This window comes from Castanea sativa, chromosome 8, assembly GCF_040712315.1.
Source record: "Castanea sativa cultivar Marrone di Chiusa Pesio chromosome 8, ASM4071231v1".
NCBI lineage: Eukaryota > Viridiplantae > Streptophyta > Magnoliopsida > Fagales > Fagaceae > Castanea > Castanea sativa.
The window spans coordinates 50,216,405-50,333,795 of record NC_134020.1 but is presented as its reverse complement, the minus strand read 5'-3'; the positions used below and the strand labels follow the sequence as shown (position 1 = coordinate 50,333,795).

Genomic DNA, 117,391 nt, shown 5'->3' with positions numbered 1-117,391 from the left:
GATCTTCTGTAGACACTTGGATCACACAATAATTCACCTTGGTTTTTGCTCTAACTTCAAATTCTACTCCGTTGGTGTTTTTGATGGTTTACAACCAATTAACCTCAGCATCTTGTAAGAGCTCTAGTGTATACTTTCTTTGACAAAGACTAATAACTTTGGCTGACTTTGAGTTCGAATTTTTGAATTGATGATCAAAAAACTATTTCAACTATATTGTACACCTTGTACATCATTTACTCACCTTGAAATCACTTATATAAATTCTTTTTACTGTTCTTGGATGAAGATCAACTTTCAATCCATGGCTATCCTCAATCATACAGATAAACATTACTTGACGGTATCAAAATTTGTTCTACAAAAGCTATGGAATACTATGCTTTGGTTGAACATGTTTGTCCACCAACAATTAAAACCCAACAATAATTCGTGAAATTGCTCTTTAATTGTGATAACTACATGGCTTTACTCAAGGAAGAAGCCAAATAACATGTTTTAGATTAAATGAATAAATTCACCATCTTTTAATAAATATAATCACTACATGGCTTCATCCATGGTAATAGAGTAAGAAGTCGTGGGTTCAATTCTCTGTGTCCACCTTAAATGAATAAATTCATCATCTTCTAATATTTTAAGTTTTTGGAAGAATCAGTATATATATTGATTATTAAGAAATATTTGAGTTTGTTAACAATAACATTATTTTTCTTTTATTTTATTTTACTGAATACAAACATTTTTTAAAGAACATAAAATAGAGAAGAAATGATTTTAAAGTCTATCGTCTGGAGATGGTTTGATGCCACTGTATAGTTCAACAAAAGCATACTCATTAATTCATCAACTTATTCTTGAGGAAATTCTTAAACCAATGGGCAGACAGTTTGGGATGTCTTTTCAACCCATTTTTGTAGTCTATATAGTTGATGCCGAACCGAACTGTGTAACCCAAACTCCATTCAAAGTTGTCCAATAATGACCATGCAAAATATCCCTTCACATTAACACCATCCCTACATCAAAAATGTATTAATTAGACTATAGTCACAATATATATATATATATATATATATATATATATATCCATATTCATAATTGCTAATGCGGCATATTGTTATTGCTATTAATAAAGTAATATTAGTCTATCAGATAGAGAGAGATCTTCTCTACTTACTTGATAGCACTATGAAGATAATGAAGATGGTGATAGTAATAATCAATTCTATGATTGTCTGAAAGGGCTTCCTCAAGCGACAATGAGGCATTATTGAACTCATCAATTCCTATAATATAGTGGCATATTTTTAGATTCAAATGGACACCAAATTACCATTCCTTCAAATTTTATATTCCTATGGCTACTCTTATACTCTCATAACTTTATGGGATCATAATTGGAAAGTTCAAAAGAAAATTACCATTCTCGGTAATAAAAATTAGTGGATTATGATACTTTGTCTTTGTGTATAACAAAAGGTCTCGAATTCCTTTTGGATAGACATGGAGCCAATCTGAAGCAGCCTGAAATGTCATTTCAAAGAAAAATGGAGTTTGTTATAACTTAAAAGAATATCCGGGAAGGGTTCCGAAAAATACAATTTGGGAAATTTGCTTTTTCCTTATGGTGGAATAAACTTATATTATATATAATTTATATAAGAAAAAATAACTAAATTAATGATTATTACATAACTTTAGAGCTCTCTTCTAAAGTAACAACTATATCATAATGAAATATTTGCATCTGAATTGTATAATCAAGCTGCATCGTAATAACGCTGGTAAGCATGATACTGCTTTGTTAGCCAAAAAAAGAAAAAAAAGAAAAAAAGAATGAAAAAGGAAACCGAAAGCAGATTTAAAGAATAAAAAATAAAAACTTCGAAGCTTGTTGAACACCTCCTAATACTCTATATTTTTAGAATATCCTTATTCCTCTTTTTCACCTTGTTACTCGTGGCAAAGTAAGGTACAATTGGCATAGCTTAGAACTGGACTTGGCAAATAGATATGCTCCCACATAAGATTTTTTTTATTTAAAATTTTAACATATATATTATAAAAGTAATAAACCTTTAAGATTAGTTAAGTATGATAAATACCAAAAAAAAAAAGAAAAAACTTTGTTTAGTATCATGATCCATAAGTCAAATGGAAGGTAATTTTTTTTGGTGATTTAAGTGTGCACACTTTTTGCGTCGTAAATTATAAATTAAATTAGTTTATTTTCTTAGTTATAGCTCTTCAAGGTACCATTTATTTTTTTCTCCTAGTCAAATTCTACTTATTTTTATGCATATTTGTTATTACAAGAACGTATGAGCGACGATGTCACATGCAATGTAACTATCCTCTATTATAAGTTTGGTATAGAAACCTAGAAATAAAAATAAATTGAGCAGAGATATAAATTTTTTAAAATTTTTTTGATATTACATAAAATTTTAAAGTTTTAAGTGTTTAAAATTTATTCTTTTACTTATATGATTCTATAATTATAATATTTTGATTTATTGTAATCAATTTAGTGTTCTATATATAGTTTATCTTTTTTTTTTTTTTTCCGTTTTTTCTTTTCCTGGATTTGCTTTTACTATTTGAACAAGGCTTCTCTCTAATTTATCATATAAAGATATTGGATGTAAATTTTGAAAATACAATTCTTAGGTTGTATGTTTTTTAATATTCAATCAATAAAATAATTTTTATGCATAATTTTAGACCATAAAAACTTGAAATTTAAACATTTTATTGATGACATAATTAGGAATTGTGGATTTTCTTGAAATGTTTCAAGCATAGAGGATAAATAAAAAAATGCAATCCGCATTTAATTTTCAAAATTTACATCCAATAAAAATATATAGAAAGGAGTTGAAAGAGTTTCTCTCCAAACTAGCTACTCTTTCCTTATTTTTTTTTTTTCATTCAAGATTTAACTAAAAATATTTTCCGTACACAACATTCAATAATTCAAAAAATATTTGGCAAAAAATTTAACTGAAATCCTAATTCAATAGTTAAAATAATCCAAATTCCTGGACATTAAACTGAAATCCTAATTCCTAACTCAATTTTTTTTAATATAATATTTGATATGAGACAAGCGACATTTTAAAAATCAACGATCTTAAAATTTAGTGTAAATACACAAAATCTGATAAATGGCATTCGTCTCACATCGTTGGAATTACTCTTCTTTTGTTATCATACTATCTCAGAGAATGATACTAATAAACAATTAAATTTTTATTAATTTTTTTATTTTTTATCAATCTTATCTTATGTATGTTCAATATCATACACACCTTTGGACCGATGGGAATTCCATTGCGCACAGCTGCCACAACAAATGAGAAAAAGCATGGTCATGTTAGTACGTATGAGTTACATAAAAAACATGGAATCATAGCTCCAAATGTTTGAGTTCGTACTAGAAAGATTAGCTCGTGAATCTGTCAAGTAGCTTGCATTTTCAGCTTTGAAGTGATGTGAATCGGCTGCATAATTAGCAGTATAGTAGTTTAGCCCTAGAAAATCCAATGACCCTTTTACTAGCTTGGATTGCTCTTTCGTGAATTTGGGTAATCGATCACCAACTAGAGATCGCATGTTGTGTGGGTAGTCACCATTGGTTAGGGGATCCATAAACCTGCCACAAACCATATGAATTTTAAATCCTAGTACATATTATATTAAACTAGTCTATAATTTATGCATATGTATGGTACAATTTAAAAAAATTACTATTACACACATGTATGGTTTCAAATTATACTCTCTCTCTCTCTCTTTTATTTTTTTTATTTTAATTTCTTATATACACATGAGTTTACTCCTTTTTTATTGGATTTTTTATGATTTATTTATATTAGGCTTTTTGTATTTTGTACCTTAGTAACTCACTTCGAACAAAAATTAAAAAAACAAAAAACTTAAATAAAATACGTGGTACAAAATTAGACAACAATTGAAATTCAATTTAGAACCTAATTGGATTTTTTCTCAATGACAAATAATTTTTTTCTATTCTTTGTAAGTAACAAGCAAATAGCAAAATATAGATGTCCAAAACAAATTTTAAAGAAAGCCACAACAAAGAGTCATTTAGTTTTAGTACTTAACCATCCAAACATAAAATCAAGGGCTCTTAGCACAGCATCATGGTTGTGCCTCGTGTCAGAGAATGGCACAATCCAGTGTGACACTAAGGTTATACCTATAATTCCCTTTTGTGCTACCTGCACATAGCGAAAGCTTGCTTAATTAGAAAGACACACTCAAGCTAATGTAACTGTCTTTTTGTCAACATTTAACAAGTTAATAAGTTTTCAACAAAAAGTTCATCCAAACCCACACATACTAATGGAAAAGAGAAATGCTTACTTAAGTACTGAAACTGAAAAACAAATTGAATTTGCAAATTTATATAGGTTAATTTTCGCGGCAAATAGTTTTTAAATGAAGTACCTCATAGTGTCTTGTATCAAGAGCAAAGCAACCATTTTAATTTATTGAATGAAGTAAAATTTTCAAGCAAAAAAAAAAAAAAAGGAGTACAACTAAAGTAAACATGAAACAATTTGGTGTGTGACATTAGAACCTGATACTTTTGCTTGTACACTTTTACTGCAGATGCATGAGCAAGAAGTTGATTATGTGACACCAAATATGGTTCTGTCCCAGAATCTCCTCCAGTGCAATTTAAGTGTTGCCAACCAGAACATCGACCCGGAGCTAGCCCTCCTATTGCATAAGCTCCATAGCTGTAGCTCCATGGTTCATTTAGTGTGATCCAATGCTTGACACGATCACCAAATTCTTTAAAGCATAGCTCAGCGTAATCCCGAAAATCATTCCTAAATATATACATGCAAAAGTCTCCAAACTTTTTAAAAATTGATTTTACACTATTCAATTGTACATATGTAACTATCCAAATAGCGAAAAGCTTTTATGCGTATTAAAATTTTCCCTTGTTAGAGTAATTATTTTGTGAACGGGTAATAGGAACAAGACTAATTTTTTTTAGAAGAATAGTAACAAGACTAAGTGATTGATATAATAATGACTAAATTTTAAATTAAACCTCTTAACTTTTCTCTCAGTTCTATAAATTCTACACTTTTCAATTCAATCTTTTGATTTTAATATGTTTTCTATTTGCTCATTTCATCTAGTTTAGCCTAATCTTGTGGTTAGCTTTAATATGGTATCATGAATGTAAGTCAAATAACTCATTATAATGGGAACGAATAAAGTCGAATATTAAGTATTAGCTCATCATAGGACTATATTATGAACAAATGGAAGTTAAATGTCTTATTGAAATTGTAGATTAACATGTCATGACCTCTCAACATAATTTCAATGATAAATTCTTACCAAGTGATATCAAAATCAATAATTCTGTAAGTCAATGCGCTAACAACCTTACAAATAGGTCATTAGTTTTTAAAAAATTCATCAAATGGGCCCCCCTTTTATTCCTTTTCTTCAAATTGGGTCACCAATTTAAATTTTAAAAATCATAATAATGATAAATTTTTTAAAATGTATAAGGTAAATTAACCACTTACACAATATGAGGACTTAAAAAACCACCATACTCATCTTCCAACGATTGAGGAAGATCCCAGTGGAAGAGTGTCACAAAGGGCTGTAGACCTGCATTCAATCATAATAAACAATAGTAAATTAAGAGCACATGATGAGTTGATGACACATGATGGAATTTAAGAGTGAATCATGACCTTTGGCTAGGAGCTCATTGATTAGGTTGTTGTAGTATTTGATTCCTTCCTTGTTCACACCCTCACATACCTTTCCTTCTAAAATTAGTCCCACAAATGAGATTGTTAGGACCATAATATGATCACAAAACAATAGTCATTTCATTCCAGTCTAAGATGTGCATTTGATGCCTTGATGGTACAATTTTTTATGTTCTTTTGATCATTGAATGGATTTGACCTTTTACGATAAAAAAATTAAGGACTGTGAAAATGACAATCTTACTTGGTAATATTCGAGGCCATGAGATTGAGAATCTGTATGCATCTAAACCCATCTCTTTCATAATCCCAACATCTTCCTGCAATGTATGGCCCCAAACGATGTATAAATTATTTTAAAAAATATAATTGATACTACAAGACTATTATTTTAAATTTTGATTGTTTCATATTTTATACTCTATTGATCATAGTATGTCATGTGTTGATGGTTGTTTTTGTGACACATTAACTACAAGCCCAATTCGGTTAGGCATGACTTTCTTGTGGTCCCAATCCATGTATTTTATTTAATTCTTTTAAAGTATGGCCAAGCTCATATGACATATTGGATAAATTGAGAGAGTGCAGTTTAGAGGGTATGAATTAGTTCCTTTTGAACATTTTGCATGAGTCCAACCCCTGTATGCTACCAAGTGGGCTAAGGACGCTGGTAGCACCTTAGGTGCATGGAAGATGTCTTATACTTGAAATTTCCACCTCAAATGAGGTCTAATGCTCCTGCTGTCTATGGCCCAAGTTTGCTACCTTGATATCTTTTCCACCCAAAAAACATAACAGGCCCTAAATTGACCACCAAATGCAACTACCAAGAGTTGCAATGACTAGGAAATAGTAGCCAATGAGTTTAGGCCACTTTGTGTTCAAAATTATAACTAACCCAATTCCTAAGCATAAAGCAAACTACACTGAATCATGTAAATAGCACTTGGGAGGTCCAAAGCCTTTTCCACTGCTTGAAAGCTAGTCATTAGTAGCACCTTAAACTCAATATAATAGGCCTCTCATCAGTTCAAAAATTTCTAGCAACGTTTTACCCTTAGGCTTCGTTTGGTTGGAGAGATAGAAAAATGGAGGGATAGAAAATGTTAGGAGAATAGAAAACTAGGTGGATAGAAAGAAAAAAAAAATTATTTCTACTATATGTGATTGGTTGGGAGGATGAAAAGTTTCTTTGTTTAGTCAAAAAGAAAAATGAGATGATGAAAATGTAATTTGGATGTATTTACTCTCATGCCCATATTATAAAAAACATTATAATATTTTTTATTATATTTCCCACAAACATATTAAATACATTTATAAGAATATCACTCTACTTTTTTAAAACCCAAATTATTTCTCATTAAAAAAAACCCACGCACAAATTAAAGAAGAAAATGATAATATGTGTGTGTCTATATATATATATATGTATATATTAACTACTCACATGAAAACAAAACAAAACAAAACACAAATTGTCACTAGGTTTCATCCTCTACCTATTGATTCAAGACTAGCATGTATAAGAGCATCAACATTGAATGTGGCAAATGGCAAATGGAGCCCTCTTTTGCAATTTTTTTTACAATTCAAGCCCAAATTTTTTGCTCCATCGAATGTTGTATTTTGTAACTATTGTAAAAAAAAATACAATTGAGCTACAGTACCATCTTAAATGTAAGATGGTACTGTAGCTAATGGGATTAAAAAAAAAAAAAATTTCAATTCTCTCTCTCCCCTTTTAACCCGGGAATTTCTCTCTCCTCTCTCATTATTTCTCTTCTTTTCTCTCTCTTCTTTCTCTCTTTCTCATTTTCTCTCTCACTGTTCAGACTCAAGACCCTGTGGGTTTGCTCAACGGTGGAATTGGATGGCTCCGATGGGTCGGCGTCACGGCTTCGATGGTTTGAATCGGAGCTCCAATCGACGTGGTATGGATTTTTTGTTGTGGGTTGTGATCGGCATGTGGGTTGATATAGATGATGGAGGAGGAGTTTGGGTGTGCGATCGGCATGGGTTTCTTTGGAGGTGGTGGGTTTTTTTTTTTTTTTTTTTTTTTTCGATCTGGGTTGATATGGATGATGGAGAAGTTGTGTGGAGGAGTTGGGTTGATATGGATGATGGAGGAGGAGTCTGGAACATTGGCGTTGTGGTGGCTGTGTCATTAATCGGCATGATGGTTTTTTTTTTTTTCCAGTTTTGCTAATCTGGAGTTGTGTGGAGGAGGAGTCTGGAAGAGAAGAAGGTGAAAAGTAAAGTAATGGGGATTCAGTGAGGATAAAATTGGTAAAAAAAAAGGAAAAAATATATTTTATTGTGAAGATATATTATTTTATTGTGTAGGATAAAAAAATAAGAGTTTTGATGTTGGGGTATTGTAAAATGGTATGGTATAATTAATAAAGTAGTTTTTTAGATGTTAAAATAGAATAAAATTAGGAAAATTGGATGTTTTAATAGGATATCAGCAAAACACGAAAGCTAATCAAGTAATCATGACTTACTTGACTTAGATAGCCACTTTGAGGGGTAAATATGTAATTCAATATTTTGAGCCTATTTTTCTCATCAATTTTCCTCCGAAATTAGGAGGATAAAAATTTGTGGGCCCAAATGATTTTTTTTCCTCTTTATTTTCTTTTCCTTTTGTTTTCTCTCCTAAACCAAACAAAGGAACATCCTTCTCATCTTCACCCCAACCAAATTGAGTGTTAGAGCTAAAACTTTAGAGTAAAACGTATTTAGTTAGAAAAGCTTCTCACTATTCCAAAATTTGGAGGTAAAAATACTAGAACAAAGGAACTCTCCCTCTCTCCCTCACGAGCCACGACCTCTCTCAATTTTTTTTGGCTACCTGTGGGTTGAAGTTTTAGACTTAAAATTATAAGCATTTTCTATTATTGGCATTTTGATTTCTCTCTTGTCAAAGCATCATTAACCTTTGTTTTTTGTACATTTTGAATTTTGGACTCGACTCTCCTTAAACATGCACTTATAACGAACCCAAGGGGAGATTTAAGCCCTTGTCGAAAAATCTCTCCAATATCATGTATTTTGTTTTCTCATTTTAAACTTTGATTATTTTATAAGGGAAGTAAAAAGAATACATGACAAATTGTGATTAATAGAGTATATAGTGGAACACAAAAATTGGGATGTAGAATTTGTATTCTTGAAAACTAGGAGCTAATTATTAAGGTATATGAGTGTTCTTTCTTTCAATTTCTATTATAAGCACGGAACAACTTACCTTGTACCGATGATATTGATCCACAGCTACATCTCCACTGCTACCATCCATTATCCTACCTGCAATTTCATTGTAAGTTAATACTGTATTTAGAGATAAGAAATTTTTATTTTTCTTTCATTATTTAAAACTAGTAATTTGAGCCATAAGAAAAATAGAACTAGTACGCAAGCCTCACAATCATAAGGTCCATAACAAATACAACTTTTTTCTCGTTTAAAGTTTACTTAATGGAAGGAATAGGGAAATTTTTTTTTTGAAGAATTACCCCTTAGTGAACTTACCACAAACTTCACATATTTTATAAATTTAATCTGGACCCTGATTTCACCTCTTAAGTGCTTAAGTCCGAGTCCGAGATTTTTACTGTATACTAAAATTCCACATTTACAACACAGGCTCATGCAGGAAGTCACTGATCTTGGCTTTACAAAATTAGACAAAAAGCCTTGGACCCTAACTTCTCACACACAAACATAGATTAACGGAAAATTGGAACATTTACGACACAAACAAATAAAAAATCACGAACTCACAATATTAAGATCACTTCCATTTAAAATACATTCAGGTCATGACTCAGATTAAATATTACGGATCTATAGATGGCCAAATTGATCACCACTATGCCATATGTAATGGTCTAATACATTGAATTCCCAACAGTGCCACTATAATGTTCTCAATTGCCTCATTTTGTATAGTTTGTTTTGTTGGCAAACAAGTCATGAATGAGTGTTAAGTGGCTGCCCCACATGTTGGTGGGTGAAGATACATACTTATTGGAACTTAATTATTGTAATTGTTTTCTTTCGTAAATGAATAAATTCCTATTTTCTCTTTCTTCTTGTTATTTTTTTTATACAATAGAGAAATTTTATTCTAATTTAATTTAAGTTTATGTGTTTGTGAAACTCACTCTTAGAGACTTGAACTCTAGTCTTTACCCCTCACATCCTACAAGTATTTATACTTGTAAAGTGACCACCGCACCAAAAGTAATTATTTTCTTTCCAAAAAAAAAAAAAAACCACCTTTATTTCCCAGTATTCTTATGAGAAGAAAATAATTTTGTTTATTAAGGGTTTGTTCAGAATCCGCTTATTTTGTTCAAACTGAAATTTTTTTGTTAAAAGTACTGTAGATAAGAGTAAATATTAGTTGAAATAGTAGAATGAAACTCATAAATAGTATTAAAAAATAAGTTAAATAGTAAAATAAGTTGGCAAAAAATATGCAAATTAAACAGATACTAATTGTGGAATGTTTTATTTGCTCTGCATTGACCCGTCCTTTTCGATACAAGACTTTGACATGTTCATTGTTTGGCCAGTCATGACCCAAGTATGCAGATACACAAAATTACACAAAAGTCTTCACATGGATGATGTTCTGCTTGACCTTTACAATACTAATTTGGTCCCACAGGTTTTCACGATCCACAGAAGCTCTGGCAAGCAAAAGCATATACTCTATGCTCTAAGCTAGTGTTAAACAGGAACAAAGAAAAATAATTTTTTAATGCCACTACAAGTACAGAGAATTGAGCAGCTAGATTCGGAAAACAAACATGTACTTTACTCAAGGGCCGGCCAACTTTGTTGTTTCTCTCTCCTAAAACTCAGGCAAAAATCAGGTATAAAATTTGGAATCCCCATAGTTTTCTCATTTTTCCTGCCTTGTACTACATTTATTGGAGTAGGTAAAGAAAATAATCATCGATCTTCATTTCATCCATGGTGGATGGGGTACCATCCTTTAACTCCAAGGGCGTGAGACTTGGCGCTACTAACATGTGGACAAACCAATAACAGCTATTCTATCTCTCTAGTTAGGAGTTCCACACAAATTCAACTACTTTAATGCCTCATTTGGTCACAAGCATACGGCACTATCCTCAACAATAATCAATTAATCATCTTCATCTAACATAGATCCATTTCATAGTTTAGAATAAATTTTATAAATCTAAAATTTTAAATAATGCAACAATTTATATATTGATAGATCTATAAAAAAAAAAAAAAAATTTACAGTGAAATGAACAAAATAAAGAAGATTTGAATTTTTTTTTTAGAATTAATTTTAACATAATATTGCATAATATTCATTGGTGACTCATATTTTCAAGTTTCATATCCATGGAGAGAAAAAGAGACCTGGATATTTATGAGTGTAAGTGTCCCATATGCTTGGTCCTTTACCACCTTCTTTTGCTGCACCTTCATACTGGAAATTTGAAAGAATTAACACACATGAGAACATAATAATATTGATCATATGCTTGACATCTCACGACATTTGCAGTAAAACTATGATACAAATTAACATGGAGAAAATTGTGATTTAATTACTTGATAAGCCGCTGATGCAGTACCAAAAATAAAACCTCTGGGAAAACTGGTCCGGTTGAGTGAAGCAGTGTCATAGCTTGGTGAAACAGCAATGCCATTAGTCAATAAGCCAAGAAGAACTAGGAGGCCTAAGACTGGATAACCTTGAAATGCCATAATTGATTTTGGTTACACTGTGTAGAACTAGGTGCTAGCTGCCGGCTTTTTATAGAGGAGCACTACATTAAACTATTTTATTTTCAAAAGATGAAAAAAAAAAAGGCATGAAAAAGGACTGGCAATATGTTAGTAGCAGTCCTTGGACTGATTGTTTGATATTTATTTTTTTATATTCGACTGATTGTTTGATATTATATGTACTACATAGAATATAGATATCCTCCAAGTTTTGCCTAAGATTCTTTCCATTAAACAAAGTTAAAAAAAAGAAATAATAGTATTTTATTTTTGCGTTGGATGTCAAGAAAGAGAGTACCATAAACAATATGACAGGCCATGGATTCTCAAACTCTTTTTATTGCACTACATCATCCCAAACTCACATTTTTACATTTTAAACAACTTTATATACTTCTTCACACACTTTTTCACCCACACAAATTTCAAAAAATTACAAAAATCTCATCTCAAACTACTCTACCAAACATCCCTTAAATGTGATGAACACCAATGTAATTTTTTTTTGATATCACGTGTATAATTATAGATATTGTATGTTTGGAGTGTACATCAACAAATATGTCAAAAAAGTTTCCCTCTATGCTAATGGTTCTATTGTTTTACATTGAATTTATAATAAACAAGTCCTGACCTATGTCAAAAAAGTTTCCCTCTATTCTAATGGTTCTATTGTTTTACATTGAATTTATAATAAACAAGTCCTGACCTCTCAAATTAATTATTGGCTATATTGACCAGTTCTAGTGGAGAATTTTCAAAGCTCTACAAACTTGGGCTCAAGTGGTGAAGGTTACTTCAAGTGGAGTTGATTTTGCATTTTAGATTCAAATGGCCTAGAATAAGAAACTTTAAGGATGAACGATTTGAATCATGAATGTTTTTGTTGAAAATAACAAAAAATACCAATACTAACTTACAAGGCTCTTAATGTTTCTTGTAGTAGTAAATTAGATATATATATATTTTTTTTTTTTTTTTTTTCATTCTACATCAGTCCAAGCTCCAAAAAGCACCAAGTATCTCAACATCAATTGTTATGAATTTCATAAAAGATTTTCCATTGAATGTTTTGTGCTACTGCCAATGGATTGTTCCATTTGCGGAAGAAATATGTATATATATGGTGATTCAACATATTCTCTAACCCTTAAAATATGAAGAACTATTATGTATACAAAATTTTCACAATACTTTCACAACAAATCTTAAGTAGTAGGTCTTTATTGGCTATTGATGATAGACAAAATGCAATCTTAGCGATGAATTCAAATTAAAACTAAAAACAATTTTTTATGCAGGATTTTTGTACTTTATAGTGTGGGGGTTCAAATGAAACCCCCCGACTTGGCCAAATTTTTTTTTATTAAATAAAATTTTTAAAACAAATTTGTTTTGATCCATCTAAAATAAAAATTTAAACACTCTGACCTTAAATTTTGTTTAAATCCAATTGAAATAAACTTGAATATGATAATCTCAATGTTACTTTTATAATATTTTTACAATAAAAGTTATGTGGCAAGTTGTAACTGATTTTTATCTAGACCTACAACTGACATCACTTTTTTACTTACCTTTAACAACTTGCCATCTAAATTTTGTTGTGAAAGTTTTGTGAAAGTGTTGTGTCAATAGCACTACTCTTAAAATACTTAATTTTATAAAAAAGAAAAAAAAATGTTTCAACCTTTTGCTCCTTCGTTAAAAAATAATAATAATAAACGTTCTTTCTGAGACTCTAGATTACGTTGGTGTTAATAGCGGAATGAAGCTGTTTTTCCTTACACTTTTCTTTTTCATCAGCAAAAGAAAATACACCATCGTTACAACCAACAAATTTGTATCTACATCTGTGATTCTTTTCTCATTCTTTCTTCTATGTTTTCTTAGTTTTTCTCTTTGTTTGATCAAGTAGTTTGAACTCTAAAGATCTCTAAGTCCAAAAATTCTTTTAGTACTTGCTCGATCAAATTCCAAGAGAGTGATCACGTGTATGGTTAAAAAGTTAGACACTTCAAAAGCAAAAACTTATATTAGTTAGTATTTTTTTTTTCCTTAATTTCACATTGACTCTTAATCCTACTCCTAGGTGTGTTACTATTCTTCTTTATCATATCTTTTTATTTAATTGATATCACATATAAATATAATAAGTTATTATTAACTTGACAAAAATGTATGATTAGTTATTTATGTTAGGTTCTAAGGATTTAAGATTTAAATGTTTTAGAACTTCAATGTGTATATGTTGGCAAACCATGATCAAAACGTTTAGTCTAGATTTAGGCTGCTCAAAGTGTGTGTGTAAAGTTAGAATCGAGTAATTGCAAAAAATTACTGTTCAATTTCTGCAAGGCTCGATCGATCGGAAATTAGACTTGATCGATCGAAGCTCATGCAAATTGTTTTTCTGTAGAATTTTCCAACTCAGCCTAAGCCCATATGTCGTGTAAGGTTTTATGTTTTGTCTTAAGTATAAAAGGAAAAACCCTAGCCACATTTCATGTTGTTGTTTATGCTGTGTGTGTGAATCTCTTGTGAGATCTAGATGTGTTTGCCTTCATATATACTTAGGGTTATCAAGATCAAGATTGATGTCGAGAGCTTGGTAATCATTTCAGTTGTTGCATAAAGAGCTTAAAGAATTACAAGTGGTATACTTGTGAATGCTATGGATCTGAGAAAGAAGTAGTCTGTAGACTCGTAGCTGTCACGTGATTGTGGTAATACGTTTTCTACTCGAGATAGTAATAGGATATTAGTGGTCAAAGTTGCTATTGTAGAACTTCAGTTTTTTTTTATAGTGGATCTATTTTACCTTGAAGATAGCTAAATTAAATCCTTCCTAGGTTTTTTACCAGTTTGGTTTTCTTGGTTATCATATCGTGTGTTATTTACTTTTCTGCTTTGCTTTACATGATATGATTTGTTTGTGATAACCTAGATTTGAATAATTTACCTAAGTTAATCACTTGGCTAAATAACTAGGTTAAACAACTTGTGTTTAAGGGGTCTAAAAACGTAAATTTAATTAAATTTGTTTATGCATTCAACGGTTGTTATCTTACTGATCTTTAAATGTTTTAGACTATTGTACAATATAGTTGTCCTTTCTACTGAATTATATTTAGAATACTATTTTAGATTATTGTATATAATATAGAAGTTTTATATACACAAAAAAAAAATATTATTTCATTTTTCATTTTCCCTCCTTGACAAATTCCTAGCTTCGCCATTACTGACCCCCTAGGAAAAAACTATGAAGCTGCCACTGAGTGTGGTTGATTGGTTGTGCTAGAGTAAATAATAGTTTTGCCCTTCCTTTCTTGGCAAAATTTGCTGAATAGTAGCTTTTGAGAAAAAATTTGGTGAATAGCATGCATTTGATGTTATTTAGTTGGTTGGAGTGTTTTTGGAACTCAAGTTTGAGAAACTTGAGTTCCAACCCAAAATCAAGTTTAATAAACTCGAGATCCAAGTAGTCTAATTCTGACTCGAAAAAAAAAAAAAAAAAAAAAAAAAAAAAAAAAAAAAAAAACCCACCTGGAACTCAAGTTTGGTAAACTCGAGTTCTAGGTGAGTATTTATTTATTTATTTAGTGTAATGGTCCATCACAATGTCCTTGGATAAGGCTTTGACAAAGATCCTATATAAAAAAACTTTAAAAGCCGTGTTTCTTTTGAAGTTGAAAGAAAATTTTCGTTTTTACGTGGTTGATTTTTTTTTTGTTTTCTTGGGTTGTGAGGATTAAGTAAAAATTGTAAAATAAATTAAAAATTGCTTTCGATTTCTCTGATTCAACTCAATCTAAATTGTTCATTTTTATTTGGGATTTTTTTTTTGGGTCAGGTTTTATGCTGTGGAGACTTTGGCAACATTAGAGTTCCTTCAAATGCTGTGATGGACCATTTCACTAAAAAAATATACCCACCAGGAACTCGAGTTTAGTAAACTTGAGTTCCGCGTGTTTTTTTTTTTTTTTAATTCCATGTCAGTATCAAAATAGTTGGATCTCGAGTTTTGTAAACTTGATTTTGGGTTGGAACTCGAGTTTGCTAAACTTGAGTTCCAAAAACAGTCTAGCTAACTAAATAAGTTCAAACACATGTTATTCACCAAAATTTTTTCTAAAAATATACTATTTAGCAAATTTTGCCACAGGTCATACTCATTCATGAATTTGAAAAAAAAAAAAAAAAAAAAGATTATAGAATGTTTTCCTAAAATTTAACTTAGCAAAGAGTTAAAAAATATTTTTTGCTAAGTAAATTATTTTTATCAATCAAAAGGACCCAGAAGGTCACTGGCCCATTTCATCACAATCCAGCGCTCTACGGATTGAGTGGGGGGAAGACAGAAATGGGTATTGGCCCATTTCAATTACAAATAATAAAAAGAAAAAATCCATTGGGCTAGAGAGTGGGCTGCTGCAGGAATATAAATATTTTTTCGAACTTTTTGTTGCTTAGTTTGTACTCCACCTCCACCAAGGCATCATTTTTTTTTTTTTTTTCCATTTTAAACTTTGATTATTTTATAAAAAATTCAAATGAATGCATGATAAGTTTTTATTGATAAAACATAAAAAAAAAAAAAATGGTATACTAGATTTCTATTGATTTGGGGGTTATTCACTAGTATATCAAATCTTACTATCTCTCTTACAAGCAAATCTGTAAGAAATTAGAATTTTCATTTGAAAATATGTCTTGAGCATTTTATTCCTTATGCTTAACTGCTTAAGGAATCCACGCGATCCCGTAAAAGTTTTTGCCCATATCTTTTTGCAGTCAAATTCGTAATTCTCACATTTTCTTTGCAGATGACATCTTTGATTTGACCAAACTCTCCTATAGCTGTCATAGACATCTAAAATCCCAGATGGTTTTCATGTTTGGTATAGTTACACATTTATCAGCTAAAGATTTTTTTTTTTTTTTTGCTTTCCAATGCAATGGGGTCCATTAAATTCCTCCTTAACATATGGACGAATGAACCATTAACAAAAGCTATTTAAATATTCACATAATATTTTTTTTTTAAAATGACACTAATTATATTATTGACACATCATTTTATAAGGTTTTTATAATAGTTCTAGCATTTTCTTTTCTTGGAAAGTAAACCACTTGGAGTGTTTTCTATGTAGTATATATAAAATTATATACTATTATTTAACAAGCATTTTTGCATTGGAGTCATGAGCTCCGTACTGATTACATAATTTGAAGAGCGTACAAATGGAAAAGAAAATATCTTCAGTTTATTGTTTGAAGACAACCCAATGCTAATAGATAGTTCATAATTTCAGCATATATAGCCTATGTCTACATCTTGAGGAACTTCTTGTACCAACGGGCTGAATGTTTAGGATATCTTTTATTCCCATTTTTATAGTCTACAAAGTTTAGTCCGAATCGAATAGTGTAACCTGAGGACCACTCAAAATTATCCAACAATGACCACGCAAAGTATCCCTTAACATTAGCGCCTTCCCTATATATACCAATGAAAGAAGTGAAATCCAGTTAGAATTCTATAATTTTGTGTGTGAGAGAGAGAGAGAGAGAGAGAGAGAGAGAGAGAGAGAGAGAGAGAGAGAGAGAGAGAGAGAGAGAGAGAGAGAGAGAGAGAGAGTCACTTACTTGATAGCCCTAAGAAGATACCAAAGATGGTCACGGTGATACTCAAGTCTTTGTTGGTCAGCAAGGGATTCCTTACGTGACAAAGTAGCATTATTGAATTCACCCACTCCTACAAATATAGTTGGGAGAATTTAGCTTCAAATGGAAATCTCATAACTAGCAATAACATTCCAATTTTTCATGAGCTTGTGGGATAATAAAAGAAAAAGAGGAGGTAGAGGAAAATACCATTTTCGGTGATATAAATTAGTGGATTATGGTACTTCCTCTTTATATACAGCAAAATCTCTCGAATTCCTTTAGGATAAATATAGAGCCAACCTGAATCAGTCTGCGATTTTAAAGGGATACTAACATAAGGCAACCTGATGTGATTATCTTTAATTGTAAGATAGAATATATATATAATCGTACCATTTATATGACATCAATCATATTCATTATCACATCATTTTATAAAATTGATAGTAGTTTTACTATTTTCTTTATGAACTTTCTTGAATGCTAGGCCATTGAGTGCTTTCAAATACTAAAAAAAAAATTAAAAATTAAAAAAAAAAAAGCTGTTTATTTTTCCTCTAACTTCTAGAACAAGAATGTTGAAATGTATTGAGCTAGCTAGTACATACCGCTGGACCAAGGAGGATCCCATTCCGTGAAGCTGCAAAGTGCAAAGACAAGAAATAGAATGACCTAGTTAGTTTAACCATATTAGATACATAAGAAACTCATAAGCATGGCTGCAACTGTTGAATTTGTACTTACCAGTAAGATTAGCGGCAGCATCTGTCGTGTAACTTGCTCTATCACCAGTAGGTTGAGGGGCATAAGTTGCATAATAAGCAGTATAGTAATTTAATCCTATAAAATCAAATGACCCTTTTACCAGCTTGGATTGCTCTTTGGTAAACTTGGGTAATCGGTCTTTAACGAGAGATCGCATGCTATGCGGATAGTCACCATTTGTCAATGGGTCCATACACCTGCAAAAACAATAGAAAATTTAAAATTTATGCATATTGTTAATCTATTAAATTTGTTGATACATAAGTTGAACAAATTCTAAAGAAAGCCAACCAAAAGATGGTGTGATATTTAATTTGAAACCGACGATTTCATCTTAACAAAAAAGAAAATTAGAAGAAATAGCGTAATTTTGGATGCATGCATTTTGGTGATTGCTTATTAGCTAAAATTATAATAGAAAGGGAGAAAAAAAAATTGGTCAAATTTAGCTCAAAAACCTTAAAAAGTTTTTTTTTTTTTTTGTTTGAGATTTGCCAAATGCACAACTGAGTTAAGCAACAACGAAAAGGGACGAAGAAAAGAAAAGAAAATTTAGGTCATTTAAACAAGCTAGGGAGGTTTCTCAAAGCAGACTTCTTGGCTTTTGACTTTTGACTTTTGACTTTTGACTTTTGACTTTTTTCCCAATAAATTTTTAATTGGATAAAGTTTTTGTCCAATTGGAAATAATATATATTTTTTGAAATGAAAATAGTATTTTGTATAAAATGATACCACTCCGTCATTAAGATTAAAATCTAATAAACGATAAATATGTGTGCAAAAAATAACTATTTACTAACATATGTATTTTATTTATTAGTGAATAATTATTTTTTATAGACATGTCTTTTAGTTATTAGATTTTGATGCTGCTGACGTAGTATCATTTGATTCTAAATAACTCCTTATAAAAATGAGTTAGCCCTCCAAAGTCCAAAGAGTGATTTTTTTATTTATTAAATGTTTCAAAATCAAATTAGATAACTTTTGTATATTTATTAGAATATAAAAAAATATTAAGTTCTTTTTAGGATTGTTTAGTAGACGTAAGTATTTTGATAACTTCTATATTCACTATACTTATGAATAATGGCTTTTTTGTGAAAAACTTATTTTAGTATTTTAAAAATTCAAGACTTTATCTTTTATATATATATATATATATATATATATATATATATATATATATATATATATTTATAAGTGCTACCTACCCCCAAGAATTATTTCCGGATCTCGCCCCTGACTTCAATATATAATTAATCATTGGGAGGTCTACTTTTGATTTTGCCTTCATTTGGGTTGAGAAATTTAGTGATATGGGTAGAATTAACAAATTGTACCCATTAATTACATCCTTCAAACGGAAAGGATTAAATTATAAAATGTAAAATAAAAACCATCAAGCAGAACTTACCATCCAAACATAGAATCAAGGTAACGTAGCGCAGCCTCGCGGTCACTCTCTGTATCAAACAATGGCATTATCCAGTGACTCGGTAACGTTATCCCTATTGCACCTTTCTGTGCTGCCTGCATGGTGAACATCTATTTTACACTCAAAGCTTATTCAAGGGATTTCTTATATTTACCTAAGTTAAACTTCGTTATCATTGTTCAAATCAGTTTTAGAAATTGCTATATATGTGGAACTGTATCATTTGAAAACCAACCACGTACAATTAGGGTTTTTTTTTTTTTAAATTATAAAATTAATATGTTAAAATTTTGAAAGTCGAACCTGGTATTTTTTCTTATACACTTCAACAGCGGCTGCATGAGCAAGCAGTTGGTTGTGTGTCACCAAATATGGCTCTGTCCCTGAATTCCCGCCTGTGCAATTTAGATTTAGCCAGGCAGAGCATCGACCTGGTGCTAATGATCCTCCTGCATAACCATTATTGCTAAAAGTCCATGGCTCATTTAGTGTGATCCAATGCTTTACCCGATCACCAAATTCCTTGAAGAGAAGTTCTGAATAGTCCCGAAAATCTTCACTGAATAGTAGATGCACATGTTAGAATAATTGCTAAATAAATTCATTTTTTCTTGATAGTTTAACCTTTTGAGATGAATGATGAATTACTAATTTTATAATAATATTGAGTTTGAACTTGTCTGTCCACTCAATGTCCCATTTTTAAAAAAATTAAAAATTTCACCTATTAGGCTCCGTCGTTGAGTTGGACCCCACTTATTAAGGGGATTTGAAAGCCATATATAGAATTGTCAAAATAGTGGTTAAATTTAATAATTTTAGGTTTTGACACAAATGGTAGGTTCAATTTTTTTTTCTTTCTTTTTAACTATAAATGGTAGTCATTTAAAATCATTATTATATATGAACATGATGGAGAATATGCATGGATTATTTGGTGAATTATTCTTCTTTTTTGGGTAAATTTTTGGTGAATCATTCACTTACACAATGTGTGGACTTAGGAAACCACCATACTCATCTTCTAACACTTGGGGAAGATCCCAATGGAAGATTGTTACAAAAGGTTGTAGACCTGTATACAGGAATAGACAAATAAAGTGAGAATTATAAAATATAAAAATAAGTTCTTGATATTTTGGAATTTTAATATTGAATCCTAACCTTTGTGTAGAAGTCTATTGATGAGCTTGTTGTAGTAATTGATTCCTTCTCTATTCACACCACCACTTAGTTTTCCTTCTGAAATTAGATTAAAAAATGAGATTGTTAAAAACATAATATGGTCACAAAACAATAATCATTCCATTCCACCTAAGATGTGTACTTGATGGTACCCATTTCTATGTCCTTTTCATTGGATGGATCTAAACTTTTATGAGATTATGAAAAAGATAATCTTACTTGGCAGTACTCGAGACCATGAAATTGAGAATCTGTATGCATCTAAATGCATCTTTTTCATAATCTGAACATCTTTCTGCAATGTATAATCACAAAACATATATAAATTGTTGGAAAAATATGAAATGAAGATTTCTTATATTGTGATTATCTTGTATTGTTTAGATATGCTCAATAATTGTTTTAAAAAATGTGGAAACGTAATTGGGCCTTGAAAATGTAGAAAAGTTGTTAACGGCTAATTACAAGCTAGCATATATATATATATATATAAAATTTTGGATGATTGTTATTTTTTAAAATTATTTTGAATAAAATATATATAAGGTCCACTATCAATTGAAATTCAGTGAAATTAAAAAGAAAAAGGTTTTGGATAACTTTCAAAATTCCGTGAGCTAAAATTGTGGGACAAGAAAAAAGTAGGTATAAATAAATGTGATGTTAACTTGGTTAAAAAAAAGTGGGGTGAATGAATCCCTCAATGTTGTATTACTGTGTAACGCTTTCCTTTTCTGGTTGTCAAAACTGTTTTCTTGGGCCACATTTTGTTTTTTTTTTTTTTTTTTGACACTTCAGAATATATATGTGTGTGTGCACAGGTACGCATGATGTGTGTCTCTGAGTGCATGGGCACTTGAACCCTCAGTTATCAAACTATGCAATTGTAATATAAAACTCTTGGTAATTAATTACTAATTAGTATGAGTTGTTTTCTTTCCAGTTTTAATTATGAACACAAAACAACATATATATACCTTGTAGTGATGATATTGATCATTAGCTACATCTCCGGTGCTTCTATCTGTTATCCTTTCTGCAATTTCATTGTAAGTTAATAATGTATTTAGAGAATACCATTGGATTCTATTTTTTCTTTTACTACTTAAGAACTAGTTATTAGAGCCATAAGAGAAATGGAACTAGTACTTAAGCCTCACATGTCACAACCATAACATATACAACTTATTTCTAGTTTGGAGTTCAGTTATGGAAGAAAGGAAGGAAGAGAGGACAAAATGAAGAAAAATAAATACAAAAAGATAGGAATGTGACATTTTACGTTCTTCTTCTTCTTCTTCTTCTTCTTCTTCTTCTTCTTCTTCAATTCTTTCTTTTTTTCTTTTTAAAAAATCAATTGGGGACAAGTATCCTCAAACTCTGTCATAGATCTTGTTAAGTCATCAATATTTAAATAAATATTATTAATATTATTTTTATATTTATTTGAGTAACAGTTTTAACTTATTCATAATGGAGCAAAATCTATACCACTTATTGTTCAAAAATTTTAGAATCTTTTAATGAAATTACCCAAATTTTTTTAAAGAATCTCAATGATGCTCCCTCTCCGCTGTCAGTTTTTTGAATTTACCATTCCACACTATGACAATGAATTCCCATATATTCAAATTAGGCCATATAAGGGAGAGTTGTTATTATTTTACCAACAACAGTGTCCAATTTCACGCGTTTAATAATTAATTAGTCTATACTAAAATTCCACATTTACTTCATGCATGACTGCATAAGTCTTGGTTTACTAGTAGGTTCCGGTAAACTCAATTGATAAAGATTTTGATTAATGATTAAAAGATCTAGAGTTTAATTCTTGCTTACATCAAAAACCGATTGGTATATATCTTGGTATGATAATACAAAAACTATCATCAAAAGCAGATACCATAGATTAAAACTCTAAAAAAAAAAAAGTCTTTGCTTACTAATGTATCAACCAAGAAAATAAATAAAAGTGAAAGAAATAGAATCTTGGCTTACTAAATTAGACTATCGGTTTTCTCAAAAAAAAAAAAAAAAGACTACCGGTGTTGGGCCCTGAATTTTCACACACTAATTAATACTATAAATAACAACAAATTGGATCATTGGCTTACGCATAAACAACCATAAACAAAAATATCAAATGACATCTTAAAATAATAGTAATTTGATAGTGGGAGAAGAGGAAATTTGAATTGTGAATAGGAAAAGGTTTGACTCCAAACATGTATAATCTAATGCTCCAACCAGTAATAGAAAGATGACATGTGTACTGTCATGTGCAATGCGCATGACTCACTTGGTTGGTTGAGCTACATTAGTCATATACATTGCACATAATAAGGACAAATGTCATCTTCCTATTAGTGATTGAAGTCCAATGCTCCAAACATGTTTGGACCAAAACTTTGTACTTCTAAATATCTCTTTTGGAAATACTAGCAAATGTCAACCAATTGAGTTACAAAGATTTTGACTAAATAGTGAATACACAACATGAGCTTTACAATACTAATTTGGCCCACAGGTTTTGACAATCTACAAAAGCTCTGGCAAGCAAGAGTGAATACTCTAGCCTCCCAGCGCTAGTTCCGCAGAAAAAGTGAAATCCAGTGCAAAACAGGAAGAAGCAAGAAGAATTTTATAATGCCACTACTTGTACAGAGAATTGAGCAGCTATTTTGCGCGGTCCTAATACCATATGCTTTGATTTAAGTTAAAATAAAAAGAGAAATGATCTTCACTTGAAATGGATCAATGTTGATAATATGATGATTATGAATCTAATTCAAATTCAAATACAGATAAAAATAGGCTACCAAATATCACTCCATTAATTCTCTCTAAACCATCCGTTACAAATCAATGATTTAAGTAATTGTTGTACATTCTGTGGAGAGGACTTGAACTAATTTTTCCGAAATTAAATTTCTTCGTAATTGCACTATATTTCATTGGTAATTTAGACTTTCAAGTTTCATATTGTTGGAGAGAGAAATAAACAGAGACCTGGATGTTCATGAGTGTAGGTGTCCCATATACTTGGTCCTCTACCATCTTCTTTTGCTGCACCTTCATACTGGAAATTTGAAAGAACACACATGTGCACAAAATAATATTGATCATATGCTTCACATCCTAGACATTTGAAAAATAAAAATTATAATACAAATTAACATAGAGAAAATTGAGACTTAGTTACCTGATAAGACGCTGATGCTGTCCCAAAAATAAAACCTTTCGGAAAACTGGTCCGGCTGAATGAAGGGTCATGACTTGACGAAACAGCAATGACATTAATCAATAAGGCAAGAAGAACTAGGAGGCCTAAGCCTGGATATCCTCGAAATGCCATAATTGATTTTGGCTTTTCGTGTAGGACTAGGTATAATTTGCTGGTTTTTATAGAGGAGCATTACGTAATCTAATTTATTTAGAAAAGAAAAAAATAGAGATGAAAGGAAAAAAAATGGAAAAGGACATGCTAATGTAAGCGATCATAGCTGTCCTTCAACTAAATAAAAATATATTTTTTCTATTTTATTTTTAATCATGTTTTCAAAACACCCATATTTTAATTTTTATAATTGTTTATCCATTCATACTCTATTAAGATAGAAATGGGATTAGAAGGTATAATCTGTCATCCACTTATCTTTTGTCTTCACTTTTTTTAAAAAAACAAAAAACAATAAGACTTATTTAAGTAAGACTAGTTTTAGTATATATTTTTTTGGCCTTTTCAAGTACATGATTGCCAAAATAAGTTGGAATGCTTTCTTATGCATTCGCCAGGCTTGAGTATCTCACACCTTCCCACAATATAATTTGACCACGAACTTATTTTTGGTGGACATAAATCATTTTTCTTATCCGTTGAGTCAATCAAATAAAAAAATGTTTTTATTTCTTATTTTGTTTTCCTTTTAAAATAAAATAAAATAAGCTATGACTCCTTCACTCTACAAAACCCATGATTTTTAATAAATAGCCTCAAACACACCGTCTTCTTTTTTCCTCTAAAAACCCTTCCAGAGGGGCATTGTCATGTGGCCGCGGGTGTCCACAATTAGCTTGTGAATTTGTTATGTAGCTTGGGTTTTCAGCTTTGGAGTGATCTGAATAAGCCGCATAATTAGCAGTATTGTAGTTTAGACCTAGAAAATCAAAGGACCTTTTTACTAGTTTGGATTGCATGTTTGTGAACTTGGATAATAGGTCACCAATGAGAGATAAAAAATAAAAAATATTTTGTTTAAAACTCATAAAATAATATCTTACTTAACAAGCATTTCTGCAGTAGAGTCTTGTGCTCCATACAAGTTACATAATCTAAAGAACGTAAAAATAGAAAATAAATTATCTTCAGTTTATTGTTTGGAGACTGTCCTTGCTAAAAGATAGTTCATAATTTGAGCATAGTTCTTGTCTACTTCTTGAGGAAATTCTTGAACCAATGGCAGAATGTTTGGGGTATCTTCTATTAATATTCTCATTTTTGTAGCCTACAAAGTTGATTCCGCATCTAGCAGTATAACCAGAGGACCACTCAAAATTGTCCAACAATGACCATGCAAAATATCTCTTAACATTTGTGTCATCCCTATATATACCAAAGAAAGATGTTGGCTGAGGGTAAGGGTGGCAAATGGGCGGATTGGGTTATAAATGGGTTGGGTATGTAATTATCTATTTATCAATTTATGACCAGTTTATATATAAATTAATTATCCATTACTTGCCCAACCAATTTAATTAGTAACCCACCCATTTAACTCAATATGACTCCTCTAAAACTAGTTGCACTTAATCAAGCTCTCTCTCTCTCTCAAACAAGCAGTGCCAACCACTCATATCAAAATTATAAGAGTGTCTTTGGATTATGCAATTTCTGGTAACTTCTTTATATAATATTTATAAAAAAAAATATAATTTTTGATAAATTTTATGTTAATTGTGTAACAAGTAGTTAAAAACTAACTCATTTTTTAATAAGTTAAGATTTATATTATTTGAAAAATAAATAAATAAATAAACTGGAAAAAAAAAGAGAAAAAGGCAAATCAACTTTTTCCAAAGGCACACTTAAATCAAAATTTATCCAAAATATGATTTAATCTTTTTTTTCTTCATAAAATTAAAAGAACATGATCCCCAAAACTTTCAAAAAGCCTAATAGTCCATTTAGAGCTAGAACTCAACTGTAGTTTAACCGAAGATGTTTCCGTAGTCAACGTCACAAGCTCCGCTGTGAAACCCATTTTCCTAACCAGAGCGAAACGTGAAGCCTTAGCCCTAAAACTCCATCAAAAAGAAGCCAATGAAATCAACAAAAGCCGTCAAAGCCTCCTTTCCTCTGCTTCCAACAACCACAACCACCACAATAGCAACGATCTCAGCAAACCTTCCAATTCCGATCTCCACCGCGATTGCGACCTAGACCGCAACTGTGATCGTGACCGTGACAGGTACGATTGTGACCGTGACAGAGACCGGGAACGAGACCAAGATTGACATGATAGAGATCGTGAGTGCGACGAGGATGCTAAGTCTCGCGAGCATGCGCGGTTGGAGAAATTGGGGGAGCATGAGCGTGAGTGTGAGAAAGAGAAATTCATATTCTCGTATTTGGGTTTATTTAAATTTAAATTTTAGATGGGTTTAGAGGATATTAGTGGATTTATCCATTTAGACCCATCTAATTAAATAATCAAATGAGTCTTTATCCATTAAATCCAAATATTCAAATGAGTTGGGTTAATTCTTATTCAAATAAGGTGGGTCATAGGTGAGTTTATGGATATGGATAAAAATTGCTACCCTTAGTTGATGGGCATAAGCTACAAAATTAGCAGTATGGTAGTTTAATCCTATAAAATCAAATGACCTGTTTACCTGTTTGGATTGCTCTTTGGTGAACTTGGGTAATCGATCTTTAACGAGAGATCTCATGCTTTGCGGATAGTCACCGTTTATTAATGGGTTGAAATACCTGAAATAACAATGAAATTTTAAAATTCATACATATTACTAATCTATTAAATTTGCGCATACTTAAGGTGAACAAATTCTAAAGAAAGCCACCAAAAAGGTGGTCTACATGTACAATAAACTAATACTCGTAGCCAAATTATGAAACTGTGCTACAAGACTGTTGATAATTAGTTCCTAATTAATATGAGTGATCTTCTTTCCAGCTTTTGTGAACACGGAACAATGTAACATATATACCTTGTCGAGATGATATAGATCGTTAGCTTCATCTCCACTGCTTCCATCAGCTATCCTTTCTGCAATTTCATTATAAATTAATATTGTACTTAGAGAGAACCGAAGGATTGTTTTTTTTTTTACTAGTAATTAGAGCCATAAGAAAAATGGAACTAGTACTTAAGCCTCACAACCATAACATATTCTAGTTTGGAGTTCAGTTATGGAAGAAAGGAAGGTGGAGCGGGGAAAGTGAAGAAAGATAATTACCAAAAGATAGGAATGTGAAGGTTTATATTTTACGTTGTTGTTGTTGTTCTTTCTTTCTTTTTAAAAAATCAATTGGGGATAAGTATCCTCAAATTCCGTCATTGATCATGTTAAAACAAAATAAAAAGGTGTAGATATTGTAAGGTCATCAATATTTAAATAAAATTATTAATATTCTTTTGATATTTATTTGAACATATTAATAATGGAGAAAAATATAAGGGTAAACTATATAAATGATCCTTATCTTTTATATCGTATTCCAATTTAATTCTTAATGTTTCAATTTAGATAATTTGGTCTTTAACATTTTAATGTCAGGTCAATTTGGTCTCTAACATTCCAATCATGTACTATTTATTTATTATTTTTTACCCTTTTTGCCTTTGAAACTTATAATTTTACACATTTTTTCAATTTTTGATTTTCTGGCCTTTGTTTTGAAACATGAATTGGGGCCAGACAAAATACGCTATCAACACTAGTAAAAAGTCAAAATTTTCAGTTTTACTAGTTTGTTCATTTAGATAAAAGAAGTTAGTCCGTTTCTGTTTAGTATCTATTTTAAATAATTAAAAAAAACTTTTTTTTAAAATAAGTTTTTTGTTTAAAGAAAAATATGAGACAAAAATGTTTTTTTGGGAAGAGTTGAAGTATGTTAGAGATTCTTATTATTATTATTATTATTATTATTATTATTATTATTATTATTATTATTATTATTATTATTATTATTATTATTTTTACACAAGATAGAAATTCTATTCTAACCTATAATCTAAGTGTATATGTGTATGAAGCTCTCTCTTAGAGACGCCCCCCACATTCATAAGCACTTATAAATGTGGAGTGACCATTACACCAAAAGTACGCAGTAGTGCTTATTAATTAATATGTCACAAATCCCCAAAAAAATAATTTAAATAAGGTTCTATTAATGAGTTTTGAAGACAGTAGTTAACGTTCAGTTTTTAATTATAATCGATCACATTTTTGGGTATAGTTGCACATCTATCAGCTAAAGAGTGGTTTTTTTTTTTTTTTTTTGTGGCTTTCCAATGCAGTGGGGAACATTAAATTCCTACTTAACATATTCACGAATGCAAACATTAACAAAAGGCGAAACTACAATATTGGTCCCTCAAGTTTACTCCATGTACACAATTGGTTCTTCAAATTTCAAGTGAGCGGACCCTAGCTGTCGCCAGCGACATTGCAGCCCCTCAGCTGGAGACAGTTTACTGTGAATTTTCTTATCAGACTGTATTCAATTAATGTTTTGTATCCAACTATATTCGATTAATCCCACAAGCCCAAAGCCAATCTCAGCCTAATTGACCCCAAGTAATTTTTTCACACTTTATTGAGCTCAAAGTTGTCAAACTGAGCCTCAATCCTAGTGAGTAGTGGCCAAGCTATGGGCTGCCAGAAGTCCATATCAAAAGTTGATGGCCAACCTCCCCCAAATGAAAAGCAACGCCTATCAGGTGCAATGGAACATGGGCCATCCCTTTATCCTGCCGAGGAAAACACCTGATCCAAGGGAATGCTATATTATTAGGATTTCTTCCTGAGTTTTTGGTGAATAATGATCCATTGAAGACATAAAACGTCTCCAGCAGAGGGCTGCAGCGTTGCCGGTGGCGGCAAGGGTCCCTCAATCTTTGTCACCCCTTCTCTCGCGTCGTTGTGCGTTTGTGGATCTAAAATCACAAACATATGTGATTTTATTTGGAACTAGATTGTGATTTTAGATTTGATTTAAATCTGGGTTAGCTTGCTGTAGATTTGATCTAACATGGAAATTTCTTGTTTTAATTTTTTAATTAAAAAATGTCACATCATTAAAAAATGTCAAATTATTGTTCTGTTAGCCACGTAAGTAACATCACTAACGACAGTTAGTAAAAATACTAATACAACTCATTTTTTAAAGTTGAAAGACCAATTGTCACTTGAAAATTGAGGAACTAATTGTGCACACAAGGTAAACTTGAAGGACCAATATAGTAGTTTCGACTTAACAAAAGCCATTTAAATATTCACATAATATTTTTTTAAATGACGCCAATTATATTCTTGACACATCATTTTATAAGGTTTTTATAGTAAAATTTATAGTAGTTCTAGAATTTTCCTTCTTCTTGGAATTTAAACCAATTGGAGTGTTTTCTATATAGTATATATAAAATAATATATTATTTAACAAGCATTTCTTCATTGGAGCCGAGCTCCATACCGATTACATAATTTTAAAAGCATACAAATGAAGAAGAAAATATCTTCAATTTATTGAATGCTAATAGATAGTTCATAATTTCAGCATAGTCCATATCTTCTTCTTGAGGAATTTCTTGTACCAACGGGCTGAATGTTTAAGGTATCTTTTATTCCCATTTTTATAATCTACAAAGTTCATTCCGAATCGAATGGTGTAACCAGAGGACCACTCAAAATTATCCAACAATGACCAAGCAAAATATCCCTTAACATTAGCGCCTTCCCTATATATACCAAAGAAAGAAGTGAAATCTAGTTAGAATTCTATAATTGTGTGTGTGTGAGAGAGAGAGAGAGAGAGAGAGAGATTGCACTTACTTGATAGCCCTAAGAAGATACCAAAGATGGTCACGATGATACTCAAGTCTTTGTTGGTCAGCAAGGGCTTCCTTAAGCGACAAGGTAGCATCATTGAATTCACTCACTCCTACAAATATAGTTGGGAGAATATAGCTTCAAATGGAAATCTCATAACTAGCAATAATGCTCCAATTTTTCATGAGCTTGTGGGATAATAAAAAGAAAAACAAAAAAAAAAAGAGTTAGAGGAAATTACCATTCTCGGTGATGTAAATTAGTGGATTGTTGTACTTCCTCTTTATATAGAGCAAAATCTCTCGAATTCCTTTTGGATAAATATATAGCCAACTTGAAGCAGTCTGCAATTTTTAAGGGAAACTAACATTAGACAACATGATGCGATTATCTTTAATTGCATATATATATATATATATATATATATATATATATATATATATATAATATATTCATCGTATCATTGACATGACATCAATCATATTTATTATCAGGTTACTTTATACTTTTTGTTCCACTAAAATTGATAGTAACTTTACTACACACACACATATATAAGATATTCATCGTATCATTGATATGGCATCAATCATATTTATTATCAGGTTACTTTATACTTTTTGCTCCACTAAAATTGATAGTAGCTTTACTATTTTCTCTATGAAATTTGTAGAATGCTAGGCCTTTGAGTACTTTCAATATACCAAAAAAAAAGGTTGTTTGTTTTTCCTCTAACTACTAGAACGAAAATGTTGATATGTATTTAGCTAGCTAGAACATACCGCTGGACCAATGAGGATCCCATTCCGTGAAGCTGCAAAGACAATAAAAAGAATGGCCTAGTTATTATTACCATATTAGATACATAAGAAACTCATAAGCATAGCTGCAAGTGTTGGATTTGTACTTACCAGTAAGATTAGCAGCAGAATCTGTCGTGTAACTTGCTCTATCACAAGTAGGTTGAGGGGCATAAGTTGCATAGTAAGCAGTATAGTAGTTTAATCCTATAAAATCAAATGACCCTTTTACCAGCTTGGACTGCTCTTTAGTGAACCTGGGTAATCGGTCTTCAACGAGAAATCGCATGCTATGCGGATAGTAACCATTTGTCAATGGGTCCATACACCTGCACAAACAATAGAAAATTTTAAAATCAAACTTTTTAATACTTACGCATTGGAAAAAAAATTATTTGACCCCTAGAAATGGAAATAGTATTTTGTATCAAAGATACTACCACATCATCGTATTAAAATCTAAGAAACGATAAATATGTTCAAAATAACTACCCATTAACACATCTCTTTCATTTAGTAATAAATATTTATTTTTTGTAAACATTTCTCTCACTTATTAGTTTTTTATATTGCTGACGTTGTATCACTTAATACCAAATAGTTCCTAGAAATGAGTTAGCCCTCCAAAGTCCAAAGAGTAATTTTTTTTATTTAAACGTTTCGATATCAAATTTGATAACTTTTGCATATTTATTAGATAACTTTTATAATCACTATACTTTTGAACAGTGACTTATTTTTGTTTTTTTTTTTTTTTTGGGTGAGAAAAACTTATTTTAGTATGCCAAAATGGGCATTTGCCCATTTCGTCCAAAAGATATAGCAAAATATCCCTGTTCTGAAACTCTCTAACAAAATGCCCTTATTTTGAAACTTGATTTTAAAAAAAAAATTGAGTTTTAATGAAAAACTCGATTTGATAAAAATTGAGTAATGTGAGAAATTTTATATGAAACTCGAGTTCCATGTATTATTTATTCATTTTTTTATAAGTTTGATTTCACATAACTCAATTTTTTAAAAATTGAGTTTTTCATTGAAACTTAATTTTAGAAAATCGAGTTTAAAATAGGGGCATTTTGCTAGATAGTTTCAAAAAAGTATTTTGTTAGAAAGTTTTGCCGAAAGGGACAAATGCCCATTTTGGCCTATTTTAGTATTAAAAAAAAAAAAAATTCAAGACTTATATGTAAGTGCTACTAATCAACCCCTACCAAAATTCCCAGATCTTGCCCCTGACTTCAATATATAATTAATCATTGAGAGATCTAATTTTGATCTTGCCCCTGACTTTAATATGCTTTCATCTCATGATAAAAAATTCACATAGTAAAATCTTAAAAAGAAAACTTAAAGAACAATATTTAAGTATTGTACTTAAGTCTTGCCTAAAGATTAAATTATAAAATAAAAAATAAAAAAACATCTACCAGAACTTACCATCCAAGCATGGAATCAAGGGAACGTAGTGCGGCCCCGCGGTCTCTCTTTGTATGTGACAATGGCTTTATCCAGTGACTTGGTAATGTTATCCCTATTGCACCTTTCTGTGCTGCCTGCATGGTGAACATTTATCAAGGGATTTCTTATATTTATCTAAGTTAAACTTCGTTATCATTGTCCAAATCAGTTTAGAAATTGCTATTTATGTGGAACTGTATCATTTTGAAAAGAGCAATGCTACAGATACAAATTATTTTACAACAATTTTACAAATTACTGTTATGACTAACTTCTTATTGGTTCTCATCTAAGCCTACTAATAACATCATTTTTTTATTTAATAATAATTATTTACCACATCAGTAGTTTGTAAAAGTTTTTATTAAAAAGTTTGTATCTCTAATATTTTCGTTTTGGAAACCAACCATGTACATTTAGGCTTTTTAAAAAAAACAAAATTATAAATCTAATATGTTAAAATTTTAAGTTGAACCTGATATTTTTTCCTATACACTTCAACAGTGGCAGCATGAGCAAGCAGTTGGTTGTGTGTCACCAAATATGGCTCTGTCCCTGAATTCCCACCAGTGCAATTTTGATTTTGCCAGGCAGAGCATCGACCTGGTGCAAATAATAATCCTCCAGCATAACCATTTTTGCTGAAAGTCCATGGCTCATTTAGTGTGATCCAATGCTTTACCCGATCACCAAATTCCTTGAAGAGAAGTTCCGAATAGTCCCGGAAATCATCACTGAATGTTAGATGTATATGTTAAAATAATCTCTAAATGAATTCACTTTTTCTTGATAGCTTAACCTTTTGGGACAAAATGAAGACTTACTAATTTTAAGATGGTATTGAGTTTGAACTTGTCTCTCCACTCAATGTACCATTTAAAAAAAATTAAATATCTCACCTATTAGGCTCAACCATTGAATTGGGCCCCACTTATTAAAAGGATTTGAAATCCATATATGAAATTGTTAAAATAATGGTTAAATTTAATAATTTTAGGTTTTGACACAAATGGTAGGTTATAACTTAATATCGAAGTCCTCAATTTTTCTTTTTTCTTTTTAACCCTGAAATGGGAGTTGTTTAAAATCAAAATTATATATGATACAGTTAATATATGTAAAACATCTATAATTGGATGGAGAAGAGGCATAGATTATTTGGTGAATTATTCTTCTTTTTTTGGTTAAATATTTGGTAATTCATTCACTTACACAATGCGTGGACTTAGGAAACCACCATACTCATCTTCTAAGGCTTGGGGAAGATCCCAGTGGAAGATTGTTACAAAAGGTTGTAGACCTGCACTTAGAAATAGAAAAATATAGTATGAATAATAAAATGTGAAATAAGTTCTTGATATTTTGGAATTTTAATATTGAATCCTGACCTTTGTGTAGAAGCCTATTGATGAGCTTGTTGTAGTAATGGATTCCTTTCCTATTCACACCACCACTTAATTTTCCTTCTGAAATTAGTTTCAAAAATGAGTTTGTTAAAAACATAATATGGTCACAAAACAATAGCCACTTAGTTTTCTACTTAAGATGTGTACTTGATGGTACCCCATTTTTATGTCCTTTTCATTAGATAGATCTAAAATTTTATGGCATTATGAAAAAGATAATCTTACTTGGCAGTAGTCGAGACCATGAGATTGAGAATCTGTATGCATCTAAATTCATCTTTTTCATAATCCGAACATCTTTCTACAATGTATAATCACAAAACATATATAAATCATTGGAAAAATATGAAATGAAGATTTCTTATATTGTGATTATCTTATATTTGGTTAGATACGCTCAATAATTGTTTTAAAAAATGTGGAAACGTAATTGGGCCTTGAAAATGTAGAAAAGTTGTTAGCAGCTAATTACTAGCTAATATATATATTGGCAAAACTAGGATTTCAAATTGAGGGAAAAATTTAAAGACAATATTTAAAAGAATAACCTAAAAAATATCAATATTATAACAAAAAATGAACAAACAATTGTAAACAACTATAATTGTTATACAAAATTGTAAACATAAACTATAATTTCTTTTTTCAATCCTAGTTTAAATATCTCAATAGCTCTTGATCATTGTTCATATTTTTTGAAATTATCTTCAAAAAGAGGGATTGTAGAAAGATTTGTAAAATCTACCTCGATATGAATTAGTTTAGAATACAATTTACATTCATTATTACACTCGTGATTCTCTATAATGTTAATTAACTACAGCCAAAAATTTCATATCACTAAAATTTAAAAAAAAAAAAAAAAAAAACAAAAGTAACTACTTCATAGTTACTAACAATCAAAAGCAAAAGTTTGAGCCAAATACATAAAATTTAGACATCTAATTTGATTCCTCAAAATAAGATTATAGAAATAAGATTATTGTGATATATCGGTATAGTTGTTTCACTAGATTGTTTGCTTTCTAGAAAAATTGTTGAATTCAACCTTTTCTTTCCTCTATTCTTCAAAGAATTTAAATTTGGATTGATAGAAAAAACCCGTAGTATAAAACAAAATAGTCAAAGAGATGAAGGAGAAAACAATATAGTAAATGCTTTAGTGTTTGAGTACGGTACAAGGACAGTAGTTATTTTTAAAAAATAATTTTGAATAAAATATAAGGTCCACTGTCAATTGAAATTCAGTGAAATTAAAAGTCGGTATAAACAAATGTGATGTTAACTTAATAAAAAAAAAAAAAAAAGTGGGGTGAATGAATCCCTCAATGTTGTATAACTGTGTAACGTTTTTCGCTTTTTCTAATGGACAAAGCTGATTTCTTGGGCACATTTTTATTTTTGTTTTGTTTTGTTTTTTTTTCTTTTTTTTCTTTTCATACTTCAGAATATATATATATATATATATATATATATATATATATATATATATATATATATATATATATAGACACACACACACGTATATATGTGTGTGTGTTTGTGTCTGTGTGCATGGCCACTTGAACCCTCAGTTATCAAACTATGCACTTATACTACAAAACTCTTGGTAATTAATTGCTAATTAATATGAGTAGTTTTATTTCCAAATTTAATTAAGAACATGAAACAAAATATATATTTTTGAGAAATGATATGTCCACAACATTTTCACAACATTTTTACAACAAATCTTAAGTGGCAAGTTGTTACTGGTTGATATTGTTGGGGTAAAAAAGTAATTATTGTGTTAGATTCAAATTTGAACCAATAACAACTTACCAACTGCGATTTATTGTGAAAATGTTGTAAAAATGTTGTGGACGTAGCATCTCTCTTTATTTATACCTTGTAGCAATGATATTGGTTGCTAGCTACATCTCCAGTGCTTCTATCTGTTATCCTCTCTGCAATTTCATTGTAAGTTAATAATGTATTTAGAGAACACCATAGGATTCTTGTTTTTCTTTTACTATTTAAGAACTACAGAGCCATAAGAGAAATGGAACTAGTATTTAAGCCTCTCAAGTCACAACCATAACATATACAACTTATTTCTAATTTGGAGTTCAGTTATGGAAGAAAAAAGGAAGAGGAGAAAATGAAGAAAAATAAATACGAAAAGATAGGAATGTGACATTTTACGTTGTTGTTCTTCTTTCTTTTTTTCTTTTTTTAAAAATCAATTGGGGACAATTATCCTCAAACTCTGTCATAGATTTTGTTAAGTAATCAATATTAAAATAAGTACTATTAATATTGTTATTATATTTATTTAAGAGTTTTAACTTATTAATAATGGAGCAAAATCTAAATAACTTATTGTTAAAATTTTTAACAATATTTAAATATACCTTATTAATATTATTTTGATATTCATTTAACATATTAACAATATAGCAAAATCTAATAAATTATTTTTAAAAATTTTTAGAATCTTTTAATGAAGTTACCCTAAAATTTTTAAAGAATCTCAATGGTGCTCCTTTTACGCAGTCAGTTTTTTTAATATATCATTCCAAACTGAGACAATGAATTCCCTTATATTCAAATTGGGCCATAAAGGGAGAGGTGTTATTATTTTACCAACAACAGTGTCCAATTTCATGCGTTTACTAATTAGTCTGTATTAAAATGCCACATTTACTTCATGCATGACTACCCGAGTCTTTGCTTACTAATGTATCAACCAAATAAATAAATAAAAAAGTGAAAGAAAGAGGATTCTCAAAAAAAAAAAAAGAGTACTAATTAACTTATACTAAACTGCCACATTTACTTCATGCATGATTGCATAGGTCTTGGCTTACTAGTGGTTTTTATTAATTGTCTCAACTTGCAATCTCTTTGATACTTAAATAAAATATTTAGAGTTCAATCTCCGCTTCCACAAAGCTATCGCCAGCTATTAATAAGAACAGATGCTATAGATTGAAACTTTAAAAATAAAAATAAAAATAAATAAAAGCCCGGCTTACTAATGTATCAACCAAGAAAATAAATAAAAGTGAAAGAAAGAGAATCTTGGCTTACTAAATTAGACTATCGGTATTGGGCCCTGAATTTTCCCACACTAAGAAATACTATTAATAACAACAAATTATATCATTGGCTTTACGACCCATAAACAGCCATAAACAAGAAGATCAAATGACATTTAAAAATAATAGTAACTTGATAGTTGGAGAAAAGGAAATTTTAATTGAAAATAGGAGAAGGTTTGGCTTCAAACTTGTTTGGAGTCCAATGCTCCAATCACTGATAAAAATATGACAGTGTCTTTGTCATGTGTAATGCATATGCGGGTGACTCAGTTGGTTGAGCTAAGTTAGTCATACACATTACACATAATTAGGATAAATGTTATATTTCTATGGTGATTAGAGATCAGAGCTCCAAACATGTTTGGACCAAAACTTTTTCCTTCTAAATATCTTGTCTAGAAATACTGGCAAATGTCAAACAGTTGAGCTACAAAGGTTTTGACTAAGTACACAACATTAAAATCCTCCCAGATAAAATAAATTATTTCATGGTTAAAATAAAACATTACACCAAAATTTCATAAGCTAGAACATGATCTGCATGAGCTTTACAATACTAATTTGGCCCACAGGTTTTGACAATCTACAAAAGCTCTGGCAAGCAAGAGCGAAAACTCTAGCCTCCAAGAGCTAGTTCAGTAGAAAAGGTGAAATCCAGTGTAAAACAGGAAGTAAAAAGAATTTTGCAATGCCACTATTTGTACAGAGAATTGAGCCACTGTTTTGCTTGGTTCTAATACCATATGCTTTGATGCAAGTCCTTCTAAACTCGTAATCCTAAATCCTCATAGTTATCTCAATTTTCGAGCCTCATATCAGCCCGCATAGTTTTTTTTTTTTTTTTTAAAGTAAGAAAAACGATATTCTCCATTTGAAATGGATCAATTTTGATAATAAGATGATTAATGAGTCTAATTCAAATTTAAATACAGTTAAAAATAGGCTACCAAATATCAATCCATTAATTCTTTCCAAACCATCCGTTACAAATCATTGATTTAAGAATAATGTTACAACCACAGATTATTTTATAATATTTTTACAAAATGTTGATATAGTCAACCTCTTATTGATTTTTATCTAGACCCACCATTGATATCACTTTTTCATTTACCAATAATCACTCACCACATCAACAATTTGTAAAATTTTTTGTAAAATAATTTGTATCTCTAGCATTATTTATGATTTAAATTGTACTGGGAAAAATGCTAGAAATATAAAATCTTTTGCAAAATTTTTACAAACTGCTGATATGATAAGTTGTTATTGGTAAATGAAATTATTGATGTTCATGGTGGGTCTAGATAAAAACCAATAAGAAGTTGGACACAACAATAATTTGTAAAACTGTTTTAAAATAGTACGTGGTTATAACATTACTCACTTGTACCAATTGTACAAGTGAGTACCTAAGTTCTATTATGAAAATTTTGAAAATATTTTGTTCGTAGCATCATTCTTATAGATACAAGACAAAAACACACCTCATTGTGGGTGGAATCCTACCCAACATAATCTCCATATTTTGTATTCTTGTAAATTTAGTAATTCATAATAAATTTTATAAATCTAAAAGTTGATAGACTATTATGTTATTCAAAATTTTAAATAACATGATAGTCTGTACATTGATGAATCTAAATAAAAGTTTAATAGTGAAATGAATGAAATGGAGAGGACTTGAATTAATATTTTCCAAAATTAAATTTCATCATAATATTGCATAATATTTCACTGGTAATAGATACTTTCAAGTTTCATATTGTTGGAGAGAGAAAGAAAAGAGACCTGGATGTTCATGGGTGTAGGTGTCCCATATACTTGGTCCTCTACCATCTTCTTTTGATGCACCTTCATACTGGAAATTTGAAAGAACACACATGTGAACATAATAATATTGATCATATGCTTCACATCCCAGGACATTTGAAACAAAAAAATAATTATGATACAAATTAACCTAGAGAAAATAGACTTAGTTACCTGATAAGACGCAGATGCTGTCCCAAAAATAAAACCTCTGGGAAAACTGGTCCTGCTGAATGAAGTGTCATGACTTGATGAAACAGCAATGACATTAGTCAATAAGGCAAGAAGAACTAGGAGGCCTAAGTCTGGATAGCCACGAAATGCCATAATTGATTATGGCTTTTCGTGAAGCACTAGGTATAATCTGCTGGTTTTTATAGAGGAGCATTACAAAATCTAATTTATTTAGAAAAAAAAAAAAGTAGAGATGAAAGGAAAAAAAATGGAAAAGGACATGCTAATGTAAGTGATCATAGCTGTCGTTCAACTGAATGTTTGACATTGTACTTACCACATAAAATTATAGATATCCTTCAAGTTACAAACTTTGACCATCCATATTAATTCGTGAAAAAATTAATCTATTTTAGCATAAAAATTTATTTTTTCTATTTTATTTTTACTCTATTAATTAAGATAAGAATGGGATTAGAAGGTATAATCTGTGATCCCGTTATCCACTTAGTAAGACTTATTTAAGTAAGTCTAGATTTAGTATATATTTTTTTGGCCTCTAGGGCTTCAAGTACATGATTGCCAAAATAAGTCGGAGAGCCTCTTCTCCAAAAATAAACTAGTAGACAAGTACTTATTAGTTTGTATTGCTTTTTTGTGAACTTGGGTAATCAGTCACCAATGAGAGATCAAATTTTTTTTTTTTTTTTTAAAGAATCTTTTGTTTAAAACTCATAAAATAATATAGTATTTAACAAGCATTTCGGCATTAGGGTCTGGTGTTCCATACAAGTTACATAATTTAAAGACCGTAAAAATGGAAAATGTTAGGATATATGTGATTGATGTTAGGAACATATGTCAACATGTTATGTAATTGGCTAATCATTTGACAAAACACACTTTACTTATAATTAAGTAGATCTAAGATGTGTTTAGTACTTCAAGGAACAAGGTTTCAAGTTCAAGTGTTAAAGTAATGCAAATCTATCCAATAATCAAGTAAGGAAGTGTTGTTCATTAAAACTCGACAGCTAGTATCTATTGAGGTTTAAAAGCTATTAAAACCCGTGGCTCGACAGCTATCGAAGTTTATGAAACTCAATTTTTCAGAGCTGTTTTTCATCAAATTTGTGAGTATGTGTTTAGGTTTTCTTTTCTCGCAACCTTAAACATATATAACGATTATTTTAAGGGTCATCTAGGGTTGCACTAGCATTGAGTAAAGTGTTGTTCATGCAAATTGTGATCGGAAATCTAGTTGTCCTAATTCATTTTCAAGAAGCTGCTATGTTTTGTACACCGTAGGGTTTTGTGACCAAGTAACTTCATGATCTTCATCGTGTGATGAACTGAAGAACTTTGTAGCCAACATCTTTCTCAAGTTGGTGACCAAGTCGTGTTTTGGGATCCGCGCATCTTTTGGTTAGTCATGTATTAGGAACCGTGCAATACAAGGAGAGATTGTCACTACAAAACAAGTCCAATTGGGTATTGGGGTAAGGTTTCGACTGTAGGTTGGTATAAGGTACTAGGATTCCTTTACTTGTTGAAAGCTTGGATTTGTGTTAAAAACACAAAACCTGTTTAGAACCCAAATCAAAAATTACGGCTTGGTTGATTTTACTCTAACTTAAACTAAGTGCGGAATAGAGTAAATGCAAACAAATAAACAAAACAATTACTCTAAGCCATATTCATTAAAACACAACAGTAAAATGAAAGCTAAAAGAATAGGAAAGAGAAATGCAAGTACAAGATAACACTCCGATGTGTTATCGAAGAGGAAAACGAAGAACTCGGTGAAAAACCTATCTACCGCCCTCCAAGCGGTAAATCGATTCACTAGAAAATAAAGTTGGAGTACACGAATAACAAAAGACCCTCCAATCCTAGTCTACCCAATGTACTTGAGCCCTCCAAGCTCTTGCTATCAACAGACTTCACGGAGTCATGTCTTCTCTAGCTTTCCGGATCCCGCAATACGCCCAATTGCATCTGCCAAGCCTCACCGGCTTCTTTTAGCAAATCCCTAAAACTTTCCAATCTCCAAAACATTCTTTACATTTTGAAAAGGTATGAGTTTTGTTTGGGTACAAATCTCCTCTCAAGGTATGATAATGGGAGAGGGAAGAAGAAGAGGCTATGATGATTTCTCACTAAGGATTCGTAGCTCTCTCTCTAAAAAATGGGTGTGTGTGTTGTTGAAAACTTATCAAGAGTTTTTCTCTCTGAATGGCCTCTCATACTTTTATGGATAATGAGGGTATATATAGTATGGGTGAAGGGTAAAAAATTCACACTTAAAAATCCTCCAGGCAGAGAGTTTCGTTGGTATCTCGCGAGAAGGCCCTACCCGCGAGACACTCGTGAAATCCTCCAGGCTGGCATGACTCTTTAGCTTCCAGCATGTGCTTCTCACATGGCTCTTTCACAGGAACCCTTCTCCCCAACTTCTCGCGAGCTAGTCGTGAAATGCACTGATCTTCAATTAAGCTTGAGTCTTCACCAATTTAATATTAAACCCAATACAATAAAATCCCACAAAATATAAGGAACAAATTTAAAGCAATTACAACACTTTTTGTCATGGAATAAAGCCAACATAAAATACAGTTGTAAATCACAAGTTTACAATCTCTCCCTTTGGCTATTCCGTAATAAAACACCATATAACAGACTTTAGACTTAAACGTGAGTTTGGGAACAATGGCAAAACTCATTCACACCTAAATCTAGAAGTTGTGAAGGACTTGGGATATATATACCTGTAAACTAAAACATTTGCACAAAGCACATTAGACCCTCAAGGTAAAGCAAGTAATAAAAGGACAAGTATAATGTAACAAGTAAAGTGCGATCAAGTAAACATGATGAGAAACATATGAGCAACTTGATCATACACCAAAACAGTTATATAGAGTGACTAAAATGATCATATAGCAAAGAAAATGATCATTCGAACATGCAACCAATAAAGCACAATAACATAAGGATATATGCATGTCCAACACACAACCAATGCAAAACACCAAAGTATTTACAATAAGGATACAAGATCCAACAAGGGCACAAGTGTGTTCCAACACATAAACATGATGCAATGAGAGCAACAAAGCATAAATACAAAAAGTGACTCAAAGCACCATAAATCAACGAGAAAACAAGTATAATGTAAAGCAAACAAAACAAGGTTTTCTCAAAAAGGTTGTCTTCTCCCCCTTAGTATATGCATCTCCCCTATGACTTTCTCCCCCTACGAATATGCACGAGGTAGATTTTCTCCCCCTAAGAATGTGCACACGAGTCATATAGAAATAACGATACACTCCAATATATTCTCCGGTATACACTCTCCCTTTATGTCATGAATAAACAAATGAGTCAAGAGGAAGAAGGGAAAGAAAAGAAGATATAAACCATGATAAGATGCATGAAGGGTGCAAGATGAATGAGAAAATGAAGCTCAAACGGAAAACAAAAACAAAGAATGCTACAAAGCATAATGTAAATATGACATGCTAAGGATGATGGAACATGATATAGACCTAGGCATGAAATAAGCACAATAACATGTTATATGTACTAAAAGGTTTAAAAAGACTTAACTAGTATGAGTGAATGCAAAGTGTGTCAAGTGTTAGAGTGTGTGCAGCAAAGGTGCATCTAGTGTGCATGTGAGATGCATGACCAATGTATGAATAAGTAATCACGGGGCAAAGTGTATAAAACACACCACCAATGATCAAAACATGATCAACATGAATAACTATGGTGATCCTCGAAAATTGGTACTCATCGGATTCCAAAACAGCGAGAAAATGTCATTTGAACATTTTATCAAATACTTAGAGTGCACACACTACACATGTATGTTAAACAATGCAAAAACATATGAAAACCTTGCCTAAATACATGTTATTTTTGCCACAAGGGGCCAACATCCAAAGCAAAACATCATTTAAAACAAAGCCCACTCAAAAGATTGACAAAAATTAAGTTTTCCAACTCCCATTTGAAAAAATCCCAACTATAAACATAAAACCCCCAAAAACATAATTTAAGGATCAAAATCAATGAAAAGAGTTAAAGATTACCTTAGATATGTTTATGGAATGTAAAACACTTGAAATTAGTTGAGTTTTGATGTTGAAGCATTAAAATAGGAGTTTGGGAGAAGATGAGAGAAGTTTAAAATAAATGTCCCACGAAATGTCCTTTAAAAAGCTAATCTAGGAATTTTTGAAGGAAGTTTTGCAGGTAAGCCTTACTTGCGAGTTACTCGTGAAACAATCGTGAAACTCTCTATGTAAGGTTGAAAAACTTGAGAATTTGACCATTTAACTCCCAGTTGAGTTTACACATGAAATAGGACAAGAAAACACTTAGAAAACATGTTTTTCACCAAAAAAAAAATAACTTGAAAAACTTTGAAATATATGAGTGATACAAATCACTTCCAAAAGCAAACAAAAAGAACAAAAATATTTTTAGTTTGATCCACATATGATTGAGCACACACACATTACATTTGAACATTTACAATCACACAAATGAAATAAGCATTCATTGAACATTAAACTTGTGTGTTGTGTGTGTGGATCAAGTGTGGAATAGTACTTAGTCTAGAGTGAAGCTTCAATGATCAATTCAATCAAGTCATACACAATTAGTACTAAGTCAAGTGGACTATCTCAATTATAGAAATGAACATATATGATCTCCCACAAGAAAATGATTACATTTTTTTGAAGCTTTTCATTCGGCTTCTTTACAAATCATAACATTTAATCATTTTGAACAAAATACATCTTACTTTGAGATCGATGTTTGAAATTTTTGATATTTCAACTTTGTGAGTAAGCCTTTGGCTTTTTGAGTCACCATACATTTTGATACAAGTCTCTTTCCCTTTTTCCTAGTCAATGTTTTGCAGCTCAATGTTTCTTTTCAAGATTTGACATTTGATGAGCTATATAGAAAAAACATAAAAACATGGGAAAAGATATAGGCACAAATCTATGCAAGTATCAAGACCAACAAGACTTTGGACTAATCATTCATGACAAGCTTGAAGATCGATTTACAACAATCTCACAAATATTTCAAGATTTTTCCCACAAAGATAGATATGCATACAAAACAAGCTAAGCTCGTAAATGCACTACACTATTAGTACGAAGATACTAGGCCAAACTCACATGTGAAATGTGCTCAAACATATATAATCAAAATTTTTGAATTTTAAACTTTTTGAATTTTTCACTTTTTATGTATTTTTGGATTTTTTACACACAAAAACAAAACAACAAAATTAAGATCAAAAGCAAAAACACAATAATGCATATAATTAAATGCAAGACGTACAAATGCATGACAATGAAGCATCTAATGCATGAAGAGTCCTACAAAGATCAAAAGAATTAGATCAAAGACCAAAAGAGTAAACGCTCAACCATAGGAACCCTTCCTCATCCAAACAGAATGATTGTTTGGAATGAGTGTCTCATGAGAAGTGAGACAAGAGTTGGAAGAATGAGAACCGGAGATGCACATAGACAAGGAGGTAAAAACATAAAAAAATTTCTTTAACAACTTACTATTTTCCCCTAAAACCGGTTTTGCATGCAAAGCGCAGCTTCCAAGAAGCTCAAGTTTCTATTTTCTTTTGATTCTTTTAAAAGATTGAAACTTAGAGCAATGAGGTCTAAGATGACCAAAGATACCACAATGGTGACACACAATGGGTTTAGGTCCACTAGGCTTTTTAGGGAGGGATCTAGCAACAAGGTTTTGTTCTCTCTTCAACTTGGGACATTGAGGTCTTATATGACTAATCACACCGCAATGGTAGCAAGTTGAAACAAACTTAGATCCATCAAAAACGTTAGGTTGAGACCTAAACGGAGGCTTTGGCTTAAGAGCCTTTTTCTCCACCTTTTGATTTCTTTTGTGTGAAGGAATGTACACCGATTTGTCTTTTGAAGTACAATACACAATAGGCACAAAATCGAGTACCACAACATGATTGCAAAAAATATTTTCATTTTCATCCTTTTTAGCAATAAGTTCAGCAATCAAACACTTGGCATGCATCTTAAGAGATTCATTTTCACATTTTAGCTCATCAACTAGTTTGTTAGACCAAAAAAGTTTAGCATTCAAGTCCATATTCAAACATTCAAACTCTTTCGTTTTTTCAAGAGAATTTTCTGCAAGCTTTTTATACTTTTCAAGCAATTCATTGGGTTCATTGAGCTTAGCAATCAAATCATCCTTTTCACAATGAAACTTGCTCAAATTCTTATGAAACTTCTTAACTTCTTTCTTCAAGAGTTTGATGTTAGGAATATCAACAACACCCATAGATTCATGTAACATGTCATCACAATTTTGAGAATTAACACTCATAGAGACATTTTCACAAACACATGGCATGTTACAATCAATATCATTCAAAACATCCATAGAAGCATACAAAACACTATCTATGGCAAAACACTATACATGACAAAACACACAAGGGGTCAAGGATCACACTTAGGTAATGAAACCACAACAAGTGTACCCGCTCTAATACCAATTGAATATTCAAAAAGTGTGTAAAATACCTTAGAACGTTTAGACCCCCAATTTACAAATTACCAACACAAGCTTCTTATTAAACAATGTATGTGCGGAATATGAAAATAAGCTAAATCAAAATTGGTAAAACAATCTAAACCGAAATTAATCACAACCACAACAACAATTAAAAGGTAAAGATTAAGGGAAGAGAGATGCAAACACAAAGATAACATAGCGATGTGTTATTGAAGAGGAAACCAAAGTCCTCGGCGTAAAACCTCTCAACCGCCCTCCAAGCGGTCAATAATCCACTAGAGAATAAAGTTGGGATACGTGAACAGCAGAAGACCCTTCAAGCCTAATCTACCTAGTATACCTAAGCCCTCCAAGCTTCTTGCTCCAACGAGGTTATGCCGAACCTTTGTCTTCTATAGCTTACCAGATTCCGCTATAGCCCATAGCATCAACCAATATTAATTGGTCCCTTTCTAACTGCTTCCCAAGCACCAAATAGCCTTCTCATAGATGTGTGTATGGTGAGAAAATGATTTGGCTAAATGTACATCTCAAGGATGTAACAATGGAAAGGGCGAGAGTAGAGGAATTTGGTGAATCAAATGATGAAGATTGTGGATGAGTCAATCTTGTTTTTCTCTAGGGTTTCTCTCTCAAAATTCTCTCTAGAGGCTCTCTACAATACGTGGGTATAAGGGGTATTTATACTGGTGTGTTTGGAATGCGAAAGGTCAGTTTTAGCTAAACAGGGCATTCTGGAAACTCGAGCTCGCGACTGGAACGAGTCGCGAGTTTGAGTCGCAAGCTAACTGCCTAGCCAGTTGGAGGTTTTGTCTTGTAGTGCAACAGCTGGCGTGACTCTTCAGCTCCCCCTGCATGCTTCACACGTGTGCTTGCTTGAGTGCACACTTTTGAGCTTTTCTTCACACTCTCTCACACATTACCTTTACATGATTCCCACCTAAGTACAAGGGTTTCTAAATGCTAAATTACAAGCAAATTGGCACGGAATAAAGCCAACAAAATGATTGAATAAATTCAATCTTACACTTGTAACCACTTATTTTGATAATTGTGGATTCTCGGGAGTGGTGGTCTTAAAATCACTCGGTGGGGTTTTTGCCGTATAGGTATTCCCCATTCGTAAACAAATCACCATGTCATTTAATTTCCGTTGCATATTTAGTTATTTGGTGATTTGTTTGTACTGCCACGTATTTTGTATGTTAATTTGATTAATTAATTAAACTTGGCTAATTAATCAATTAATCCATCACAAAAGGGTCAATATGTTTTTGGCCTATCGAAGAAGAAATTATCTCTAGTTTATTGTTTGGAAACTATCCATTGCTAATGGATAATTCATAATTTGAGCATGTTTCTTATCTACTTCTTGAAGAAATTATTGAACCAAAGGGCAGAATGTTTGGGGTATCTTTTATTCTCATTTTTGTAGTGTACAAAGTTGATTCCAAATCTAGCAGTATAGCCAAAGGATCACTCAAAATTGTCCAACAATGACCATGCAAAATATCCCTTAACATTTGCACCACCCCTATATATACCAAAGAAAGAAATGAAATCAAGTTAGAATTCTATAATTGTGTAATTGTGTGTGTGTGTGTGTGAGAGAGAGAGAGAGAGAGAGAGAGAGCTATTGCACTTACTTGATAGCCCTATGAAGAAACAAAAGATGTGTATGATAATAGTCAATTCTTTGGGGTTAACAAGGCCTTCCTTGAACGACATGGTGGCATTATTGAACTCATCAATTCCTGCAAATATAGTTGGAGGAAGTTAGTTTCAAATGGAAATCCAATAACTACCAATAGCGTTCCAATTTTTCATGACCTTATTGGATAATAAAAGAAAAAAGAAGTTTGAGAAAATTACCATTCTCGGTGATGTAAATTAGAGGATTGTGGTACTTCATCTTTATGTAGAGCAAAATATCTCGAAATCCTCTAGGATAAACATGAAGCCAACTTGAAGCAGTCTACAATTTTTTAGGGATACTAACATAAGGCCAAAACACAATGTGTTTATATTTAATTGCAAGATAAAAGATTAAAAAAATTAAGATATTCATTATGTCAATAATATGGAATCAATCATATTTATAATTATTTAGTACCATCAATATACAAAAAAAAAAAAAAAAAGTTGTGTTTTTTTTTTCCTCTAACTACTAGAACAAAAATGTTGATATGTATTTTAGCTAGCAAGTACATACCGGTGGACCAATGGGGATCCCATTCAATGAAGCTACAAAGACAAGAAAAAGAACGTCGTACTACAAGACTGAAAAGTCAAAGAAAAATCATGTGGAAAATATAAATGTCTGCCAAAATGTAGAAAAGTCAGATCTGTGTCATATTACTGTGTAACTTGTATGTTTTTAAACCCCTTAAACACAGACAGTTTAACCTAATTATTTAGTCAAGTGATTAACTTAGGTAAATTTCGCAGATTTAGATTAACACATATAAATTATATTATTGTAAAGTGCGGAAAATAAAGAACACAATAATATAATAACCCAAAAAAATCAAACCGGTAAAAAACCTGGGGAGGATTTAACCTAACTATCCTCAAGGTAAAACTGAACCCACTATGAAAGAATTGAAGTTTACACAATAGTGACTTAGACCACTAACATCCTATTGCTACCTCGAGTAGGAAACTTACTACCACGACCTCGTGATAGCTCCGAATTCACGGACTACTTCTTTCTTGGATTCCTAGCAAGTAGAAGCACTCCCGCTTATGTATCTTTAAGCTCTTTAATCTGCAATTGAATTGATCACCAAGCTCTTGACATCAATCTAGATCTTGATAACTCTAAGTGTATGTGAAGGCAAACACCTCTAGATCTCACAAAGATTCACACACAGAGCACAAAGAGCCTTAGAAAGCTTTTGGGTACAAAACCCTAGATCCATAAAAGAGGCATAAGATGCACTATAATCTCTCTAAAAAACTCTTTAAAAATGTGCTTAGGGTTCCTTTATATACTAGAAGAAGTAGATCTGAAACCCTAATCCTTGATGGGCTTGAACTGCTGTTTGGCCTTAATTATAATTCTGCAGATATGACTCTCGATCGATCGAGTCCATTCTTCGATCTATCGAGCCTTGTCGAATTAGAACAGTAATTTCTTGCAATTACTCGATTCCAAAATTACGTTAAACCAAACTTTAAGCAAGTCTAAACCTAGACTAAATGTTTTCATCATGGTTTGCCAACACATTACATATTGAAGTTCTAATACATTAGTCCCTAAGGTCTTAGAACCTAACATAACTATTTCCCACTTTTCTCGTTGTCAAAGCTATTTTTTGGGAGTTCTTTGTGTGTTTTTTTTAGACTTTTACCACAATTATCTTATATGTGCGATTGACCATTTGTATATTTTACATGGAATCACCAATTTTTCTGCTATATGGACAATTATGATACAAGTTGTACCATTTCATGTGGTCTTATAATTTTTCTAATCTTTCATAAAGGACAAAGCATTTATGAGGGGTTCCATATAAAAAAAAACTAAGACTTAGAATCCAAACTATGCAATTTCCCCATAAAATAAATAAAATAAAAATAAACTATTCAATTGTTCTACAAGACACTTGGTAATTAGTTGCTAATTAATATCAGTGGTTTTCTTTTCAATTTTTATTATGAACATGAAACAACATGTATAACATATATACCTTATAGTAATGATATTCATTTTTATTATGAACATGAATCAACATATATAACATATATACCTTATAGTAATGATATTGATCGTTAGCTACATCTCCACTGCTTCCATCCTTTATCCAATCTGCAATTTCATTATAAGTTAATATTTTATTTTGAGACCATCAAAGGATTTTCTTTTTTCTTTTACTATTTAAGAACTAGTAATTGGACTAGTGCTTGTGGAGTGTAGAGGGAGTAAGAGTTCAAATTCAAGTCTCTAGAATGGATTTACATATATATATATATAGACACACACACACACTTATCTTGATATATTTAACTTACTAATAATCGAACAAAATCTAAATAACTTACTATTATATTATATTGATATATATATTTTTTAAATTATTAAACAATTTGGTGATGAATATTTTCATCGCCAAGACATTTGGCGATCCAGCAGTGGCGGCTTTAGGAATTGTTTTTAGGGTAGTCACTAAGAAACTTAAATTATATAAAATTTAATAAAAATACAATTCAAAAATATATCAACTTCACAAAAAAAAAAAAAAAAACCCAAATACAAAAAAATATTACAATTTTTTTGGCACTAACAAAGAGAGTAGGAAAGAAAAAATAGACTAATAAAAAATAAAGTGCAAATTAAATTGAAAATACTAATATGAAAATAATAAAGTGACCACAACAATTTCATAACAAATCTTATGCAACAAGTTGTTAACTTGTTATTGGTGGGTAAAACATGTCAATATTGAACCCAAATTAGAATTAGTAAAAGCTTGTCACATCAAATTTATTGTGAAATTGTTGTGAAAATATTGTGTATGTAGTATTATTCTTATAATTATTGAACTTAAATTCTTATGAATCTCAAGTAAAGGAGTTCAACATTTTTATTAGAGTGGTCAAAATAGGTTAATTTAGTATATAATATATATATTTTTTAAATTATATATATATATATATATATTTTAAATTATATATATATATATATTTCAAGTCAGGTAATCATTGAACATATTAGTTTAAAATAATTATTTATATAAATTTTTTTGTATGCATAAATTTTTATTTTTTTACAAGTGACATACAAATAGAGCTGTCATTGCGACCCAGGTTGGAATGTCTTAGGAAGAAAAATAAATACCAAAAGATATTGGAATGTAAAGTTGTACTTTTTTTACGTTGTTGTTTTTTTTTTTTTTTTTTTTTTTTTTTTTTTTCTTTTTTTTCTTTTTTCCTTAAAAAAAAATCAATTCTGTGTAAGTATCCTCAAAGGCTCAAACACTGTCATAGTCTCATAGATCTAGTTGAAAAAAAAGTGGTGTAGATAGTGTTGGGTCACCAATATTTAAATAAATATTATTAATATTATCTTGATATTTTATAACTTACTAATAATGGAACAAAATCTAAATAACTTATTGTTATATTATCTTGATATAATTTTTAAAAATTATTAAACAATTTGGTGATGAATATTGTCATCGGCTCATCGCCAAGACATTTGGCAACCCAGTTTAGTATGTCTTAGGAGATGATACTATACTTACAGTGACGAAATTTTTTGTCATTATAGGCATTGTTTGTTATAGTGCATCCATTACAAATCAATGACTTAATTTGTAATAGTAATACATTCCTTGAGTTTATTTGATTTGTTCTAATGGTAAATCCCTACAATTTAGGGAATTGTGTATGTAATCTTTACTATAAAATACGAGTAATGCACACAACAGTTTTATAACAAAGCTAATAGTTTTCATCTTGATCCACCGTTTACATCACTTTATTACGAACCATTATTAGCTATCCACTTAGGTTTTATTTTAAAATTATTGTAAAAATATTGTGTTCATAACTTAATAATCTCCTTATTTTGTATTCCTATAATTCTATTGATTCATGTTACTCAAAAGTGTATAGACTATCATGTTACTCAAAAGTTTAAAGAAAACGAAATTCTATACATTAATAAATCTAAAAATTAATCACGAAATGAATAAAATTGAGAGGCCTTGAAATAAAATTTTCCAGAATTAAATTTCATCTCAATAATGCATACTATTCCATTGGAAATTCATACTTTCAGGTATCATATTGTTGGAGAGAGAAAGAAAAAGTGTCCTGGATGTTCAAGATTGTAAGTGTGCCTTATACTTGGTCCTCTGCCATCTTCTTTTTGGTGCACCTTCATAATAGAAATTTGAAATGACACTCGTGCACATAATAATATTGACATGTGCTTGACATCCCCAAGACATTTGAAAAAAAAGAAAAGAAAACTATGATACAAATTAACATAGAGAGACTGAGACTTAGTTACCTGATAAGACGCTGATGCTGTCCCAAAAATAAAAACTTTGGGAAAACTGGTACGGTTGAATGAAGCAGTGTCATGGCTTGATGAAATAGCAATGACATTAGTCAATAAGCCATGAAGAACTAGGAGGCCTAAGCCTGGATGGTCTTGAAAAGCCATATTGATTTTGGGTTTTTTTGTGTAGCACTAGGTAGAATCTGCCGGTTTTTTGAAGAGGGGAGTACAACATAATCTTACTTATTTAGAAACGATTAAAATAGAGATGAAAAAAAAAAAAAAAAAACATAGAAAATGACAAGCAATATGTTAGTCATCGTAGCTGTCCTTCAACTGATTGTTTGACATTGTATGTACCACGTAGAATTATAAATATCCTTTAGGTTATAAACTTTGACCATTTGCATCAACTCTTAAAAAAATTGATATATTTTATCATAAAAACTTTTTTTTTTTTCTATTTTATTTAAGCACGTTTTCAAAACAACAAAATCAAATTATCTATTTTAAACTCTGTTTGATCAAAATATCAATTTTTATAATTAGTTCTCCCTTCATCACTATTAAGATAAGAATGGGATTATTTTTTTTTTTTTTGAGAAGGAAGACTTTTATTAAGAATACTAAAGAGCGGCCAAATCAGCCTGAACAAAAGGTAAGGTGCAAGATGAAACATCCTCCATCCACACCGTAAAACTCTGTATTGTCAAAGCTAGCCTAGCTAAACTGTGAGCAACTTTATTCCCATCTCTCTTTACATGAGAGTATGTCAATTGTGAATAAGAACCGGAAAATAAGGACACGTCATTCAACAATTGGGCGTAAGGAGTCAACCCGAATTCCTTGCTTGTTAGGGACTTAACTACCACTGCCGAGTCACCCTCAATAATGGCTCTCTGAAGACCTAACTCACTGCCAAACTCCACAGCCTTACTAGCTGCCATTGCTTCAACTTCCACGGGTTGATAAGCTTGGTCCAGCTGCTGTATAAGTGAAGCAATGACCTCTCCATGATAGTCCCGTACAACAATGCCAATCCCAGATTTGTTGTCCGTAGTGGAAAGTGCTCCAGCGTAATTGATCTTATAGCTGTCAGGTGCAGGTGCCGTCCACAATATTTGATGCGTCGGGCTTGAGCTGAAGCGGTTCAGCTTGAGATTGTGTCTACGAATTTCATTCCAGGTATCCTCTGCCATCTTTTGCAACTCTTTGGTAAGGCAGCAAGGTTGATTCAATCTCAGTTTATTTCTTTGGTTCCATATGCTCCACACCTGAATAGCAAACAGTTCCAGCGGCTTCCCATTTTCAAGAACCCAATTGCACAACTCTTTGAAATCTGCAAAACGAATCCTTGAGCAGAAATTCCATCTATCACCTACCCATACCTCATTCAAACTCGTGCAACTCCATAAAGCATGCAAGGTATCTTCAGCTGTATCCTCTGCTTGTAGGGAGCAACGGTCACAACTGGGACTTTGTATGATTGTTTGCCTTACCAAATTCTGCTTAGTTGGAAGTGAGTTTCTACACGCCCGCCACAGCAGATTTTTATATTTGTTTGGAATTTCCATGGGCCAAATGCCCTTCCAAAAATTCTTGTCCTCCTCCGATTGATTGCCATCCCCTAAGTTTTCCACCAAATCTTTTAGGAATTTGTATCCGGACTTGCAAGTGTACTGCCCATTAGTAGTGAAGGGCTAGTACAAAACATCTTCTGTTTGGCAATGAGGCAATGGAATCCTTTGAGCAAGTTCCACTTCAGCTGGTATGAGCACCCCCTTAAGCATTTCAGCATCCCATTTACCGATTGTATTGTCCATAAGGTAGTCCACGGTGGCATCTTCCATAGATTCTATGATTGGGGATGAGATCAATGGAGGATGTTTTATGGGCAACCAATGATGCTGTCATATTTTGATGCTCTTTCCATTACCCACCCTGAATCTAGCTCCCAATTGTATCACCTCTCTACCCTTCAAAATGCTTTTCCAAGAGTAGGAACCGGTTGTCGATTCTTTTGCTTCCATGAAAAAACTATAGGGAAAAAATCTCGCCTTAAAAATTCTGTAAAATAGAGTACCTTTATTGTGTAGGAGGCGCCATGCTTGCTTGGCAAGGAGGGAGTCATTGAAAAGAGCAAGTTCTCGAAAACCCACTCCTCCATCTATCTTAGATTTTGTCAACTCCGACCATTTAACCCAATGTATTTTTCGCTTGTCACCTCGTTGCCCACAAAAGAATTTTTTAATCATTGCTTCAATTTCATGGCAAAGGCTCAAGGGTAATTTGAAACAACCCATGACATAAGTAGGGATGGCTTGAGCAATAGCTTTGATTAGGACTTCTCTACCGGCTTGAGATAGGAGCTTCCCCTCCCACCCTTGTAATTTCCTCCACACTCTCTCCTTGATATAGTTAAAGCTTGCTTTTTTTTTTTTTTCCTTCCTACAAAAGAGGGCAGCCCCAAATACTTCTCATAAGACCTTATTTCATTCACCCCTAACACATTTTTAATCTCCTCTTTAACATCATCTTTTGTGGACTTGCTAAAGAAAAGAGAAGTTTTTTCTTTATTTATATTTTGCCCCGACACCTCTTAATATTCTGCCAAAATTTTGAGCACGTTTCCACATTCTTGCGAATTTGCCTTACAAAAAAGCAAGCTGTCATCTGCAAAAAATAAGTGGGTTAATTTAGGACCTCTTTTGCATATTGAGAAGCCATTGATCTCCTTTGCCCTTGCATCTCTTTTGATTAAGCCATGTAATCCTTCTGTACATAATAGGAAAAGGAAAGGAGATAGTGGGTCGCCTTGTCTTATGCTTCTTGTTGGATTGATTAGCCCCTTTGGATCACCATTCACCAAAATTGAGTATGAGACTGTACGAACACACTCCATAATCAAACCGATCCACCTTGAGCAGAATCCCATTTTTTCCATCAGCTTCTAAAGATAATTCCATTCCACCCTGTCGTACGCCTTGCTCATGTCTAGTTTTAGCGCCATAAAGCCTGTTTGTCCTGAATTATGATTTTTCATACAGTGCAAAGTTTCAAAAGCTACTAAGATATTATCTGAGATAAGCCTATTCTTTGCAAATGCAGATTGATGCTCAGTTATAAGATCTGGCATGAATTTTTTTAATCTGTTTGGAAGGACTTTTGAAAATATCTTATACAATACATTACATAGACTTATAGGGCGATATTAAGAGACTGAAACAGGATTCTTCACTTTTGGAATTAGAGTGACAAAAGTATGGTTTATTGGGTAAGGTAATTTACCCGAATTCAGCCAAGCTAGTATTGTGGAAGTTACCTCTCCATTCATAATCCCCCAAAAGTGCTAATAGAATAATGGTGGCATCCCATCAGGGCTTGGTGCTTTTAGGGGCGCCATTTGGTTTAGTGCTTCCTGAATTTCCCACTCCGTGAACTCCCCCATTAGTTGTTCATTAATCTCATCCGTGACCAACCTTGGTATAAAGGAGAGAGCACCTTCCTCAATTACTGAATTCCTTGCAGTGAACAATTCTGCAAAATACACCATAATGATGTCTCCAATCGCTTCTGGTTGCTCTTGCCAGTTCCCCCTTTTATCTTCTATTCCACTAATGGAATTTTTTCTGAATCTCTGAGTTGCTTTGTTGTGGAAAAATTTGGAATTGCTATCCCCATTTTTCAGCCATAACACCCTTGATCTTTGGCACCACATCCGTGTTTCCTTATCCATGAGGTCATGAATTTCGGCTTTCAACTCTCTAAGCCGAGAATTATCTCCCCTCCTCATAGTCTTGGCCTCAATCCTGGCCAACATTTTCCTTTTGTCCTCCAATTCTTGCCTTATACTACCAAATTCATTTTTTCCCCACTCTTCCAAAGCCTTACTACATTTTTCAATTTTTTTCATGGTATCATCGTCCTCCCCATTCCTCCAAACGGCCTCCACAATTTCTCCACATCGAGTGTTAGAAAGCCACATCTCCTCAAATCGAAACACTTTCTTCCTGGGTGGAGACTCTAAACCCGTAAGATCGATAAGGAGTGGAGCATGATCTGATGACATACAGCTAAGATGTGACACCCTTGTACCTGGGAATCTTATGAGAAACTCACTATTCCCCAACCCTCTATCCAACCGTTCCCAAACTAAATGACCATCAGTAAAATGCTTACTCCAAGTGAATTTTGATCCCTCGAACCCCAAATCAATGAAACCACACTCGTCAATTACATCTCGAAATTGTTGCATTTGGTTGTGGTTTCTCAATGCTCCCCCCAATTTTTCATCTTGTCTACAGATTTCATTGAAATCTCCTGCACAAAGCCATGGATTGCCTTCTTTATTATTCAACCCCCTTAATTTATTCCAAGCCTCCATTCTCCGATGAGTTTCCGGCTCTCCGTAGAATCCAGTAAACCTCCATTCTGACTCCTTATTTTTATTTAGGGTTACATCAATAAAGAATCTATGTGAATCCTCAACAGTTACATGAGCATCTTTTTTCCAGAATAGCACCAATCCTCCACCTCTCCTCCCTCTACAAACCTCCTATTTGTGATCAAAATCTATGCTATGAAGTACTCATTCTAGCCTAGCTTCGTCTGCCCATGTTTCGGCCAAAAACACGATAGAGGGATATTTTGCCCAGATAATATTTCCAAGCTCCTTCTCTGTACATAGGTTCCCAAGCTCACGACAATTATACACTAAGAGATTCATGGCTCCTGGTGGGGCTGATCAACAGCTTCCACCATTTGAGAATAGAATTCAACATCATCCTTCAAAACCTTTTTCTTGTTGCAAGGTAATTTAGAATGATCTCCTATTGTTGAGAATTTTCGTTTACAAGGACCAAAGGTGTTCCCCTGTTCAACTGGCTGCGCCTGCTTGTCTCTGTCCAGCTTTGTTCATGTGCCATTTTTCTTTGTTGCCCTATTAAACTCATGGTACTCACGTGGCAAAAGAGGAGGGTTGAATGTGTGATCATCAGGTTTTGCATGAGCTGCCTCCAATAAGTCATTGTAGTTGGAGCATTTACTTGGATTATTGATTGGAATAATTCCAATTTGGACCGTTGGATTTGTTGGACAGCTAGCACCAATAATTCTATGTTGATTGCTCCCTAAAATATCGGCATTGAAGTGGTCCGGATTATGAGGGGGTTTGTTATGGTCTTGGTTAATATTTTCAGTGTAACCACTTCCTAATTGAATAGGTGCCTTAATTGTGTCGGTTTCCTCACTTGAATGAGCATTGAATGTGTTGTCCGCTTTGTCCAGATTTTGCTCCACCGTGACCTCCTCCATGGCTTGTGATCCTCCACCAGCTACACCACCACCATCGGATCTGTTTTTAGTGACATGAGTCTTTGTGGCTGATCGTTTCTGATTGTAAAAGCCTGGAACAGCTACCACACTTCGCTTTGACAGAAAGAATGGTGGTGCACGAAGTGCAGGTCCAAACTGCTTTTGCGAATCTGCTAGACTTCCTTCACTTTTTATCCATATCTCACAATCACGGTCCGAATGATCCACTTTACCGCACCAATAGCAAATATTTGGTAAGCGTTCATATTTGAACGTTACCCAAATTTTTTTTCCTTTATCCATGGACACTACTTGGCCACGACACAGCGGTAAAGATACATCCATCTCTATACGAATCCTCATAAAATTTTCCCCCTCCGTTTCAGCTGGATCAGTAGAGGGTACAATTTTTCCAACAACTTCACAAATCTTCTCAGCTACCTTAACATTCATGAATTTGTAGGGGAGTCCGTGAACTTGCACCCAAAATTGAGTCTTCACAAATTTCAATTCTTCCATTGCCATACTCTTGTCATATTTCTGCATAATCACCAAGTACTTATCAAAACACTATGGCTCAGCTTTAAGGACCTTCTCTACTTCAAACTCGTTTTCAAAAATGAACAGGATCACATGGTCACCCAAGTTCTTGATCTTAAATCCACTTCTTGAGCGCCATAATGGGGTAAATGTTTTTGCAATGGCTTCCATATTAAGTGCCCGTTTCGTAAGGAATTTTGCTTCTATGATGTGTTCTTTGGAACTGAATTCATCCTCCAACAGCAACCTGGTCCCTCTCTTTCCGAAAGCGATAATCTTGTCCAGCTTTGTGATAGTTCTTCCATGTCAAAAATTTCTCTAGGTAGTGAAAAAAGAAACCAAAAACAATGTGTTTCCCAATTCCCTTGAAGAAAACCCAACTAGCCAACGAACTAACACTCATCTATTGTCTTCATTTAACAAAAAACAAAGAAATAAACAAAAAACAGAAAAACTAAGTAACACTTATTTTAAGTACATGATGCTTACAGTTTCTGTATATATTTTTTCTCCTACAGGGCATTAAAGTACATGATGCTTACAGTCATGGGGAGAAATATTTGACAACAAGCGACAGATCTCAAAATTGTTGGGTGAGATTGCCAAAATAAGTAGGAGAGCCTTTTTTTTTTCTTTTTTCTTTTTTCCCGTAAACTTTATTGAATACAAACATTATTCAGAGAATATAAATGATAAATAGACAAAAAAAATTATCTTAAAGTTTGTAGTTTGGAGATGGTTCGATGCTATTAGATAGTTCAACATGGACATCATTAATAATTTGTTATGACTATTTATTTGTTGAGGAAATTCTTAAACCAATGGGCATTCAATTTGGGATGTCTTTTCAACCCATTTTTGAAGTCTATATCATTGATGCTGAACTGAACAGTGTATTGTTTCTCAAAAAAAAGAAAAGAAAAAAGGAACAGTGTATAAAAAAAGGATCAATCAGACTTTATAACTTTATATAACCATGCAAAATCGTAAGTACAAATTAGAAAAGTACCATTCTTTGTAATATAAATTAGTGGGTTGTAGTACTTTCTTTTTGTTTATAATAGAAGGTCTCGAATTCCAGACATAGAGCCAATTTGAAATAGCCTGAAAGGACATTATTGCTATTTTGGTTTGCCAACATCTAATAAGGCAAAAAGAGAATGATGCTTTCCAAGTATACAATATATATATATATATATATATATATATATATATATATATATATATATATATATATATAAGGGTTGTGTAAGGGTTGTGTGTGAGAGAATGTGAAGAATTGATCAAGAGTGTGCATCAAAGAGGCAACTCGCGACTGGAGCATGTGATTGACTTGCGACTGGCCACCCGCCAGAATCAGGCACACGTGTTGAGCATGCAGGAAGTTGAAGGGTTAGCACAGCTAGATCACTACAAGACAAAAAGTACATTCTGGCCATTCTGTTATTTGGCGACTGGAACTCGTGACTTGTCCCAGTCGCAAGTAACTTGCTAGAACACCATGTTTTGCAGAAAAATGGCATTTTACATTCCTTCTCATACCCTACTATAAATACCCTTATACCCACGAAATGTTGAGAGCTTCTAGAGAGAATTTTGAGAGAGAAACCCTAGAGAAAAACAAGATTGACTAATCCATAATTTTGCACATTTAATTTTCCAAATTCTTCTACTCTCACCCTTTGCATTGTCATACCATTGAGAGGATCTTTAGCCAAATCCTTACCTCACCACATTCATAGCTGTGAGAAGGATTTTGGTGCTTAGGAAGTAGTTCAAAAGAGAACCAATTCATTTGGTTGATGCAATGGGCTAATTGCGGGATCCAGTAAGCTAGAGAAGACAAGGTTATGTGTAACCCTGTTGGAACAAGAAGCTTGGAGGGTTTAGGTGCATCGAGTAGATTAGGCTTGGAGGGTCTATTGCTATTCATGTATCCCAACTGATTTTCTAGTTGATCATTTTACCACTTGTAGGGTGGCAGAGAGGTTTTTTGCCGAGTACTTTGGTTTCCTTTTCGATAACACGTTCCGGTGTTATCTTGCGTTTGCTTCTCTCTGTCCCTTACTCTTTGCTTTTAATTACTGCTGAGTTGTGATTAAAATATGGCTTAGAGTAGTTTGCATATTTGGGTATAGCTTATATCTATCTTTCTGCACATATATTGTTTGAATATAAGCTTGTGTTGGTTATTTTGAGATTGGGGTTTGAACATTCACTAGTGTTTTACATACCAAGTGAACATTCAACTGGTATTAGAGTGGGTACACTTGACGGATTTCTATATCCTTAGTGTAATCTTAGACCCCTTGTAGCTATGGATGAAGCAATGGAAAAGACTATGTTGAATTGTGGTACAAGTGTTTGTGATAATGACTCTATGAGTATTTTTAAAGATTTTCCTAACAATGAACTCCTACAGTTACTAAAAACAAAGAAGCATGTTAGAATGTTCATTCACATGCTGAAGTATCTTGAACACAAGAACCATGTCTTACACAATAGTCTATGTGAGTCAAATTCATTGATAGAGAAGTATAAAAGAAGAAATATGATATATTGTGTGACAAGGTTGATCATCTTAAAAAGAGAATAGAAAATGAAGATGATTTCCTTTTTAAAGGTCAAGAATGCTTATCTCATGCTTGCTTATTTGTGCACACCTCTTTGAAAGTATTCAATTCTTGTTTGTGGTATCTTGATAGTGGATGTTCTCATCATATGACAGGAGATAAATCACTATTTAAGTCTCTCAAATAGAAGGTTGGTGACTATGGAACATTTGGGGATGGAAGCCACGCTCAAGTTCCTGGCAAAAGAGTTATTGAGATACCGGGGCAACCTCTATTGAAAGATGTTCTATACATCAAAGGGCTTAAGGCAAATCTTTTGAGCATCACTCAAATATGTGATGATGACTTTCTTGTTTAATTCTCAAAGAAGGGATGTGTGATCATAAATGAAGTTGGGGTTCAAGTCTTGGAGGGATATAGGACCATCGACAAGTGCTATGGAGTTGTTCCTACACCAAATATCTCTTGTAGGAGTGCCCAAGTTGATGTGTTGGAACTTTGGCATCAAATATTCGGTCATGCAAACTTCAAACAAGTGGAGAAAGTGTCTAAACTTGAAGTTTTTGTAGGGCTCCCAAAATTCGAGAAGGTGGAGAAGGTGGAAAGTGTCTATATCCTTAGTGTATTAGGTCTGATTATTATTTAAAGGTTAGGGATGTACAGGTACGGCTTATATCATGCCTGCCCAATTCTAACAGAAATTCTACAGGAGAGTTCGTTTGGGTGAGTGGCAATTGGCTTGCCAGGCTGCTCCTTTGTCCGACTTCCCCGCGTGACGTTGGTCGGTACTGAATGCCCTTAATTGTTTTAAAGCCTGTGTTTTCCTTGAACTAGCTTTTCCAACCCCGTACTAATGAACCTTCTTCATGTTTTGATGCAAATAGTAAAAGATTTAGACTAGACCTCAGGGTCTTACACGTGAGGGACCTCAATTTTGTGCTTCGGTCAGAGATTTTTGTACATTCTGACGGACAACGCCGAGCATTACACTTCATACTCGGCTGCACTTTTAGGTACACTACCTGGCAGCCCTTCGATCAAGCGTTTTTAGTGGACAGCCCCTTGCTATCATACATAGACGTATGGCATCCCAACCTCTTTCCTCCTCGTCTAACAGTTGGTGAAGCTTAAGAGCTCAGTCCCCGCTTAGTCAGAGTAGAATCCTTGGAACTGCGTTAGTCTCCTAAAACCGCGTTGTCCATAGACCTGTTGAAGAGCCTCCAGCTCAAGTCCCAGGTGGTCCAACTGAGAAAGCAATCAAATTCATTTACTCATCCGAAGCAGAAACTGATCGAGGCGAAGTGGAGATTGTGTCAAGACGGACATTGATCGTTGGACGTTTCTTGCCCAACACTTGTCCGGCTGCACAGCAACAACAGTAGTAGCAACAACAAAAAGGTAGAAGCCTAACTCCTCCCCTTTTTATTCATTCGCGTAAGAGGTAATGAACCACTGAGTAACAACCTAAGGTCTCAGGCAAGGCTCCATTGTGAACCACGCCTTCACGGCCCTCTGACAGAATTACTATCTGGGAACCAACCAGTGGCATGCAGCTAACCACCCAAATCGGCTCTTATGTGGTGTCCTCATCCCGGCAAGAAGTGGGATGGCAGGTCGTCTTCAGGCTTAGAAACGAGCCTTTTTCAATGATTTCTAGCATCAGAACATGGGAGCAAGGAGAAGGCAGACAAGTCGCTCGGAGCCTAGCACAGGGTCTACTCCTACTTGAGCACGTGCATTTCTACTCGGGTGGAGCTGATGAGCCGCTAGCTAATCAGCTACAGTGGGATGCCATAACGGTAGTGTGCCACCCTACCTTTCACTCGTCATATAGATGCGTTCATACTTTCTTCATTTTTATGTTTGTTGTTGCGTTGTTAGGCTGCGCTGCTAGCTTACGTTCTTGATGAGTGATTGAAAGAGATTGTCGAGGATGCTGAGTGGGAGAAGGCTTTGAAGGAAGTTGTTATTGCTACCTCTAAGGACAAGGGCAAAGCTGCTGAGACTACCGAGAAGAGATCCCAGGAGTGTGAGAACGCCCGAGCACTGGCGGAAAAGAGGTTGACAGAGTTGGATGTAAAGCTGGAGGGGACAGAACTTAAGCTAGTCGAGGCAGAGAGCTTAAACCTGGCCCAAGCTGACGAGATCGCTGACTTAAAGGCGGCCTTGGAGGCTTGCGAGGTGAAGTGGTACAATAATGGCTTCACAGACACAGAGAATTATGTGGAGCCCATCGTTCATAAAGCCCAGTAGCACGAATTTGAGGAAGGGTGGATGGCTGCTCTGCAAGCTGTGGGAGTGCCTGACGATGCTCCATTGAGACTTCCAAAATAGATTCCCTTCCCCCCACCTCCTCCACCAGTCCAAAGTCAGTTCGGTGCCTCCGACGAGGATGGCACCTCGAGTATGAGGGAACTAGGGCGCGAGATCGACACTCACGTGGAGTTGGTTGATCTTGAGATCTCCAGCACCCTTATTGTCATGCAGCCCGGTACTTCTCCAGCCGAGGACATTCAAGCATAGTCATTTGCTGTTAACTAGCCAGCTGAAGATGCCCCGCCCCGAACTGCCGAGGACACAACCCTGTCGTAGTTTGCCGACCCTGCCGCCTAAGACTGAAGAATGTTGATTCCCTTACTGTAGTTTTAGATTCCTGCTTTATTTTGTATCATCTATTTTTCTCATTTCTAGTTTTACCTATGGTCACCGAGGTGTGGTGACAAAACACTCATTTACATTTCATCTTGCGTTTATTTGGTTTTGTTTGGATAGTCACCTGAAAATAGTGACTGGACACCTATTTCTCCTATATTTATAAATAACTTGGTGCATCTTTGCTGAGTTACTTGTGTTACGTTGCTTTGCCATGGGTGGCAATAGGTAGTACTCTTCCGTTTGTCCTTGGAAAGGACGGGCAGCCGCGACCCGTTTGGCAGCTGGAAAAATAAAGGTAAGTTTGTACGCACTCGGTAATTAATGTTGAGCCAAGCTATTTGTGTATATAGCAAATAAAAAATAAATAAAAAAAGGTATATGCCAGGGTTCTGCTTGCTCGGTGGTGATTTAATGTGAGATTTCTGTCCTTAGCGAATTTTAGCATTAAGTTTCCCCCTGCTTGGTGATTAGGATCGAACCGGAAGTAGGTTTCTGTCCTTAGAAAATTTTAGCACTAAGGTTTCCACCTGCTCGGTGATTAGGATTGAATCGGGAGTAGGCTTTTGTCCTTAGAAAAATTTTAGCATTAAGGTTTCCACCTGTTCAGTGATTAGGATCGAATTGGGAATAGGCTTCTGTCCTTAGAAAAATTTTAGAAGGCTTCCACCTGCTCGGTGATTAGGATCGAACCAGGAGTAGGCTTCTGTCCTTAGAAAATTTTAGCATTAAGGTTTCCACCTGCTCAGTGATTAGGATTGAATCGAGAAGCAAGCTTCTGTCCTTATAATAATAAATTGTAAATGTGGCAGCATTTAAGGTTTGCACCTACTCAGTGATTAGGATCGAACCTGGAGCAGACTTCTATCCTTATGATAATTAGAGGTCTAGATTCCTTCGCATTTGTTAACCAGGGTAGATAAACTAACAATGACACAACCAATCAGTATGAATACACTTGCATAGATAAACATCGCCTTCATATTCCACGACCACTAATACAAACCTTTAGTTTCCTGTAGCTCGAGGGAATGGACCAATAATATCTAGCCCCTACTGCGCAAAGGGCCATGGGCTACTAATAGGATTTAGGCTCCTCCCTGACTGGTGGATCATTGGGGCGTGCTTCTGACATTGCTCACACTTCCATGCATACTCAGTAACATCCTTTTACATTCGCGGCCACCAAAATCCTTGAGTCATGGCTTGGTAGGATAATGAATGTCCCCACACGTGACTGCCGCACACTCCCTCATGTAGCTTGGTCAAGAGTTCTTCAATCTTGTTAGGGTGTAAACACTATAGGTAAGGCCCCTCAAAAGACCTTCAGTACAGCTTACGATTAGTTGATTACCAATATCGAGTAGCTGTCCGGCGTACTTTTTTTGCTTCCTTCTCATCGGTTGGCACTCGATCCTCTGCTAAGAAGTCGATGATCGGATATCCAACATGGTTTGGCTGTTGTTATCAGTGAAATACCTACCCCTGCATTAATACTCGGTTCAGCTACTAGTTACACTATGATTAATCAGGGTACCTCCTCGATTAACAATGACGCCAATGTGCCCAAAGAATCAATGTGCTGGTTATGTCCTTTGGCCATTTGAACCACTCTTACACCCAGAAAGCGGTCCATAGTTTACTTTACCAATTCTAAGTACTACATCATCTGGGGATCCTTGGCCTCAAAGTTCCCCTGTACTTAATTTACCACCAATCGAGAAGCTGAGTAGACCTCTACTTCCCTTGGACCTAGGTCCGAAACAACCCTTAATTCAGCAAGCAAGGCTTTATACTTAACTTCCTAGTTAGAAGCTCTAAATCCTAGCCTAAAAGAGTGCTCTAGTTTTATTCCTTCAAGGGTAATAACTACAATTCCAGCCTCGGCTCCTGATGCATTGGAAGCGTCGTCCACAAATACTTTCCACGGGAGGACTTTTATGTGGCGAACCATCTCTATCTCCCCTCTCGGGGAAAACTTTGCGACAAAGTCGGCGAGAACCTGACCTTTCACCAAGCTTCTAGGTCTATACCTAATGTCAAAAGAGCCTAGCCAAGTTCCCCACTTAGCTATTCTGCCTGTGAAATCAAACCTCTTCAACAACGATTGCAAAGGATACTCGGTTAGTACATAGACCGTATGAGCTTAAAAATAATGGGGTAACTTCCTTGTAGCATGAACTAATGCTAATACCAACTTCTCCAGAGGCAAATAACTCGTCTTGGCATCGACCAAGGTTTTTCTGATATAGTATATTGGCTATTACACACCTTGATTTCTCAGTAGCATGGCATGCACGGCATGCTTGGACACCGAGAGATACATGTATAAGTTCTCACCAAGCTCTGGGGTTGTTAACATAAGGGTCCGTACCAAATATTCTGTCAAATCCTAAAAAGCCTTTTCACGCTCCTCATTCCATTGGAATCCCTTCCACTTCTTCAAAAGCTGGTAAAATGGATGGCACCGGTTGGCAAACTTTGAAATAAACCGGTTAAGGGCAGTTTACATGCCGGTCAGTACTTGGACTTCCTTTGGATTGTTTGGCGGCTTGAGGCACTTCATGGCTTCAATCTAATCGGGGCTGACTTCTATTCCTCGGTTAGTGATTAAATACCCTAAGAACATGCTAGCGCCCACATCGAAAGCACACTTGTCAGTATTGAGGCACAACTTGTGCTGTCGAAGTGCTTCGAACACCTCTTTGAGATCGTCAATATGTTGTTCCTCTCGTTTGCTTTTTACCACCATATTGTCAATGTACACCTCAACTGTATGCCCAATCTTATCTCTAAACATTCTTGTCATCATTTGTTGATAATTTACTCTAGCATTCTTTAGCCCAAATGGCATCACGGTGTTATGGTAATTGGCATTAGGGGAAATGAGTGTCGTTTTCTCCTGATCATCGGCAACTAGGGCAATTTGATGATAACCTTGGAAAGTGTCCAAAAAACTCATCCTCGGGTGCTTATACGTGGCATCCACTAGCTGATCGATCTTCAACATAGGGAAAGGGTTCTTTGGGCATGCCTGGTTCAAGTCAATAAAGTCAACACAAACTCTCCATTTGCCATTCTTCTTTTTTACCACCATAGTATTCACAAGCCACTCCAGGAAGAAAATCTCCTTTACTGCCCTAGCCTCCTTCAATCTCTTGACCTCGAGGCTGAGTTCCTTGCTCAACATCTTGATTCCTCTGGTCTACCATAAACTCTTTCAAATACCTTGCTTTCACCAGCTGCTCTAGATGATCTTTCAACACCTTGCATTGTTTGGTGGTATGCCCCTTGTCTTTATGGTAAGTACAGTATAGGTTTTGATTTCTCCTCAACGGGTCACCCCCCATCCTATTCGCCAATCGAAAATATGGCTCATTTTTTATTCAATCTACAATTCTGTTTACTGGCTCTTTGAACGTCACGTTCACTTCCCCTACTTATGTGCCTGACTCCCGAATCCTTAAATCCCTTTGGGGCCTTGATTGGAAACCCTCTACTGAGGTTGACTCATGATCAGAGCTTTGCCCTTGTTCTGGTGCTAGTCATCCTCCAACCTCTTGTATTCTTCAATGTGCCTCATTAACTGCCTCATATCCTCGGGTGGTCTCCTTGTCAACGAGTCTCATATTTCAAAATCCTCGGGCAATCCCAACTGAAAGGTACTTGCTGTGATTTTTTGGTTGCCTCCGCCAATCTCATTGTAGAACTCCTAATACCAATTAGCGTAGCTGCGGAGGGTTTCCCCTGCCCCTATTTTCATTGATAGTAACGTGTCCATGGGTTGCGAAACTCGGCTGCATGTCATGAACCGAACGCCAAACTCTTGAATTTCTTGGTAAAACTGTGAATTGAGCCCTTCCTTAATCTATTTAACCATCTCAAGGTAGTGGGCCCAAGACTTGAGGGAAATACCTTACAGATTAGTGCATCGTTATGAGTATGCAAAGACATCATCTGAATGTAATGGCTTACGTGCTCTATCGGGTTCGTTTTCTTGTCATAAGGGCCTGTTCAACGTCTACTTGAATGAAGGCAGTGCAAATTTACTTGGCATGAAGGCCCGTTCAATGTCCCCTAAGAACAGCGAACGAGCAGCTCTGCGTAATGCTCAGCTCATGGCATCCATAACAGCATTCTGGGGTCATTGCTTCTCTGGGGAAATTGAGTCCCAGTTTGCATACTCCAATGAACGATCCCGGTGTCGATGGGAACCAGATTGGTGGGAGCTTGCTCCATAGCGACCTCTCATGCTAGCCGATGCTTACTGACGCTCCTTGTGGTCTCTTCTCTGGTGCCTACCTCTTGCTTCAAACTCCAAATCTCTTACCAACCTACGCAAACGCTTAAGTTCGTCGTCCCTTTCGTCAAAACGATGATGCCTCGAAGCACTCAACAGTGTGTGATGCGTTTGAAACAACCCTTTCTTAAAGGTCAAACCCCTTTTCCTCCTACTCCTACTCCCTATTTTTAGGCCTCTTTTGCCTTCTTTCCCGTCACGTAGACCCTCGAGAGGATCTCCCAAAACCGCTTGTAGCATAACTCCCTAACTAACCTTTGGACATTTTTTTTTTTCGTGAGTCTCGATAGAGCCACAGCTACGTAGGAGATTCCCACGGACGGTGCCAATTGTGGGTCCCCAAAGAGGCTTTAAATTGGAAGAGCCAATATTTGGGCTCACAACTGAGATAGGTCACTTTACTTAGTGCTAATTGTGTATGACTTGCTTGAAGTGATTATTGAAGCTTCACGATAGACTAAAGACTATCTCACACTTGATACCCACCCACATCACACATGTCTGTGTTCAATGAATGCCTTATTCATTTGTGTGATTGTACTTGATTTAATGTGATGTACATGCTCAAGCATATGTTGATTGAACACAAAAAGATTTTTGAGTATTTTAGTTGCTTTTGGAAAGTGTTTTTGTTTCAAAATTTTTACAAAAATCCAAAAAATTTCAACTCTGCCTTTTGGCAACTCGCTTATGAGTTGCAAGTTTTTAAGGCCTTAATCGCGAGTTTACCCAGAATGTTTCGCAACTCATTGGCGAGTCAAATTTTTAGTTGCGAAAAACACTTTTTTTTTTTTTTCAAAAACTAGGTTTTTAGAATTTTTGACGACTCAAAGTTGCGACTCATTCGCGAGTCACGAAGTCATCCAGAGGACTTCAAAAACTAGCGAATGGAGGTCCTAGTCACGAAAAAGAATTAGAGAAATTTTTCCAAATCTGGGTTCAAGGGATTTTGGCAACTCAGTTTGGCGACTTTCTCGTGGGTCTGTTAAGTCGCGAAAATCGCATGTTTTGCACAAATAGGGTTAAAATTTTCAATTTCCCTCGCATCACGTACCCTTCTCTTTGTCTTCTCCACCTATCCCTCTCTCAAAACCTCCATTGTTGCTTCAAAAACCTTCATTTTCATCTCAAATCTTCACTCCAAATCTTTGAAAAGGTATGGGTTTTTAGTTTTTTTCAATCTATTTCAAGTTTAAAGACTTAGATTTCATGGATTTGTTGTTTGTGCTGATATTGATTTATGATTGATGTATATGGGTTTTTGAATGAAATTGGTTTATGGGTTTTGTTGAGGTTGATAGTATTGTGCTTGTTTAACATGTTTTCCATGTTTTTTTTACATGTTCATGCAATATACTATGTCGTGTTGTGATGTGCATACCATGTTGTTGATAAAATGTCTTTTAGGTGCTTTTGTGTATAATTTTGGACTCCATTGAGTACAAAAATTTGGGGATAATCATGTTTCCATGGTTGGAACAACAAATGATTATGTGTTCTCACACTTTGCCGTTGCATGTTTTCATGCCTTATATGCACATTTTTTCATTATGATGATTGCGCGCGCGCGCACACGCACACACACACTCTTTGACATGTTGTATGACTAATGCCATGATTATATCATGCTTTGATGTTTAGCATCTTTACATGTACTTTTTTTTTTAATTTCTCTTTAAATGTCAATTTTGAGGGTTTAATTCTAACTTGTTACTAATCAAGTTTGCTACTAGCTATTGTGCTATGTTTTTGTGGTACTTGCTGCTATGTTTTGTAGATGTCTCCATGAAAAAGCATTGCTCAACATGGTGACAAGAGAAAGCTCATTGACAACAGCCTGTTTCGCTCCCCTCAAAACTATGAGCAATACTCCCATAACTTCAAAACAACTCCAATCATTTAGGAGAGATATGTGAATGTTGCTAATCTTAAGGACTCATTCATTCCTAGCTGTTTTGAAGGAAGAGGTTGGGACAAACTCTTTGGTAATCTCCCCAAAATGTGTGAACCGTTGATTAGATAGTTCTATGCCAATGCAACACTCAGAGAGAATCAAATAAACTTTTGGGAGAGAGGTTGTGCATTCACTCTTGATGCTGAGGACATTGATGCTATTCTCGGACTTGGAGAAATTGACCATGATGTGTTCCTTCCATTCGAAGATTTTGAAAACTCATCAATTTTGAAAAACTCCAAAAAAATTTTAAAACCCAAAAACCTAGGTTAAAATGTATGAAATGCATGAAGAAAGAGTGAAAACAAGATCATAGCAGAGGAAAAAAGATCAATCTAGGCCAAAAATCAACTGGAGGTTTAGAGAGAGAGAGAGAGAGAGAGAGAGAGAGAGAGAGAGAGAGAGAAAAGTGTTTGGTGAGGTGAAAAGACAGTTTCTGTTGAGAGAAAATGAGAGAGATGAAATTTGATTTCACACTAAAGCTATTTAAAGAAAATGCGTCTCGATGGATCAAAAGGTATCGAGAATCTGTCAAGCACTAATTCTCGACAAATAAATCTGTCGAGGTGTTGTCGAGAATCTATCGATGGTAAAAGTACCTCGATGGATTGAATAGCTGTCGAGAAGCGATCGAGACAAATTATAAATAGCTTGATGGATCGAAGATGATAAAAATTGTCGAGAAAAAGAAGTCTAAGGGTCTCGATGGATAGCTAGTTGTTGAGAGGTGTCGAGAAGTTGTCGAGCTTGATAAAAACAGATTTTTCAAAGAGGAGAAAACACACAAATGAATGCAATCAAGCAAGCTAATCAACATAATATCCAATCAACATGTTAAGCTCTCAAAAACACTTTCAACAAGAAAAATGTAAAGCAGATAAGATCTAAACACGCACACACACACAAAACAAGTCTAACCCATTTTATATTTCAAAAACAAGTCAAGACAGTTTAGTGAGCATACATTAACACATGTATTCCTTGTGATGGCCAAATCACATTGTACCTGCACATGTATCAGAAGTAGCAAAGAATTTTTGCATGTTGTGTGTGAAAACATCGTAATATTGCACAAGTTTCTTATGTTATGACAATTTGAGATATGAGAAAATCAACTTATCCCACACACAGTCATAACTTCTTAATGGAGACTATCACCTTCGAGGTATATCCTATAACTCCCACATCTCCTAGCAACATGCTTGCAATCATATTTAAAAGCATTTTAATTCTTTTTGCTTTTACATTCTTTGTATATTTTTCTTTTGAGCATATCATGCATGGGCATATAAGAGAGAGAAGAAAATACCCAATTATGTTAAGCTTTTGACATTGCACTTTTGCTATGTCAGAGCATACAAATGTCATTTTATGATTGGTGGGCATTAGTGGTGAGATGGTTATTTATGCCTTTCTCTTAAGATTTTTTTAGTCATTCTTGTCAAAAAGAGTGATACGAGTGTTAAGTACAAGAAATTACTTAATCTTACTCGTTACAAACACGAGTCACAAAACTCACTTGCTTAGTTGTACATTGAGATGCTCATCTAAGTTACAAAAGATACAAAGTTTAGAAAATTTTGTATCAATGGCCATCCAAGGTACACAAGTATAAATGTACACAAAAAACACACTATTTTTGTATTTTTTCTTATTTTTCAATTTTTTTATTTTTGTGAAAAAAAATATAAGGCAAAAATTGAAAACAAACAAACAAACAAAAACATGTTAAAACAAAAGTACAGCATAAAAACTAGATTGACTCAAAAACAAGAAAGCAAAACACACATGTAATGCATAAACAAAAAAGAGAGGGAGAGGGAAAAAGCGATTAAATCACTTTGAATATTTTTCCTTCCACATCTTGGAAGAGCCTTTCCTTTGCATGAACCCTTGAACTGAAGGTGAGGGGGAAGAATTGAAACTGTTGAAGTTTGACAGGAACATGAGGGCCTTTAGAAGATCTCCAAAAGGAGCAAAAGAGGATGGAAATCAATTATGGTTTCTAGATGAGATCATATTGTTGCTCTGTTGAGTGGCTAACTACTTATAGCAATTAGGTCGAGTATATCCTGTAGCTCCACAGTGATGACAGAGATGCTACTTCCTTTGTTTAGACTTTTGGTTATTTCCCTTCTTAGTCCTAGGGTTTTTAGTCTGTTTCTATTCAGGCTTAGGGGTACTCCTAAGATAGATTTACCCATGTGGATGTTGGCTGCTAAAACAGTTTTAATATCATTGTTCTCGGAATCAACATTATTAGTAGGTGCAACAAACACAGTAGTACTAGAAGAAGCAATATTAGAAGAAAAGAAATCATACCCCAAATTGGTTTTTTCAGAAGCAGATTCCAAAACGCTAAGCATCTCATCAAGTTTTGCACTGGAAGTCCTTTCTAATTGAGCTCTAACCTAGAACAGTTCATTTTCAAGCTTCTTGGTCCTTTCAACAAGGGAGTTGTTCTCAAACCGCAGTGCTCCAATGGTTTGGCTAGCTTCATCAACCTCTGTGAAAAGCTCTTCTCGATCAAGTTCCACATTACTCAACTTCTTGGTGGCCAGCTTATACAATTTCTCATGATTTTCGGAGACCTTGAATAATTTTGCATAGGCTATATGGATGTCGTCCTAATCATCCATCTTCTTAAACTTAGACTCCACCAAGTTCTCTTCTTCATCCACATCTTCAACAATCCCTTCAGTATGATTTACTTTGACAATGAAGGCATTTAAGATTCCCTCATCCTCAGGCTCAGTGTCACTCAAGGTAGCAGCAAGAGCTTTGCTTTTCCCAATGGTCTTAGGATAGGTTGGACATTCTTGTTTCATGTGCCCAAAAACTTGACAGCCGAAACACCTAGGTTTGAAGGGAAATGTGTACTGACCACCATCCCTAGCATCCTTCTTCCCTTTATCTTGGCTCTTAAATTGTGAAGAACTGGATTGCTTTCGATCCTTGTCAAATCCTTTCTCATTGGAATTCTTCATAAACTTTTTGAATCATCTTGTGATGTAGGATTTCATCTTAGAATCTTCATCATTAAAAGACTCATCAGTGTCATTACTTTTGGCCTTCTGTGCCATGCTCTTGCTCTTGCTCAATTTCCCAATTCTAGACAAACCCAATTCATAGGTTTGCAAATTGCTAACCAACTCTATCAAAGGAATTTGGTCAATATCCTTTGATTCCTCAATGACAGTTATCTTGGCATGGAATCACTCTGGAAGAGATCTGAACAAATTTCTCACAATCCTGGGTTCGGGAATAGTCTCCCTAAAATTAAATGCAAAGTTCACTATGTCCTTAAGCTTAGCATAGAACTCATCAGATGACTCATTCTCCTCCATCTTAATTTCTTCAAAGCTTGTGCTAACCCTTTGAAGCTTAGAATCCTTGACAGCCTTAGTTCCTTCATAGGTTGTCTGGAGGAGCTTCTCAGAAAAAAAAAAAAAAAAAGAAAAAAAAAAAGGGTTGTCTAGAGGATGGTTCATGTTTCCTTAATAGTTTCAGTGGAGGAAATCTTCTTGGACTCCTCATTTATGATTGCATTGAATAAAGAATTCAATGCTTTTCTGTTGAAGTTTGCCGCATTGATCTTAGCATAATCCCAATCAGTTGGCGCTTCCTTTGGCTTAGTCCAGCCAATCTCCAATACTTGCCACACTTTCTCATCTAAAGACTGTAAGAAAGCTCTCATGCGTACTTTCTAGTATGCATAGTTAGTGCCATCAAATAAAGGAGGTATAATTAAAGATTGTCCTCTATCCATGAAAAACAAGGGTCAATAAATCACACACCAAAGATTAACCCTAATTAGAGTATGCTCGCTCTGATACCACTTGATAGGCTAAAAATGTATTGACCTCTTGGGTAAATTAACCAATTAATTTTCCAAATAAATTAATTAAGTCAATTTAACATGTAATATGCATGGTAACACAAACAAATCACTAAATAACTAAATGCAGTGGAAAATAAATTGACATGGGTGATTTATTTATGAATGGGGAAAACCACCCAAGCAAAACCCCAGTTGAAGTTTGCTGCTTTAATCTTAGGATAATCCCAATCAGTTGGTGCTTCCTTTGGCTTAGTCCAGCCAATTTCCACAGCTTGCCACACTTTCTCATCTAAAGACTACAAGAAAGCTTTTATGCGTACTTTCCAGTATGCATAGTTAGTGCCATCAAATAAATGAGGTATAATTAAAGATTTTCCTCAATCTATGACAAACAATGGTTAATGAATCATGAAAGTTCAAAAACGTGTAAAAACACCCTTTAACGTTTAGACCCCCAAAATACAAATTACCAATTCAAGCTTATAAATAAACAATGTACATGCGGAAAATGTAGACAAGCTAAAACAGAATTGATAACACAATTTAAATGGTAGAAATTAAAATCACATCCACAGAAGAAATTAAATGGCAAAGATTAACAGAAGAGAGATGCAAACACAAGGACAACACAGCGATGTGTTATCAAAGAGGAAACCGAAGTCCTCGGCGTAAAATCTCTCCACCGCCCTCCATGCGGTCAATAATCCACTAAAGAATGTAGTTGGGATACATGGACAACAGAAGACCCTCCAAGCCTAATCTACCTAGTGTACCTAAGCCCTCCAAGCTCCTACTCCAACGAGGTTGTGCCGAACCTATTTCTTATTTAGCTTACCGGATTCCGCTACAGCCCATAGCATCAACCAATATGAAATTGGTCCCTTCTTAATTGCTTCCCAAAGCACTAAACAACCTTCTCATAGATATGGGTATGGTGAGAAAAAGTTTTCGTAATGTACCTCTTAAGGATATAACAATGGACAGGAAGAGAGTAAAGGAATTTAAAGAGTCTCTATATGAAGATTGTGGATGAGTCAATCTTATTTTTCTCTAGGATTTCTCTTTCAAAATTCTCTTTGGAAGCATTCTATGTTTCATGGGTAAAAAGGGTATTTATACTGAGGTGAGAAAGGAATCCGAAGAGTCAGATTTTCCCAAACAAGGCTAGCTGGCAGCTTGACCTCGCGAGTTAATTGAGTCGTGAGTTCAAGTCGCGAGCAAACAGAATGGCTAGACTAGACATTTTGTCCTGTAGTGCTATAGCTGGTGTGACTGTTCACCTTCTCAGCATGCTTCACTCGTGTGCATCATCTGGTGGCTTGAAAGCCGTGAGTCACCTGTGAGATCCAGTCACGAGTCTCTGCTTTGCTGCACATTCTTGAGCATTTCTTCACACTCTCTCACACACTACCCTTACATGAATCCCACTTAAATACAGGGTTTCTAAGTGTTGAATTACTAGCAAATTGGCACGGAATAAAGCCATCACAATGGTTGATAAATTTCAACCTTACAAATCACACAGCAAAGATTAACTCTAATCAGAGTGTGCTCGCTCTGATACCACTTGATAGGCCAAAAATGTATTGACCCTTTTGGGTAAATTAACCAATTAATTTGCCAAGTAAATTAATTAAGTCAATTTAACATGTAATATGCGTGGTAACATAAACAAATCACCAAATAACTAAATGCATTCGAAAATAAATTGACAGGGGTGATTTGTTTATGAATGGGGAAAACCATCGAGGCAAAACCTTACTGGGTGAATTTAAGGTTACCACTCTCAAGAATCCACTATTATCAAAACAAGCGGTTACAAGTAGGAATCCCAGTACCTTATACCAACCTACAGTTGAACTCTTACCCCAATACACAATTGGACTTGTAATGTAGTGACAATCTCTCATTTTCAATGCACGGTTCCAAGTACGTGACTAACCAATCGATGCGCGGATCCTAGTACGCGGCTTATTCACCAACTTGAGAAGGATGTTGGCTACAAAGTTCTTTAATTTATCCACACGATGAATATCAAGAAACTTCTTGGTCACAAAACCCTACATCGTACAAACGTAGCAGCTTCTTCAAGAGAAAGATAAGCTAGGGCAAATTGTCTCTGGTTACAATTTGAGTGAATGATCACTTTGCATCAAGTTGCATCACCTTCAACGGCCCCTAAAATAATCCTTATATATGTCTAAGGTTGTAAGAAAAGAAACCTACACAATTACACTTGGATATGCTTTAAAACAAATATGGAAATTTTGTTTTCGTAAACCTCGATAGATAGGCTATCTATTGAGATGTTGTCGAGCTTCGGCCAAAAAGCTTCTTTTAAACCTCGATAGATTCAATCTGTCAAGCTATCTATCAAGATTTAAAATATAGCAATTCTTCACTTGATTCTTGAACAGATTTGCATGGCTTTAACTCTTGACTTGAACACAAAGTTGCTTGAAGACTTAAACCATCCTAGATCTACCAAATTACAAGTAAAGTGCGTTTTGTCTAAGGATTAGCCAATTCTAAGTGACATATGTACATAACAATTTCCACATATGTCCTAACAATCTCCCCCTTTGGCAATCCATGACAAAACCACAACAAACAAATGAAATATGAGAGAAGTCATAAATCACTCAACTCATACTCACTTGTTGAATACAATAAAATCTAATCCTAACACAAACTCTTGAAAAACTTTGCAAAAAGAGAGTTCATGGCATGATAGATTTTAACAACCTGTATTTTTGAAACACTTTTAAACAAAACTCATCAAGACATCTTAGTGTGAAGTAGAAAGTAAAAGATTGCATACATAAATAAGAAGCATGTGTATAAAGAGAGAAAATAAACAACACATGGAGAGATAGGTGAAAATATAATAATAACCTTATCAAATATATATATCAAAATAGAATACAAGGTTTGTTATCACAAAATGGTCACAAGACCAAAGTACAAGGATAAAGTACCTAAAAGATAAAGAAAAAAAAAAGATACATAAGTCTTCACTACATCCCTAAAAAATGTATAAACACTCTCCTTAACAAAAAGTCATATACTAACTCTCCCCCTAGAGAGTTAAAGAAATTCCTAAGAGTATAAAAACAAGGAGATGATTGAAGTAAGTAGGGGTGTGTCGGTTCGATTTCGGTCGGTTTTTATGGGTATGGCTAACCGAAACCGAATATTTCGGTTTGTGAAATTCTCAACCGAAACTGACCGAAATGGCTGGAAATCAATCGGTTTCGGTGTATTTCGGTTTCAGTCGGTTTTGGTTGGTTTTCAGTTTTTCAAAGAGAGGGTTATTGAGATTTTCAAAACCCTAAATTTAATCACACATAAAAAAAAATGATAGAGCAACAGAGAGGGAGTTGTTGAACAAATCCGAACAGCAGAGAAAGAAAAACTTCCAACAATATTTGTTCAATAATTTACACATAGATTGCAACAAAAAATTAAACTTTACCGCACCATAGCAGGAGTCTACCACCATGCTTGAGCCTACCAGTGATTTTTCGTTCTCTATACAGAGATATGTGGCTCAGAGAGAAGAGAAAGGCATGGCCATGGTCCATGGGACTTAGAGAACGAAAAGAAAAGAAAAGAATGAGGTAGCTGAGGTAGATGGGGAAGGAGTGGCTGAACTGAAGTGAGAACGGCTAAGACGTGAGAAGGGTAGAGGATTAGGGTGGCTGAAGAAAATAAAAGAGAAGAAGAAAAGAAAAGAAGGAAAGAAAAGAGAAGAAAAAAATTAGGGATTAGGGGTATTTATATCATGCTATAGTACTAGGGTTTTAAAAAATTAAATAGCAAAAAACTCACGCTCCACAGGAAGGCTCGAACTTTGGATCTGCTAGTCAAAACACAAGGAGTATACCACTAAGCCACTGATGAGTTATGTTTTAATGTTACATAAATAAATAAATAAATAAATAAATAAATAAATAAATAAATAAATAAATAAATAAATAAATAAATAAATAAATAAATAAATAAATAAATAAATAAATAAATAAATAAATAAATAAATAAATAAATAAATAAATAAATAAATAAATAAATAAATATATAAATAAATAAATATATATATATATATCGGTTGGTTTGGATCAGTTTCGGGGTGAAAAATCCAGCACCAAAACCAAAACCGAAAATTTCGATTTTAAAAAAATGAAACTGAAACCGAACCAAAATTTTCGCAACAGTTTGGTCAGTTTCAGTCAGTTTGTTTGGCTCCTCGGTCTGTTTTGCACACCCGTAGTAGTAAGAGTTTAGGTAAAACAAAAGAGCACGTGCATTGCAAAGAAAATGAAAAACCAAACTAGTTCGTGGGTTAATCCATTTTTTAACAAGCTAGTTTGATCTCTTTTAAAGTATTTTTTCTCTAGAATAAATTCCAAGGCGAAAATAAATTTAAATTTTCTATGCCCAAATAAAAATTGAAAATAAGAGTTAAGTTTAGAGTTGGTTCATATAATATAATTGTTATTTCAGTTGCTTGATCTTGTTATTAATTCCATTGTTATTACCTTGTTTATATCATTAACATGCTAATTTTATTATTATTGCTTATTTTGTCACATAATTTAGCTTTAGGCCACCATATCTTAAAGTTTACCATTTATCTGAATTGATGTAATGAATTCAGTTAATAATATTGTGTCCATTGATTAATTAATTGAATACCAAAATATCCCTTACTTGCTAGTAGAGATTAGTAGACATACCGGGCATGCGTGGGTGTCTCACACCTTCTCACAGCTAATTTGACCTTCGAATTTGTCCTTGGTGGATGTAAACCATTTTTCTTATCCATTGACTCAATCAAATAAAGAAAGGTTTTTATTTCTTGTTTTGTTTTCCCTTTAAAATAATAATAAATAAGTGATGACTCCTTCACTTTTCAAAACCCACGATTTCATATTAAAACTCTCAAACATAACTTCCTTTTTGTCAAAAATCCCTTCCGGAGGAGTGTTGTCACGTGGTGGTTGTACACAATTAGCTTGTGAATCTGATATGTAGCATGCATTTTTAGCACTGGAGTGATCAGAATAAACTGTCTAATTAGCAGTATTGTAGTTTAGCCCTAGAAAAACAAATGACCCATTTACTACTTTGGATTGTTTTATTTTTGTAAACTTTATATATATATATATATATATATATATATATATATATATATATATATATATATATATATGCAGCCAAAGCTCAGAGAAAATCTAATTAGATTTTAATTAGATTCTCAATTTTATGCCACGTGTTCCATTTAATTTATATTTTTGTGCGAGGTGAATTATTGAGTATAAAAATCGAAGAGTCCAAATCCAATTAGATTCTAAATTGGATTTTAATTGGAGACCAAATTTCCGTCACATGTCCGTCTAAGTTTTTAATTTTTGTGGCAAGTGAATTATTGAGTACAAAAATCGAAAAGTTTAAAATCAATTAAATTCTAAATCATATATATATATATATATATAGACACACACACACAATATGAGAAACCATTTCATATTTTAGAAATGTATGGTTTAAAAAAAGTGTAAGCTAATACCATGTATAATTTGAACAATATAATTAAGATTATTTTTAATTGTACATGTACATATGCACGAGACTACACATTAGTCGGTCATTAATGCAAGATAAAAATTTCAAAAAAAATCTTTTGTTTAAAACTCATAAAATTATATATTATTTAACAAGCATTTCTAGATTAAAGTCTTGTACTCCATACAGGTTACATAATTTAAAGAGCATAAAAATGGAGAAGAAAAAATCTTTCAGTTTATTGTTTGGAGACTGTCCAGTGCTAATAGATAGTTCATAATTTGAGCATAGTTCTTGTCTACTTCTTGAGGAAATTCTTGAACCAACGGGCAGAATGTTTAGGGTATCTTTTATTCCCATTTTTGTAGTCTACAAAGTTGATTCCGAATCGAACAGTGTAACCTGATGACCACTCAAAATTGTCCAACAATGACCATGCAAAGTATCCCGTAACATTTGCACCATCCCTATATATACCAAAGAGAGAAGTGAAATCCAGTTAGAATTCTATAATTGTGTGTGTGTGTGTGTGTGTGTGTGTGTGTGTGTGTGTGTGTGTGTGTGTGTGTGTGTGAGAGAGAGAGAGAGAGAGAGAGAGAGAGTGAGCTACTGCACTTACTTGATAGCCCTATGAAGATACAAAAGATGTTTATGGTAATAGTCAATTCTTTGGGGGTCAACAAGGGCTTCCTTGAGCGACAAGGTGGCATTATTGAACTCATCAATTCCTACAAATTTAGTTGGGGGAATTTAGCCTCAAATGGAAATCTAATAACTACCAATGTCCAATTTTCATGAATTTATGGGATAATAAAAGAAAAAAGAAGTTAGAGGAAATCACCATTCTCAGTGATGTAAATTAGTGGATTGTGGTACTTCCTCTTTATATAGAGCAAAAGGTCTTGAAATCCTCTAGGATAAACAGAGAGCCAACTTGAAGCAGCCTGTGATTTTTTACGGATATTAACATAATGGTAAAACAGAATGTGTTTATCTTTAATTGCAAGATAAAAGTTATAAAAAAAAAATAAAGATATTCACTATGTCAATGATATGACATTAATCATATTTATTACCATGTCAATTTGAGAATTTTTTTTTTCTATATATTTGATTGTAGCTTTACTATATTCTTTATGAAATTCCTAGCTAGAAGGCTAGGCCATTGAGTACCATCAATATACTGAAACAAAAATGTTGTTTGGTTTTTTCCTCAACTACTAGAACAAAAATGTTGATATGTATTTTGCTAGCTAGTACATACCGGTGGACCGATGGGGATCCCATTCCGTGAAGCTGCAAAAACAAGAAAAAGAAAATGGTCATGTTATTATTACCATATTAGATACATAAGAAACTCATATTCATATGCATGGCTTTGGGTGTTGAATTTGTACGCACTAGTAAGATTAGCACTAGAATCTGTCGTGAAACTTGCTCTATCACCAGTTGGTTGAGGGGCATAAGCTGCATAATTAGCAGTATAGTAGTTCAATCCTATAAAATCAAACGATCCTTTTACCAGTTTGGATTGCTCTTTGGTGAACTTGGGTAATCGATCTTTAACGAGAGATCTCATGCTTGGCGGATAGTCACCATTTATCAATGGGTTCAAAAACCTGCAATAACAATGAAAATTTTAAAATTTACGCATATCGTTAATTTATTAAATTTGTACATACTTAAGTTGAACAAATTCTAAAGAAAGAAACCAAAAAGGTGGTGTGATTCGATTGGAAAGCAGCAACTTCATCTTGATGGCCAAACAAGAAAATTAAAAGAAATATTGTGCGTTTGGATGCATTTGGGTGATTGCTCATTTGCTAAAAGAATAATAAAAAACAAGGGGAAAAATAACTTTTTTTAGGGTGTAGTCCATCAAATTAAGCTCAAAAATCCTAAAAAGAGAAACAAGAAAATAAAAGGAAATTTAGGAAAAGGAAAAGAGAAACAAGAAAATAAAAGGAAATTTAGGAAAAGGAAAAGAGAAACAAGAAAATAAAAGAAAATCTAGGACATTTAAATGATCAAAAACTTTAGACAAGCTAGGGAAGGTTCTCAAAGCAGATTTCTTGGGTTTATAGATTTTTTGTCCAAATGGGTTTATACTTTAAACTTAATTCGATAAAGTTTTAGTCCAAATGGGTATATACTTTATAGAGTGACGTGTATGAGTATTTTAGTTGTATGACCCATTATTATATGACTTTGACACCGAGAGCAAACTTTATTTGGATCCATCCTTGTCTTTTTTCTCGCGTAGATAGATGCATTTTATTGTGAAAGTTCTCGATGCTGGCTCGTATATTTATGCTAAAATAATTCATCTAAAAAAAAAAAAAATTAGTGAAAAAAATGAAATAAAATTTCCTATTTCTGACAATAAAAAAAATTATAATCTTATATTTACTCTTTGTTAAAATTAAACGTTTTAGTACTTAGGCACTGAAAAAGAATTATTTGACCACTAAGAATCTCTCCAAAGTCCAAAGAGCTATTTAATAAAAAAAAGTTATCTATATCAAGTTAGATAAATTTTGTACATTTATTAGAATTTAAAAAGATATAAGTTTCATTTTAGGATTGTTTTGTAGACGTAATTATTTTGATAAATTTTATATTCACTATAATTATGAATAACGATTAATCAGCCATAGAGATGTTAAAAAGCTATAAAGCTATTTCTAACACTTTAAACTCCCAAAAAAATGCCCAATGCCAATTTTTTTGGCAACTTGCTACAGTGAATTGCTAGCCAAGACTAGCAGTTCACTGTAACAAGAAAGAATAAAAAAAATATTATTTTATTACATTTGTGGGGAGGGGGGGGGGTTGTGGGGAGGAAGAGAAAGAAAGTGAGAAAAGAAATTAATAAAAAAATGAATAGTGTTTGGATGATGGAAAAATAAGAGAATTGATACAGGTGTGTTGTAAAATTGTGTGGTTTTTGAAAGTTTCAACCTATGACGTCCGCTCCTGATGATAGCTCTTTAAAATTTTAAAGTGTTAAGTACTAAAATTTTTAGTTCTACTGAGGTAAGTGCTCTAGTATTTTAAAAAATTCAAGATTTTATCCTTAAATAAAAAAAAAAAAAAAACATATACATTGGTGCTACCAATCCCCAAGCACAATTTTCGGATCTTGCCCCTGACTTCAATATATAATTAATCATTGGGAGATCTACTTCTGATTTTGCCTTCATTTGGGTAGAGAAATTTTGTGATTTGGGTAGGATTAACAAATTGTACACACTAATCACGTACTTCAAATGCCAAGTGTTAAATTAGAAAATGTAAAAAAATAACCATAAAGGCATAAAGCATAACTTACCATCCCAACATGAAATCCACAGCACGTTCCGCAGCCTTCTGGTCTCTCTTTGCATTAGAGAATGGCACAAACCAGTGACTCACAATCGTTATCCCTATCACTCCTTTCTGTGCTGCCTGCATGGTGAACATTTTTTTACACTCAAAGATTATGCATGAGATTTTGTATATTTATCTAAGTTAAACTTCGTTACAATTGTTCAAATCAGTCTCAGAAATTGCTATTCATTTGTTTAACCAACCGTGTACATTTAGGAGTTATTTAAAATTTTTTTTTTATAAATTTGATATATTTAGAATAAAGAGGATGATTTAAATCTAAAATGTCTCCAACTGAGACATCAGAAGATATAAGTTGAACTACAAAGCTCTTGACATACATTTAGTACCATTTAGTATAACTTGAAAAAAATCGGTTTTAATATGTTAAAGTTTTGTAAGTCGAACCTGATATTTTTTCTTGTACAATTCAACAGCGGCTGCATGAGAAAGCAGCTCATGGTGTGACACCAAATATGGCTCTATCCCTGAATCCCCACCAGTGCAATTTAGATTTTGCCAAGCAGAGCATCGACCTGGCGCTAACGCTTTTATTGCATAACCACCATAGCTATAGCTCCATGGCTCATTTAGTGTGATCCAATGCTTTACCCGATCGCCAAATTCCTTGAAGAGAAGTTCCGCATAGTCCCGAAAATCATCACTGAATATTAGATGCATATGTTAGAATAACATTTTGAAACAAATAGTGACTTACTCATTTTATCATAGTATTGAGCTTGAAATCATACATAAAATGTCATATATTAGGCACCAGCGATGAATTGGACCCCATTTATTAGGGAGATTTGAAATCCATATATGAAATGTCAAAATAATGGATAAATTTAAAACTTTAATTTTTTGACACAAATGGTAGATTATCACTTAATATCGATGTCCGCAATCTTTATTTTCATTTTTAATTTTAAAATTGGAGTCGTTTAAAATCTTAATTACATATTATGTGGTTAATATATGTAAAACGTCTATAATTGAATGGAGAAGTTGGATTATTTGGTGAATTATTCTTTTTTTTGGGGGGGTAATTTTTTGGTCAATCATTCACTTACACAATTTGTGGACTTAGGAAACCACCATACTCATCTTCTAAGGCTTGGGGAAGATCCCAATGGAACATTGTTACAAAGGGCTTTATACCTGCATTCAGTAATAGAAAAATAAAGAGTGCATTATAAAAAGTTAAAGAAGTTGATGACATTTTGGAAATTTAATATTAATTCTTGACCTTTGCCCAAAAGCCTATTGATGAGCTTGTTGTAATACTCGATTCCTTCCCGATTCACTCCGCCACTTAGTTTTCCTTCTGAAATTAGTCCAAAAAATGAAATTGTTAGGAACATAATGTAGTCACAAGACAATATTCAATCCACTCCAACCTAAGATGTGTATTTGATGGTACCCATTTTTATGTCCTTTTCATTGTATGAATCTAACTTTTTATGAGATTATGAAAAGGATAATCTTACTTGGCAGTAATCGAGACCATGAGATTGAGAACCCGTATGCATCTAAATTCATCTTTTTCATGATACGAACATCTTTCTGCAATGTATAATCACAACATATACAAATTGTTAGAAAATTTTGAAATGAAAATTTCTTATATTGTGATTATCTTATATTTGGTTAGATATGCTCAATAATTAGAAAAAAGCATTTGGCAAATATAATTTGGCCCTAAAAATGTAGAAAAGTCAAGACACAAAAATGAAAGCTAATTAGGATCTAACATATATATAATATAATTTATTAGTGAAGCCAGGATTTCAAGTCGGGGCAAGTGTTAAAGAATATATTTTAAAATATAACCTAGAAAGGTATGAATATTACGACCAAAAAAAAAAAAAAACAATTATTAACAACTATAATTTTCATTTTACTTTTCACAATGGCTCTCAATCTTTTTTCAAAATTTTTGAAAGTTTTCTTCTAAAAGAGGGATTGTAGAAAGATTTGTCAAATCTACCTCAATACAAACTAATTTAGAATTCAATTTAGACTCATTATTATGCTCATGGTTGTCTACAGTTATGTAACTACAAATATATATTTCATTTCACTAAAATAAAGAAACAAAAATAACCAATTCACACGAAACAGCAAAAGACTAATCTAAATGCATACAGTTTTCACGCGAAACAGCATATATACCTTGTATAGATGATATTGATCGTTAGCAACATCTCCGTTACTTCCATCCCTTATCCAATCTGCAATTTCATTGTAAGTTAATACAGCATTTAGAGAACAGTTTTTTTTTTTTCCATTTAAGAACTAGTAATTAGAGCCATAAGTAAAATGGTACTAGTTTTGAAGGAAACGAAGGCAAAGTGGGGAAAATGAAGAAAAATAAATACCAAAAGATAGAAATGTGAAGTTTTACTTTTTACGTCGTCGTTGTTGTTCTTTCTTTCTTTCTTTTTTTTTTTCTTTTTTTTTTCCTTTTTTAAAAATCAATCCAGGATAAGTACCCATCATGGTCTCATAGATCTAGTTAAAATAAATAAATGTTGTAAATATTGTTGGGCCATCAATATTTAAATAAATATTGTAAATATTATCTTGAAATTTTTTTAACTTACTAATAATGGAGCAAAATCTAAATAACTTAATTTTATATTATCTTGATATTATCTTTTTAAAATTATTAAACAATTTGGTGATGAATATTTTCATCACCAAGACATTTGACAACCTGGTTTGGTATGTCCTAGGAGACGATATAGTACATATAGTGATGATAAATTTCGTTACTCTAGGCATCGTTTGTTGTAGTATTGCATCCATTACAAATTAATGATTTAATTTGCAACAGTTGTACGTTCATTGAATTTAGTTGATTTGTGAGACGTATTTTATTGTTGGCTTTATTCAGTGACAAAAGTTGTTGGTATTGCATTTTATGTTTTATATATTTTTCCAGGGTTTTGATGTAATTTGGGGTAAATGTACTTGAGCATGTCCCTCAACTTTGGAAAGCTACTTCAACTAGAGACCTCGCGATCTAGAGGCGACCTAGGTGGCTTGTGAGCTCCACATGACATGTGGTTTGGATCAGGATGCAAATGTGCATCTCGCGACCCCTACGCAGCCTTAGGGGGCGATAAGGTCACAAGCTGCATGATCTTTGTACTTTGCATTCTAGAACACACTTGTCCAATGCACATTTGCCAGCACACACACACATAGCTGTGAGGCGTGGCAAGGGCTTCATATAAGGGTGTCACAAACCCTAGAATTTATATAAGAGAAATCCAAGAGAAGCCTATCATAGTGTATGAAGAGAAAGAGCCATTTTGCTTTGAGAAAGACCAATCCAACCTCTTTTTTCCATCTCCTACATTGTATTGATTAAGATATTGTGAACACATTCCTCACCCATAAACATAGACCTTGTGAGTGAGAGAAAGGAGATGAAAAAGTGAAAAAGCCACATTCAAATCCAATCTTCATTGGTGGTGTTTTATTGGTGCTTCAATAAAGGGTCTCTGGTAAATTAGGAAGAGAAGAGACTTGAGTAATCAGTTACTAGCTCAAGCTTAGAGGCTACAAGTACATGCACACAACAATTTTACAAAGAAGTTATTACTAGTTCTCATTTCGGTCCACCACTTACAATACTTTATCATCAACCATTATTAGCTAACCACCTAAGTTTTATAGTGAAATCGTTGTGAAAATATTATGTTCATAGCTTAATAAGGTACCATTCTAAACATTAATAAATCTAAAAAAAAAAAAAATTAATCATGAAATGAACGAAATTGAGAGGCCTTGAAATAAAATTTTCCAGAATTAAATTTCATCTTAATAATGCATACTATTTCATAGGGAATTCATACTTTCAGGTTTCATATTGTTGGAGAAAGAAAGAAAAAGTGACCTGGATGTTCATGAGTGTAAGTGTCCCATATACTTGGTCCTCTACCATCTTCTTTTGCTGCTCCTTCCACTACAAAAAACGCGCACTATAGCCGCGTTTTTTAGCCGCGTTTTTAAAAAAAAGCGGCTATACCTGACCTATAGACCTGAAGCCTATAGCCATGGTTAAAAAACGCGGCTTCAGGTCTGGTCTGTAGCCGCGTTTTTAAAAACGCGGCTATAGACCCCCAGGGTCTGTTGCTGCGCCGCTTAGGCCGGGGTTGTAAACGCGGCCATAGAAAACGCGGCTTCAGGTCTATAGCCGCGTTTTCAGTGTCTATAGCCGCGTTTTTGAAACGCGGCTATAGACCCCGTTTTTTGTAGTGTTCATACTAGAAATTTGAAATAACACACGTGCACATAATAATATTGACATATGCTTGACATCCCCTAGACATTTGAAAAAAAAAAAAACTATGACACAAATTAACATAGAGAGAATTGTGGCCTAGTTACCTGATAAGACGATGATGCTGTCCCAAAAATAAAGCCTTTGGGAAAACTGGTGCGATTGAATGAAGCAATGTCGTGGCTTGATGAAACAGCAATGACATTAGTCAATAAGCCAAGAAGAACTAGGAGGCCTAAGCCTGGAAAGCCTTGAAATGCCATATTGATTTTGGGATTTTTGTGCAGCACTAGGTAGAATCTGTCCGTTTTTATTTTTATTTTATAGAGAAGCACTACATTATCTTATCTATTTGAAAAGATAAAAATAGAGATGAAAGATTAAAAAAAAAAAAAACAAGAAAAAGGACAAGCAATATGTTAGTCATCATAGCTGTCCTTCAACTGATTGTTTGGCATTCTATGTACCACGTAGAATTATAGATATCCTTCATGTTATAAACTTTGACCATTTACATCAGCTTCAGAAAAAATTGATATATTTTAACATAAAAGCGTCTTCTTCTTCTTTTTTTTTTTTTTGTCTATTTTATTTTAACCACATTTGTAAAACAACCAAATCAAATTATCTATTTTAAACTTTACTTGATTAAAATATCAATTTTTATAATTATTTCTCTCTTCATCGCTATTAAGATAAGAATGGGATTAAAAGGTAAGTACAAATTATCATCCACTCATCTATTGTCTTCATTCAAGTACATGATGCTTACAGTAATGAGGATAGTTTGACAACAAGCGACGAGATCTTAAAATTGTCGGGTGAGATTGCCAAAATAAGTCGGAGAGCCTTCTCATGCATGTGATATATATAAAATATAATTTAAGAAATATTATTTGATTTCTTAGAGCGTGACAATATTATATTTTTTATTTTATTGAATACAAACATTATTAAGAGAACATAAATTATAAAATAGACAATAAATGATCTAAAAGTTTGTAGTTTGGGGATGGTTCGATGCTATTAGATAATTCAACATGAGTTCATCAACACTTTGTCATGGCTATTTCTTAAAGAAATTCTTAAACCAATGGTCATAGAGTTTGAGATGTCTTTTCAACTCATTTTTGTAATCTATATCATTGATGCTGAACTGAACAGTCTAACCTACATCCCACTCAAACTTGTCCAAGAACAAAAACGCAAAGAATCCTTTCGCAATAACATCATCCTTGCACAAAAAATGGATCAATTAGACTTGAGCGACATCAATTTTCATTTTTTCACAATCATTAATATGGCATATTGTGATTGGTATTAATAAAACAATATGAATCTGAGAGAGAGAGAGAGAGATCTTGTTAATTACTTAATTTTTTTAGAAGGTTCTTAATTACTTACTTGATAGCACTATGAAGATAGTGAAGATGGCGAGAGTAATAATCAATTCTATGATAGTCCTCAAGGGCTTCCTCAAGTGACAAGGAGGCATCATTGAAATCATCAATTCCTATAATATAGTATCAGATATTTAGAGATTCAAATGGACACCAAATTACTATTCCTTTCAAATTTTGTATTTTTTTAATTATTATAATGACTTTATGCAATCATACTTGAAAAGTAAAAAGGAAAAGTGACATTCTCTATAATATAAATTAGAGGTTTGTGATAATTTCTCTTTGTGTATAGCAAGAAGTCTCTAATTCCACTTGGATAGACATAAAGCCAATTTGAACCAGCCGGAAAAAGTCATTTTAAAGAAAATGGAGTTTGTTAAAAGAATATCCAAGAAGTGTTTAAAAAACAAAAACTTAAAATTTGTGAAGTACTACTGCTATTTTGGTTTGCCAACATCTAATTAGGCAAAAGAAAATGATGCTTTCGAACTTCCAAGCATACAAAAATATGTATATTTCCTTAGGGTGGAATATAGTTGTTTTAACTTTAAGATTGGAGTCAAAAAAAAAAAAAAAAACACCCTTTAAGATTTAAAATAACTTTCTATATATGTCGCATATATGCATGACGTAAGGTAGGATGTTGAACATGGTCCTTGGCAGATTTTTCATGTTACTTTTATAATTTTTGGAACTCTTTAATCTTTAGTCTTTAGAATAGGATTTTATTTATTTTCAAAATTTGTACGGATTTTTCTAATCAAATTAAAATCATTATACGACTGTTATTAATTGTGGTGTACTTAAAAGGCTTCCCTTATGTATACTATATACCTAAAATCAAAATTAGAATTTAATATTTATTAATGAGCAATAATAGTATTCATCATTTCTTAAGTTGGATTGAAATTTTTTTTTTTTTTTTCTAATTCAATCGCTTTCACATTTTATGGAATTTAAAAATAAAAAAAAATTCTTTTAGCTACTTTTCCTTTTAAAACATGAGATACATGACATTTAAAAATTCATGTAAACTATAAAAATAAATAATACGCATCTCAGATATTTTTGTTTTCTCTTCTACATCATACTGCCTCGAAAGAGGTTGTGAAGAAATGATGAAATTGTTTTATATATATATATATATGATAACTATCCACAAATTCTTATAGGTAGAAGTAGTTATTGAGAGAGAGAGAGAGAGGGAGAGAGAGAGAGTATTTGTATTAACTATTTCCATACCCTTGTACTGCTTTCTTATAGGAAGTACTGTACAAATTCTGTTACAAGTAACTAACTATCCTTCTCATCCCCAAGTACCTTGTCAGCATCTAAACTAAATACCAAACTAACTATCACATTTATACGTTTATGGGTAATTATTGGGTACTCTCGGAATACCAATATTGTCCACAGACTAGCCTTACCATTGCACTAGTACCTCAGTAATGCACTTATTTTGAAGTTGCTTGGATTTGTGCTACAAAATTGTAACTGCATCTAGATGGACACCAGCAGAATCAACAGGGGGAAGTGTAAGTAAAGGCACAACATTGTCATCCCCACCTTCCACCTCAAGTAAGAAATATGAAATACAGGGTGGAGTAGACAAGCAGCAAGAAGGTCCAATTTATATGCCACAGCTCCAATCTTTTGGAGTATCTTAAATGGACCATAGAATCAAGGAGAGAGCTTAGTAAAACCTTTGACTCAATGTTGCTTATAAGGATGGAGTTTGAGGTAAACCCAATCACCAACTGCAAAAGACAAATTAGATCTGTGTTGATCAGCCTGCACTTTCATTTTGGCCTAAGCTAATTAAGACCAAATTCTGCTTCAACAGTGTAATGAGATCCAATCTATCATGCAATAATTGGTCCACTGTAGCTCATATAAAGTTGAAAAGATAACGTACGTTATGCGGCAGATAATTATTTATACATATCAGTTTTTTTTGCCATGTGTCAATAATAAATTCTACCAATTATAATAAATGCTCGCTACAAGCTTTTTAAAATACTCCATCCATTTTTTCCATTTTCTTTTTCTTTAATTTTTTTCCCTTTTTTATTTTTATTTTCTTTTTCTTTTTATTTTCTTTTTTTTTTTTAACTAGGTAACCTAAAAGTTATAAAATTTAGCATACATGTTAAGAACATATAAAACATGTAATTTAACGGTTGGATTTTCAAAATATAAATTAAGTAACAAATTATTAGGTTGTGTAATATTGTTTAAAGTTACATCTTGGTGTAACTTGAATCCATTTCTGTGTGTGTGTATGTATTTTTTTCAATCTTTAAGTTGTGTGAAGATTAAAATACCATTAAAGACGGGCAACAAAAAATAAAAACATAGAAAAAGAAAAAACTTGCATCAAACTTTTGTACCCATTCTGAGACACGCATCAATATTATGGATGTCATACACACCTCTAGACTTATGAGGATCCCATTGCGCTCAGCTACCACAACAAAGTAGGAAAAAAAAATGTTTGGTCTTGTTATAAATACGTATGAGTTACATAAGAAAATTGAAATAATAGCTCCAAACGCTTGAATTCATAAAAGAAAGATTAGTGTAGGCACCCTATTTCGTTCCCTAATTATGATGCATATCATTTTGCGTGTGCGTCCCCCCAATAATGAACTAATTGAACGATGCACATAAACTCTCAAATCTCTCTCTCACTTTTTGTGTTAACTTTTAATTTTTCTTTTACTCATGTCTTCAATCATTTGTGACCTCTATTTTATCAAATTATTAATTTTAAAATATATAAAAATTCTCATTTTATTTCTTGTCAAAATAAATCCCACTTTTTTTTATATATTTAAACTGACAATATTTTATTTTAAAGCTTAACCACAAATTATTTTTTCGCTCTTTTGTATAATATTTGATTTTAGTGTTTAAAAAATAAGGAAAATTAAAAAAAAAGGCAAAAAAAAAAAAATGAATGCTGTTAGTGAGGGGAAGCTCTCCAATTTTGAAAAGGAAAATCTTTGAGGGAGAGAGTCTCAAGACACTCTGTGATCATTAGGCTCCATTGAACAAATTTTAAAGAGAGTCCTAAGAGTTGAAAAAGCAATAGAATTTTTAGGGCCAAAATGGGCAAATGCCCTTTTCGCGCAAAAAAAAAAAAAAAGCATTATGCCACATTTTACAAACTAATTAAGGAAATGCCCTTATTTTGAAACTCGATTTTCTCAAAATCGAGCTAAGCCTTATGGCGATGTTTTAAGGAGCCTATCACGGCGTTTTGGAACTCGAGCTTCATGAAATTGAGTTATAGGTAAAAAAAAAAAAAAAACTTGCATGGAACTCGAGTTCATGGAGCTCGAGTTACAAAACGCCACTATAGGTCCTTAAAATGTCACTAAAGCCTCTTTAAAACGTTGCTATAGGGCTCCAGAAATTTTTTTTTTTAAACTCGATTTTGAGAAAATCGAGTTTTAAAAAATGAGCATTTTCTTAATTAGTTTGGAAAATGGGGCACTTGCCCTTTTTTTTTTTGCGCAAAATGGGCATTTGCCCATTTTCGCCAAATTTTAATTGTCTTTCAACATTATTGGTTATGGGCTTATCAACAAGTTGGGTTTCCTTTAGGCTAATCTTGTAGTTTAGACACGATTGAAATAAGAGTTTAGTTAATACCAAGCCCGCATGCATTGCAAAGAAAATGAAAAACCAAACTAGTTCAAGGGCTGATCCGTTTTTTAACAAACAGATTTGATCTTTTTCAAGTATAATTTATCTAGAATAAATTCCAAGGCTAATATTGTAAGGTTGAATTTATTCAACCAAATTTGCTTGTAATTTCAACAATTAGATACCTTGTATTTATGTGGTATTAGGGTCTGTTTGGATAGAACTTATTGCTGAAAACTGAAAACTGAAAACTAAAAACATTGTAGCAAAATAATTTTTAAAGGGTAAAAAACACTGTTCGTTCCAAAAGTTACTGTTCATTGGCCTAAAATCACTGTTCATGGCCAATGAACAGTAACAAACACGCGTTGAAAAAAAAAAAAAAAAAACGTGGACGCAGCTAATTAAGCTGTATCCAAACGTCCTCTTAATGTAAGGGTTGTGTGTGAGAGAGTGTGAAGAAATTTAAGTGTGTGTGCATTTAAAGGATTCTCATGACTGGATTTCACGAATGACTCACGACTGTCAACTCCCCAAAATGCCACACGTGTGAAGCATGCAGGAAGTTGCAGGGTCACGACAGCTGGAACACTATAGGACAAAAAGTACAATCTGACCTAACAATTATCTCGCGACTCAAACTCGCAACTCGTTCCAGTCACGAGAGTGAGTCGCCAAAATGCCCTGTTTTGCAAAAAAAAAATGACTTTTCACATTCCTCACATTCCTTACTATAAATACTCTTATACCCACGAAATGTAGAGAGCTTCCATAGAGAATTTTGAGGGAGAACCCCTAGAAAAAATCAAGATTGACTCATCCATAATCTTAGACTTTTGAGTTCCCAAATTCCTCTACTCTCACCCTCTCCATTGGCATACCCTTGAGAAGTTCATTAGCCTAATCATTATCTCACCATACCCATATAAGTGAGGAGGTATTTTAGTGCTTGGGAAGCAATTCAGAGAGGACAAATTCATTTGGTTGATGCAATGGGCTTATTGCGGGATCCAGAAAGCTAGAAAAGACACAATTAGGCTTAACTAGTTCGTAGCAGGAGCTTGGAGGGCTCAAGTACATTGGGTAGACTAGGCTTGGAGGGTCTTTTGTTATTCGTGGATCATTTTACTGTTTGGAGGGCGGCAGAGAGGTTTTTTGTCGAGTTCTTCAGTTTCTTCTTAGATAACACATGCCGGTGTTATCTTTGTGTTTGCATCTCTCTAACCCTTATTATTACCTTTTAATTGTTGTTGTGTTATGATTAATTATAATGTAGAGTTGTTTATTTATTTGGGTTTTTTCTCGTACCTATTATTCCGCACATCTATTGTTTGGGTATGAGCTTGTATTAGTTTTATTTGAAATTGATGGTCTAAACATGCATTATTGTTTTAAACACTTGTAAAGTTGTTATTTACAACTATCTTGAGTTGGCTTTAATTTCGTGCCAAATTTGATTGTAATTATGTTCAATCGTGTTTATCTTGTATTTTATGTGGGATTTCATTGTATGGGTTGTGTATGAGAGAGAGTGTGAAGACTCAAGATTGTATTGAAGACGAAGTGGATTTCGCGAGAAGACTTCCCACAAAGTGAGCCACGTGCGGAAAATATGACTGGAATGCAAAGAGTCATGACAAGTGGTTTTTGCGAGTAATTTATGGATAAGGCCTTCCCACGAAATACTCGCGAAACATTCTGTTTTGCTATTTTGGCATATCCGCTACACCATATCTTCACCCACACTATATATACCCACATTACCCACAAATTGTAAGGAGTACTTTTCAGAGAGAAAACCCTAGATACAACCCTTGAGAGTTAGAGATTATTATACCCACAATCCTTTACACAATCTTTTGTGGTTTTTCTCAAACTCCTACCTCTCCATATCCATATCCATATCCTTGAAAGGTTGATAGCCCAAACACTTATCACACCCATTCTGAATGTAAAGTGAGGTTTTGGTGTTGCTGGGAAGCATTGGAAGAAGCCATTTGTTTGGTGGATGCAATTGGACTGAATTGCGTGATCCGGAGAGCTACAGAAGACAAGGCTTCGTCAAGTCAGTTAGTAGCAAGAGTTTAGAGGGCTCAAGTACATGGGGTAGACTAGGCTTGGAGGGTTTTTTGTTATTCGTATACTCCAACTTATTCTCTAGTGGATTGATTTACCGCTTGGAGGGCGGCGGAGAGGTTTTTCACCGAATTCTTTGGTTTCCTCTTCGATAATAAGTCTCGGTGTTATCTTGTGTTTGCATCTTTCTTCCCTACTCTTTTAGCTTTCATTTTATTTTTGATATATGGTGAATATGGCTTCGAGTAATTTTATTGTTTGTTCGCTCGCATTTACCTTATTCTGCACTTAGTTAAGTTAGAGTAAAATCAATTGAGCCATAATTTTTTAATTCGGGAGTCTAAACAGTTCTTGTGTTTTCACACATATTCGTGCTTTCAACATTAATTGAGCTTTCAAAAATAAATTAACTTTTCTAAGTAGAGCTAAAACATGTTTTATATAATATAATTGTTTTTTCATTGTTTGATCTAGTTGTTAATTTCATTTCTATTACCTTCTTTCTGACATTATCATTTTGTTTTATTATCATCACTTTATTTTGTCGCATTATTTAGCTCTAGGCCACCTTTCCATAAAATTTACTATTTGTTTGAATTTATGTGATGAATTCAGTTAATAATAGCCCTTACTTACTTAGTAGAGATCAATAGACATATCAGGTGTGCGTGGGTGTCTCACACCTACCCACGATATAATTTGACCCCAAACTCGTCTTTGGTGGACATAGACCATTTTTCTTATCCATTAAGTCAATCAAATAAAAAATGGTTTCTATTTCTTATTTTTTTTCCCTTAAAAAAAAATATATAAATAACTAACAGGTACTTCACTTTTCAAAACCCATGATTTCTAACCCCAAAAAAAAAAATCTCAATCATAACTTTTGTTTTCTAAAAGCCCTTTCGGAGGGACGTTGTCACGTGGTGGGTTTCCACAATTAGCTTGTGAATATATTATGGATCTGTTTGGGATCCGCTTATTTTGCTGAAACTGAAAACTTTTTGCTGAAAGTATTATAGAAAAATATAAAAGTTAGTTGAAATAGTACAGTGAGACCCATGATTACCCATGATTAGTGGCAAAAATAAGCTGAATAATAAAATAAATTGGTAAAAATAATTTTTGCCAAGCGCACACTATGTAGCTTGCGTTTTTAGCTTTGGAGTGATTTGAATAAGATGCATTTGCATGATTAGCAGTATTGTAGTTTAGCCCAAAAAAATCAATGCCCAATGATTATAGCTTAAAAGTACAATGTTATTTGAGTTTTGGTAGGTATTATCACATCTATTTTATGTTCATTCCCACACTTACGTATAAATATGAGAGTTTGCAAATTTTTTCTAAAATATACTCATTACATGTATTTTTCTATTGTATGAGATTAAAACTAGTGAGCTAAGCATATAGACATGAAGTCAAGAGAATCCAAGGGTGAAGATCAATTGAGAAATAACTTTTGAAAATTTTAATGAGTGAAAGATGTTTGGAAACATAAAAGGAAAGAGAGATTCGTTTGAGCTGAAGTTGGAAAAAATATGACATGAAAATATTTTGACCAGTTTTGATATTTTGGTCATATCTTTCGATTCCGATATCGGATTTACTTGATTCTTGCGGCCACATAAAGAGGACTTGAATATCTAAAACTTTTTAGTTTATTAAAACTTCAAAATCTTCCTTTTCAAGGCCAAAACCAACCTAGAAAGTGACCCACTTTAGGGTTTTGAATGTCATACATATTAAAATGATATGAGAGCAGCCACGTTTTTGGTGGCTAAAAAACCTTATTTTCATCAATTTTTGAGAGTTTCTTTTTTCTATAGAAGCTTAAGAGCCTAAGAAAGGGTTAGGGGTGACTCCCCAATGCTATAAGTTGTCCACTTATCAACCCAAGCATGTTTTTCATCTTTTGACTATTGAAATCAATTTTCATTTTTTATAATTAATTTGACAGATTGATGTTTGATTGCTAATTATTTCATAAGTCTATTCTAGAATTTTCTTATTGTTAGAATAGAATTTAATAATCTCTTTAGCAAAACGTGGTATATAATCTTGTAAGATATTACTTTTGCCATAGTATTGCCTCCGGGCACGCAATGTGAGTTTTTCTAGCAAAGTTATTGTTTTTGAGACTAAATTCTTTGAACAATTGATGAATATAATCATCGAAAGAGAGTTTTATTAATAAATCTTATTTCTAAATTTTCCAGTCAGATAGTTTATGCGCTTACCTACTCGATTGTGTGCTATATAGGATTGGTAGTGGATGCTTAACAATCATATTTTTCTATATATTATTGGTGCTTTGATGTGTTCTTGTTTTCGTTTTCTTGATGGAACGTCAACCTTAACTACACTACAATTTCTGTTACAAAATTGGACGACATTTATTAGTTTGGATTGCTTTTTTGTGAACTTGGGTAATCGGTCACCAATGAGAGATAAAAATAAATAAAAAAATCTTTTGTGCAAAACTCGTAAAATAATATATTATTTAACAAGCATTTCTGCTTTAGAGTCTTGTACTCCATACAAGTTATACATAATTTAAAGAGCATAAAAATGGAGAAAAAATTATCTTTGCTTTATTGTTTGGAGACTGTCCAATGCTAATAGATAGTTCATAATTTGAGAATAGTTTGTGTCTACTTCTTGAGGAAATTCTTGAACCAACGGGCAGAATGTTTAGGGTATCTTTTATTCCCATTTTTGTAGTCTACAAAGTTGAGTCCGAATCGAACACTGAAACCTGAGGACCACTCAAAGTTGTCCAACAATGACCATGCAAAGTATCCCTTAACATTAACGCCTTCCCTGTATATACCAAAGAAAGCAGTGACATCCAGTTAGAATTCTATAATTTATTTTGTAATTGTGTGTGTGTGTGAGAGAGAGAGAGATTGCACTTACTTGATAGCCCTATGAAGATACACAAAATGTTTATCGTGATATTCAATTCTTATGGAATCAGCAAGGGCTTCCTTGAGCGACAAGGTGGCATTATTGAACTCATCATATCCTACAAATATAGTTGGGGGAATTTAGCTTCAAATGGAAATCTAAAAACTACCAATAGTGTTCCAAATTTTCATGACCTTGTGGGATAATAGAAGAAAAAAGAAGATAGAGGAAATCACCATTCTCGGTGATGTAAATTAGTGGATTGTGGTATTTCTTCTTAACGTAGAGCAGAAGATCTCGAAATCCTCTAGGATATACATAAAGCCAATTTGAAGCAGCCTGCGATTTTTAAGGATACTACAATAAGGCCAAAACACAATATGTTTATCTTTAATTGCGAGATAAAAGATTAAAAAAAATTATGATATTCATTATGTCAATGATCTAGCATCAATCATATTTATTACCATATTAATTTGTAATTATCATTTTTTCTGTAAAATTGGTAATATCTTTACTATTTTTTATATGAAATTTCTAGAAGGCTGGGCCATTGAGTACTGTCAATTTGTTAAAACAAAAAAAAAAAAAAAAAAAAAATTCCCCTCCAACTACTAGTACAAAAATGTTGATATGTATTTAGCTAGCTAGTACATACCGGTGGACCAATGAGGATCCCATTCCGCGAAGCTGCAAAGACAAGAAAAAAGTGTTCTAGTTATTATTACCATATTAGATACATAAGAAACTCATAAGCATGGCTGCGGGTGTTGAATTTGTACTTACTAGTAAGATTAGCACTAGCATCTGTCAAGTAACTTGCTCTATCACCATTTGGTTGAGGGGCATAAGCTGCATACTTAGCAGTATAGTAGTTTAATCCTATAAAATCAAATGACCCGTTTAACTTTTTGGATTGCTCTTTGGTGAACTTGGGTAATCGATCTTTGACGAGAGATCTCATGCTATGTGGATAGTCACCATTTGTCAATGGGTCCATAAACCTGTAATAACAATAAAAGTTTTAAAAATTTATGCATATTATTATCTATAAAATTTGTACATACTTATGTTGAACAAATTCTAAAGAAAGCCACCAAAAGGTGGTATGACTCAATTGGAAAGTGACAACTTCAATATTGTGCGTTTGGAAGCATTTTGGTGATTGCTTATTTGCTACAGGTATAAAAAGAAAAAGAAGGGGAACAAATCTTTTTAAGGGCATAGTCCATCAAATTAAGCTCAAAAACGCAAAATTTTTTTTTTTTTTTTTTTGGAGTTTGCCAAATGCGAGCACAGTTAGGTCAAACAAGAAGGAAAAGAAGAAAAGAAAAAAAAAAAAATTTAGGCCATTTAAATGATAAAACACTTCAGACAAGCTAGGGAAGGTTCTCAAAGCAGACTTCTTGGTTCTTGCTCAATAAATTTGTAATTCGATAACGTTTTTGCCCAAATGGGTTTATACTTTATAGAGTGACGTGTATGAGTATTTTAATAGTATGACACTATGATTTATTATATGACTTTGACATCGAAAGTTCCAATTAGATTAATTAGTAAAATCTTTAATAATTGAATAAGAGATTTGAGGTTCAAGTTTTACTTACATCAAAAACTTATTACTGTATTAGTCTAATAATAAAGAGCTATTATTAAGAATAAATGTCATACGTTCAAACTATCTTAAAATATATATATATATATATATTTGTACCCATTAATTACGTCCTTCAAATGGCAATTTTTTTTTTTTTTTTTTTTTGAGAAACTTCAAACGGCAAGTGTTAAATTATGGTAAAATGTAAATAAAAACCATAAAGCATAACTTACCATCCTAACATAAAATCAAGGCCACGTTGCGCAGCCCTCTGGTCTCTCTCTGCATTAGAGAATGGCACAAACCAGTGACTTATTAGCGTTATCCCTATCACTCCTTTCTGTGTTGCCTGCATGGTGAACATTTTTTTACACTGGAAGCTTTTGCATGGGATTTTGTATATTTGTCTAAGTTAAACTACATTACAATTGTTCAAATCAGTTTCAGAAATTGCTACTAAGATGGTCTTGTATCATCTATAAACCAAGTTTAACCAACCATGTGCATTTAGGATTTTTTTTATTAGAAAAAAAATTATAAATTTGATACAGTTACAACGGAGAGGAGGATTTAAGTCCTAAACGTCTCCAATTGAGACACTAGGAAATCTAAGTTGAGCTATAAAACTCTTGGCGTACATTTAGTGTCATTTAGTATAACTTGAAAATATTTGGTTTTAATATGTTGAAGTTTTTTTAGTCGAACCTGATATTTATTCTTGTACACTTCAACAGCGGCTGCATGAGAAAGCAGCTCGTGGTGTGTCACCAAATATGGCTCTGTCCCTGAATCCCCACCAGTGCAATATAGATTTTGCCAGGTAGAGCACCGACCTGGTGCTAACGATTTTTCTGCATAACCACCACTGCTAAAGCTCCACGGCTCATTTAGAGTGATCCAATACTTTACCCGATCACCAAATTCCTTGAAGAGAAGTTCCGCATAGTCCCGGAAATCATCACTGAATATTAGATGCATATATTAGAATAACATAGTGATGAGTTTGAACTTGTCTCTCCACTCTACATCCTATTTTTAAAACATTAAAAATCTTATATGTTAGGCTCTATTAATGAACTGGGCCCCATTTATTAAGGGGATTTAAAATTCATAAATGAAATATATATATATATATATATATATATATATATATATATATAAAGGTAAAACTTAAAGAAAATTCAATTAGAATTTGAAATTAGTATTCAATTTTGTGTCACGTGTCTAAATTTATGTGAGAATCACACCATAATTATCTACTTAAGTTTGTGCTATATGTCCACTTAAGTTTTTTAATTTTTGTGCCAAGTGAGTTAATGAATGCAAAATAGTAAAAATCTAATATTAATGAACTATAATTTTTTTTTTTAAAATCACATGTACTCAATAAATATCATCACACAAAGATCATCACACGTTCTATCTTATTAAAAATTAGAAGAAAAAAAATGATCATAAGTAGTATTGAATTTAGATAAGAATTTTAATATGTAACCAATTACGTTTACTTTTTTAAAAAAAATTAACTAATTATTTATATTTTTATGATAAAATTTGTATTTAATTTTAAATGTATTTATACGTATGCATGCGTTACATGCTTTTTTTTTTTAATAATTTGACTAGTTATTTATATTTTTATAATAAAAATTATGTTTAATTTTAAATATATTCATGAATTTGCATAGTTTACATGCTAGTGTTGAAATAATAGATAAATTTAAAAAATTTAAGGTTTTTGACACAAACGGTTGGTTATCACTTAATATTGATGTCCTCAATCTTTCTTTTCTATTTTTAACCCTAAAATGAGAGTCTTTTAACATCATAATTATATATTATATGTCTAATAATTGGATGGAGAAGAGGGGTGGATTATTTGGTGAATTATTCTTTCTTTTTTTAGGGTAATTTGTTGGTGAATCATTCACTTACACAATTTTTGGACTTAGGAAACCACCATACTCATCATCTAAGGCTTGGGGAAGATCCCAATGGTAGATTGTTACAAAGGGCTTTATACCTGCATTCAGTAATAGAAAAATAAAGTGTTAATTATAAGAAGTAAAATAAGTTAATGATACTTTGGAATTTTATTATTGAATCTTGACCTCTGCTTAGAAGCCTATTGATGAGCTTGTTGTAATACTCGATTCCTTTCCAATTCACCCCGCCACTTAGTTTTCCTTCTGAAATTAGTCCCAAAAATGAGATTGTTAGGAACATAATGTGGTCACAAAACAATAGCCAATCCATTCCAACCTAAAATGTGTACTTGATGGTACCCATTTTTATGTCCTTTTCATTGCATAGATCTAACATTTTATTGGTTTATAAAAAGAAAATCTTACTTGGTAGTACTCGAGACCATGAGATTGAGAATCTGTATGCATCTAAATTCATCTTATTCATAATCCGAATATCTTTCTACAATGTATAATCACAATAGATATAAATTGTTAGAATTCAACCTTTTTGTTCTTTATTCTTTGAAGTATTTAAATTTGAATATGCAGAGAAAACCCATAGTATGAAACAAAAATGCCAAAGAGATGGAGAAGAAAAAAAAGGATAATAAAGGCTTTAGTGTTTGAGTACAGTAAAGGCTTTAGTGTTTCAGTGAAACCAAAAGGAGAATGTTGGGATACCATTCAAAATGCCGTGAGCTAAAATTGTGGGACAAGATAAAAGTTTTTATTAACAAATGTGATGTTAACTTCATAAAAAACTAAAAAAAGTGGGGTGAATCCCTCAATGTGATGTTATTTTGGACATGTTTTTGTTTTTTTCCTCCTTCACAAGGGACAAAGCATTTTTGAGGGGTTCCATATACCAAAAAACAAATATTTGGAAACTAAACTATATCATTGCACATCTTTAGTGTGATAATTACTCCACGAGTATAAATACTTAAAGGGTATGACTGTATGGGGAGTAAGAGCCAAAGTTTAAGTCTGTAGGAGAAAACTTGGTAACTAGTTGCTAATTAATATGAGTGATTTTCTTTCTTTCCAATTTTTATTATGAACATGAAACAACATATTTACCTTGTAGAGATGATATTGATCGACAGCTACATCTGCATTGTTTCCATCCTTTATCCAATCTGCAATTCTATTGCAAGTTAATACTGTATTTAGAGAAAACCAAAGTTTTTTTTTCCTTTTACTGTTTAAGAACTAGTAATTAGAGCCATAAGAAAAATGGAACTAGTTATGGAAGAAGGGAAGGCTGAGAGGGGGACATGAAGAAAATAAGTACCAAAAGATAGGAATGTGAAATTTTACTTTTTACGTCGTCGTTTTTTTTTTTTTTTTTTTTTAAATCAGGATAAATATCATCAAACACTGTCATAGTCTCATAACTAGTTTTTATCTTGGTTCCGTATTTACATCGCTTTATTACCAACCGCTATTAGCTTATAAACTCCTAAGTTTTATCATGAAATTGTTATACAAAAATATTGTGCTGATCATAGCTTAATAATCTCCTCATTTTGTATTCCTTTACTTTTATTGATTCAGGAAAAAAATTTATAATTCTAAAAGTGTATAGACTATCATATTACTCAAAAGTTTAAATAACATGACATTCTGTAAATCTAAAAGAAAAAATTAATAATGAAATGAACGAAACGGAGAGGCCTTGAAATAATTATTTTCCACAATTAAATTTCATCGTAGTATTGCTTAATATTTCATTGGTAATTCATACTTTGAAGTTTCATATTGTTGGAGAGAAAAAGAAAAAGAGACCTGGATGTTCATGAGTGTAAGTGTCCCATATACTTGGTCCTTTACCATCTTCTTTTGCTGCACCTTCATACTGGAAATTTGAAAAAACACGTGCACATAATAACATAGAGAAAATTGTGAAACAAATTAACATAGAGAAAATTGGGACTTAGTTACCTGATAAGCCGCTGCTGCTGTCCCAAAAATAAAACCTTCGGGAAAACTGGTCCGGTTGAGTGAAGCAGGGTAACGGACGGCATTAACCTTAGTCAATAAGCCAAGAAGAACTAGGAGGCCTAATAATAGATAGCTTTGAAATGCCATAATTGATTTTGGGTTTTTTTGTGTGTAGTACTAGGTAGACTCTGCCGGTTTTTTATAGAGGAGCACTACATAATCTTATCTATTTAGAAAAGATAAAAGTAGAGATGAAAGAAAAAGAAAAAAAAAACATGGAAAAGGATAAGCAATATGTTAGTCAAACTATGATAAAACTAGAGGTGAAAGAAAAAGAAAAAACATGAAAAAGGATAAGCAATATGTTAGTCAGTCCTTCTTATCTATTTAGAAGAGAAAAAAGTAGAGATGAAAGAAAAAGAAAAAAACATGGAAAAGGATAAGCAATAATGCAATATGTTAGTCAGTCCTTATCTATTTAGAAAAGGGAAAAAAAAAATAGAGATTAAAGAAAGAAGAAAAAAAAACATGTGCAATATGTTTGTCATCACAGTTGCCCCTCAATCATGGATTTAAAAACCGGATTAGACCGGTTGGTTCAACCGGTTAAACTGGAACTGGACATCAATTCGGTCTAATTATTCAGAAAAATCAGAAATTAAAGAAAAATCATAAATAACCGATAATAGAAAGTTCAACCAGAAAAATCGAGAACCGGTATGATTGAACAGGTTGTGTAACGGTTTTGCAAAATGGGTGAAACAAATGGAAAGACTAAAACCAAACGTTTTGCATCAAAGATTTTTTTTTTCCTTAGATCTGCGTCTTCCAGTGATGACTAAGGGCTGGCATCAAAGCTAGCTTCTTGGAAGTCAAAATTCCTAACCTTGCCTGAAAACACAGATCTTCACAATTAGAGAGAGAGAGGCAAAGAGTATATAAACAGACATCTTCATTCTTCACAGGCAGAGAGAGAGAAAGAATAGTTGAAAATCTTTTTTTGGATTTGACAGAGGACGACAATACACACGGACATAAACTGATCCATTTTCCATAGAAGAGGCTAAGAGCTTCTTGACTTGTAAGAGAGAGGCTGGTTTGCATAGATTGTAATGCCTTGTGCTGTGCTGTACTTATTCTGTGTGCAAATTGCACACAATAGTCAATAACACAATGAGAGCCGCACACTCTTTTTTGCACTGTTTTTTGAGAATCAATGACACTATGACAGCCACAACTTTGAAAGCCTAAAGTGAGCAAGTCACGTGAGTTGGTTTTATTTTTCCATTTTTTTTTCATTAAGAAAATTATGATTAAAAAGAAATAATAGTTTTATTAATTAATTAAGTGAACAATCTTAAAATCTTAAAACAGTGGTAATTTTTATATTCTAAATGTGTAAGATGTAAAAACTCAAATAATTTATCTAAAAATATGTTTTATATTTTTTAACATAATATTATAAGTAGTAAACTTATTATATATTTTATTAACTATTTTTATAATTTTAGGATTATTAATTATTTATTTATGACATCATCAATCCAACTATTGGTCTAACCCCGATTTGACCAAAAAGCTGAGAACCACTTTCTTTTTCAATTTTTTGACCGTATTGGTTTTTAAAACCATGCATTCAATTGATTGTTTAACATTGTATGTACCGTGTAGAATTATGGATATCCTCCAAGTTATAAACTTTGATCATTTAGAACAACTCATGAAGCTTGTGAAAAAATTGATATATTTTTGTATAAAAACCTATATTTTGTATAGAATCATAGATATCCTCCAAGTTACAAACTTTGACCATTTATATTAGCTTCTGGAAAAATGTTGATATATTTTAGCATAAAAGCCTTCTTTTTTTCTATAGAATTATAGATATCCTCCAAGTTACAAACTCTGACCATTTACAACAGCTCTTGAAAAATTGACATATTTTAGCATAAAAGCGTTTTTTTTTTTTTTTTATAGAGTTACAGATAACCTCCAAGTTACAAACTTTGACCCATGGTTTTAAAATTAGATTGGACTGGCTGGTTCAATGGGGAACCAGACCTTAATCCAATCCAATTATTAAAAACCAAAAATAAGAGAAAAAAACTACTAAAAACTGAAAACTGCCAGTTCAACCGAAAAAATCGAAAACCCGTACGGTTAAACCGGTTTTTAGCAATTCTTCATAAAAACTTCATATGCTATGTTTTTTACAAATATATATATATATATAGAGATCTTGTTTCAAATTTAAGAGGAGAGATTTTGATTTTGAAAATGCTCTCAAGCTTGAAGTAGTGAAGTCTAAGACACCTACAGTGACCTCAAAAACATTAGATTTCCTATCTTTTTGTTGAGGAAGGAGCCTAAAGACAAAGTAAATTTACAATAATTTGATCTGTCCACTTCAATCATTGTTTGCTGCTCGTGCACATACCCATATTGACGAAGAGACAGAGAGAGAATATTGAAAAGATGAAAATTTAGCAAAAAGTTAGATAGGAAGGAAACTAAGTATATAATTCTTGTTTGAAGTTTGAACAAACTTGTGGATGTAGTAGGTTTTTAAAATGTGCGGTTTGTGTGATATCAATATATAAGGGTAGGATAGGTTGGAAAAAAATCAAGTGGGCAATGATATTGCTACCCATGCACTTACTTTTTTTTATTTGAAAAACTAATAAATAGCTAAAATGCTTTACACTTTACCTTTTTATGTTTTTTTTTGGTTTAATTTTGTTTAGTGGTGTCCAAAAGTTGGTAAGTTAATGTTTAATATTTTACTATTATTTAATTTTTTAGTTAAAATGACTAGTTATAAAATTATTTATTTATTTTTATAATTATTAATTATTAATTAATTATTTATGACATCACCGGTTCGACTACCGATCAGACCCTGATAAGACCATAAAACCGATAACCACTCCTTATTATGGTTATTTGACCACACCAGTTTTTAAAACCATGCTTTGACCATTTACATCAGCTTTTGGAAATTTTTTTGATATATTTAAACATAAAAGCCTATTTTTTGTATAGAATTATATATAACCTCCAAGTTACAAACTTTGACCATTTACATCAACTTCCGGAAAAAAATTGATTATTTTACAATAAAAATTTTTTTTTCTATAGAATTATTAATAACCTCCAAATTACAAACTTTGACCTTACATTAGGTCCTAAAAAAAAATTTGATATATTTTAGTATAAAAACCTTTTTTTTTATTTTATTTAACCACAATTTCTGAAAACTCACATCAAATTATCTATTTTAAACTCTATTTCATTAAAATATCATTTTTTATAATTATTTTTCTCTCTTCATACTCTATTAAGATAAGAATTGGATTAAAAGGTATAATATATCAGTAAAGTTGGTATTTACAACTATTTTGTGTTGGCTTTAATTCCATTCCAAATTTGATTGTAATTCTGTTCAATTATGTTTACCCTGTATTTTATGTGGGATTTCATTGTATGGGTTGTGTGAGGGAGAGAGTGTGAAGACTTAAGATTTTATTAAAGACCAAGTGGATTTCGTGAGAAGACTTCCCACGAAGTGAGCCATATGCAGAGCCCATGACTGAAATGCGAAGAGTCATGACAGCTAGTTTTTGCAAGTAATTCGCAGGTAAGGCCTTCCCACAAAACGTTCTGTTTTTCTATTTTGGCATATCTGCACCACTACATCTTCACCCACACTATATATACCCTCATTACCCACATATTGTAAGGAGTGCTTTTCAGAGAGAAAACTCTAGCATACACACTTGAGAGTTAGAGATTGTTATACCCACAATCATCTACACAATCCTTTGTGGTTTTCCTCATACTTCTACCTCTCCATATCCATATCCTTTAGCCCAAACACTTACCACACTCATTCTAAGTGTAAAGTGACGTTTTGGTGCTGCTAGGAAGCATTGGAAGAAGCCAAGCGTTGGCGGATGCAATCGGGCGTATTACAGGATCCGGAAAGCTAGACAAGACACGGTTTCAAGAAACCTTGTTGGAGTAGGTGCTTGGAGGGCTTAGGTGCATTCGGTTGATTAGGCTTAGAGAGTCTCTTGCTATTCGTGTATCCTAACTTATTTTCTAGTGGATTGATTTACCACTTCATTACAAAAAAATGTATTTTTAGCGACAAAAATTAGCGAGGAAATATTTTTTGTTACTAAAAATACAGCTTTAGCAACGAAATCCATATTTCATCACTAATAATTAAAAAATTATAACATTTAGCGACGAAAAGTAATTTTCATCACTATTGATGATCTAAAATATGAGTGCCAAAAGGGCAAATTATGGCGGGAACTTAATTAATCTATAGCGACGAAATATTTCGTCGCTAATAGTTGAAATTTTTAGTGATGAAAGATTTCGTCACTGTAGGTGTTGCTAGTGACGAAAATCATAATTCGTCACTAAAAGTATGCTATAGCAACGAAATCTGAATTTCGTCACTAGAAATATTCACACAAAATAGGTTTTTTATTTTATAGTTTTAGCGACGAATCATAATTTGTCATTAAAAGTATTCTATAGCGATGAAATCTGAATTTCGCCGCTAAAACTATTCACACGAAATAGGTTTTTCATTTCATAGTTTTAGCTACGAAATCATAATTCGTCACTAAAAGTATGCTATAGCGACGAAATCTGAATTTCGTCTCTAAAAATATTTACACAAAATAGGTTTTTCATTTCATAGTTTTAGCGATGAAATCATAATTCGTCACTATAAATCGTAATAAAATCTTGCTAAAAGTATGCTATAGCGATGAAATTATATTCATCGCTAAAAATCTTAACAAAATGCGGCTAAAAGTATGTTTTAGTGACGAAATTATATTCGTCACTAAAGAGTACAGCTTAAATGGGTTAAATTTCAACAACAAAAAAATTCATTTCCCACATAAAATTTCATTTCTTCCACCCACTCACTTAAAAAAATCCCAGCCCTCCCTCTCTCATTATCACTCACTCCCTAACACAAAAACAAACTCAAATACAAACACAAATACACACATCCCTCTATCTCTCTCTCTCTCTAGCAAGTCTCTCCTCCCTCTTGGTCTCTTGATTAGCTTCTACTAGATTTTTAGTCATCAAACTCTTATCCATGGTTTGAATTCTCCTAACATGAATCTAAGGTAAAATCTCCATGACCCACCTTCTAATATCTTTGGGTTTTTATCCTATATTGTTAGGATTGCTCCTTATATTGTGAGTTTTGTTTTAGAAGTAGTTTGTTGTGTTTGTTGGTACATTTAAAATCTTATTGGAGGTTTTTAATTTAATGGAATGAAATGGATTTTGTTGTTTGGCAACTATGTGACTTGAGTTTCTTAAGAAATCATTTGGGTTTTTGACTTATATGGGAGATTGGTTTAATTTTAGAAAAAGGGTTTCCTTGCATTTTGAAATGTCTTTGGCATATGTGTTTGTGATTGTGGTATTAAATATAATTTTGTGCAAGTAATATGAGCATGTGTCTTTTGCTTACCAAGTGTTTGACAAATTGCCTATATGAGTTACGAAATGGATTTTGTTGTTTGGCAACCATGTGAATTGAAGATATTTGTTGTTGGTGATTTTGTGTTAGTAATTTGAAAGATTGAAGATATCATGGTATTTTAGATGCCTATTCATGTAATCTAACTTGTATAGTATAGTTATAAAATACCCACATGAAGTGAAGGTCAATTGCTATTAGTTGGTGATTTTGTAAGAAAACATGTTAAAGCTGTTACTATGACAGATTTGGTGTTTACAACAAGAAAAATTTCGATTAAATCATATTCCATGAATTAGGATGCTAGGAGTAGTGTTTATGAATTCTAAGACACACATGGTTGTAATGGTAGTGGTCTCATAGCATTTGGATCAATATAAAAATAATGGTTTAATTTCTAAGTTGCATGAAATTCTGTCAGGACAGATTTGAGCATGTTTTCTTGTATGATTTTTAATTAATCATGGTTTTATGCCTTAACTCTGAAATTGATATAGTATATACTATACATCCAGGGGAGTGGTTCTATAAAATTGCATGGAGTTTGGATGTGTATAGATAGCCCATTTGTATTTTACAAATGAGGCATATGCTTCTGAAATGAGCAGTAAACACATATGATACACCTGACTTTGAGGATTTAATTTTAAAGTTAGGCTGAATGTTTTGAGCTATAAATTAGTATGCTCATCCTTTGGTATATTTGGATCATATATAAATTGTATGCCTTGGTTTTTCTATGGTTTGGGTACATAATGTGTTTGATGAATGTATCATGTGCTTTAGGGAACCTTGTGTGATGGGAATTAAGGATTTTCTTGAGTTTGAGAGTTAGGTTGTGATTGATGCATAAGTTTATATATTTAAGAAGAGTTGTTAGTAATAAGTTTTGGTCTTTCATCTAAGTGATGAGAACGTTGTTGAATCAAAGCTTGTTCTTATTAAAGTTTTAGCTTCAGTTGTGGATAAGTATATATGTTTATTTTCTGTTATGAGTATTTAATGGTGTAATGGTTTGCTTTAGTTTCAGTTCTATGTTCTCTAATCTGATTGTTGAAAGCTGAAATTTGTGGTTTTGTGTAAGCTATTTGAAAGATTGAAGATATCATGGTCTTTTAGATGCCTATTCATGTAATCTAACATGTATAGTATAGGTATAAAATACCCACATGAAGTGAAGGTCAATTGCTATTAGTTGATGATTTTGTAAGAAAACATGTTAATGCTGTCACTATGACAGATTTGGTGTTTACAACAAGAAAAATTTGGATTAAATCATATTCCATGAATTAGGATTTTAGGAGTATTTTTTTATGAATTCTAAAACACACATGGTTGTAATGGTAGTTGTCTCACAGCATTTGGATCTATATAAAAATAATGGTTTAATTTCTAAGTTGTATGAAATTATGTTAGGACAGATTTGAACATGTTGTCTTGTATGATTTTAAATAATCATGGTTTTATGCTTTGACTCTGAAATTGATATGGTATATACTAGACATCCAGGTGAGTGGTTCTATAAAATTTCATGACGTTTGGATGGGTATGGACATCCCATTTGTATTTTAGAAATGAGGCATATGCTGCTGAAATGAGCAGTGAACAGCATATGATACACCTGACTTTGAGGATTTAATTCTAAAGTTAGAGTGAATGTTTTAAACTATAAATTAGTATTCTCATCCTTTGGTATGTTTGGATCATATATAAATTTTATGCCTTGGTTTCTCTATGGTTTGGGTACATAATGTGTTTGATGAATGTATCATGTGCTTTAGGGAACCTTGTGTAATGGGAATTGAGGATTTTTTTGAGTTTGAGAGTTTGGTTGTGATTGATGTATAAGTTTATATATATTTAGGAAGAGTTGTTAGTTATAAGTTTTGGTCTTTCATCTAGGTGATGAGAACAAGAACATGGACACTTGAGCTCCTCTTATACGAATATCTCACGTCTTCTGTTTTCAAGTAAGGGATGTGTGACATGTGCATTTGATAAGTATAAAGACTATTTAGAAAATTATTATGTATAAAAACTTTTTAATTAGAGATATTGCATATGAGCATGATTTAAGTAAATATTTATGTTCGTGACTTATTGAATCCTATATATATGATAGTTTTAGCATATTGATGCTATTACTTATATCACGAATATAATATTTAAAGAATGAAATGGATATGTTACTGTTATGAAATATTTATATTACACTTGAAAATATATATTTGCTTTCTACAACTTATACATTAGGAGTTGTGATTTTAATTCATTGGTGTGGCTACTGTTAATGCATTGTTAGAAACGTTTCTTATAACATAGTTAATGTTTTTACTTTACGATTTTAAGGTAGTATTGTTTTTATATTTGTGCATATTTCTTATTGGTAGCTTTTAGGGGATTTACTTTTGGCATTACTTGAAAACATATGAGCACATTCTCCGTTGGTTCTAATTATATTATACTACACTTTTTGTATTGTTACAAAACATCTTGAGTTATTGTATGTGTTGCAAACAATTATTGCATGGAAGTAGTTTCAATTGGATACTTGTTTTATTTTTTACTTGTGGAATGTATGGATCTTTTTTTATAAATGTGTTGTTAAAATAAATGTGTTATTCAAATGTGAGGTTTTAATAATGTAATGACAAGTTACAGGTTAATATCAAAGCCATTAAAAAATTAAAAACAGAAAATAAGTTTTAGCGACGAATTTTTTCATCACAAATATAGCAACAAACTACTACTTTAGTGACGACATATTTCGTCGCTAAATGTAGCTGAATTTTGTAAGAAATGGTTTTAGTGACGAAAATTTTCATCGCTATATATGCCTAGATTTTCTTAAAAATAGTTTTAGTGACGAAATGTTTCGTCATTATATGTACCCGAATAGTTTTAGTGACAAAATTGTTCATCACTAAATATAATTTAATAAACTAAAGTGTTTTTAGTGACGAAATATTTTCGTCACTGAATAGTGTTTTTAGCGAAGAAAACCTTAAGCGACGAAATGTTTTCTTTGCTAAAAGTTTAAAAAAAAAAAAATTGGACTTTTAGTGACGAAATTTTTCGTGTTTTTAGTGACGAAATATTTTCTTCACTAAATAGTGTTTTTAGCGAGGAAAACCTTAAGTGACGAAATGTTTTCGTTGCTAAAAGTTATAAAAAAAAAAAAAAAAAAATTGGACTTTTAGTGACGAAATTTTTCGTTACCAGGACTTTTAGCGACGGGATTTTAGTGACGAAATGAGTTTCGTCGCTAAGGACCTTTAGAGACGAAAAACTGGACTTTTAGTGACAAATTTTTTGTCACTAAAAATACATTTTGTTGTAGTTCTTGGAGGGTGGCGGAGAGGTTTTTCGTTGAGTTCTTCGGTTTCCTCTTCGATAACACATCTCGGTGTTATCTTGTGTTTGCATCTTTCTTCCCTACTCTTTTAGCTTTCATTTTGCTGTGGATTGTTGATGAATATGGCTTAGAGTAGTTTTATTGTTTATATGCTCACATTTACTCTATTTCGCACTTAGTTAAGTTAGAATAAAATCAATCGAGCCATAATTTTTAATTTAGGGGTCTAAATAACTCTTGTATTTTCACACAAATCTGAACTTTCAATATCATCCACTCATCTTTTGTCTTCACTTAACAAAAAATAGAAAAACTAACACTTATATAAGTAAGCCTAGTTTTTGTATATATTTTTGGCCTACAGGGCATTCAAGTACATGATGCGTACAATCATGAGGTGAATTTGACATCAAGCAACAAGGTCTCAAATTTGTTCGGTGAGTTGTCAAAACAACTGTTGCCAATCAAAACATCAACCTAGTGCTAATGTCTTGTATGCATAACCACCTAGACTGTAGCTCCATGGATCATTTAGTATTGTCCAATGCTTAACACGATCATCAAATTCCATAAAGCAAAGCTCAGCATAATTCTGAAAATCATCCCTAAACATAAAATGCAAAAGTCACCAAATTATTTAGGGAGTAAGTTTGCAATCTAGCCTAATATTTATATATAAACATTATTGGTATTATTTTGATATTTATTCAAGTTATTAATTATGTAACAAAATCTAAATAACTTATTGTTATAATTTTAAAAATCTTAGAATGAAATTTCAGCTAAAATTTTTAGAGAATCTTAAATTGCACTAATAATCCTTCCTTTCCACAATAAGAGTTGGGTTTGGTTCAAGTTACACATAATGTAACTTTAGACAATGTTACACCATTTAATATTTTTTTATTAGATGTTAATTTTGACAAATTCACTACTAGATTAAATTATCTTTATATATTATCTATTCTTACAAAATTTCAAGACGATCAAATATTAATATTCATGTCATCAATCAATTGTTTAAATTCAAGTTTTTATAGTTTAAAATAATGCATAAAATATAAGTTTATGAATCACATGGTAAATAACATCTAATTGACATGAATGTTTAGAGCAATATTATAAAATTTTATTTATTTATTTATTATTTTTTACAGCATAATTAAGAATAAATGATTTAATTGGACTTCTCTCTCTCAACTTCATAGGATTGATAAGTTTTTCTTTTTTGGTAGAGATCTATTCTAAAAGCTTGGATTTGTGTAAAAAAAAAAGCGCTATTCAGACCCCAATTTAAAATATTATGGCTCGATTAATTTTACTCAAACTTAAACTAAGTGTGGAATAGAGTAAATACAAGCAAACAAACAATAAAACTACTCTAAGCCATATTCATCATATAAAAACAGTAAAATGAAAGCTAAAAGAGTAGAGAAGAGAAATGCAAACACAAGATAACATGCCGATGTGTTATCGAAGAGAAAACTGAAGAACTTGGCGAAAAACCTCTCCGCCGCCCTCTAAGCGGTAAATCGATCCACTAGAAAATAAGCTGGGATACATGAATAGCAAAAGACCCTCCAAACCTAATCTACCCAATGCACCTAAGCCCTCCAAGCTCCTACTCCAACAAAACTTCTCAGAACCTTGTCTTGTCTAGCTTTCTGGATCTCGCAATGTGCCCAATTGCATCCGCCAAAGCTTAGCTTCTTCCAATACTTTCCAGCAGCACCAAACCTCACTTGACACTCTGATTGGTTGTGGTAAGTTTTTGGGCTATCAACCTTTTAAGGATATGGATATGGAGAGAAAGGAGTATGAAGAAAACCAAAAAGGATTGTGTAGATGATTGTGGGCATAACAATTTCTAACTCTCAAGTGTGTATGCTAGGGTTTTCTCTCTGAAAAACACTCCTTACAATATGTGGGTAATGTAGGTATATATAGTGTGGGTGAAGACATGGTAGAGCAGATAAGCTAAAATAGCAAAACAGAATGTTTCGCGGGTATTTCGCGAGAAGACCTTACCCGCGAGATAGTCGCGAAAACCAGCTGTCACTAGATTGTCATGACTTTTCGCATTCTAGTTATGTGCTCTTCACGTGGCTTACTTCGCAGGAAGTTTGCTTGCAAGATACCCGCGAAAACCACTCCTTCTTCAATGCAAGTTCAAGTCTTTACACTTTCTCTCACACATAACCCATACAATGAAATCCCACATAAAATACAAGGTAAACATGATTGAACAAAATTACAATCAAATTTGGCATGGAATTAAAGCTAACACAAAATAGTTGTAAATAACAACTTTACAATTTTCTCCTTTGGCTATTCCTTGACAAAACCCCTAAAACAGACTCTAGACTTAAACGTGAGTTTGGGAACAGTGGAAAAACTCACTCACACCTAATCTAGAAGTTGTGACGCATTTGCACATATACACTTATATCTTGAAACACTCGCACACAAACAAAACTTTCAATAAGTTTATGACAAGTTGAATACCAGGAACCTATAGGAACAAGTAAAAGGCAATCAAGGTAATAAGCAAGATATAAACTATGAAGCAAAACTTGATAATACAGGAACAGTCATTTAAGAATGACTACAATGAACATTTAACTAGTAAATGACCATCCGGACATGCAATGCAATTAAAAGCAATGCAAAAATCAATTGCATGTCCAAACACACAACCAATGCAAAACACCAAAGTATTTGCATTAAGGATACAAGATCCAACAAAGGTACAAGTGTGTATTACTAAAGATAATGTATGCATTAAACTAAAAGTACTTTAAAAAGCTACAAAGCAAGGATACATAAAACAAAGTACTAAATATAAACTGAAGTTTTAAACTAAAGTACTTTAAAGCTTTAAAAGAAAGCAATGTAAATAAGACATAGAAAAAAAAATTGTGCTTTTGATCTTGATCTCCAATGCTCCCCCTTAAATCTAGCTCTTTGTCCCCCTATCATGAACCATCTCCCCCTTTTTGTCATGGAATAGCTAGTCTTCATATTCCTCTAGCTTCCTTTGAATTTAGTCTAATTGAGTTTGGAGAGATGTGAATTTTGCTTTGAAACGGATATGTTGGGAATGCATGATAGATGCAAGTACAGATAGCTTAGTACTGATATCTTGTATAGATGACATAATGATGTCCGACTTTTCAGCATAGGAATGAGAGCTAGAGCTTGAACTAGCATGAGGAGCATGACTCTCTTGCTTGACTCCCTTTCGAATGTGGCTGATACTAGCATTGAGAGTACAGATGTTGATTGGATTTGGCTGTGGGTACGAGTTTTCATCTTCCAACGGATGAACGCCTTTGAGCTTCAATTTTTTTGATATAAGGCAATAGAAAGGAAGGCAGTTCCTTGAGGCAGTTCTCTTAGCCGTTTTGCTCAAGATGTGGAAGATATGAGAGCAAATATCAATCTCTTCATAATTGATTAGGTCATGAAGGAATAAGGCCCGACCGATATTCATGTACCCGATGCTTGAGAGAGGATAGAGGTTGTAGAACATGATTGTTGTGAGCAACCTCAATTTGAGTGATAATGATGCAACACTCACCAATTTCCCATTGGAAGAGAATTCCAAGGTTTCTCCTAGCTATTCGCAAAGTAAATCTACTCCGGATTCAAATCATCATACACCGGTGGCTTTGGAAACATGGGTCGGTTGATGCGCAAAATGATGGCAAGGTATGAGGGTGTGACTGTGAAGTCCTTTCCTCTAACCCAACATTTGAGTTCATCTCCCTCGGAAATGGCATTTTCATAGAATTCCCTTACCATTTTCTCGTATGGTTCATCAAAGCTTGATAGAAGAAAATTCCAATCCTTAGTGGCAAACCACTTTGAAATATTCGTATCAAGAAGAAATGCTTGCTCAACCACCGTTTCAACCAACAAGGGATCATCCTTGAAGTATTTCTCATAGTCTTGAAATGCATCATATGATTTGAACTTGTTAACATCATAGAACCCTGTTGATGAATAAGCCTTATCTTTCATGGATGGCTCTTATGGTTATAACCAAATTCGAATGAATCCTAAGGATGAAGAGTTCACAGCTTTTCGTACCCCTAAAGGTATTTACTGTTACAAAGTAATGTCTTTTGGATTAAAGAACGCTGGTGCTACTTATCAACGAGCCATGCAAAAAATCTTTGATAATGTACTTCATAAGTACGTGGAGTGTTATGTCAATGATCTGGTGGTTAAAACAAAAGGGAGGGAAGACCATCTGGTAGATTTGCGATCCGTGTTCAATCGCTTAAGAAAGTATCAGCTTAAAATGAACCCTCGCAAATGCGCTTTCGGCGTAACATCCGGGAAATTTCTTGGTTTCATTGTGAGGCACCACGATATTGAAATTGACCAGTCCAAAATTGAAGCTATCCAGAAAATGCCAGAGCCCAAGAACCTGCGAGAACTTAGAGGCTTGCAAGGAAAACTAGCTTACATACGACGATTTATTTCAAACTTGGCAGGTCGATGTCAACCTTTTAATAGATTGATGAAGAAGGATGCACACTTTAAATGGGATGAGGCTTGTAGCAATGCTTTTGCGCACATCAAAAGATACTTGCTTAATCCTCCAGTTTTAGGTGCTCCTATCCCTGGAAAGCCTTTGGTGTTGTACATCGTGGCACAAGAAAGGTCTCTAGGTGCTCTTATCGCACAAGAAAATAAAGAAGGGAAAGAAAGAGCCCTTTATTATTTAAGTCGAACTCTCAATGGAGCTGAATTAAATTATTCTCCTATTGAAAAGATGTGCCTCGCTCTTTTCTTTGCCATAGACAAACTGGAGCACTACATGCAAGCACATACGGTCCGTTTGATAGCAAAGGTGGACTCGATTAAATATGTCCTCTCTAGGCCAGTGGTTTCCGGTCGCATAGCTCGATGGGCAGTCTTGCTGCAACAATACGACCTTGCATATGTTCCGTAAAAAGCTATCAAAGGACAAGTATTGGCAGATTTCTTAGCTGATCACCTAGTTCCATCTGATTGGGAGTTCTCTGATGATTTCCTGGATGAAGACGTGTTTTACATTGAAGTAATGCCACCATGGATGATGTTTTTCGATGGGGCTGCACGTCAAGAAGGAGTGGGGGCAGGTGTAGTGTTTGTTTCTCCACAACGACAAATACTTCTTTATTCGTTCTCATTAAGCGAACTTTGCTCTAACAATGTAGTCGAATATCAAGCATTGATCATTGGTCTACAAATGGCCATTGAGATTGGCATATCGCAACTCGAGATCTTTGGGGATTCCAAATTAATTATCAACCAAATCTTGGAGCAATATGATGTTAAGAAAGAAGACCTTGTCCCTTATTGCAAATATGCGAAGAGGTTGCTCGCAAATTTTGAGACAGTTACATTGGAGCATATACCAAGGAAGGAGAATAGACAGGCTGATGCTTTAGCTAATTTGGCTACCGCCTTAGCATTATCCCAAGAAGAGAAAGCCAAAGTTGCTATTTCCCAAAGGTGGGTGGTGCCTTTCGTGGTTGAAGAAGAAGAAGAAGAAGAAGAAGAAGAAGAGCAAGCTAACTCATTTCTGTATGCCTTGTCGAAAAGGAAGAGTGGCGACAAACAATCATTGAATACCTTCAACATGGAAGACTCCCGGATGATGTACGCCACAAGACCGAAGTTCGGCGAAGGGCTGCTCGATTCATTTACTATAAAGAAACTCTCTTCCGCCGTTCATTTGATGGTTTGTTTCTCCGTTGCTTAGGAGAGGAAGAGGCTAAACAAGCCTTAGAGGAGGCTCATTCCGGAATATGCGGTGCACACCAATCAGGTCCTAAGTTACACTACATGATCAAGCGAATGGGTTACTATTGGCCCACGATGGTGCAAGATTCCATGGAGTATGCTAAGAAGTGCGAAGCTTGTCAATATCATGCAAACTTCATCCATCAGCCACCAGAACCTCTACACCCAACTGTAGCTTCTTGGCCTTTTGATGCATGGGGGCTTGATGCAATAGGACCATTACCAAAATCATCTGGTGGCCATTTGTACATCTTGGCTGCAACTGATTACTTCCTAAAATGGGCAGAAGTTGTGCCTCTTAGGGAAGTGAAGAAAGAAACGGTGGTTAATTTTATCCGAACTCACTTGATCTATCGGTATGGTGTCCTTCAGTATATCATAACCGATAATGGTAAACTGTTTCAGAATAGGTTGATGACGGAGCTGTGCGAGAAATTTGCATTTAAACAGCACAATTCTTCTATGTACAATGCCCCAGCGAATGGATTAGCCGAAGCCTTTAACAAAACTCTTGGCAGTTTGTTAAAGAAAGTGGTATCCAAAACTAAACGAGACTGGCATGAAAAAATTGGAGAAGCATTATGGGCATATCGAACAACATTTCGAACGCCTACTCAAGTGACCCCATATTCTCTCGTTTATGGAGTAGAAGCTATCCTTCCCTTAGAATGCCAGATCCCATCACTACGGATCGCCATTTAAGAAGGGTTAACTAAAGAGGAAAATGCCAAACTTAGGTTACAAGAGCTAGAGGCACTGGATGAGAAAAGGCTCGAGGCCTAACAACGCCTTGAGTGCTATCAAGCTCGTTTGTCAAGCGCATTTAATAAAAGAGTTAAACCACGATCATTCCAAGTTGGTGACTTAGTCCTCGCCGTTCGAAGACCTATCATCACGACTCATCGTACAGGCAGTAAGTTCACCTCAAAATGGGATGTACCTTATGTTGTGCAAGAAGTCTACACTAATGGAGCTTACAAGTTGATTGATCAGGAGGGTGTAAGGATCGGCCCCATCAATGGGAAGTTCCTCAAACGCTTCTATGCTTGAAAATCGAGAACTGCTCCTCAGTAAGAGTTTAAACTGCCTACTGCAACACTACAAGGGTACATGATGTCTTTCCATTACCTTTGAAAGTGTACAAATAAGGAGAAATTAATCCCACTCTATGTCACCATTTGCGAGTGTGGCGTAGTGGCTGGATGCCCATGTCACCTTTGAGACCAAGGTCTCGGGTTTGATTAGAGGTGATACCCACTATTGCGCAATTGGTACCCATGAAATGCCGTGGGGTGTAGGGCGAGGATTACGCACGTGAGCCCTCCCTTTTTTTTGTAAAAAAAAAATCATAAAAAAAATTAATTAACAAAATATATATATATATATATATATATATATATATATATATATACTGAACTACGTAATGACTTGATCCCTCTCAAGGGTACGTAGGCAACTTAGTATCTTTTTGCTAAAGTTCAGTCACTCAAAAAAAAAAAGAGTTTCATTATTAAAACATGAAAAGAAAGAAGCAGAGAATAAGTCTTCTTTATTGATTGACAAAAGGAAAATAGTACAGGGGAAAGCATAATGACACGTATGAAGGGAATTAAAATACAAAAGATTACGACATCCATTTCAAGTCTTTCAAACTAGAACGACTATCTTCCAGCAAGGCTCTTATCTTCTCTAAAGCCTCCATATCTTGGTCT

General features: G+C 33.3%; 7 protein-coding genes across 8 annotated transcripts; all 7 read right to left on the bottom strand.

The window, feature by feature from the left end:
* Positions 1-771: 771 nt before the first annotated feature.
* Positions 772-11,574, bottom strand: LOC142607684 (beta-glucosidase 12-like). Its single transcript, XM_075779272.1, has 13 exons — positions 11,391-11,574; positions 11,196-11,265; positions 9,037-9,095; positions 6,025-6,100; positions 5,760-5,837; positions 5,586-5,673; positions 4,610-4,865; positions 4,132-4,247; positions 3,441-3,658; positions 3,315-3,346; positions 1,425-1,527; positions 1,181-1,289; positions 772-1,019 (listed from the first exon to the last, which is right to left on the bottom strand). The coding sequence occupies exons 1-13, from the start codon at positions 11,544-11,546 to the stop codon at positions 839-841; spliced, it is 1,542 nt and encodes a 513-aa protein (XP_075635387.1). The 5' UTR covers positions 11,547-11,574; the 3' UTR covers positions 772-838.
* Positions 11,575-16,901: 5,327 nt separating this feature from the next.
* Positions 16,902-23,992, bottom strand: LOC142608009 (beta-glucosidase 12-like). Its single transcript, XM_075779711.1, has 13 exons — positions 23,834-23,992; positions 23,641-23,710; positions 21,609-21,667; positions 20,851-20,926; positions 20,611-20,688; positions 20,434-20,521; positions 19,750-20,005; positions 19,426-19,541; positions 17,985-18,202; positions 17,849-17,880; positions 17,448-17,550; positions 17,220-17,328; positions 16,902-17,070 (listed from the first exon to the last, which is right to left on the bottom strand). The coding sequence occupies exons 1-13, from the start codon at positions 23,984-23,986 to the stop codon at positions 16,902-16,904; spliced, it is 1,527 nt and encodes a 508-aa protein (XP_075635826.1). The 5' UTR covers positions 23,987-23,992.
* A 5,430-nt stretch (positions 23,993-29,422) lies between these two features.
* LOC142606498 (beta-glucosidase 12-like) lies at positions 29,423-38,595 on the bottom strand. Its single transcript, XM_075777836.1, has 13 exons — positions 38,443-38,595; positions 38,248-38,317; positions 35,261-35,319; positions 33,599-33,674; positions 33,356-33,433; positions 33,180-33,267; positions 32,443-32,701; positions 31,947-32,062; positions 30,618-30,835; positions 30,489-30,520; positions 29,948-30,050; positions 29,710-29,818; positions 29,423-29,615 (listed from the first exon to the last, which is right to left on the bottom strand). The coding sequence occupies exons 1-13, from the start codon at positions 38,593-38,595 to the stop codon at positions 29,423-29,425; spliced, it is 1,554 nt and encodes a 517-aa protein (XP_075633951.1).
* A 13,086-nt stretch (positions 38,596-51,681) lies between these two features.
* LOC142606497 (uncharacterized) lies at positions 51,682-52,905 on the bottom strand. The gene is made up of 2 exons (XM_075777834.1): positions 52,816-52,905; positions 51,682-52,734 (listed from the first exon to the last, which is right to left on the bottom strand). Exons 1-2 carry the CDS (start codon positions 52,903-52,905, stop codon positions 51,682-51,684), a joined length of 1,143 nt encoding a protein of 380 aa, XP_075633949.1.
* Positions 52,906-54,404: 1,499 nt separating this feature from the next.
* Positions 54,405-55,781, bottom strand: LOC142606496 (uncharacterized). The gene is made up of 2 exons (XM_075777833.1): positions 55,707-55,781; positions 54,405-55,610 (listed from the first exon to the last, which is right to left on the bottom strand). Exons 1-2 carry the CDS (start codon positions 55,779-55,781, stop codon positions 54,405-54,407), a joined length of 1,281 nt encoding a protein of 426 aa, XP_075633948.1.
* Positions 55,782-78,045: 22,264 nt separating this feature from the next.
* LOC142607521 (beta-glucosidase 12-like) lies at positions 78,046-85,719 on the bottom strand. Its single transcript, XM_075779059.1, has 14 exons — positions 85,564-85,719; positions 85,070-85,154; positions 83,338-83,396; positions 82,653-82,728; positions 82,412-82,489; positions 82,236-82,323; positions 81,571-81,826; positions 81,488-81,493; positions 81,125-81,240; positions 79,195-79,412; positions 79,058-79,089; positions 78,635-78,737; positions 78,413-78,521; positions 78,046-78,260 (listed from the first exon to the last, which is right to left on the bottom strand). The coding sequence occupies exons 1-14, from the start codon at positions 85,717-85,719 to the stop codon at positions 78,092-78,094; spliced, it is 1,551 nt and encodes a 516-aa protein (XP_075635174.1). The 3' UTR covers positions 78,046-78,091.
* A 9,338-nt stretch (positions 85,720-95,057) lies between these two features.
* On the bottom strand, positions 95,058-102,163 carry LOC142607520 (beta-glucosidase 12-like). 2 transcript variants are annotated; one of them, XM_075779057.1, is made up of 13 exons: positions 101,005-102,163; positions 100,849-100,918; positions 100,141-100,199; positions 99,445-99,520; positions 99,205-99,282; positions 99,029-99,116; positions 97,799-98,054; positions 97,327-97,442; positions 96,283-96,500; positions 96,155-96,186; positions 95,733-95,835; positions 95,506-95,614; positions 95,058-95,409 (listed from the first exon to the last, which is right to left on the bottom strand). In XM_075779057.1, exons 1-13 carry the CDS (start codon positions 101,149-101,151, stop codon positions 95,241-95,243), a joined length of 1,521 nt encoding a protein of 506 aa, XP_075635172.1. In that variant the 5' UTR covers positions 101,152-102,163; the 3' UTR covers positions 95,058-95,240. The 2 variants fall into 2 exon arrangements, with proteins under 2 accessions (XP_075635172.1, XP_075635173.1); XM_075779058.1 differs by lacking the exons at positions 95,058-95,409; positions 95,506-95,614 and having other exon boundaries at positions 95,732-95,853.
* Between the last annotated feature and the right edge of the window lie 15,228 nt (positions 102,164-117,391).

Excerpts from the sequence above, each read along its gene's own strand:
- LOC142606497 (XM_075777834.1), bottom strand. The coding sequence starts at position 52,905 with ATGGAAGATGCCACCGTGGACTACCTTATGGACAATACAATCGGTAAA. Across the intron at positions 52,735-52,815 it reads GGGTGCTCATACCAGCTGAA|TACACTTGCAAGTCCGGATA; the intron begins GTGGAACTTGCT and ends ACTAATGGGCAG.
- LOC142607520 (XM_075779057.1), bottom strand. The coding sequence starts at position 101,151 with ATGGCATTTCAAAGCTATCTATTATTAGGCCTCCTAGTTCTTCTTGGC. Across the intron at positions 99,283-99,444 it reads ATGGTCTCGAGTACTACCAA|AAGGAAAACTAAGTGGCGGG; the intron begins GTAAGATTTTCT and ends GACTAATTTCAG. Across the intron at positions 99,117-99,204 it reads CAATAGGCTTCTAAGCAGAG|GTATAAAGCCCTTTGTAACA; the intron begins GTCAAGATTCAA and ends TACTGAATGCAG.
- LOC142608009 (XM_075779711.1), bottom strand. The coding sequence starts at position 23,986 with ATGGCATTTCGAGGATATCCAGGCTTAGGCCTCCTAGTTCTTCTTGCC. Across the intron at positions 20,689-20,850 it reads ATGGTCTCGAGTACTGCCAA|AAGGAAAACTAAGTGGTGGT; the intron begins GTAAGATTATCT and ends ATCTAATTTCAG. Across the intron at positions 17,071-17,219 it reads TATCTTCTTAGGGCTATCAA|GGAAGGCGCTAATGTTAAGG; the intron begins GTAAGTGACTCT and ends TGGTATATATAG.
- LOC142606498 (XM_075777836.1), bottom strand. The coding sequence starts at position 38,595 with ATGGCATTTCGTGGCTATCCAGACTTAGGCCTCCTAGTTCTTCTTGCC. Across the intron at positions 32,702-33,179 it reads TTCCTAAGTCCACGCATTGT|TGATGATTTCCGGGACTATT; the intron begins GTAAGTGAATGA and ends TCTAACATTCAG. Across the intron at positions 30,836-31,946 it reads CTTGATTCCATGCTTGGATG|GTGTATGGACCCATTGACAA; the intron begins GTAAGTTCTGGT and ends TTGTTTGTGCAG.
- LOC142606496 (XM_075777833.1), bottom strand. The coding sequence starts at position 55,781 with ATGAATCTCTTAGTGTATAATTGTCGTGAGCTTGGGAACCTATGTACA. Across the intron at positions 55,611-55,706 it reads AGCTTGGAAATATTATCTGG|GAGGTTTGTAGAGGGAGGAG; the intron begins GCAAAATATCCC and ends GATCACAAATAG.
- LOC142607684 (XM_075779272.1), bottom strand. The coding sequence starts at position 11,546 with ATGGCATTTCAAGGTTATCCAGTCTTAGGCCTCCTAGTTCTTCTTGGC. Across the intron at positions 4,248-4,609 it reads TGTACAAGCAAAAGTATCAG|GTAGCACAAAAGGGAATTAT; the intron begins GTTCTAATGTCA and ends CGCTATGTGCAG. Across the intron at positions 3,347-3,440 it reads TTCACGAGCTAATCTTTCTA|CTGTGCGCAATGGAATTCCC; the intron begins GTACGAACTCAA and ends TTGTTGTGGCAG.
- LOC142607521 (XM_075779059.1), bottom strand. The coding sequence starts at position 85,719 with ATGGCATTTCAAGGCTTTCCAGGCTTAGGCCTCCTAGTTCTTCTTGGC. Across the intron at positions 82,324-82,411 it reads CAATAGGCTTTTGGGCAAAG|GTATAAAGCCCTTTGTAACA; the intron begins GTCAAGAATTAA and ends TACTGAATGCAG. Across the intron at positions 78,522-78,634 it reads AATTTACATCACTGAGAATG|GAATTGATGAGTTCAATAAT; the intron begins GTGATTTCCTCT and ends CTAAATTTGTAG.